The following is a 144,179-nucleotide window of genomic DNA, read 5'->3' as shown; positions in this document are numbered from 1 at the left end:
GTACAGTAACAAATGGGGAAACGGGTGGAAGTACAGAACAACAACACGAGAGAAAAAAATGCAGTAAAATGCGAACGCTCGGAACCCCCTCCATTACCAACCTCTCCTACCCTCACCGTGTAACAACACCCACAAGCACAATAAAGGCTAGGTTCAGCCAATAACCGATACAGCTTGCCGAGTGTGACAACCAACTAATGGAGTGGGAGCGTGTGTGTATGGGGATTACGAAAACCGAAGAGTCTTTGATCGAGTCCATGTGGCCGGGCCCCCAGGGGAGGTGGGCTCGCTCTCCCTGGAGGTCCTGGGGGAATATGCAAATGTCCCGTCGAACCCAGCTCCTCACGAAGGAAATGTCGACCAGGTGGACGGGTTCTCCTCTCTCGAAACCAGTGGCAACGGTGCAGGTGGCGGCTTGGGGGACGTTAGGCGCGCGGCACCTGAGGAAGGGATCACATGACTCCGCTGAGGAACAACCTCAGCGGGAACACACCTCAGCTCGCCGGAAACATCTGACACTCGGCTCCTGCGGTGTGGAGTTGGAACAAACTCACACGGATCAATGAAAGGCTTGAGGCGTGATGGATGTACAAACCATCTCCGCCGACCAAAAAGAATCTAAACACACTGTGGTCGAACGACCCGAATCACATCAACCGGCCCCTTCCATGGTTTAAACAATTTGGGCGATGTTCCCACCGGTACCTGTGGACAGTGCCACTAGGCTCTGTCCTCTGGCGCCAACTCGTGTGTGGAAGTATGGGAACCCCTCAGCCGTCATTTCGCAATTGGCGCGAATTGGAATTTTCCCTGGAAGCCTCCAAAATTTTTTATTTAGCCTTGTTTGGCGCGGCTCGTAATTGGACATCAATCGGGGGGTCGTGTTCTCTCCTGTACATTAAAAAAAAGGTGAGCAGCCGGTGGATGTGTGAGGAGCCATCCTATAGGCAGCCAGCACTCCGGGAATATGCAAATCCCAGTCAAGTTGGGACTCGCTGACCTAATAACTTAACATCGAGGTCAGAGTCCTGTGCAGCCGCTCAACCATGCCATCCGTCTGTGGGTGAGATGGTGATGTGCGTACTTTGTTTGTTCGCACCAAATCGCATATCGCTCGCAGCAATTTCAAGGAAAAATGTTTGCCCTGATCGGAAAAAAGACGTTCGGGAGCACTCTTGTCCATTATGTAGCCATTGAGGAATGCCTCAGTGATCGTCGCCGCCGACTGGTTGGGAAGCGGCCAGGCCACCGGCCATCGTGAAAAGTACTCAACTCCCACTAGCAAATATTTATTCCCACGTAGGGTAGTGGGAAATAAATCAAGAATGTCCAAAGCAACCAGTTCCTTTACGCGGGAGATCTGAATCGATTGCAATGGTGGACAACAGGATTTTGCTGGCGGTTTCCGTCGTGCGCAGTGTACACAACCTTTCAACAAATTAGTGACATCTTCCGCCATGCCAGGCCAGAAGAAGTCCAGCTGAAGTGTGGCCAATGTCTTATGCACACCCAAGTGCAACGGTCTCTCGTGTACCGCCCAAATTACGTTACCCCGCAGGGCAGTGGGCACAACAATATTATAACGGCGCAACCCACCGTCCCAATGCATGAGCAGTCCACCTCTCAAAGTAACAGAGGCAACACCCCGTCGATCTGCACCCCCATCAGCCTCCCTGACCCGGCGTCGCAATTTAATCAGGGATGCATCCTTAACCTGGAGGTGCCCCCATTCTTCATGGTCCAACCCAATGACGGCGTCGCGCATCACCGGACCCTCGGCCACCTCAGAGGTTCCAACCTCGGCCGATGCCGCAAAGGGAGGGGGCGAGTGCTCGGTGGGTGGCTTATAACGCCCATAGCCCCAAAAACATGCGCACCCATCGCTCGTTGGTAATTGCGACAGCGCGTCTGCGTTCGTGTGTCGGGAGCCTTTGCGATACGTAACAGGAAAGGAATAGTCGTGGAGAACCTCCAACCAAAGTGAAAGTTGGCCCGACGGCTGTTCAATACACAGCGCGTACTGCAACGCTGTATGGTCAGAGCTCACCTCAAAGCGTCTACCATACAAATAGGGATGCGGTGTACATCTAGTGGCAACTGCCAAAACCAGGACAGGAGGTCAAGAGTGGAAAAAACCGTGCTCTTGCTAGAGCATCCAGAGAGTCATCCATCCGAGGTAGAGGGTACGCGTAAGCAACAGAGATCTTATTAAGCTTACGAAAGTCAACACAGAAGCACAAGCTACCATCCTGCTTTTAACAAGTACAATTGGGGCTCCCCATGGGCTAGTGGACGGTGAAATAATATCCGCGGCTAACATTTCGTCAACCGCCAGCCGAACGTGTTCTTTTCCATAGAGCTCAGCCGGTAGGGATTCTGCTGGATGGGAGTGGCGTCACTCGTATCAATGTGATGACTCAAAAGCGTAGTGCGGCCGATGTCAAATTTCCCTTTGCTAAAAACATAATAAATTCGCGCAAAATAGCCCTCAATTTCCCCCTCTGGACCTCGGACAATTCCGCATTTTCCGAACAAAGCTTATCTATCCACCCTTCATCAGAACACTTGTGCGGCCGATTATTTGACGCAGCACCCACACTGACAACGATGCATCCCTCATGAAGCACTGGCAGCGCATGAGCTAGCACGGTACCTTCTTGAATGACCGACGTCTCTAACCCTGCATTAAGGACCTGAATAAAGGGTTCCTGACCGTTGGATACCAATATCTGGGCCCCTACTAATGTCAATCCTCTACTGACTTTATTAGAGGGTGCCAAGAGGATTCCTCCCGCTGTCGCCTCCTGGTCTTGCGGCTTCCACAGTCGCAAGGGGACCAACATTTGCGCGCTAGGGGGAATCTTAACCGTCCTACGTGCAAGTGCCTGCACGGTAACGTAAGCTGTGTACAAGCGAATGGGAGAAGGCAAAAATGCCATTTGATAGGTGGATGGTAATTCAATGCACCCTTGGTTGATCAAAATTTTCAGGGGCATCTTCCCCAAAAAGTCAGTCCCGAGTAAGCAAGGAATAGCAAGGGATGTCGACACAAGAACCGGCCCCATCAATTTGACATCCGCAATGTACGTTTGCAGCAAAGCAGGGCGCTTTGACAGGACATAAGATGTTATAAATCAATGGTGGTCACTGACGCACCGGTATCAACGAGCATCCTGATCTCAACCCCCTCTATCAACCCAATAACAGCATGCAAAACCTGCGGTCGAGGCAACCACTCTATGGGCCAGCTCTGACCATTGACCTGGTCGGAGCAGCCGGTCGACCCAATCAAAGTCCGGACCCTTCCGCACCGACGCACGACCGGCACAGAACCCGAATGAACGACATGGGTGAGGTGGAATCAGGGGAGGAGTGTGTGATGTGTTGTGACTCGCCTTTGGGTGTAGTGAAGTAGAGGACGGTCAGGCGGATGACGGTGGTGGTCCGGTGAGGCATTGTCGCGGCATGCGGCAGCCCGACGAGACGTGTCCCGGCAGGCCGCAGTTGTAGCACACGACGAGCCCGCTCCCAGGATGAGATGTCTTCCGTCGTCGTTGGTCATCTGCCCGTCGCACCATGCCATCCCCTCGCCAGCCTCCGCGCTGGATCGATGCGCAAGCTGGGACGGGCTCCACCTCTTCAGGTGTATCGCGCCTCACGAGGTGCGGTACACGCCGCCAACACCTTGTGCTGTTGCAAGAGCTGTTGCGCCTGGAAGCATCTTGCAACCTTGATAGACGATAGATCGTCATCGTCGACAGCTGGCAGCACGATGTTGAGGTCCTTAGCTAAAGCCAGCAACCTCTCGAGGGCCAGTGAGTCGACTCCGTCGTGGTCCTTCTTTGGAAAGGCAACCTTCGCTAGCACCAAAAGTGCGCTACGGAAGAAGAGGGGCATCTTGGTTTCCCCTTTTCTTCGCGTAGTGAACCTGTGGCGCATGTTCGATGGCGGCTCGTAAATTGCCACCATCTGGTCAAAGGCTTGAGTCAGCATGGCCCTCTCCGACGGCGAGATGGTGAGAAACGCCGCCAGGGCGTTGTCATCAAGGGCGGCGGGCAGTGCTCTCAGTGCCTCCGCCTCCATCCACCCTGCCAAATCGGCTTTCGTCAGGAACCACCGCTTGAAGGCCACCCAGTCGCCTCCGGTGGCTGTAAATTCTTTCACGAAAGGCAGTGATCGCTGGAGAGATGGAACGTCCACATGCAATTTCGACGCATCTTGGGATTTGGAGGGCTCCGCGCTCCGATCTTCTGACAAGATGGCAGCCTCTAGCGCGGGCTGCGCTACCAAGGTTCCCGCTTGGCGAGAAATGGCGGCGGAAACTTTATTTCTGCGTGGCTCCGCTGCACCTCCGTCCACCGCTGGCTCCTCAGGGTGGAGTTCAGCGACGATGGACGTCGAGGCTTGGAGGAGTTCCGCCAGGCGGGGAGTGTGCCGGATGGCACACGCACAGTTCGCTGTGCCGCCGACAGCACCTCGCCTCCCTCCTCCAGGGTCGCCATCCCCGGGGCTGTTTGAGGGATGAGGTCTTCATCTTCGTTGTCTGACATCCTGGTACGTAGTCTGCGTCGCATATTCATGACCTAAGATTTCTAACTTTACTAGAGAATGTTTGGCCACTTCCGACACCAGTTCAAGTGAGTTCAACTGAGTCGCAGACGCACTTCTTGGAGGCAACACATTTATTAAAACCAACACACAGAGTACTACCCCTTCACACATTAACAACCTAGGGTGGTGGACCACCAGGCTAACTGCGCTAATTACACTGGAATTATCTTCGACGGACCGGACTCTGGCCCGGGTTCAGGTCCACGTGTTGTTGACTATTGTCGGACGTAGAACGTAGAATGTAGATTCTTCAGGATGAATAATAGCAGCCGGTCCTGCTCGGGGACCCAGCTTATATCCTCTGTGGCAGGGCTGGCTCCACCCTTCGCGATGACCACCTTCTAGAATCCTCTAGCAGGTTCTCGACCCTGACAATGACCACCCCTAGCCCCCACCTGGGGCCCCTGTGTAGACTTTGCTGGTAACGTGTCCTTCGGGCTCAACCAGAGTGCCATGGCCCTTGGTAACCCCATTCCCATGTCCGGCACTCTCATACCCTATCCTGTAGGGGTCGGTACTGCACGCAGAGCGTGGTGCCACTCAGCACTGGTAGACAGCGCTCACCGAGCCCCTCTAGGGCCGGTACTGCACTCACATATACGTGGTGCCCGCAATGGCAATACATCGCACGCCGTGCCTCTCTAGAGCCGGCATTACACAGTGACATCCGCAATGTCACTCACATACACAAACTAGTGAGCATGCGCTGTACATCTGGACTTTTTTATAACAATAGTAGCAAATGATACAACCGTGACAATAAAACGATTGCCAGCTTGCATTTTGGTTTTTGCACGTGAAAACTAATTATGAAAACAAGAATTATAATGTTTTGTTGCCAACACCACCATTACAAAACTGTACGAGATGGATTTTAGGACACCATGTGGTACAATATGACAAAGTAATTATCAAAATATTAATAGGTAGAATTTGGACATGAAATGGCAGTGCAGAGATCAATTCACTGCACCATGAATATTTCATCTCAGTTCAACTTTCAGCCATAGCTTACAAGAATCACGAGTGATATCTGAACCGGTCCTGGCCCCACCAATTCACTAGTCTGTACTGACTGGCGTCTTGAAGTAATGTTCAAACAACCACCAAAAACTGACATGATGTAGGGAGGCTTTTATCCAGCATTGTATTAAAAAGGGGACTGTATATTTTAGCATTCTACATATTTCTGAATTTTTTCCTGAAAGGTACTGACAGCATATTGAGAGGTAAAATAAATGAAAGGCTATTTGGTGAAATTGCACGAATCCTGAAGCCAGCACTTACCAAGTGCCTCTTTATTATGTCTGACTCTTGATCACAGAAAATTACTATGCCCACTGGCCAGAATAAGCTATAATAAAGTCCTAAATCTTTACCAACAAAACTCTCTCTGCTTTTATAATGATGACCGTCTGTCGAGGTTATTTAAAGATGTGCCGTGATTCACGAATGCAGGGTATTGTACAGATAGCATATAAAAGTACTTGAAGAATCCTGTGGAAATCACGAGTTAGTTTTTTCATTTCTTTGGGTATATGTATAGTTTGGAAATATACTTATTTGCCCAAATGTATTCTTATAGAACGCAGGTAATTATAACTTTATCACTAGCAATGTTGGTATAAACACAATATGATTGTGCTCAATGAACTAAAATTCCAATACACTTCATGAGAACATAAACAAACTAAATTTGGCAAGAAACATAAATACAAATGTTTTTACAATATTACATGACTAGCATTTCAAAGAATAAATTCATATGAAAAACACAAATGTGGAAAGTTTATTTATCTATATATATAAAATCGCAAATCTGTCTGTCTGTCTGTGTGTCGCCGGACCATACGCAGTTTCATTGGACGGCGGTTGCCCCTGGCAACGGGTAGCGACGCATTCGCTGCGGGGTGGACGCCATTTTTAATTCCCGTTAAAAATATGCGCACGCATTAACACGCGACTCTGAGGTAAATTCATCAAAGTTTCACGTCCTCTTCACTCCCCCCCACCACAATGTGTGCAATTACTATTATAGGGTCGGTAGATTATAAAATTATATCGATTAGACAGTATTATTGTAGCGCGGGGGGGGGGGGGGTAACGGCCCCGGTACCCAGCCTCAGCCGAGTGGGCAATCTAGGCGAGGCCGGAGGCTCTGCACGGTACTAGGCCTCGACACCCCACCACACTATAGGCTGTACATATTACTGCACAGCGGCCGAGGAGATCGTGCCGGGGGGGGGGGGCAGGGGTAGCAGCCCATCTGTGTATATATGTAAGGTTATTAAGAAATATATTTTTCACCCGGGCAACGCCGGGTACTTATGCTAGTCATATATAAATATTGCATTAGCTTTGAGTGTTAAGCTCAAGGGAGCCAATGCCTTTGGCACCACCACAAGCCATACCCTCGGGGTATTGAACTATAAAAAAAAATACTATGGAGATATCCCAAACGGCACAGCTTTCCAACAGATTAAATTATGCAAATAATTGTATACAAAATGCAAGTTAAACCCTTTAGGATGCTGTGATTCCCTTCGTCACAGGGATTTCAAATGCACTTTAGCTGTGGACATGGAAATGCTCACTTTTTGCCACACTGCTGTCAACGCGTATTTACAGTACATAACTGCTAAAGTGACGTCGGTGGCAGTCTTTGTATTAATTCCATCACACCAAGTCACGATTGTCAAAATATATCCAAGGTCATCGGAACAAGAAGCATCTCCACAGGCATATACCAAAACAGAGAATCATAAATTACTACAATCACAATTTTTCAAAATAATTAATATTTACATAATTGTCATTATCATCGGCCATTGTCAATCCACTGCTGGCTGAATGCCATACCATTAGGATCCAATATGGTCCGGCGATGCCACAATCCCACCTACTTCTTCAAATTAACCGATTGTATCACTCCATCTCCATAGTGAATGTCCTGTCATGTCTAAGCAGCCTACATTCATAATATAAAAAATGAAAATGTACGTCCGATTTAATTGTCGTAATTAATAGCCTCATAAAATAAATGTATGGTGTGAAAACGCTAAATAATAACTGGGAATTCTAGCTTTCTAGTCATGGCAGAATGACAATGAGTTAAAATAAAATACCATTTGGTTGTTGCAATTATAAAAGCTATTTTCCTTGCATACATTAATTATCTTTTGTAAAATATTGTATCATATACGCTATATATGTAAATATGTATTCATTTCGCCCCGTACTGAGCCAACCTAGCTAATTGGAGTGATAACTTAAATTGTACGCCAAACAAAATATGAGTGAGTTTATCCACAAATTTGTTTACCAGATTGCCAGTAAAATCTCTCAGAGAAGTAATTTAAACAATGAGAAAGTTCTTAAAATCCCCCACCTTTACCCATACAAGGTTTACCACAGTTAGTTGGTCAAATTTAAAGTGTATTTAGTTTAAACGTGTGAGAACCCAAGAGAGCATGAAGGTCTCCATTGACAAGAGTGACCTGGGGCATGTCAGTCAGCAGAGGTAATTATATTATATTATTGCATATGGCAATATTTTCAGCAGCGTGTTGTCCTTCTCATGTACCTTCAATTAACACGCTTGACTACATATGGCGCGAAAGAAGTTAAACATAACATTAAATGTTCAGGTGGAAAGCACTTTGTGGTGGTTTTAGAAAGATTTGTTTAAAATCTCAAGTCATGGAAATATGCCTCCAATAAAGTTAGGTCAGCTGTTCGAGCATTGACATTGTCCTCAAGTTTTGTTGTCCTATGCAGCAAGGGTTATGTTATCTGCAATTAGTAAATGTGCAAGATTATGTACATGACAGGCCACTTATGTTAATTAGTGACGGTGCAAGTACAGAGCATTGAGTGGGGCTCTTATTCATAATTATCTTGCGGTGGTATTTACCAACGAGGTGTAACCTGAACGTGATCGTTGCTGAGCATCGCATCGATTAGGTGTACAGTAGAATGGCATCTGATTAATTTAGCCTCACTTCAGGAGCGGGCCACGCTGCCAAAAAGTGTCAGAGGCAGCAGACAGGTCAATCATTTTTGTGCCAGTTTTGTGTTGATGCTAGAGACCAGTTGCAATGAGGGTGGTGAAGGCAACGATCTGTTCACAGCAGCTATGCTCATTTCAAAACCCGGCTTGTTCGGGAGGCAGTTAGGGGTCAATAATAGGGGAAAGTCTGACAAGCATGGTGCAATTCCGTTCATTTTTAGGTGGAAGACATGATGGATATACAGTATAGCCAGGGTGCAAGTCTTGCGGCTTTATGCGTTTCAGAATGGTGATGGCTTTAGCTTTCTTCCATTCTTTTTGGATTTTGTCTGTATGACGTTGAAGAGATTGGCGAGGCATTGTTGTTCATATAGTGTGAGGTTCTATAGGAACTCATGACACAGGCCATCATATCGCAGTGCCTTGTTGGACTTTGTTGCCCTGAGGTATGCTACCAAATCAGTGACAGTGCATGGTCTTGTTAGATCTGTTGCTTGTGGTAAGTGATTCATGAGGATGGTGAATTGTTTCCAGACTGCTCTTTTGGTGAACTTTGTACAGAATGGTATTTGGGAAGCCACAGCGTTCGCTGTAGTTTTTTGTGGTGGTGCTCTGTTCGTTTTAAGACACCTGGGTTCTAGATGAGCTGCTACACTTTACTGCTGTAATGAGTCAAGTCCAAGTCTACAATGATGTCTTCCCAACGTGCAGAGTTCAGGGGCCCCCAATCGAGTGGTGCCCTCATCATGGCCATCAGTTCTGATCTTTTTCAAGAGTTGTTCTGTTTCTGGTTGCCAACATGGGGTATCACTCTTCCGATAATTACCCTCAAGATTATGGGGTTTTTGCGGCAGACGTCAATTTTTTTTACGAAGATATAAACGTTTTCAGACTTTGGCTTTCAATTGGGCTTTGGTTTCCTTTTCACAGCCAGGCCAATTGGTCTTCCGACAGTTCCAACATGGCCATGGTTTTGAGTTTATGACCGGCATCTGTAATCCAATGTGCATCTGTGTTGGCAATTCGTCGCTGTCCTTTTTCCAATCGAGCTGAGTGAAGTGTGCCTGGTTGGTTAGGGTCATATACAGAGGTGTGGACTCGAGTCATGTGACTTGGACTCGAGTCAGACTCGAGTCATGAATTTGATGACTTGCGACTCGACTTGGACTTGCATAACAATGACTTTGTCCCCACCTATGAGATGTGGACTCGAGTCATGTGACTTGGACTCGAGTCAGACTCGAGTCATGAATTTGATGACTTGCGACTCGACTTGGACTTGCATAACAATGACTTTGTCCCACCTCTGGTCATATATACGGAATGCGTCTTGTGTCGATGACCATTCCTCGAGCTTCTCTCCATCTTTGTCACTTTCTGAGTAGTCCTTTTGTGTGTGGTGGCTGTCGAAGTCACCTGCATTATACACCCGAGTGGCTCACTGCCAGAAGTGGTGGATTATATACATTGATGACCATCACATGACCAATTGTGACAGTTATTGTCGATTTGCTGTCACTTGTGGTGGTGGGCCTGAAAACATAGTCCTTTAGGCCTTACCAGTTGAATGTGACGAGGCCATGTTGAGGGTGGTAAATGGCAGCAACAAGGGGGCAATGATGCAATGTATGATCCCAATTGAGTAATTTGTGGGTAATTTTATAACGTGAAAAATGTAGACCCCGACTCCGAGAAACAATGGCCTTCTTGTGCAGATATTTAACATTCACTATGAAACAGATAGCGCATATTAATATGGTTGTTACACTCACAGTAATAATCAGGGTGGCCATTGGATTTGAACCATGAACCTCTGCAACAAGCAATGAAGATGCTACTACTCAGTCATGTGAACACCCACGTCACCGATTGGCAGATCACGTGGGGAGGTGAAGTATGGGTATTCCCACCTCTTCCAAGATATCTGTAAAGTACAGATGAGTAGACCAAATAATCTATAGAGGGCCATCTAGCAGTGGCCCTTCTGCCAGCAGTGCTGTGAGCTAGTTAATTCAGGGCTGCACCTCTATATTTTAAACATGTCAACATGAATGTTCCCATTCAGCTGGGCACCAAAATGTGAATGTTCAGGTCAGATATAAAAAAAAAAAGAATTACATTCAATATGTGCTCAACAAAATGTAACCACACAAAACATTTCAAGAACCCATGACCCTTTTATTCCCAGGTTCCATGACTGGCTCCAAGCACTCACTAACCCACAAAAGAGTACATATTGGTTTCAAATAAAAATGTACATCATAAAAATAATTAAGACATTCATTATGAGCTGCCTTGCCTATGTAAACCTTCAATATCCCTGGAAACATTCATTTTTAAATGCATGTGCAGAATACAAAAAGTATACATAATTTTTCAGTCTATTAATTATAATCTATGCATTTCCTATGAAGTCAGCACAATATTGTTTGCACTCAGGAGATTATTAATTAACCATATTCAATTGCAGCCTTCTGTAAATCGACTCCTTGATGAAGGCCTCCCCATGTCATGTCAGTTCATGGAGTTGCATGATCATACCTCACCATGTTAGTTACAGTCAGTTAAGGGGATTAGGGTAGACGAGGACCGTTTTAAATATCATCTCTGTTGATGTTAGCCATGGCCAGATTCCAAGCGTCTGCACTAATCACTATGCCACTAACCTATCCAGTTGATAATGAGTACCTTAAAATGTAATATTATCAAGCGTTTTCGTCAATATAATGTATTTGTTTTGTTATCTTAAGAGTATACTAATTTTAAATAGTGTGCTTCGCTACATAGTGAAACTCCCTGTTGCTTTTAAGAGGATTAGTTAAAGAGGGGATGAATATAAAGTTGCGCGTGAGTAATATGATTATGGAAAAACAAATGAAAAATTTAGCATATTTGGTGGAACACTAATCCTTTTGTGTTTAAACACTCTCTTGCGTGCTTAACATCATTAAAACCTGGTCTCAAACTCCAGGTCATTGTCCTATTCTGTGCTGAAATGTTAAGCATTATTTTTCCGTGTTACTTTTAATACTGTCTAACACGTTTTCAATACAAATTAAAACTAAAAAAAGATAAGGGCTCTGGTTTTTTTCCATCTCACCTTAACATTCTTGAATAGAACATGATGCTTTTCAATGGAGGATACATATAACTGCCTTTTTAATTGCTGAAAATCACTGTTTGCGGCTATAATTCAAGATTGAAATCACGATACCAACACATATGAGTGCCGAGTTTTATTGGCCCTCCGAGGCTGGAACTAATTTCATTCTAGCTTTTAAAAGATAAATGTATGCATTCATTTCAAGGGTGAGACCAGTAGATATCAGCCTGAAAATATAAACCACAATGGATTGCTGTAAAACTTAAAATCGACTTCCTTCGCCCTTTATACCAAGAGACAGGAAGTTAATACTTTATACAATACTCTTTGGTTCTTTCGGTAAAGTCACGTAAGTATGATACAAATAAAAGCGAGTTAATGGACACTGGCTGCATAGTAAGAAACACTGTTTCCATGAATGGCACTGTGACAGTCTGAAATAAATTCGAATCATTTTCAATGCGGATTTCAATGTCATTGAAATACCTTTAACAGTAACAGTTCACAATCTGACAATAAATACAATCAATTTAAATATATTAAACGCCAATTAGATGTAATTACTCGTAATTGCTACATATTTGGATTCAATTAACTTAAATGTATTTCAGAATGTGTGGCTTTTAACCTAAATGTTTTGAGTGCAATTGTCAAGTTGATGTCCGCACATTAACGCCACACAATTTGGACCTTTTTTTGGGTGATAGCAGCATATGCAATCATTCATAACCCGCCTGTGAGTTGTAAATGTTAACAACTGAGACAATATTTATGTTGAGGATTATGCACAATAAACCATTATGCACAGATAATGTGCAGTAGCTCAACTCGTCTGCCAGGTTAATTAAGTGAAGGGATAACCTTTATGTTTTCTAAACAAAGTGCATTATAGTTCAAAGAATGGTTCAATTTATTTGCACCTTAATTAGTTTCTTAATGGATACTGTGATCACAGCTGTAAATTAGGTACCTTCCATTAGCCATTCAATGTAAGACTGCATGCTCATACTGATCGACAATGCATCACGTGACAAAGAGGTGATTCCATGGCATTAGGCACAAACGTTGGAGAGTTCGTGCCGCTGGGCATTACAATAAATTGTGGTGCAGACCTGTTTGTGCGCCTTTTTTATTGTAATGCCACTTAAAATGGCCGCACATACATTGTCATGATTAGATTAGCATAATTACCATTTGGTCAGAAATATTAATAACAAATGTTAAAAAGAGTTCAAACTACAATTCGGTGCCAATTTCTGCATTTAAAATACGGGACAATTTCAGGGAATTGGTAGTGCATTTTACATTGAAATTTCAGATTTCCAGGACATAACAGTTTTGCATCTAAATGTTAAACATGCTGTCATTTCTATAGATAGAGCATTATAGACCAACATTAAATTAAACGGGAATGATCTTGCTACTCATTGTACATTGGAAATGCATTGACATTATCGACGAAATAACCTTTAACTTATTTCAGATACGAGCTGTGGCCTAAATAATTGAGTTTACTTAATCCAGTCAAGACTGTTTTAAGAAAACTACCAGGTATTATTTTGTTAGTATTATAGAAAGTACTGTAACATATAGAAATGCACACCAGCGTTTGGTAAGCAAATGCAAATAGAAAAGGACTACCATACAAAATATATAGCATGCCTATGATGACCGCAAAGAATAAGAATTTAAAATACAAAGCTGACGCAAAACTGCATGCATTGTTGGTGGATCTTGTCAAGGAAATTTAAATAAATGTACACATTCATAATTTAGTTCAGTTATATATTTACAATTGCGAGTGTCGCACTGATATTTCCACCAAATTTATGAATTTACATGCCATTCAAAACTATTGTCACACAGCAATCTTAGAAAACACAAATCTAATTATCTTAGTATCTAAATTTGACAAGTTTTATTGAATTAGGATTAAACTATTTTATTGAGATTTATTTAGTTTCAAATGTTATTTTGCAGGCACACAAATTAGCAGTTAAAAAAATGTTAAATATGGCATATGCTAAGACGAAGGGGAAAAATATAAATTTTTGTAAATCAACCTGACTACCCATAATAACTGGGCCCTGCTCAACAGGTTCCAAGCAGGCCAAAACCCATGTGGAGATATAAAGCCTGCACAGATGGGACTGAGACGACAACGCTGAACTGGCGATGCAAGACAGACGATGAGGCCACACATTGTTGAAGACTGTCCGCTAACCGAGTCTAGTGACGGTCTGAAAATTACGACGACAAAACCACCACCGCATTCTGATGAAGCCGATGCCTGGCACACGTTTACTATAAGACTCCCAAATCACCAGGTCATGAGTTCAAGTCCTGGCCAGGATGCGCTCAGCACATTGTAACTTTTTGGACTGGTAAAATAAGCTGAACCTGGTGGACGCCACATTGTGGTAAGTCAACAGCAGTTTGTCCTATGCAGAGACTGCGTCTTTGCCATCGGAATGTGTCATGTTCAACGTTAGCAGCTCAGGTGCTTCTAAAGAGATTGCCATTACCCATTTATTACACTATGTAACACAATTTTTCTTCCTGGGTGGTAAGTGTTATTTCGTAATTGCTTATGCCTAAAAAGTATAGAAAATGGCTATTATTCCCCACGAACTTTTGTGACCAAGAAAGTGATATTTAGAAATGTACCTATTTTCAATAAGAAACACGGGCGAATTTGTGTATTTTCGTTCACATAAAGTCAGAAAAAACAACATATGAATCAAATTTAACATGTATTTATACTACAGTAATGCAAAAATGACTAAAAACGATTTAGAAGTGAGTAGTTTTTCGAGATTTACGATTATACTGTAAATCACTTTCACGAATCAGCCCCCAAATGCAGTTTCCCATCATGCTCTCGTTATACTGTCCTTGGTAGTGGCGTTCAAAGTCCGGTATATCCTGGTGGAAGCGCTCGCCTTGCTCCTCCGAATATGCTCCCATGTCCTCCTTGAATTTATCAAGATGAGCATCGAGGATATGGACTTTAAGGGACATCCTACAGCCCATTGTGCCGTAGTTCTTCACCAGAGCCTCAACCAGCTCCACATATTTTTCGACCTTGTGATTGCCCAGGAAGCCACGAACCACTGCGACAAAGCTGTCCAAAGCCGCTTTTTCCTTACTAGTGAGCTTCTTGGGGAATTCATTGCACTCCAGGATCTTCTTTACCTGTGGTCCGATGAAGACACCGGCTTTGACCTTTGCCTCAGACAGCTTAGGAAAGAAGTCATGAAGGTACTTGAAGGCTGCCGACACCTTATCTACAGCTCTGACAAATTGTTTCATACGGCCCAATTTGATGTGCAGTGGTTGTATCAGCACCTTCCTGGGGTCCACAAGTGGCTCCCACTTGATGTTGTTCTTCCCCACCAAGAACTCAGTCCGCTGTGGCCAGTCTCACCTGTGCTAGTGAGCCTTGGTGTCCCTGCTGTCTCAAAGGCAAAGATAGCAGGGAAACTTGGTAAAACCACCTTGGAGACCCATCTAGAATGCCACCATTTTGAAGTCTTCGATGACCTCCCAGTCGTACTCATCATATTTCAATCCTCTTTGAGGTGCACCGAGTGAGCCAGGGGAAGAGATGGGTACTTGTTACCATTATGGAGCAGCACGGCTTTGAGGCTCCTGGACTGCTTCTCCACCACCGACTGGAACATGTTTAGAAAGGCAGCCACCTACAACAACACTGTAGACCTCCAGGAGTACACGGAGACCGTCACTTCCTACATGAGAAAGTGCATGGAGGATGTCACGGTCACCAGAACCATCTCCATTCGGGCCAACCAGAAGCCATGGCTGACAGGGGAAGTCCATAGGCTCCTGAGGGCTCGGAACGCCGCCTTCAAAGCTGGCGAGGAGATGGGCCTGAAGACAGCCAGGGCCAACCTGTCGCGAGGCATCAGATTGGCCAAGAGGCAGTACTCCAGGAGGATCGCCGACCGCTTCAATGACAGCAGAGACACCCGGAACCTGTGGCGAGGGATGCAGACCATCACGGACTATAAACCCTCTCCGCAGACCTGTGACAGCTCCACCTCTCTGCTGAACCAGCTGAAGGATTTCTTCGCTCGCTTTGAGGCAGACAACAGCACCCCAGCACAGAAGACTCCACCACCTCCCGGCGACCAGGTGCTGACGCTATCCCCAGATAGCGTGAGGGGATCCCTCAGAAGGACGAACCCAAGGAAAGCCCAGGGCCCTGACAACATTCCGGGTCGTGCCCTGAGAGACTGTGCGGAGGAGCTCACAGATGTCTTCACCGACATCTTTAACACCTCGCTGAGACAGGCTGTTGTACCTACGTGCCTCAAAGCTACCACCATCATCCCGGTCCCGAAGAAGTCATCACCCTCCTGCAACAATGACTACGGCCCGGTCGCACTCACTCCAATCCTTATGAAGTGCTTCGAGCGGCTAGTCCTACAACACATCAAGTCTGTCCTTACCCCCGCCCTGGACCCTTTCCAGTTTGCGTATCGGTCTAACCGCTCGACCGATGACGCCATCTCCGCTACCCTCCACTCAGCTCTCACCCATCTGGAGACTAAAGACTCCTACGTCAGAATGCTGTTCATCGACTTTAGCTCAGCATTCAACACAATCATCCCCCAGCAGCTCATCCACAAACTAGACCACCTGGGGCTCAACACCTCCCTGTGCAACTGGCTGTTGGACTTCCTGACAGGGAGACCACAGGCAGTTCGAGTTGGCAGCAACACCTCCGGCACCATCACACTGAACACAGGGGTCCCCCAAGGATGTGTGCTGAGCCCCCTCCTCTTCACTTTGCTGACCCACGACTGCACACCATCATTCAGCTCCAACCTCTTCATTAAGTTTGCGGATGACACAACTGTGGTGGGTGCCATCAAAAACGGGGATGAGACAAACTACAGGAGTGAGGTGAGCAGGCTGGCCACGTGGTGCAAGGACAACAATCTCCACTTGAATGTTGAGAAGACGAAGGAGATTGTTGTGGACTTCAGGAGAGTGCACACCCAGCATACTCCGCTAACCATCAACGGTGCTGCAGTGGAGAGGGTGAGATGCACCAAGTTCCTGGGTGTGCACATCTCTGAAGACCTGTCGTGGAGTCACAACACTGCATCACTGGCCAAAAAAGCCCAACAGCGCCTGTACTTTCTCCGCAAACTGAGAAGAGCAGGAGCCCCGCCCCCCATCATGCACACCTTCTACAGAGGCACCGTTGAGAGCATCTTTACGAGCTGCATCACCGTGTGGTACGGCACCTGCACCGTGTCCTGCCGCAAGACTCTGCAGTGCATAGTGAGAGCAGCTGAGAGGATCATTGGTGTCTCTCTCCCCCCTCTTCTGGACATTTATAACACCCGCATCACCAGCAAAGCAATCAAGATTGCAGGTGATCCCACCCACCCATCTCACAGCCTCTTCAGCTTGCTGCTGTCAGGGAGGAGATTGCGGAGTCTTCGGGCCAAGACCAGCAGGCTCAAAGACAGTTTCTTTCACCAGGCTGTCAGGAGACTCAACTCCCTCCCTGCTCTACCATCACTCCCCCCCTCTGCCCACCCTCCCCCCTTTGCCCCCTGACCCCAACCCCCACACACACATTCACTCGTACATCCTGATCTCTGGACTGCACATTGCACTACATCGCACTACCACACCGGTTTAAATATCTTATTTCTTTAAATATTTTATTTAAATAATATTTAACATTTTATAATTCTTGACTGTTGTTTATTTTAAGTCTATTACATTTTTGATTATTTATCTTGTGTTGATCGCCGATTGTTTATTGTTTATTTATGTCTGTTAATTGTGATTCATTTTTTAATTGCTTGGTTGCACCGTGGGACCAAGAGAGAGGACTGTAATTTCATCTGTGTTGTATGTCATGCATGTAACACACTTGACAATAAAGTGACTTTTGACTTTTTTTTTTGATGAGTTGTCAATGAAGAGGCACCACTCATTCTGGTTACAGGCGATTCCGATTGCCTCGAACAGACTGGTCAGATTGTGGCAGAAGCAGAGCCCATCTTGATGGGTGAAGAAGTTGCACAAAGGTTGGTGATGCTTCCTCTGATCTACAACTTGCACACTTTCATCCAACAAGTTCCACTGCTTGAACCTAGACATCAAAAGCTCGGCATTGGACTTGGTGAGACCAAGATCTCTAATCAAGTCGTTGAGGTCTTTTTGGTTGTGGTAGTATGGGTTTCTCTCCTCAGCTCCACCTGAAATTGTCATCTGGATCTACGTCTTACTCGCTCTCTGACTAGCTGCTCTCTTCTAAAGACAGCCGCTCTCTCTCCGGAGGAGTGGGTATGGGGAGATCATGGCAGTGTGGCACCGGGGCGATGGATGAAGGAAGGTCCAGATACATGATAGCAGGTGCATTCTTCTTCTTGGTTCTTTCGGTAAAGTCACGTAGAAGGTAAATAATAAAATAAACATTTTTTACATAATAAAATGAAATTATCACGTTTCGGCCACAATGCAAGCAGCCATCATCAGGTGAAGAACAACAGGTCTGTCGGAAAGACAGCGTCTGAATGAACACCACCAAGCTTGGCAGCGTATATTTAAGCTGGGTTTAGAGGAAGGGCGCCTTGACAAAGGAATTTGCATATCAACAGAGGAATTTAGCATATTTATGGAAAATGCAGATATGGGGTCTGAAAGTCACCGTAAACGTGAACACAATCAGTTAAGATCCAAAATGGTTTAATACATCCTTCCAATGATTGCTGAGCCAGAATCCATCTTCTCGGTTGAAATTGTCTCTGTGTTTGTATATGTGGATCGCCTCATGAACGAATCTCTCATGATAGCCAGATGGCTTGCAGAGAACCTCTGTCTTGGAGAAGGTGCATTCTTGCCAGTCCAACGTTTGGAAGGGTCCACCATGCAGAAGTAGCAGTTGCTTGAGTGGTCAGTGGGTTCCCACCAAATTCTCTGGATAGCAAACTTCATGGCTCTCTTTTCCCCTCTGTACCATCCTACAAAAATACATTTATTTCACCCATGACGAATGTGTAAGATATTCTCGCAACAACTGTCCATCTTACCTTCCCGAGTTTTTTTGCATTGCTCGCAGGTGAAATGAGGTGCCCAGGCTTTGTTTGGATCCCTGACAGGCATGCCGAAATAGGCCTTGTAGGCCCCACACATCTTAGCAGATGCTTCCACAGAGTACTTTTTTGCTCTTGTCTTGATAAATTGGCCGCAGACATAGCAAAATGCGTCTGCCGGATGCTTGTAGCCTCTTCATGCCATCTTAGAAAAATGAAAATATGTATCCACTTAGGCAGCTGGAACTAAACTGAACTGGTGGGCTTAAGGCCCTTGTATTTACACTACTATTTATATTACTGGAAAGTTCTAGAATGTTCTAGAAGTTACTCCATGTTTACTCAGCACTGAATCTATCTGGAATGTTGTGGAAAATAGATACATTTCAAAATATCACTGTCCTGGTCACATAAGCAAAGTATGTTGGGAATAATAGCAATTTTATGTACTTTTTAGGCATAAGCAATTAGGAAAGAATACCCAGGAACAAAAAAAAAATACAAAAATTGTTACAGTGTTATTTGACCATATGGATGCACTCATTTGCAACCTCACCTCAAAGAATTAGTTCAACTATCAACAGTAAAAATTGGTAACGAACAAAGTATATGCTAGTCTAGAAAGCAATCAACACTATTTCATGTTATATATTTAACGACTACATTTTATTCATAAGAGGTTTGTTGGGTTAGATCGTGTAAATATATAAATGTATCGTTAAAACTGACTACATTTTACACTCATTACAGTGTATGTAAAGCCTCGTTTATGATACAATAAGTCATAGATATTTGTACTGTTGTGAGGGAGGATTCAAAATTACATTTTGGCAAAACCTCATGATTTTTACTCACTGTGAAGGTAGGATGAGCCAGTGATCTTTTTACGATCGGTGTAATGAGTTTTCTGGCTAAAGGCCAAATTAATTATTTTTAATAGCGGATAGGGGAGAGTGGAGGCCATGTTGAGAAAATGAGACGTGCCAAAGATAGCCGCGGTGAGCAGTCTGTGAAGAAGGCCCTTTGCCCCTAATGGCCCCCATAAGAACACCTCCCATTTGTATCAACTTGCCACAAAAACTAACCTTTGATTGAAAGTAATCACTGTACTTCCGCGGTCATAGTTTTTACAATGGGAGCGACCAGGAAAATCAACAAAAGGTCCTAAAGGAAATGCACTAAAGTAATATAACACAAAATAAAAAAACACACAAAGCCTTATGGGTTTCTGTGGAAGTATGCTATATACATACAAATTGTATAACCCAGCAAAAATTTGGCAATCTCATCAAAACCCAAACGCTTGAGTTAGGGTTGGTCAGCCTTTGCATAATAGAAAATGATATTAACACACAACACCCTCCATAAAAATGTAATATGCTGTAGCAATCTTCAGTATAACACAGACACTATAACCCCATTGTCTTGGCTAGACTGCCAAGGCAAAACAAATGTTGATACAGTAGTAGTATAATAGTCTGAGTAAACTCATTGGCTAATTTCTCAAGTGTTCCATTTAAAGTTGGACACAAATCAAACACTACAAATACATTTCAGTCGAACCAGAGGAATAAGCAACAAGCTAAAACACAGTCAAAAATATGCATGGATCAATTTACGCAATACGTAGAGAACGCCTGTATCCGTTTAATCAAAGTAAACTAGATCTTCTAGGAATTTTCAGGGTGGCTCAATTGGGGAAAAGTCAATCTAGGAGATTACTTCAAAACTAATCATCATTCGCAAATCGAGGACTGATGAGGTCTCTCAACCATGAAAATACTGCGAGGCCTTCTGCAAGCGGCAACCCATCACAGCCACTCGATAGCTCTCATGTCACATCACTTCCTGGGTCGCTGACATCAGCCCCCCTTGGTTTAGGTGTGTGCAGAAAAAGGGACTCGTGCATTGAGCACCATAAACTGTGGGTACCCAGACTCCTCGGTCAATCCATCGATCATTAAAATTAATTGGTTGCCGCATTGAGCAGCGTCTCTCACACACACTCCTACACCAAGCGGTGGAGGTGGCAGTGTTAGAGCTACATTTGTTGTGTTCACGCTACAGTGCAAGCCACGGTGCTATAATCAATTTGCGCAAAAATTATGGGCGCATTTGTCACTAGTGTTTCCGCCACTTATTTATCAGTAGGAATGACCGTTTAAGCAGCACTACAGCTGATTGTGTTTTTTTACACTTTATATAAGCATCTAGCACTTTGAACCCCAATATAAACCCCTTCAGCCCTTCATTAATGCAGGGCTGTCCTTCAGTCACCCTTTACCATGCACTAGGCCTGCCCATGATGTTTGCAACGTTGAGGACTTGGGCAGGCTGCAAGGCTATGCCCCGTGCTCTTCGTGTCAAAATAAAAATGCTTACAATTAAACATTTCTAAAGCATTCTTGGCAATTGGGAGTTATCACAATACTGTAGTGTTTGACATAGGCGTCCTGTGCATATTAGTCCCTAAAAAATAATTTTACTTCGATCCTGTAACCAATTACACGATAGCTTGAGACAGCAGGCTTATTTTCGAACAAGTGCACTTGTATTTTTAGCCGTAGGTTAATCAGTTCCTAACCGTGCTTGTGATCTATGCAGTACAGGAAATTGTGTGGGGTGTTTACAATGCAACCAAAGAATATTCCTCAAAACGTTCATCTGAACATATGCAGATACTGCATTCTCTCTGGGATTGTTTGACAATCACGTTTGATCAGATACAATTTAGAGCGTGTTTTTGTCATATGCAGACCATTTTGTCAATTCACAGGACACTTGGATTAATTTAATTTATGATGCATTTAGGACAAACCCTTTACTATGCACTGTTTGATTTTCATTTTAAAGCATTACAATTTATTTATTCAACAATTTATCAAAACTGCTTTCCCAGTTTCCCTAATGTCTTTGACTTCCGTGCGTCGAAATGCACTCGTGCTGTTCACCCACAGCTTCGCAGCGTTTTCCTAACGTCTACTCAAGCAAAGATGCAGGAGTAATTTTGCAAACATTACCAAACATGACACTTAACTGCATTACTACATCACATTCTAATACCCATGGTCTTCACTCTAACGAGAACACAGCGTGCATAAAAACATATATCCAGCTGAATAATACAACTAATTTACTTGTGTCACTATTAAAAGCACTAATAATATATCAGGTGCTCTGCGTTTAGTCAATATACACCATTTGACTCGCAAAACACACAATTTATGTCCGTGTGCCGATATTACCTAGAAAAGTCATACCAGTACATGTAGACATAGCACTCTTTAGTGGGGGTAAAATGCAAGATACATAATCTGCCATTTTATTCTGTGCACCTAAATGTACGTATTCGGGTGTTTTGGTATTTGAGGTCAAAAGTGACGTCCAACAGACAAGGAAACCAGCAACATTATTAAATTTACCTATTTTTATATTATTTAATTACCAGGTTGATGAATGGATAGCTGGACAGAAAAAATATAAAAATGACCTCCAGGATGGATGGGATTCATGACTAGATGCACAGGTGAATAATTGAAAGAATGAAGAAAACTGGATGGACATATGACAAATGAGTGGATAGACTGAGACTGAGAGGAAGACTAATTTCAAGGGCAAGAGGTGGATTGATAGGTGGTACATTACTTACAATCGCTGGATTGTATGGTTGTACACGTGTGGATTAAGGAGCGAGATATGTTTTATTAATTGTTACCAACTGCCTACACTTAATATTACCTGTGGACACGAAGTTTTGGGTCTGACACTATGTAAAATTATTACCTTTCTCATTCCCATTCGATGGTGTAGATCATGAGGGAAGTCATCTCATTAAGGCAGCCTTGCCACTGTGCAGAGTAACCCTGCTACACCAGTGCCACCAAAATGTATCCATTGGAAGTGGCTTTTTGGTTCAAAAGCACTCATCAATTCAATTTAAATGTGAATTAAAAATTCTGCGCTACGCGACCACTTTATATTTTTATGCATTTCATATGACTGCTCCACATGTTTTTCTCCAAAAGGTGCATTGTATACCCCTGGATGACGTTTCCAGAGGTGAAGTAGACATCTCCTGCAAAACAGGCAATTAATCAGCAAGAACATTAAATGCCACATTATGTTGTACAGCATCAAAGACCAACTGTTTGTATTTTAAGTTAGAATGGCAGTGTTTCTTTCATTAAAATATATATAAGGATAAACTACGGTATGAAGTAGATGCAGCAACAGAACAAAAAACACAATGAGGAAAGCAGTGGTTTGTAAATAATGACAATTAAGTTTCAAATGAGTAGAATTTTTTTTGTAATAAGGCTTTTACTGAAAAGGCAACAAACCCTAATTAACATTATAATTAAGTGTTCCCAGTATTGTTTATATTAAACTAGTGGGAAGTACCCGGCGTTGCCCGGGGGAAAAATATATCTCAAAAATAAAAAAAACATATACACACACACATACTAAGCTATTGTGAAAGCCCGGCGTGCGGTTTGTCTGTCCATTTGTCCTTAACAAAATTATACGTCCAAAAAGTTATAGAAAGTGGGGGGTGAATAGTTGATCTAAAAGGTTTCCGAAAATTGTCGACCCCCCCGCCACCCTGGAAAAAGAATTTACCCCCGCGTAGGCATATATACCTAAACACCCTACATACAATAGAGTGAGTAGTATAGTAGTATCTGGCTCTACAGTAATAACTATTGACTGCAGTAGTATCTATTGACTATAGTAGTACCTACTGAATCTATAGTGGTATTTATTGACTCAATAGTATCTATTGACTGTAGTAGTAACTACTAACTCCATAGTAGTATCTGCTGACTCTATAGTAGTATCTGCAGACTCTATAGTAGTATCTACCGACTCTGCAGCAGTATATACTGACTATAGTAGTAACTGCACACTTTGGGGTGGGAGGGGGAGAAGAGGACATCACACTTTGAAGAATTACCTCAACGTTGTGTCTTTTATTATTATTATTTTACTTTTACACGCTTTTATTTAACTCACTCTCTCTGTTGTATCCTCAAATCTTGTAACTAAATTTTTACCCACTTCCCAATGTGGTATCGACTGCAAACTTGGTATACGTATGTCATACTGATGACAATACTGTATTCTATCATAAAAAAAATAAAAAAAAACATATTTTAAAACATTATTTTACACGCTTCTTATAAACTCAATGTCTGTTGTCGTATCCTCAAATCTTGTAACTCTACTTTAACCCACTTCCCAATGTCGTATCGACTGCAAACTTGTTATACGTATGTCACGCTGATGACAATACTATATTATATCATTAAAAATTAAAACAAATATTTTTAAACAATCTTTTTTATATGTTATGTTTCGGCTTATGTCTAACTGTCCAAGCTCAACTCACGTTAGCTGTAAATCACCGCAGTCCCTTACGTTGTGGCAAGCTTCGGGACACTTCCTCGAGTCGTGGAGTTCTGCCATTACTAGTGCATTTATTAAAGCGTGTTTTTAAAAGAAGTATTTTTAAATATTACTTATTTTTTGCATTAAAGCGAATGAGATTTTTTCCCCGCCCCCACCGACCGCTCGTGTGCGTTGCTATGGGAACCACGTTTCGTCCGTTGCTATGGGAACCGCGACGTTTCGTGCGTTGCTATGGGAACCGCGACGTTTCGTGCATGCGAAGGTGCGTGCTTTGGCGCGCGCTCAGCGTCGTAATATAATAATTAATAGTACTAAATTGTCAATTTAGCTACTTTAAAGTTAGAAATGTAAACCCCAGTTTGTGAGTTAAAAGCGTCGCAAGTTGCGTACACAGACAGACGGAGAGACACACAGACAGACAAAAAATGGCTTTTATAGGTAAGAATTAAAAGTACTTCAAATAATAATTTACCTAAATACATTTTTACATAAAAGAGCCTTTGGCATTGTACCGTTTAGCCATGTTACTTAGGGGGAAACGTTTAAAGTGCTACATGTAAAGTTTGCACACAATAACCCTAATCTTTATAAATTATATAATTATGTATATATTTTTAAGCAATTTAATGATAAATGAAAAAATAACTTTGATCATTACCTGATTAATTAAAATAAAACCCAACGCTTGGTGAAAAATAATCTGACGCTCGCGCGCCAAGAATCGATTCTTTAAATCGAGCAAAGGAATCGAAGATTGTAGATTTCTTTAGAATCGGACAATTCCCGTTTAATCGATACCACAGACGCTCACCAGATATCGATTCTCGCCAGTCCTGTATACCTTTTACATTGTGTACAGTATGGGAGCTACCCACATGCCAAATTTCAAGTTTGTAGCATGTTGGAAAGTAAGCTAAACAATTTCGAACAGGCACACATCCACAATTTTCCCTTTCATAGATATAGATTCGTATGCTTTATTAACGTAAATTTTTTTACATTTTGAAAATGTTTTAATCCGTTAAATTAATATAAAACATTTAGGTCCTCACCATTGCAATGTACATTAAAACAAATCCCATTGCAGACCCCCAAGAAGAGCAGAGGACAAACCTCTCATTGCACAGTAACCAGTGGCCCTGAGACGACTATCCCAAGCAATACTGCAAGGGCCCATCTTACACAAGCACCAGACTAAACGATCTTCAGCTGTAGATAAATATGTTTCTCAGAATCTTGGGTAAAGACAAGTTTGTACATGTTTTTGTTCGACTTTGTGACCATCCTGGGACATGTAAAACGCAGTACAATGAAGAGATTGGTTTTATCTCAAGTAAACGTGACGTATTGTTTTTATAATTACCATTGGCCCTCTGAGCCACGGAATCGTGGAAATTTCATTTTCAAACGCAGAAATTTAATTTAATTTTAAGCAACCAAATAGAAATGTCTAAAATACATTTAATCTTGAGTGCTGTCAGGAGGGTCCTGCATTGTGATGTTATCATATAATCAATATCAACCAATATCATTAATTATTTTAGTGGTCATCGCATGGAAGGTAACCCGAGTATCCAGAGAAAACCCATGAATAACAAGGGTATTGCACTAAGCACTATAGAGTCAGAACCAATCCACTGCCATGCTGCCATCTCTTGGCTACCTCACACCCCAAGCCTTCAGCGCCTCATTCAGTCATTCCTTAGTTTCTTAGATCTGACTGAGCTCAGGCGCATTCGTGGTGATTTTTTTTTGTAAGAACACATGCTTGCATAAGAGAAAACAACTTTTAAGCCTTTTTATATTTGATATCAAATAAATTATATATTTATGTATTTTCCCTATTTTATATTTGAAAATACGTCATACCTTGAGTGCATATTCCGTAGGATATTAATTAATCTTTTTTCATGTATTTCTTTTGGAGTTAAAAGTGTCCTTTGACTTTCAGGACAATTTGACCAATTTCAGGTATCCCCCCACTTCTCATCTTTTTCATCGTCGATTGCCTCTCATTGTACTCAATGACATTTTTCGCCTTTTGTCCTCGCTACAGGGTAGTCATGTGGGACAAACATTTCAAAGGTCAAGGCCTTCCTTGCTTGCTTTCTGTAAGGGTGATATCTGGGTTCTCTAGTATCCACTTCGCCAGTTGCTACTGGGCTATAGGCACTTCCTACATAAATGTAGTGAAATAATTATTTTTTCCCCATTCCATACATGTCCCCACTTTCTTTCTTCTCCAAAACAACCCTTCAGTGGCATGTGGGTGCATGGTGGAGCAGCAAAAGTACATTTTGTACTCGGCCAACATAAATGATAACCTTGTTCCAAACCAGGTATATGTCTAGGGATACGGCTATGCTGCAAACAGCCCAAATTATCTTTTTTATATTTCTTATATGTTAAATGAAAATGTTATGACCTAGTTTCCTTGTGGTGTCTCGCCAATAAATACAAATCTCTTGTTTTTGGCTTGTTGTGGCTGCTTGACGTTTACTTAAATTCAACAAATAATGAAAAAATAAATCAATTAAAATATTTCACCATCAGAAATATCTTGATATAAACAGGAGACTTAAGTCAATAAAGGTTTGTCCAAAGCTTTCAGCATTATTCCAGTCTGATTTTAAACAGCCAATATACTATTAAGTCATGAATGTTTAAAAGCATGTTTTTACATAAATACACAAAATGCTTGCCAATAAGAAATCAGTTTTGGAATGTCGTTGTGGTATATGCTAACGTAAATACTGATTACAGTTTGTTCTCCTATAACGCCATGTGTTTTCAAAACGTAAATTGAATATAACTTGATGACTGTATTAGGGAACACTTTTTTTATAACGTGGATGCAAATTGGATATAACGCGATTGAATGAACAGAAACTATGCCGCTCGAGTAGAAATACGCGGTTGTACGGCTGCCTCAGCGTAGCATCGCACAAGGTGGAATGCTGCTGGATGCTTCTAGATGCTACCCACGCGCCCCCACTAATTATAATTAGTGGGGGCACGCCCATTATTAGAATTATTAATAAATCGGCCGAAGGGCCAAAAGAGGAGATACCGATACTGGAGATATGAGGCAAATCAGGGGGCCGGGGCCAACTACATGTAAAGAAGAATAAAGGGCCATGGGATTGGTCAGGGAATTCAAAAGGAAAAGAGCACATGAGGAATAACGGGAATAGAGATGGTTCAGGTGGAGAAAGAGGTGTAAAGAGGGGATCGGTGAGAGAGGGAGTTTGGGCAAAAGTTCAAGAAGATTCTAGAAGATTCGAGAGAGGAGATGAGGGCACTTGACAGGAGAACGGGGCTCTCTCAGGGGGAATAACGAGAGGAGAGACATATGGTGGAACAGAGTGGAAAGAGGAATACGTACGTATGTTGAACTTCTTTCGTATCATACATAGACAACCGTGCTAATCGGAGGTGGAGTGAGGAACCAAAGTGTGGACCTCCTTTTACATCTGGTGGCAGCGCTGCCTTACTCGCTGAAGAGATAACCAAAGAAGAATGAGTCCATGAGCAAGGTAGGCACCAGCAGGAGCAAGCACCGGAAAGGTGGGGGGAGCCGTCCCCCCATGAAATGACCCATGGCAGCATTGTGCTCTCCTCGGCAGAACAGCGGTACCCTGCGATCAGTAGAAAGCTTTCGGTTGCAGTTCACTTTGTGCATACAGCGCTGCCTTGTAGTCTTCTATGCGCATTGACCAGTCATCAGGGCAGGTGGCCAGATGGAGCGATTACAAGGACACCCATATCAAGTTGTGCATTACAGGCGTCACTCATTGCAGACCCACAGGCTATAACGAGGAGGCGGTGGTTGCTTCAGTTTTGGCGTGCCCAAGGACCCGATGACTGACTACAACCTGGGGTTGACCTTCGCAAAAAAAAGGGAATGCAGAATGAGGACAAATCCCTCGGGCCACTACATGACTTGATTGACTCTGGAAGTCACAGGTCAGCTCAGCCACACAATCCCGACTGTGTGCAGTGGCAGAGTCTCCTCATTGCACTGGGACATGGCCACCCAGCACCCTCAACTGATAGTTCCCTCAATCCTAGAATATACGCTGGTGAGGATGGACATCCATTCTCACCATATCCTTCACCTCACAGGTTGGAAGACCCTGTCCATCCTCCAGGCCCGATGTTTTTGGCCTGGCATTACATCTGATGTAGGTTGATGGGTGGCTTCCTGCCAGGAGTGCGACGCAGGAAACCACCAACTCCAAAGGCCCTTGCAATCCATTATGGTATCCAGGGTCAATGAATTGGTAGCGTTGGATATTCTAGGGCCATTCCCAACATCGCCACGGTGAAATAATGTTTTGCTTGATTGGGGTCAAGTACTGCACCCGCTGGCTGATGGCATTAGCCCCTCCCAGACAATGCAGCTCAATCCATTGCCGACGCTTTTATTAATGGCTATGTTCTAGACAAGGGTCCTCCAGAGCATTTTTTAAACGGACCAAGGTCTATATTGATTGGCTAAACTGCTTAAAGATGACTAGATGTTATGGTGACTTAAGAAGGTGCACACATCCCCGTACCACTCTCAGACTCACGGGATGTTGGAGTGTCTGTATCAGACTAATGTAAAATATGTTCTGGCATGTAGTGGACAGAAAAACACTGACTGGGACCTCCACATCCCTGCAGTTTTGTTGGCAAAACAGGCTCACGCCACATGCTTCGACAGTGTCATTCACCGTTCTAGCTCATGTATGGCCCATGAACCTACAGCAGTCATTGAGATGCAGCTTTCAGAGGTCCTTGCCCGAGCTGATGCATCGCCAGTATCACTTAAAAATGCAGCGACCTACTTATGGGAGGTTTGCCAAGTGGTTCTGGAGACATCTTCAGATTAATTCAGTAGCCAACGAATGGATATGGGCAAGGTTGGTATAAACACCTCACTTTGAGGTTGGTAACCTGGCATGGCCACACGTTCCCATTGGCACATCAACAAAATTGTACAAACCTTGGCAAGGGGCCCGTGTGGATTGCTAAGGTACTTTGCCATCACTGTGTCCAGATTTCACGGGTCGCAGAGATTGGTGTGCACACCCTGCCCGCCTGAAGTCTTACGTTCACACACCTTCCCAATCTCCTTCATTTTCATCAGGTCATCCATCCTCAAAATCACAGCCATGAACCAGGGTTGTCTCACACAATGCAAACGCACTAAATGTAGCCGCCGAAGCCTATTTCTGTACCCTCTACAGCGGCCGCTATAGGATCCAACAGAGACCTGAGGGATACCTAATGGAAGCTGCCATGGCGGGACACCCACATCGAAGGCAACCTAGATGTCATTTTCCTGCATGCCAAGGCCATTAGTTCAACTGCTTATGGGGTGGCCTTTATGACTGTGCCTATTCCAGGTGTCCCAAAATTCTATTCATGTCACAGTCATTAATTAATTTATTGTTGTTGTGTTGTTTTGTTGATCTTCTCTTTTCTTTTGGTGGCCTTTTTTGCCATCATTAACGTCACAACCGACATCGATTTGCATCACTGTTCAGCGGGGGTTTATTTCAATAGCATGGATTAAGCTACTGCTCAAAGGGGTGGGAGGGGTGATTTAATGGTTGCCGAGAGGTGCACCCCACTAATTACAAATGAACCGGCCGAAGGACAAAAGGAGGAGTTAATGACACTGGAGAGGCGAATCAGGTGGCCGCGCCAGCAGCGTGTAAGGCTGAGAGCTCTCATTGGCCACTCCAACAGTCACTCTGAGAAGCACAGGGATGAGTAAATGGGCCAGGAAAATGGAAAGCAAAAGAGAGAATGAGGAAGAACGGGAATAGAGATGGTTAGGGGTGGGGAAAGAGGGGAGGGTGGGATTAGAGAAAGAGGGAACTTGGACGGAGGTTCGAGGAGATTCTAGAAGGTTTGAGAGAGGATATATGAGGGCGTATGAGCACAGGGTTCTTGTGGGGGGGAAAAAAAGGAGAGACGTGTGGCAGAATGTAATGAAAATAAGAGTGCAGTGCGGTGTTAAAGACCGTTGGACAATAAAGTACCTCTCAAGGAACCGACATGTGGATCTCCTTTACTCTCGTATGCAACTAAATTCGTCGAAAATACTATTTGGTTGATTACCATGTCGAGAATTTATAAAAAAAAATGTTCGAATGTTTGCCATGACATATTGGCAATATGCTCACCAATGAAGGGATTCTTAAAGGTCTAACTAAAGGCTCTTCTGGAGCATATGGATTATCTACAATTTGATTCATTCATTATCCATAATCCAAAGATTGCTATCCAGCAGTATTACAGAAACGCCACATTGTACGCTTTCAAATGCGCTACTGCGGCCATCTGGAACGATCTTCCTTCTAATATTCGGAAAGCACTGGAGCTACGCACTTTTAAATCTAGATTGAAAACGAATTTCTTTAAAACTGCTTTTTGTGTTTAATTTGTTGCACTTCCCCGCACCTCCGATAATCATGGTTGGCTATGTATGGTGAAAAAGAAGTTCAACATACATACGCCACACGTCGCTTCCCTCATACAAAATGTGTCAATCCACTGCTGGATGAAGGCCTCCCAATGTCGTCATTGTGGGGGGCTGTTTGACTACACATCACCACACTGAGGATTGTAGATTGGTGAAGGGGGGGGGCGACCAGGACTGGTTCAAATATAATTCGCAACTGACGTTTGAAGTGACCGACAGCTAAACTCAAGTCGCCGGATTCAGAGCACGCAGTTCGATAACTACCGCGTGCCACCATTCGCCCATACATTATTCAATGTAAAATTAATTGGAAGATTCTTTCACCATCAGACAAAAATAAGTATCAACATTTCGGACAACTGCATCCCACATAACCAAGAGCATCTGACCCTTGTTTGTGTCTGCCAATGCTGATCACACATTACTACATCACTGTCTGTGCCCTTTACGAAGTGCAATTGAGCGTGAATTGTGGCAAGCCATAATGGGAAAAGCAATTGTTTATTTAATTAATTTCCTCGTTTATGTAAATTTTTACTTTCCCAACATGAAATAAATTAGGCAACATTAATTAATATTTATGTTTTCATTTCTTTTAATTAGTAAATAATAAATGTGGTTTCCATGAAACATAGGAAATGGTATAAAATTAATCATTAAAATAAGACGTCAGTTTTCACAACATTGCATTAGCATATACTGATTTAATCTCACACAAGAATGGGCATCAATCCCTCATTGGGCAAATATTGTGAGCGAGGGCCTTTTAAATCTACGACAACACCACATCTCGCGATCTTTGTCTCCCCAATACTGATGTTTATATACCGTACTTACTACTTTAAAAGCAGTGTTTGACCTATATTATGCCTAGAAGCAGTTCAAATATCATTCATTACTTATGTCAGCCAGGGTTGGGGAATTGAACTTAAGTCACCGGATTCATAGTGCAGTGTGCCAATGACTACACCACCATGATTAACACACACACACACGTGTACACAATATACATTTGGAACAAACATTCTCTAAATCTAGTTCCTGTACCGAGGGACTAGATTTGAGAACCCTTAAATTCAAACCAGCCAGAGATCTCTGAAATACATCTCACCCTGCCCCGCTGTAAGTACATCGGCTTCAAAGAGAGGTGGAAGAGAGCTCACAGGGAGCCAATTTTTCTGAAGGCACAAGCTCAGATGGCACGACCTTGACAGAGGAGCAGGCTGGGCTCATGCTCACGAGATTGCAGCCACAGGCACTGAAGCTTTCAGGGCACAGGAGGCCACACGCAATGTCTGTCACTGCGGACAGTACAGTTGAGCAAGGGCGGGTTGTTTCTTTTTTCAGCCCCAACATTCATATTCAGATTTAGTCTCGAATATGTTTTGTTTCCTTCACGTGCAGCAATTGTACAGGCGATTGCGATCACTTTTGCACTCGTGGACAGCGAATCTTGGAAGTTTGAAGAGGTATCAATTTATGTACCAATTGTACAAATGCAAATAAAGGTGCACATTGTGCATGTTTATGCCAGTGTGCTTTGTAGTTTTGGCCCTTTGCTATCCTCAGTAAGATTCATTCACTCTCAATAATCACATTCAAGTGGCCCCTGATTGGTGTGTTTTGAAGCCATTTAAATGTTCAGCAAATTTACATGTATTACGAAAACAAGAGTGCCTGCAGAATGCTCATAACATATGCGCAAATAGCAGTGAACGTCTGGTGCAGCTTGTGCGCTGTACTGCATCACGGTGTTGAGTAGATAACAGAGGTAGTCACGGGGAATGCTTACAAACGCATTTTCTTCAATTATCTGGATTACTGACATGCGCTACGACAGTTGGACATGTGCTTATAGCGAGTGTATTTTGTATTCATATGTGATCGTAAAAAAAACTGACTCCACTCCTTAGGACTCCGGTAAATTGTATTTCAAGCATAAAGATCTCCACTGCCAAGTACAAACTCTCGGCGCCTCTCAATGTGGCACGTGTACCCCTCCTTCTGGCCATTGTGGCGCTTACTAAACTTAACAACATTCAATCACGTGTAAAAAATAAATAGAATTGAAATGCATTTAAAATACGACTGAAATGCCAGTGGTCATGAATCATGGATATGTCATGTGCTTTCAATGTTCGTGCGTGTAAAAGTTTCGACTTTCGAGTGATCAGGGGGCCTGCACAAATTGTGTTCAGTAATTTTTTTTGAAAAGCTCAGTGTTCCCTTTAAAATGTTATCATGATGTGGACAATATCTCGAGGTAAAACTCGCTTTTCAAATAGTCAAATTAAATAACACTAAATAGAATTTTTTTACAGGAGACATAATAATTGCAACACCATTAAATTTCGATTTAAAGCTTTCGTGACTGCAGGGATTCATCTTCTTGGTTCTTTCGGTAAAGTCACGTAGAAGGGAAATAATAAAATAATAAAAATAAAGTAAAATAATAATATAAGTAAATAATCAAATATTTTTTTATGATATAATGATTTAATATAATAATAAAATAACTTTATAAAATAATACAACAATATAATATAATAAAATATTTATTTTAATACATTTTGTTTTTATTATTTTATTATTTCCCTTCTACGTGACTTTACCGAAAGAACCAAGAAGATGCAACACCATTGTCTTGCCATTTTCGTAACATTATGATAGGTGGTATAGGGTAGCATAAGAGCAGTCACCACTATTCTTTTTCTTCAAAAATCCGGTTTGTACGATTAAACAGGAACCTTATACTCTTACAACACGCTCCATTTAAACTCAAACTATTAACAAAACTATTTAAACATGTTACTAAATAAGGCCCACTGAGATATAGAGGTCCTTTTTAGAAGCGACCTGGCCGGAAATAAAAGCTCACAGAAGTGGATTACTCTGAACGTGTGATGTTGATTCTAAATTTGGAAGGAACAACCGGAGGACCGGGAGAAAAATCCACGCGACCACAGGGAGAGAGACATGCAAACTCCAAATATACAGGCGTCAGGGTCGAGATCGAACCCACAGACCTCCTGCATACCAGGTGAGGCAGTTAATATATCGCCACCATGGCATTTACTGAGTTAGTGCATGTTAAAGCCTACATGAGGGCAGTAATAATGAATCTACTCTTATATTTATTGATATTTGGCACAACTGGTGAATCCTATTATCTCTGCATATCACCAAAAAATATTCTTGATAACTCAATTATCCACTGATATAAAATGATACGAGGATAAATGTCCCACCACTTTTGTTTCACTCTAGCCATCTGTGAAAAACGATAATAAAATCAATTCAACATGATTGAGACCACTTCTGGGTGACTTCCTTTTTATAATCATCATCAGCTATGATCCATGAATTGCACTACATAGTCTCGGCTGTAGTCCACCAGCCATAATGTCTTCTTGCGACATGTCCATCCCAAACCCACTTCCTTTCATGAAATCAATGAGATGCATCTACATTTATTAGGTTATCTAATTCATGTATATGTAGAACTTCTTTTTCACCGTGTGTAACTCCACATGTGTAGCTCTGCTCTCAATGGTTATCCGTGTACTTTTCAGCTTTTATTATTTGTCAATGTGCATTTTCCAGTCTTGCATGTCAAAGCAGCTAAAGGGTTTCTTCACCAGGCACATTGGCCTGTTGCTTTTCAAGCTTACGCTTCTCTTTATCTACAGAGAAATATGAATAACATGATTATGTTCTGCCAATACTTGCTAACTACGTCTACGTGAATAAAAATGTGGCTAATAGCAGCAATCCATCTACTTACAAGTTTTTACTCAACCACTACTTTCCTCGAGTGATTGGTAACTGGTGTGAAATACCCTGTACTAGAAAGTATCCAAATCCAGGCTAAACACATAATTTATGCTAATTATTGTTCATTATTATTGGAACCTTTCGCATACTGATAGGTCACAGCACAATGTGGTCATGCTCCACAGGGCCCTTTTTGAACTTGCTGTGCGAAGGTTTAACATTGCAGTCAATTACACACTCTAATGACGATTCAGTTTTGTAAATGCATGTAATCTGGCTGCGTTTTAGATAGATCTATCATCACACCACTTCCGTTTATGTAATGAAACTTAACGTGGCTTGGTTTACACTTTAATGTGTAAGATGGTACATACATAACATACAAATATCCCCCGTGTCGCCTGAACAGACTAATGGGGCAAGTGCTGTTAGTGGGCACCAATGAAGGCCGGCACGGCATACGAGAGGGTGGGTGGCCAACACCACGCCAGGCCGCCTTTGTCTCCCCAGTGGTGATGTTTACACACCACACCAGGTACTCATTTGAGGCTGAGTCGACCTAGGGGAGGCCTATGACCGGTTCAGACAATTATCACTGTCTTGGCCATGAGCAGGAAGCGAACCTCGGGTCGCCGGGTTCATAGTGCAGCATGTTAACCGTTGCACCACCGCTCGCACGCGGACGCACAACATACATGTCGGCACTTGCAGAGATAACAGCCATTAGCACATAGAATAAGCCCCATGTTGCACCTTAAAAAACACGTAGCAATGCCACCGATACGTATTCCGCACAGCAGAATTGTCCATCATGGGGCAGGTTTCTGGCGAATACAATTATCTTCAAAAGCTTCTGCCACAATTGCAGAAACTTTATTCCATCATGTGGAAGGTAACAATTGTGTTTGGGAGTGTGTCTAAGGGAAAAGTGTGGGGGGGGGGGTGGGGGAGAGGTCAATCTGTCCCAAGTCATGTGCGTGCTTGTTGCCTGAATTCTACAAAAATCGACAGAACATCTGCATAACATTTTGAGCAGGCTCTTGTTGCTCTCATCTGTGCGGGGGAAATGGTGAAAGTGTCACACACGTACATGAAAAATACGAAAGTGGTGAAGAAGATGCAGGAACATACATCATCATGATGATTTTGAGGATGTTGACGATGATAGGTGTGCTGCAAATATTGCTTTATTGTTCTGGGCAATGCCACAAGCATTGGAAGCAGTGCAACATAAATTATAATTCCTCTCCATTTGTACCTTCAGAACATTCCATGGCAGGTGGGCTTCAAGGCTTTACAGACACCAAGAGCCACTTGGTTTTGCACATCTGCCAGGAATTTATGGCTCGTATCACTGCTGAGGGTAGGGAGCTTTTTCCCCCCAATCTCATCGATTTCCCTCTAACCCCCCTGCCCCCCCCCAACTGATGCATGGTGTGAAAATACATTGTTTCGTATGTGAATGGACTGTAAAAAGAGCTTTCTAAAATGGATCCACAAGCACCGGAAGGACATTCACTTCAATACAAATTCCTCCAATTGATCTGCAATCTGGCCCATGCGAACCCCATAAGTGCGGCATTACACCGAGGACCGATATTCTTTACACACCTCAAGCTAACCAGTTTCAGAATGTTTTGTCCATCGCGAGGATTACGTACGTAACCACTTCTGTGAACATTTGAAATTAAAACTACCTGCAAATGTTGGCACCGTTCGGGATGCTGCCGTGGTATAAGTGGACTTGCAATACAGCGGTCACCAGTTTGTTGTCCTGGCGTGGGAATTGAAGCAATGGTGCAAGTTTCTTAAATCCCCCCACCCCCCAGTCTCTGACCACCCAGCGACGTAATTGGATGCGCAACAGATAGCTGATCATCAGATGATTACGGCCAACTCTTACAGTACATCTGACTGGTGTAGAAGAGTAGGCCAAATTTCATCTTAGGGGCTCTTGAGAGCTTTGAGCAAACAAGCTGTCAAATGCCAGGCAACCCTGTAGTGCACAATGGATTATTGGGTTGAAGAGCAAGCATTCAAGGGACATGACACCGAAGAGATCTCATTATTCATAATCCATCAGCTTGGGACCGCATACAGAGGTTGGCATAGCATGTGGCTCTATCATGACTCTACCCTCTCATCCAACCCTGAATAAATCCACCCACGTTTCTTTCCATCCACATTTCCTTCTCTTCTAGTCACATATTCACTTTAATATGTTTTCTTGTTCATGTTTTTGTTTTTTGTTTATTGCGATTGCACCCGATTCAAGAGCCGAATGGCCCACAGGGCTATACCTAATAAATGAACTTGAACTTGAACTTCTAGCTGCAGATTAAAAAAAAAGTGGCATCAAAAACGCTTTGTCACTTCCTCTTCTTACTAGAAAGCCAATAACACATGGTAATGTTGTACATTTGTTTTTTATTGAAACTCAACATGAGTAAATTGATTTTTCAGTCATTTTGTTTATTGTTTCAATTAATTATCCAATAGATTAGTTTTTTTTATTTGGATATTAAATAAAATGCTAATGTGACTGCCAATGTTTTAATTAAATGTAGATAATTATTTTTGACGTAACAAATCACAGATTTTTTTAAAAAAATTATAGGGGTGATAAGTGTACATTATATATTATCACTAAAGGATCAAGCTAAAATTATTTGAAATAATGGAACAGTGTTTATTTAACATTCTTTTTCTTGCTTGCTTGCTTGCTTTCAACTTTTTTTCCCTCCATAAAAGTGTGCACCTCATACCAAATTGTCAACAAAGTGTGGCTACCTGACACTCTTATACAAAATGTATACAGAAATAATAATTCCGCTAGGCATTTCAAAGTAGCAGCAGAGACACCACAACAAGCCTTCACATACAGTAGATGTATGTTTTTTTACGTATATTTTATTTAGCATTTCTTTGGAACAATGTATTGCGTTTGACCAGAGAATTAAAAACATTGTTACAGGAGAATTCCATTTTGCAATTACATTATCACTTAAGAGTTCTACATTTTCTATTCAAATGCCATCGTATTTTCTGAATGGTTAGAAATTAACATAGTTGATCATAATCGTGTTCATTATTGTATAGAATCACATATATTTAGCTTACATATGTTCACGTACATATCTAGCTAAGGTATTAATTCCACTATTTGAAATTGGCGACCATACATTGTCAATAGACATTAATTTCAACCTGCACTGCAGTCCGCAAACTCCATTGTGTCATAACTACCAAGGACATGACCTCAGTGTCCTTACAGTATAGCCATAGCTACAGTGACCTACTATAGAGGGAATTAAACAATACAGTACTGCAATTGCATCACATATGTTTGGAACATGAAAAGACTCATAATGCTTTTCAAGCAAACCGATCTTAAATTGCTTCAACATTTATGTACTAACCTGGAACTTCTACCATTAAAAATGCATCGCTCTCAGGGCCAATTTTCCATTATCAGAGTATTATTGGCAATTTCTTTCATATTTTAACGTGAAAATATTGCAAAGAAGGAAAAGCAGAAGATATATTTCACTCTGGTTGCAAACTTTTCTTAACAACAGTAATTTACAGTCATGTGTAAATCTGCTAGCCATGGCCAGAAATAGAACTCTGCTCCATTTCTTACCCTAAAAGTGGAAGTCTCAGGTTAGTTGCTCGATGATGCTAGCTTAGATATAATCATACAAATAGGCAGTACTAAAGTAAAAGCGTATGTTCTCAAAGCAAAGATGAAGTCCAATTGCTCCGCTTATCAATGAACCTTAGGGATAAAAACTACACAAATACGTAAAGTGAATACTGGGAGTATTCTTTTTCTCCCCAATTTGTAATATCTAAGTTTAGATCTTCACTGTCGTGCTACATAGCTCTCCGATGCGTATTCAGATTGTGTCACGTGTTCTTTGGCCTCGTGTCCGACGTTTCACTGAACAGTCGGGGAGCTTCTTCAGCAGCTCAATATTCAGCAAAGCGACATCGTGTGGAGCAACACAGCAGCACACATCTAAAAGAAGTCGGAGGGCTATTTAACACATTCCTGCGGAGGGAGCTGGTAGGAACGTTGGGTTGCTCGGTCAATGGCCAGGGTCAATGGCGGCGTGGTGTAATCCGCAAATATGGCCGACTGTGAGGGCGGGCACAAGCCGGCGTGAGTAGGTTAAACGTTGAGTTTTATAAGGGCACCAAGGGATGACCAGCCCCTCCTCACCCAGCCCCACCCCTCCCACCCCCCACCCAGCCCCACCCTCCCAACCCAGCCCCTCCCCACCCTCCCCTCTCCACCCAGCCCCAGCCCTCCCATTTTTGGATGCACGACGGATGGACACAAAAAATCCCCTGTGGGCTGGTGTAACCAGGAGGTTCCTACCAGTAAGATGCAGGTACATAGATCACTTTAGGATTCGACAAGAGAGTTGGAACATCTTGTATCCCTGGACTCATGTTCTTTATTTTATCGCGAGCAGTGTATTACATCCATAGTCACCACTTTTAACTGTAACGAATTGTCTCTCAAAGCAATCACATTTGTCTATTTATATTTACATAAGGCTCTTATAAACCAGTGCTGTATAAGTCCTTGCTTCCGTAACAATCAGATTTTAATTTGATTCCATCAGTAGATGCACACTGCACCATTGCACAATGCATTCGCATTTTAATGGAGAATACTGTTGAACATGGTAAGATTCTGGACCTGGAGAAATGCTGATGTAAAGCTAATCCCACTGTGTACAATTGTTACAGGGAGTATTGTAGTTTTATATGGGTGTTGTGGAGTGGCCTAATCAACGCGATTTATCAGGAATATCAGCATACTCTTTGGGTCTTTCGGTAAAGTCACGTCGATAGATAAAGAATAAAATAATAATAAAAATCACCACGCTTCGATAGCAACACAAGCAATCATCTTCAGGTGAAAAAAACAGCAGAGGGACTGCTGAGGCAGGAAGAAATCTAGCGAAAGAACAACTGCAGCAAGAGGTTATATAGGTTTGAGATGGGTACAACCCAAAGATAAGTGGGCGGGGCGAGAGATGGAATTTGCAACTAAATGTAAGATCGCAGAGTTAGGTATACCTCGGCTATTGTGTTGCTAGAGATTAGCATGTCAATCTGTTAATGTAACCCCACGGCTACGGTGCTGAAGAAGCCATTGTATTGCTCGAGATTAGAGATTAGCATGTCAATGTGAGATGGCTCCCGCAGCAGCGGCTGTGTTAATGAGACACGTTCAGCCTATTAAACGACGAGAGCCACCGCCACATCGAGGAAAAGGGAAGCAGCGGCTATATTAGAGACATTTAGCCTGTTAATGTAAAGAGATTTAACAAGGTAATGTACCGTAATTTCCCGCATAAAACCCGCTTGTGTTGCCTCCGAAACGTCGTGAATTTTATTTTATTTTTACTTTTATTAATTTTAATTTTTTTACCTACGTGACTTTACCGAAAAAACCTAAGAATATGAATCCTTGCAGTCACGAAAGCTTCAAATCTACCAGTTATGTGTTACTTATTTATTGGATATGTACTTTTGTTCCTTATTTACTGTTTTAAGCTCACTCGTGTCCGGTTAGTTTGTTTTCTTTGTGCACGTTATGATTTTAATGTCAACAATTGATAGTGGAATGTATTACAAATGTAAACTTCGTATTAATATGATGGAATTAAGCAGCGGTAACGACGTTAAAGATATTAATGCATGCGGGGTATATGGAGGTGCGGGCTATCTGAAATTTGTTTTACACAAAACGCTAGTTTTGCGGGGTATATGCGTCTGCAGGTTATATGCGGGGAAATACGGTAACTCAGAGAGTGGGAAATAACTGCTAACATAGGCAGGTAGGATGGAAGCATCACAGCCAGTTATGACTTTACCTGTACCCATCTTCTCGGTTGAAATTTTGTCTGTGTTTTTATATCTGGATGGCTTCATGAACGAATCTTTGTTGATAGCCAGTAGGTTTGCAGAGTACCTTCGTCTTGGAGAAATCAATTTCATGTGTACCCACAGCGTTAAAACAATGATCAGCCATGGCAGAGGTGTTGGTCCTACCGTATTTCAGATCTGCCTTGTGTTCGCGAAGACGGTCTGAGAATATCAGCATGTAAAAAAGAAGCATTCAGCTTCGTTGTCTTTGGGTTACTTTTGTAATGCGTCCAGTAGCACTGCTATTTGAGAGATTATGGCATAAAACTGTAGTACAATTCTGTGTTCTCTTTGTCTTTAAAATTAAAATTGGAGCCATTATCAATCCATCAATGTACAAAGAAGACCTCTCCATACCACGCGAGCCACAAGAGACTTTTAATCATACATCAGCACGCTGGTCAGTGCGAATTGGTGAAGGCAGAGGGCAGGACCAGTTCTGGTATCACTTGCCACTGATGTTAGCAGTGGCCAGGAATCAAACTCAGGCAAGGTGGGTTCTTAGTGCAGCACCCGAGCAGCTAACCACTCTGTCACGGCTCCACCTAATTTGTCCTTAACAATAATTGGGACCAAAAAAGGGCAAAACAATCGTTTAAACGGTGTAGGAATAAACGCAAACAATAACACGAGCAAATTAATTAATCTTTAATTTTCACACAAAACATGTTACATTTGTGTAGTATAATAATTACCTTGTGGTAACGCGCTTAGAATCATCAGTATACGTTTTCCCACCACCATTGAAGACGTGGTATAAAGTGGCTTCTGGAAACTTTTAGACAATCAATATAAACCTAAAAAAGCAAGATCAAAACTCACTGGAAATGAATAAGCCTAAAGTAGTATAAGATTAGTTTTTATAAAGAAAATCTACACAATGCAAAAAAATACTCTGGACAATAACAGTAAAATGTGTGGTCTGCAATCTGAAAACGTAAGAAAGCATGCTGTGATCACATGAACAAACCAGATGGGGGTCATAATTAGAATTTAAATATATCTACAGTCAAGTTAACCAAATAGACAAGTTGTTAGACAGCAGTGGCTTCCATAATTAAATTCTGCTGTGTGTGGTCAATGTATAATAAAACTACTCGAATGACAATTTTCACAATGCAATGAGATCAGCATGTTCAGCATTAAACAAAAGCATTTTGTATTGTGGGCGTCTAATTACCTAAGAGTCAGTACAAAGTCACACCTTTAATAGAAAGTTTCAGTACATTTATTGACCATAGTATGTGCATTAATTGCAGGAGTTGAATTTATAATACCCCAAAATTTATTAAATATGCTTGAAAAAGTATGCATTATTACAGTGGCAATATGAGCACAATTCTAAACTTAACAGCCACAAAAAACAATTATAGGTTCCTGGACCCGGACACCAACAATATGAAAGCAAAAGAAAACACAATTGCATTCCAAGGTAGAGTTATGGTATGAAGATTTATTACATTTTAAAACATGTATTTTTCACTAACCATGCAAGTACTAAGTTTATATGAGCCTATAAAATCTTTATGTACAGCACACAGTAGTGTGTTTAAGTAAGTTATTACAAAATAACCTCATTACTGATCCCATTATACTGTACATTTCGAAAAATTGCAGTACAATACAGTATTTGGTAAATAAATATCAATATATAATCAAATTGTCATTTAAAAAAAAACTTTCCATCTGCACACTAATGTTTCAGACTGCAATCTGAACTTTCCAGTTTGCCAATTAATACGACTATGCAATGCACAAGTGTCACCTTGCACGTATGCGTGGGTTTAATCGTACAGGGTGATGGAAAGCTCTCTGCACATTGCATCCAAACAGCCCTCTCACTCTGGATGAACTGGCAATGTAAATAATCCGTGTGCTAAGTGTTGTATACGTACAGCCAAAGGAAATTAATATTGTTTCTCAAAACTACAGCTGGGGCGATTGGTGCTTAAGTAAAATCAATCGACTAAAAGTTGTAATTCAATATTTTAACGACACATTTGTATTTACGCTATCTAACCCAAAAACCTCGATTATGGATAATCCAACATTATTTTTGTGGTCGATTATTCCATTATAGCCCCCTTTAAAAATTACAACTGCCCGTACAAGTCACGCTCAACATGAAACGCCTATGACGTCTTAAATGTCCATGTGTCCAGCGGCACACGTGGAAAAGAGATGGGAAACTCTTTCTATCCAACTACGACTGTGTTATCCAATGAGTCGAGTAACCCGACCGATAATCGAGAGAGCGATTGACGATTTAGGCTATCGTATACCCCAGCTTTACTCAGAACATATCCCGAGTTTAGAATGGATGTCAAATTGGTCTTCATTTCAGAAATTATTGTTAATTCGTGATCACGCAGTTCTACTGCACTGATACATTTTGGATCACCATCCTATATGACAATGGACAGCCTCCTTGCAATGCATCCGCAGATACCGAGTTTACATTTGAATGGCGAATACATGGCCTGATAGAGCTGTTTGGTTTTTGCATGCCTCGGGCTTTCTGCTTTCAGTTATTGATGCATTTACGGACCCTATAAATGCTAATATTTAGCTTTGTACCATGATTATAAAATATACAGCCTTTTTAGAGACTTCCATGAAATAATATTTGGTAAGTATAGTGCTCATTGAGTCATGCCTCTGAATTATCATGGGATTCTCTCAATGAAAAGGGCTGCATATTTTATTGGCTGGCAAGACTACCCCTCTAAATTCCCCTTGTAAATAGCCTATAATGGGTGCAGTATAGAGTCCAGATCCTTGAAAATACCAGGGCACAGGACAAACGTTGATCGTTATGTCATCGCCTTTTCAGTAGGCGTGCTGAACTCAACATTCATGAGTATATCACATAATATGCAATACATGCAGCATTCATTCGTGAAAATTAAAAGTTCAATCTAGGTAGAGAGGCCTATTACCCATAATCTTTGTAATAACTTCCAATTAAAAAATACGTAAATAACAGCTGTGAAGACACGTTATTTACGTGAGTGGTATTGTACAACGCATGCATGATCAGAACTGCATGCAAGGAATATGCTTAGAAGCTATAAAACACGTTGATTCATAACCCCAAGCTCAAGCCACTGTTATGTTTATTGTAGAACAATTGTATTTTCATTTAAATAAAACATTATTTAGATTGCATGGTGGAAACTCTAATTAAAGCTCTACATGCCAACAGTCCCGTGCATCTGTACCATGCGTGCATATCAGCCACATCACAAACTGTACGACGGATGTACGGAAATGCTCTTTGGAATATCTCTTGTTGATAAGCTATTATTGAGAACTAATACAACACCCTTGTCCCGGCGAATGCATTTGCTCAAAAGGACCCGGCACCTCTGCGACCATACAAAGTCTGCTCGGCTTGCTTGCTTATCTTCAATTTGAACATCACGTCACGATTGAGGCAAGCCATCGCGTGACACTTTTAAGCAAGAGTGCGTTCACTCCTTGATCACGTGTTTTAGACGCGACCGTCTACGTAAATTAGTAAACCTCAAATAATATCGGCAGCCACCAACCCTTAGACCTTGGCTCTCTGTCACTGAATGACCACAGAGAGATCGTAGACCACCCTTGTGCGACACTCGAGGCGCCCCATTAGTGTACTCTTCCAATGAAATGTACTGCTTTCTACAGGAGCTTCGTACAATTAAATTGCTGGCTTTTAGCCCTCTACTTTAAATAGCACAGCTGGTCCATGAATTGATCCCATCCGCACAAGTGTTAATCAATAAAATCAGAAGAAGAATCCACATGTGGAATCTCGTTTCACATTTGGAATCTCTTGGTAAAATGACACGCGGGATTCACAGAACGTGGGTATTGTGAAGTCACACTTGTCCCGATTGAGGCAAAAAATGTGGGGGTACAGGAGGGAGACAGTGGCAGGGGCATAAGGGTCTATGAAGTGCGCGTGAAAAAGAAAATTCATTTTTTTTATATCCTAGCATATGCAGGTCATATAATGTGCAGATGCAGGACAATAACAAATGTTGATTTATTGTAAAATATACAGACATTGTCCAGTCCCATCTGGTTCTGCTTCTGGCATGCAGATGTTGCAGAGCGTGATTTTGCGTAAAATTGCTTTGTGAAAGGCAAATAACTCAGTTTACTCATACAATGCTTCAGTTGTTCAAAGGATGCAAGCTATGAAGGCTACAATTACAACAACCATAATTAAATTACACTTACAAACGATTGGATTACATTTAATTGGTCGCAGTGTTGGCAGTTATGCCATTTAGTCAGCATCATAAACGACCTCTGACCAAACAAAAAATCTGTCGTGGCTGATTATAAACACATTTCATTGCACGTAATATTAAAAAGGAGTTACAGCAATATCACTACATTGTTAAATTTGCACCAGCTAATACATTTGAGATAAAATGAATGGCCTGCTACACAAATGCGTAAAGTGAATCCTGGGAGTATTCTTTTTCTCCCCAATTTGTAATATCTAAGTTTAGATCTTCACTGTCGTGCTACATAGCTCTCCGATGCGTATTCAGATTGTGTCACGTGTTCTTTGGACTCGTGTCCGACGTTTCACTGAACAGTCGGGGAGCTTCTTCAGCAGCTCAATATTCAGCAAAGCGACATCGTGTGGAGCAACACAGCAGCACACATCTAAAAGAAGTCGGAGGGCTATTTAACACATTCCTGCGGAGGGAGCTGGTAGGAACGTTGGGTTGCTCGGTCAATGGCCAGGGTCAACGGCGGTGTGGTGTATTCCACAAATCTGGCCAACTGTGAGGGCGGGCACAAGCCGGCGTGAGTAGGTTAAACGTTGAGTTTTATAAGGGCACCACGGGGTGACCAGCCCCTCCCCACCCAGCCCCACCCCTCCCACCCCCCACCCAGCCCCACCCTCCCCACCCAGCCCCTCCCCACCCTCCAATCCCCACCCAGCCCCACCCTCCCCACCCAGCCCCTCCCCTCCCTCCCCACCCAGCCCCTCCCTCCCCACCCAGCCCCTCCCTGCACGACGGATGGACGGACACAATAATCCCCTGTGGGCTGGTGTAACCAGGAGGTTCCTACCAGTAACATACAGTACAGTCGACTGAACTTGAGCATAGAATATCTTGATTGCAAATACAGTAATGTGCTACCTTTTTCAATATATGTTTGACGACATGGCCATCGAGACATTGCACTACCCATACAGCGTGGTGATGTTTTGTAGTTTAAACATTATCAACAATGTCAAGGTAGGTTACGAGGCTTTCATATACAAACTTATAACCTCATTCTCGAAATAAATAAATGCTACATACTGGAAACTGCCATTGCCTTTAGCCAGCAAAAAAGGTGACACGGACGCACTCAACTCAACACTGAACAAATATGATTTCTTACATCACCTCTGGCACAGATTGTTGCACTCCGAAGACAATCAAGCATATCCACAACATGTGTGTGTGTGTCTACACGCCAGACAGTGAGGCGTTTCATATTAAAGAATTTACTTTTTTTGAACCGAGTTACATTGTAAAGGAATATCGTTACTTGTGCAGGTCTTATTAGTGTTACCTAGGTCAGAGTGTCTGATTTTTGTTGTGTTGTCCTTGCCCGCACTTCCTATTAGCACGGTTGGCTACGTACGGTGCGAAAGAATTTCAACATACAATACATACATTTCTTTGTCAGTATAAACACATTTTACGCAAAATCTTATTTTGGGATGCACATAAAGTGAGAGACATACATCAACTGAACATTCAAATACAATAACGTTGCTGTATTTTGCCAAAACAATTTTGCAGTCAACATATTCGTGTAAAGGTGCATCCCTGCAATTTCTGATGGAAGGGCCTCCATGACGGGAAGCTCTCGACAGCTCCTCTAGAGGGCTTTTGGCCTACTCTTCCATGCTAGCCAAAGCAAGCATTTAGGTGCAGATCACATATAGAATCATGCGTCGAGTGAAAACCCTGCATCCTCTCAAAGTAAAACAGCTAGCACTCCAAAACACAACTCACCCACCAGAGACACACTTTGGGGCATTATCCATACATGTGGCACATGTTGGCACTGCTGTGTTGCTTCAAAGAGTTGGACTGTTGGTCAAAATGCGGCCTTGAATATGTCACATCCCTTATATCTTTAAGCGGCACTGAGATTATGAAAGCAGAACTTTTTGACGTGGACCAGATTTACCTGAAACCCAAGCTAATAGTATAGACAGGATGGTACACATTGGCAAACATTCAAGCGAAGTTTGCACACATGCACAAGGTTTAAGTGTCATTGAGCCAGCAACTCCAGGAAACAGGCTTCTATAAAAAGTTTCTTCCCTCGGTGATGAATCATCCACTGCAGGTGTCTACACCAAAGGCTCACCCCAGCTTTTAACTCCTGCAAGGAGCTTCAGGCAAACAGCCAGTATCCTTTCCTTTTAATTGCGTGCCAAGTTGTGGAATCAAACCACTGTAGTATTGGTTAGCTTATGAAAGTGTTCTGATCACAGAGGGGTTTGATCCAATGACGACCGTCTTTTAATTTGAATACTAAATCCTGTGCAAAGCTTTTCTCAAGTATGTCGGGCAGCATGATGACCGAAAGGACAGTCACAAAATTGTACGTTCATTGAAGTGGTGTTGCGAACATGACATTGAAGTATACAGTGAGAGACTAGCCAGACTGAATTGTTATTGACTACTGGTGACAATGTGTGAGCTCACAGCGTTAAACAAAGGTCATACTCTGCAACAAAAAGCAGGTCATCGGTTACATAAAAATATGACAATACTGTGCATGCAGCATATTTGACAGGAAGTCCACCACTCGATATACTTTTGTATACTACAGTGTTACATTTTTTTAATCAGTTTAAATAATTCCTAGAATATGGCATAATCGCACATTTTGGATGTGATTTGTAAATAACGCCTTTCAGTTACATACGTTTTTCTTGATTTATAATGTGCCCACAACATTCTCTCATTATTAATACATATTAAAAGTTAGGCATTAAGAAATAACTACACATATAAGAAACATTATAAAACACTAGACTATCGCAAATTTTAACATACATATTGAAAAGCTGCATTAAATACTGTGGCCACATGCTCAACTGGCATCTTATCGCAGTAATATTGGTTGTCAACCTTGAAGTTGGATGCAAAAACTCCCAAAATACCCAATTCAGAGCCCTGGCAAAACAACTAATCCCTTCCAAAGTTCACATTTGAGTTCTGAAAAGGAACACAGCATTAATAACAACTATAGCCTCTCCGTTGCTCACTCTTGAGCTATACCACTTTGGATTATTTCAGCAGCAAAACGTATAGTAATTGTGTGGCATTAAAAAAAGTAAGACATTTCTTATCCCGAATAACTTAAACACGAGTATCATTGTGCAGGCAAGGAATGATCCATAAACTCGCCTTCCGTTTAAGATTAAGAGTTCAATGTCACTGATGCCACCGCATCTTTGCCATCACTTCTGTCTGACAGATCCTGCAACTGCTGCACAGTTGACACGATCACCTGATAGTGTCAACTCTATCTGGCCGCCTGATGAAGCTTGTTGTCATTACTGACGAAACGTCGTACTCGAATTGTAAATGTTGTGGGTTTACTCTCCAACACACCGGTGTGTTGAACTATTAAAGAATTGGCATGTTTTGTTTACGTGAAAAACCTTAATAATTGGCTGTGTCGGGTAGTGGCGGGTTTAACGACACATTTATATTTACGCGATCTAACACAAAAACCTCTATTATGGACTATCTTCAAAGTCTGCTCTTGCGGTATCCCACCATCTGGCAGTATCCCCATCGCCACCAGAGGTTGGCGATAAAAATCACTAACCTCTGGTTGTCCACTGCAGCACCTGTCTCAGTGACCCGCGATCTTCCATCAAGCACGAGCGTCTTACCCAATGATTTCCAGTCACATGGAATAGCATCTACTGCTGTAATATAAATGGTTTTCGCTTGGCTTGAGATGAGCATTTTAAAACAGGGCTAAGTATCATGCACGTTATAGGGGTCAGTCCTTTTCAATATTTCTCGTTGCTAGATGCTCATTAGTGACAACTTGCCTGTCTCTAGACAATCAGTGTCAAATATAATGCAATGTCAGCAGAGGTCATTTGCTTTTTCAAAATAAATCACTGATGATTCGGTGGTAACTGTATTGGTTGGGAATACACTAAGTCTGGAATTTCATTGTGCATTTTTTTTACTTTCTCGGGTGTTCGAAAACAATATTTGTCACTGGCAAAATAAAAACTTCCACATTATAAAGGGACCGGCAGACATCTGTCCATAGATGTTGACACTGACACGCTTTCTTCTGAGATGAACTCCAGGGCTATACATTAGCATTTAAAATATATTCTATTTAAAGCCAGCTCTACCCCCAGACATTAGATTTTATATTAAATGAAATGCAAGTGATAATCCAATCAATATCATGTACAGTACAATTTGTGCATCAACTTCACATAATGAGTACACATTTTATATAAATTAATTAATACGATCCATGTGAATATTAATTATATGAATAACCATAATACTATAAATATATATACAATATGATTACACACAGTATGAATAACATTAATATATATGGATATCAAGTTAGTTCCCATACCAAATGTCAACCAGCGGTTTTAAAAATGCTTTAATATCGCTAAATAATTAAAGATTACATTAATATTAATTATTGCAAAATGTACGTTTGAAAATATCATGGTATTCTGTTTTCTTATTCTTCCATATTTGTACATTTCCAACATATAGACTATTTCAGGCAAAAAAATATAGTACTGAAAAAAAATAACAACGTTTCCAAAAGTTTCACAATGTGTTTTAGACAGTACACAGAAAGCTTTTCACGATCTTGCAATTAAATGGAAACATTTATACTAATCCGTGCTTTGGGGCAGTTTATAAATTAATTTTAAGGTGACTACTCATTCCTTCCAAGAGGCAATTAATAGCACATTCTGCAGCTCATCATGTGGTATTTAATTATATCCCATTCCAACATGCTGGCAGCTGTAGCACAGTGGTTTCGCGCATTACGGTCGTACACAACAATTTACTCATTGTAAACCTGCCAACGTGGCTTTATTCAACCAAGGTGGCACCGCACAGCCAAGGTGCTGCAGTGAACCGTACGGATGCATACGGATGCATTCAAATTAATCAATGTGTCCCAGGGAAAATAAAAAAAAACACATCCTACGTAAGCACAAGATGACATTTGTGCATATTACCAGGGCACAATAGTGTGCTATAAATCACAGGCTGAGTCCACCTCCTGGATAGAATGGAGCCATGTAAATAAATAATTGCTATCCGAATCAGACTCAGCTCGCGATGCAAATTTCATCTGTTGCCTGAATTATATTAAGAGCTACTTGCTAAACCAGATTGGCCTTGGCTCATAGGTATGTTTTGTGTATATTTATTTTCTAATTAGTCTTTCAAACAAACCGAGTCAATACTGTTGTTTTCATAATGCACATATCTCACCTTGTATTGCACATTCATTATTAGTTCATTGATAAAGAAAGCATTTGTCCATTATAGTGGATCACAGTTTCACCTTGAGTTCATAAAGGTTTTTTGAATGCTGCATGAGCACTTACCAATGTCATCCCAATGTGGCACACATTATTATTGTATTTCAAAAAGTGTAACAATGCACACAAATAGTGGTATCTAGACATCAAAATCTGTTCGTGGCCATAAACTCAGCCAGCATGCCTTGCATGCCACATGACATCACCATACTGCATGTATAGTATAATGCACAACAGCTTGTTTTGAACCATCAAGATGAAAACAAGTCCGCCAATATTACAATAGATCCACATAAATGTTAGCTGAATTAGACTTAAATCACAATGCAAATTCATGTTGTCTGAATTTGAATAATGATAAATATTTATTGTTTATTTTTACGCACTTTTCTGTCTGGTGAGTTTTCCATCATTTACAGAAATTACGAGAAGGTGTTCATATGGATTTACTATGTTATGAACATGTACCATAATTGTGTTGCTTACGGTGTAAACAGGGATTTGTATACAAATATATTGACAATGTTTCATTACGCAAGATAATCAAGCATCTGGATTTTAATGCTGTATTTTCCCAGATAGAATTAAAAAAATGGGATCATTCATCTCAATTGGCCCAAGTCTGGTGAAATAAAGGACACTGCAATGAGCAGAAATTGTATGCATCAAATGTCTGCTTTATTGGTTTTGTCATTTACAGTATATAGAATAGGGTAAAATTATCCCTGCCCTAGGCAGATGCTTTAATCCAAAGGAGATGAAAAGAACTGTGTATCTGTGGCCAGTTTAACAGGATTTTTAAATGAATATAGCTATGCCATTAAATTATATGTGCAATCAACATCTTGTTAAATAATAGTGTGAGAATAATGCTGCAGGTGTTGCAATATTTTGACTGACATCTGTTGTAATTTTTAACTGCCTATGTTAGTATTCCCAACACATTGACTTTACACTGCTTTCTTTGCAAACTCTTGAGCTATCTGATTGCTTTACTGATCTACCCTGGTCGTTATGACGCACAGCCAGTGGCTGTTTACTCACGCAGACGTAAACAGACATACTAATTCCCCTGTTAGCGTGCCTCGGGCAAGTGCTGTGAAGGCCAAAACAGAGCACACAGCGGGATAGTGCAGCCAGCATTAACCCCCAACCTGCGTTTGTGTCTCCAACTCCGGTATTGACCCCTTTATTCCAGGAAGTAATTTTCCACCTAGTTTACTTCGGAGAAGCTCACGGCCATATACAGACCCAAATTGCCATTGACATTGTGCACAGGCATGTATCCAACAATAATCTTGCTGGCATTGTGGAGCAGAATCCTCATAATGATGTCACTCTTTCTGTTAGACACGTGCACAAAAAAAAGACAGATAACCCATAGCCTACACAGGCCCGTTGGGGCAAGTGCTGTTAGCAATAACCGATGAAAACACTTTGTAACGCATTTTTTTTCCTGGGTAGTAAGTGTTATTTCGTAATTGCTTATGCTTAAAAAGTATATAGAAATGGCTATTATTCCCCACAAACTTTGATTTTGTGACCAGGACAATGATATTTAGAAATTTACCTATTTTCAATGAGAACACGGCCGGATTTGTGTCTTTTTGTTCACATAAAGTCAGAAAAAAACACATATGAATCAAAATTTACATGTATTTGCACTAAAATAATACAAAAATGACTACAAAAGTTTTAGAAGTGAGTAGTTTTTCAAGATTTACGATTATACTGTAAATCACTTTCACAAATCAGCCCCCAAATGTAGTCTCCCATCATGTTCTCGTTATACTGTCCTTGGTAGCGGCATTCAAAGTCCAGTATATCATGGTGGAAGCGCTCGCCTTGCTCCTCCAAGTACGCTCCCATGTTCTCCTTGAATTTATCAAGATGAGCATCAAGGATATGGACTTTGAGGGATATCCTACAGCCAATTGTGCCGTAGTTCTTCACCAGAGTCTCAACAAGCTCCACATAGTTTTCGACCTTGTGATTGCTCAGGAAGCCACGAACCACTGCGACAAAGCTGTGCTAAGCCACTTTCTCCTTACTAGTGAACTTCTTGGGAAATTCATCGCACTCCAGGATCTTCTTTATCTGTGGTCCGACGAAGACACCGGCTTTGAACTTTGCCTCAGACAGCTTAGGGAAGAAGTCTTGAAGGTACTTGAAGGCTGCCGACTCCTTATCTACAGCTCTGACAAATTGTTTCATAAGGCCCAATTTGATATGCAGTGGTGGCATCGGCACCTTCCGGGGGTCCACCAGTGGCTCCTACTTGACGTTGTTCCTCCCCACAGAGAATTCGGTCTGCTGTGGCCAGTCCCGCCTGTGGTAGTACGCCTTGGTGCTATCCCAAAGGCAAAGATAGCAGGGAAACTTGATGAAACCGCCTTGGAGACCCATCAGGAATGCCACCATTTTGAAGTATCCGATGACCTCCCAGTCATACTCATCATACTTAAAGGCGTCCAGCAAGGTCTTGATGCTGTTGTAATCCTCTTTGAGGTGCACCGAATGAGCAGCACGGCTTTGAGGCTCCTGGATGAGCTGTCAATGAAGTGGCGCCACTCATTCTGGTTGTTACAGGCGATTCCGATTGCCTCGAACAGACCGGATACGTGATAGCAAGTGCATTCTTGCCAGTCCAACATTTGGAAGGGTCCACCATGCAGAAGTAGCAGCTGCTTGAGTGGTCAGTGGGTTCCTGCCAAATTCTTGGGATAGCGAACTTCATGGCACTCTTTTCCCCTCTGTACCATCCTACAAAAATACATTTATTTCACCCATGACTAATGTCTAAGAGATTTCCGCAACATTTTTCACACTTGATATATTTTTTCAATAACACTGAAAATTGTAAAATATTTTAAAATTAAAAACTTTTACAATTTTGCAAGTAAAATTAGGTGCCCAGGGTTTGTCTTGATCCCTGACAGGCATGCCGAAATATGCCTTGTCGGCCTCACACATCTTAGAAGATGCTTCCACAGCATACTTTTTCACTCTTGTCTTGATAAATTGGTCGCAGACATAGCAAAATGCGTCTGCCGGATGCTTGCAGCCTCTTGATGCCATCTCAGAATAATCCAGATATGTATCCACTCAGGCAGCTGGAACTAAACTGAACTGGCGGGCTTAATGTCCCTGTATTTATACTACTATTCTTTTTACTGGAAAGTTCTATAATATTCTAGAAGTTACTCCAAGTTTACGCAGCACTTAATCGATCTGGAATGTTCTGGAAAATAGCTAAATTTCAAAGTATCACTGTCCTGGTCACAAAAGCAAAGTTTGTGCGGAATAATAGCCATTTTCTATACTTTTGAGGCATAAGCAATTAGGAAATACCACTTACTACCCAGGAACAAAAAAACAATTGTTACACAGTCAAATCAGCAGGTTCATGAGCCAACACCATGCATGGTCACCTTTGTCTCCCCAGTGCTGATCTTTCCACACTGTGTCAGATACTCATTTAAGGTTAATTGACCCAGGACAGATTCAGATAATCACCGCTAATGTACTCCACGACCAGGAATTGAACTCAGGCGCTAGGTGTGTAGCACAGTGCACTAACCACTACGCTACTGCTCCACAAACACACACAGGTATACACACACGTACACACACTCATTCGCACGCATGTGGATTACAGATAGAGATAGTAGATCCAATAGCAAAGGTTGATGACGATGAAGGTGAGGGGAAAGGCCTTGCGAGAGTAGTTATCGATGTGGTGTGGGTTCTGCACTGTGCAGCAGTTCATGATGCAGACCAGCCGCTCCTTCAGCTTCTTCCCTTCCACGTTGATCCCCTGGGGAGCGCCGTTGGGCTTGGGTTCCCCAGGAGATGAGGAGTGTCCGGGAGACGAGGAGTGCCCGTGCCCATTCCCACTGCCGCTGCCTCCGTCGTAGCTGTCCACCGTCTTTGCGGGGCAGCGCGTCACGGGGGTCTGCATCATCCCGTTGCTCTCTTCGAACTCCTTCTTCAGCTCCTAACGGACAAAAGAGCGGTGATTTTGACACACCGATTCAACGGCTTACATAAGCGATGCTTATTATTCGTCATGTTAAAGGCAGCAGAGAATGCAGTGGCACACAACAATTACAGTCAGGAATAAAATGTAAACCTTTTCTGAAAATATATTTCAATTACGTTGTGCAATGGCTCTCTGAAAATTGGTCCCCACGTTTTGCAAAAAGTCGAAGTCATTCTGTCCCCCTGCTGTAATGAGCAAGGGGCAGGGCTGATATTTGCAGCAGCCCCAAATATCCTGCATCTGTTTAGCTGTCTCTCCATAGAGCAACCACATGAATTTAAATGTCATAAGTGTGTCATCTATATTCCAGTGGTATTTTCTACGGAGCAGTATTGAAATTGACACGTTTTGCTGCAGCGGGGCTTGAAACTAATTTTAAATACGATATACAGCGTTTTATTTGAAAATGTAGCTAAACTTGTTTTCATCAGATGCCGAGTTTAAAATAATTCCAACATTGGAACTACACAGATCACAAAGGAATATCACAGTTCGTGTCATTCTATAAGTGCAAACCATCGAAGAATGAACATATACTGTAATGTGTTTTGTATTGACGATGCATTATCAAGGCCAAAGACATAAAAGTGAAGCTTAACTTGTTCAGCCATTAAGTACCAGTGCGATATACCACTTTGGAGGCAAGGGTTGATGGATCGCATACATTTGTGAAACTTTCAAACCCACTGGGCTGTGATATGGCCAGGCGATTGCAGTACAGCCAATTAATTTGCGAGCCCACCACTGTGAACCTTTGAGTGTCGTTCCCTCGTATATATAAATGGGTTTTCTCTTGATACTCTGGTTTTCTCCCACGTAAAAATAACATTCAGAGACATTGCCAAACATATGAGAAAGCAAGACCCTTCTTCAATAGCCTTGAGACTCAGTGATACTTTCCAGACGGAATTAATCGTGTTATAATTATACACTTGAATGATTAAGATACCTAATGTGCTAAATTGATCTTAATTTTAACATCGTTCTAATTTCTTCCTGGAGAATACGTGATTTGTGAATGAGATCGGTGTACCAATACAATATATTTGACTTAATATTTTGTCCTCTACAGACGATTTCTCTGTTGAGGACAAAACAATATTTTTCACAAGAAGGTAGACAGAAAATTGCATGGCACCTGACAGCCCGAGCGATGCCCAGCTGACGAGCAAGACATTTTTTTTTATTTTATATCCATTTTTAAAAAGGAGCTATGTGCCCATTGTGTTTTTATGTTCGGAGGTCGATGCCATAAAAGTGTAGTTGAGTTGCTAAGTTGTTATCTATAACAATGTCCCCTCACACATAAGCACAAAAACGATGGAATGTTCACCAGTTGTTTCACTTTAGGTGGCAGGTGAATGCTCGTAGTTGAAATGTGCCAAGATACCAATGTGTTACATTCTTTGATATTCTATGTTGGGTTTTGGGACCTAAATGGATCTCAGAGCATGAATATGGTTTAAACAGCAGTCAAATCGGGACAATTTCTACTACAAAGGCCTGCCTCAAGAGAATATAGATGTAATTCAGTGGAGTTTGTGTTGATAATCCATAAATTTGTTCCAATTTACTTGCATTATCTATTTCAGTAATTATATATTGGTCATCACATTTGTTAGACCCAGTAATTACACGCAACCCTATTTACTGGACTACCGCACAGTATTTATTTTTCTCAATAAAACTTCAAAACATAATATGTTATATATTATGTTAACAGGAGCATCAGGACATTTAAAGTGCCAAAGAGGAAATACAACAGGAATGTGGACAAAATAGAATCCCTCACTCAACTGTGAGCCACCAGCAAACACCACAAAATAAAGTGACGTCCCTAAGGAAGACTTTGGATGATAAGACATGAAACTAGGGTTTATGTTTCCACTGAAATCTTTAACTGTGACGGGGTCGGCAATTATTTACGGGTTACATTGCAATCTCATGGCTGCACTTTGTCCATTTGGAGAGTTTATAGCTTCCACCAGCAGGTGGCATGTACCATGGTACTTCTGTAAGTTACCGATAGTAGTCCATTGTAGCCTCTGACCGATGGACTCAACAAAACGCAAGTGCATTCAATTGACAGCAATTCAATCTCACATTGTGTAGAATTTTTTAACTAGATTACAATCACCGGTACCAAATGTACGAGCATCGTTGGTTAGACGACAAGCAAATAGAATTTAAAAAATCAACTAATGCTCATCCCCAAACATCATGTGACTTACACACTGCATTATATTTATCCAGCAAGAGGAGGCAAAATCCCCTCTGGAGCAACACCTTTATCAGCTCGATGTAGGAAATATAATCCACACCCAATGTCTACCACATTCATCGTTTAAAAATACCGCTATTAATAATGCTATTACTTGCACACACGCACAATTTCAGCAGCAGAGATATCATGCAGTGTTAATGTATGCCAGCAATGAAAAGCACATTTCCCCTTTGTGGAGATAAGCAGCTGGAGAAGAGGGAAGCTTAATATTTAAAGAGCTATTGATGCGGTCCAAACTTGCTTAGGAAAAAGATTTTAGTAGCCTGTGCTGGCAGTTTAGCTTGAACACTGAGGCTATCACCACAGCTCTGTCAAGAATGCCGTAGGCAAAGGCTTAGCCAGGATTTCTTACACGGCAGAGCACGTAGGGCAGACTTGCAGTGTTTTATATGTGTCACAGCTTGTTACAGCTTTGGGTGGTAGCGTACGCTTTCTTGTACTTCCCGGATCTAATCGCTGCATTTCACACATATAACACGCGCTTTGGAATCGTATGAAAAGGGAAGAGACTGTCCACCAGCATTTCTATTCACCGATTTAAATACACATAATCTTGGAGGGTCGTGGAGCTATATACTACCGCTGGATGAAGGGGGTTGCAATCTAAGCCCATGGTCATGGGATATGTACTGTTTGCAGAATAGACAAGGCTTGGGTTTAAAACGGCAGCACATACAAGATACACACTGCCCCCTACCACACTGCTGGGTTATCGCTTGCACTTAGACTTGGGGGGGGGGGGGGATTGTGCCCCATGCTAAACTGCTGACATTGCTTCTACATTTAAATTGCCTGCAGTTGACCCCAAATCATATTTTGATTACCTCAGCATCCATTAGCTGCTGCTTTCTGATGGGTCCCTTCCGTGGGAATGTTGTAATTTCCAACACCCATTCAGGTTATACTATCCGAGATGAACAATGGCCAACTTTGACTTTTAACAAAGAATGTGACAATTCTCAGCTCTGGGAATCTGGAACAAAAACCGACTCCTCTTCATCCTCTCTGACGAAAGCCGCAGCGACAGACAGAGAGAAGTGGAAAGACCACTGCAAGGAGATATCAGTGAAGGAAAAGGTCATAACCCAGCGGCCTGAAAAACCAAGGATCTAGCAGAGTAACAAATAGCAACCACGCCTGTGGGTCACTGTAAACAAGTTGCAAACATTACCAAATATACTTGGAGGCCTGTGAACGGTGGGGTTGTGGCGAGTGTGGGATGAGCTGCTACCCAAAGATGCACGTTGCACATAAAAAAACTGTCAGCCTTATTTAGACAGCCGGCTCAAAATAACTTAATGTGTGGCCATTTCTGTCAATTGCACAACCAACTCCAAGTGACAAAACTGGCAGTTCTTTTGAGCTGGTGGCGTGAATCATTGGGCGATTTGCCAGGCAAGGCAAATCGCCCGATGATGCTGGATGTAATTACCAGCTAAACGTCACGGTACTCAAATTGTAAATGTTGTGGATTTACTCTCGAACACACCGATGGGCTGAATTCGTCACTAATTGGCGTTTTGTTTACGTAACAAATCCCTTACTAATTGGCTGTGTCGGGTGGTGGAGGGTTACGACATATTTATACTTACGCGATCTAATCCAAAAACCTATATTATGAATAATATTTGTCGCAAAAGCCTACATATTATTAAATCCGATTTGCGTTTCTCTTTATTTCCCCCCGGGCCCGCGCACTCGTCGTTACTGTTTGCGATGGGGCTTTTCTCATTGTTCGCGAAATTCGAACGAGGCCCGGCTTTACCCGTTGGATGTCGTGGATGTGTCCCTGCTCGAGCGTGTGGAAGTGCGCCACGGCGTACTCCACGAGCGCGCCGAAAATAAAGCTGAAGCAGATGCCCAGGTAGACGTCGATGGCCTTGATGAAGCAGTTGGCGTTGGGCAGGGAGGTGCGCGCGCCCATCATTAGCGTGGTCATGGTGAGCACTGTGGTGACGCCTGCATTCGTGCCGAGGAGAAAGAGAGGTTACCGAAAGACCCAAAGAATATTGGCACTACTTTCTCCACAGTGTGTGGAATGGAATGTGAGAAGGCCATTTTCCAGACTAAAAACAAAAGGCATGCACAGGTGTTGTGCACTACATTTCTGCATTTGTGAGTATGGCCATGTGGAAAGTCAAACGATGTTTTTACACTACATTACACCAATATGTAAATTCATACTGGGGTCACATGTGTAATGAAGGCAGCTAAAAAGCACACACTCGGTTAAACAGGGTGGACGAGTGCAATTATGGCCATCTCAGAGTAATAAGCTGACACCGCTGAGATTTTAGATTCAAATCTGGGTTAGAGCCACATGTGACCTAACCTCATGTGCAGGCGAGTTGATGGCCTCAGCCCAGTCACCAATAGTGGACAAATAGCGTTACATATATTTGGCATATTCCAGCTTTGCACTATGAAATCACATAAATTGGATTTGATCACCATGTGATGAACACTCGATGCAGGGCATATACATGTGTGACAAACCGTGGATTCCCTGGGACTCCTTTGGTCATGGAGCCCATGTGGAGTGTCTGGGGCTCGTTGGTGCTGGGTACCAGTTGCTTCAAACTGAGCTGTGCTGCCGGTGTTGCCCTCTCCTCTCGATGGCGAGATGTCAACTACCTCGCCTAGTATACAGGAGGTCGTGAGTTAGATTCCGACCCTGACGATGCCCGTATATTTGGAGTGTGCATGTTCTCCCCATGGTCGTGTAGATTTTTCTCCGGGTCGTCCGGGTTTTCCCTCCACATTTAGAATCAACATGCGATTAGAATATTTGGTTGCTATAAATTTTCACATGATAAGGCACTTCGTTAAGCGATCGTGTGTGGCCAGGTTGGGTCTGAAAAATAGCTATACAGCTCAGTGGTGCTTACCTGGTAAAATAAAATATAGTTTAGTTTAGTCTCTCTCTCATGGTTTGCTCCCTCCCCCCATTCCCAACATAGCTTCGATTGAAATGTATTTTTTGTTGTAAAGCATCTTCACACGTGGCTTAATTTAGACACTGTATATATTTAAAATGTTGTTGTTGTCATGCCTGAGGTTTATAGGTAGTAGTAGTATTTGTATGTTCAATTTAACCATACATACATGGGCTATTCTGTTTTTATTCTCATACTAGCCTTGGGAAGTACTGATTTCTGCTCATGGCACTGAACTAGTGGTGAAAGTTCCACGTTCCAATGGTGGAAGCTGGTCAATCCGTAAGGTGACCACCTTTCACATCCCACATAGCGGTACTGATCTGATTGAATCAATGAAAAGGTGCGTACATTCTACGAACATCATTTGAACTCGCAACTCTACTGGCTATTCATCAGGCCTTGGATGAGTTAACACCAACACAAATAACATTTGCGGGTTAGGTTTTTTAGCATTATCATATGCAAGTGGCCAAGATCATTTAGTATTTGACTCCTTTGGGTACTTTACAATTCCACATAATCGCAAGACCCTTTTTGCAATGAGAATTTGGGATATTGTATAAGTTAAGAATATTATGCACTTGCTAGATAACGCTGCCACGAATATTAAGAGATATAAATTTTATACAAGGTCTCTCGGCACACAGACCAATGTGTCATTCATTTACATCCTCACCGTGATGGAATGCACCACGAAAACAATTAAATGATTTCAGAATTATGTTTAGAACTACAATATATAACACGTGAAATGTGGTGCCGATAATATTACATAGTTTATAATGCGATTAAAAAAGGTCGTTTTGTTTTTCCGTTATACATTTTCCAAATTTGACCTTCATTTGCAACCATCAATACAATACTGGAGCCCAACTCTGGGCTGTGCATGAAGGTGTTTTTAACATCCCATGTTCATTGATCTGGCCGACATTTTTTATTGTGTGATTTAAAGGGACAAATAGATTATTGTAGTGAACTTTTTTTCGTACAATTTATAGCAGTTATTATTAATCTGTACAATCAGGGCGGAAATTACCGATCTTTACTCATGTTAAATATTTCATAAATAATGATAACATAGAAAATTGATTGATGTTTCCTCAAATCACATGTTTAACAAAGCATCATCCATTTGTGTTTGAACATTTTTACATTGTGAATGCATATCAAAGACATAAAACCAAATCACTCTCAATGCACCCAATCAGTTAAGATCTCAGAAGCCAAACAGACTTTAGCCTAGTTAGTATGTGAATGGATAGTCACCAGGGCTTGCCAGGTATTGAAGCAACAGGGCTGCGAAATGGCCGGAATATTGAAATGATGAATATCACCCCTCGTATACAGGGTGGGTTTTCTCTGGTTTCCTCCCACATGAAGTGAAAGGCTCTTTCAGTGAATTGGCCAAATATATCCCACTGAAAAAAAGTGTATTGAGACTCAGTGAAGCTTTCCTGAATAAATAATTGGAAGTTTTTTTTATATGTACACTGTAAATATAATGTTTCATACACAATCACGTTTTTCCGTGACTTTTGTGCTGTTTGCTAATCAGCTATTATGAGTTACTAGCAATACAATGTATCCTATGCTCAGCAGGTTTTTTGTGTTGTCAAAATGGGTAGCCAAGTTGAATGCAATGGAGCAAAACAGGATTATCATCCTGAGTGTGTGTGCACTGCACAGAGCTCTTAAATCCGGGAGTTTACTATGCGATTAAAACAAAATCGATATTGCTCCTTACGCCCGTCACACCGTATAACTGCCATGTGCTCGTCCATATGGTTCTAACAATTATAAACTAATTGCATATAGAGAGATTCAGAAAATATGATACACCGGGGGCAGTATTGAGGTAATTGATTCGCAAGACTTATTTTTTCAGATGGTCCTGCCTGGGTGTTTGCATGTGATCAATCCACTGCCAGATGAAACCCTTCTCAAGCTGCAGCCACCTTTCATAAGCATACAATCTAATAATCCAATAATCGACCATTACCTGCAAATGAACTGATATCAGCGCTCCATCTCGTCGTCCTCTCAGCTGCGTCCCATTCGTTGGTTGCCACTTCAATCCATGATTATGCTTTACCATCCTTTCTAGCGATGTGTCCTGCTCAAGCCCACTTACTTTCTCTTGGCAGTTTGAATGATGTAATTTGCCATACAAAAGAAGAATGATGTCATTAACCTGTATATCCTATCGAATGCACGCAATTCTCTTTTTGGCTTCTCAATGCAATTCTAAGCACGCATCTCTCCAAACTTCTTTGGGCACTTTTCAGTTTTTGTTCCGTATTTTACAACCATGACCGTATTTCAAAACCAAGTCATGACAGGTGGTAGATCTTTTTTATACGTATCTTCATTGGGGTCATTGGTATGTTACTTTTCATTATCAAGTTGATATTTCCAGAAAAGTTCCAACCCACCTCTTTATGCATAAATACAAAATAAAACGTTTCGATGCACTTACATCAGAAAACTACTTGCTGTACTGCCCCCTACTGGCACTGTGGTACCCAGAAGGTGATATGTCATGTGTAAATAATTTAAACACGATCAACCAATTAGTCTGCAGTGCTATTCCATATTTTTTTACACGTGCATTTATCACCATCACCATCATCATCGGCCATGGCCAATCTACTGCTGGATGACGGCCCAATCCGCAACCTCATCTCACGAATCCTGCGATGGAATAATTCACCGAGCACCTGCACGCACGCAGATTCGCTGCTCAATCTCCTCTCGGTGGACATCCTCTATGATGCATTCCTTTCCTTGGCCGAGACTCCCATTATTATTTTTAACCATAGGCAATCATCACTTCTGGAGACGAGTGTCCTGCCCAAGACCACTTTCGTTTCTTAATATATGTAGTTCGAGTGGCGTCATTAACCCGAGTATGTTCTCTAATCCATCTGTCCCGCGCCAAAAAAGTGCACAAAATAAAAATAAAAAGATGCATGGTTGGAATTACGCTGAGAGCCAAAAAGAAGTGAAGTTATTTATTGTTCAACTTATAATGTTTTTTTGCAAAGCAGCGAGTTTAATCACATGCAATAAAAACGCAGTGCTTCATGATTAACTGCATTTTTTTTAGCATACATCAGTAACGATTGTGTGCATTTTAGCCACGTGTATTGAAGGCATAAATATGTATGATACATATGTGTGCATCGGTGTGTTTGCAAAAGTGCTTACATTCAATGCCAACGTTGTTTAAATTATTAAGAGGGAATATTATTGCACAAGAAGGCATCGCATGAATTCTGCCTTCACATTTAATTTGGCCCAGTTCAAAGCTGAAGATGCAACTTGCATATTTATGGCAGAGAAGCACAGAATGAAAGCATCATCAATCAACTGCACAACTTAAAAAAAAACATTGTAAATTGTATATAAGATCAACTTTGCCAGGATTAGGGGGGAGAAAACCTGCAAGTTCACTTCAGGAATTATTCTGGATATGTTCTGCTGTGCAGATAGTTCTGTACAAAACAAAAACGTGTATCTCTGTTACAGATAGTGACAGCACAATCGAGATGTGATTTATGAAAACAATTTAAACAAAAAAAACAAAAGATCTGCAGAACTCACCGATACAGATCCTGGCAGGGACGGAAGACTGGCTGATCCAGAAGGACACCCAGGACAGCACAACGAGCAGCACGGACGGAATGTACGTCTCCAGGATGAAATACAAGATGTTACGCCGCAGTTTGAAGTGAAACACCAGCTTCGGGTACTGGCCTGCCGCAGAGTCATAATAAAGGACCGTGCAGTTATCACTTTTTCTCGGCTGCTTGATTCTCAAAATCATGTTCTTATTGAGGTAGATGTCCTGGAAAATTGGTTAGTCTTCCCAGAACATAAAAAAAAATTCAGATAATAATATACCATACAAGATAATTAATTTGCTTGTAAATCTTCCTTCTGCTGACATCGTGACATATTCTTCTCATGATATGTCCCGGGGTTCTTTTTTTTTGTACCTCCGAGGAAGCATATCCGAGGTGTACATTTCAATTCTGGTTCAGCCAATCAACAGCGGTCACAATGTGTAAGTCTGAACCCTTGTTGTTATCACACATTCTTGTGAGTGCAGTCCATCACGAATGCACAGTGATGACAACAAAGTAAACGTGGATAGACAGGCCCTCGCCATCAGAAGGTGGAATTTTACCAGTCACTCCAGAGTGTTGACTTATTTGTTTGTTTAATTGTTTTTGCCACCCCATGTTTATTAAAGGTGGGGCAAAAAGTTAAGTGCGTGAGTGCAAGGGGAAGACAATGGGGAAATGGGCGAAAGGAGCAGGGGTAAGGGGTTTTATTTTTACCTCACCTGTGCACTTCGTTTGGAATATGACTGTCATCTAACCATCAATACAATGCTGGAGCCCAACTCTGGGCTGTGCATGAAGGTGTTTTAACATCCCATGTTCATTGATCTAGCCGACACTTTCTATTGTGATTTAAAGGGACAACTAGATTATTGTAGTGAACTTTTTTCGTAATTTATAGCAGTTGTTATTAATCTGTGCAATTAGGGCGGAAATTACCGATCTTTACTCATGTTACATATTTCATAAATAATGATAACATAGAAAATTGATTGATGTTTCCTCAAATCACATTTTTAACAAAGCATCATCCATTTGTGTTTGAACATTTTTACATTGTGAATGCATATCAAAATTTCATATTCTACTGTACTTCTGCGATTGCATTGTCCAGGCTCAGGCGATCCTGTAATTCAAACTCTCAACAAAGGGGGTTTGAATCCCTTCGGAAATTCCCATTCTATGGGTTTTGATGGCATTGTGAATTCAGGATTTACGACTTTATTCCCATGGAAACCCCCTGGTGAATAGAGCGATAAATGTGAACAGACACGCGTGATCTCAAGGGCCACAGCTTTGACACTTACAGCTTCAATCCATGCCTAAAGAGCCCCCATGTTCGTTGACAGTGAGACACATTTCTGAGGTTGATTGTTTTATATTGAAGTCCACGGACTACCTTCCTGCTTACGTGTCGCTACTATTTATAATTTTGTTACCATATTTCTACAAAAGTTACTTTACACCTTCTTTGGGTCTTAAGTCAAGATTTACTTTACACTGCAGTTGGTATTCGACAACACATTTTCTACTACTATTATCACTATATTATTTTACCAAGTAAGGCCCACTGAGCTATATAGCCCAATGAAGTGGCTTATGTGGAAATGTATAACAGCCAAATACTCTAAACGCATGTTTCGAAATGTGCAGTGAAAAACAGGAGGACCAGGAGAAAAATCCACACGACCACGGAGAGAACATGCAAACTCCAAATATACAGGCGTCAGGGTCGAGATCGAACTCACGACCTCCTGTATATCAGGCGAGGTAGTTAACATCTTTACACTGCGGCACCCTATTATTACATATTACATAAAGGCAGTGTTTTTTTCGGCCAGAGAATTCCAGGGATGAACTTCAAAAAATATTTTCCCATCTGCCCCCCACCCCCACCCAAGTAGGGAGCCACTGAAAATATTCCATGAGAAATTAATCCCTGCATCAAGGTAACCTCTGACACCAAAAATTAAAATCAAGCATCCTGGAAATAATCCATTGCAACAGCATGGCAAGCTATTATTGGCAAGTGAGACACAGCACATTTCAGTATTCCTTTGATGTAAAAAAATCGCCATTTTTTTTCAAAGTACTGTATTGTATAGATCAATATATTTCAATTACCTGTGTTGCTCAAAACAACATCAAAAGGTATGAGCAATACCGTGTAAGATATAATTGTTGAGGACCACCGCAAAACTCGACTTCCACAGCAACCAATTATATAAAGTGCTGTAATTCTATATTTGTCCAGGAAAACATTACTCAACCTCATGACACATTTTCAGTAGGGACCCACTTGGTATGTTTGGCCAATTCTTTTCAAGAAATTTTTTAGAAGTGTCCAAAAAAAGCTCATACATAAGAGAGAAAAACGCTCAAACTTGCATCGGAAAAAAACGACATGCTGTACTGCCTTTCGAAGATGCATTATTGTCATTCAGGTATATATTGTGCACGTAATCTTAGCATGATTGTGTAGTGACGTATAGTGAGTCACTGTGGTGTAGCGCCAGCCACTGAGAGTAGAGTGGAACTGTGCGTGTCAAAGCCTCTCTCTGGAACAAGAGTGTGGATAGCATGGAAGGGAACCCTAGGGGGCATTGTTCTGGTCACAGAGAGAGGTCGGTTAAGGATGTAACAGTCTGGGTGAACCCGAGACGGCACGTGACCGGACAGAAGAGGTAATGGGACGCTTGGCATAGGGTCCTCGGGCTTCTAGTAAGATCCAGAAGGAGGCGTGGCCGGGGCCATGCTGAGGAGGATAAAAGCCGAGTCCCGAGAGCGATCTGGGCTGTCTTCTAGAATCATCCCCTCGAGCCACGTCGCTTCGGTCTTCGATCGGGGTCTTATCTAGTAGTTACTCTGTTGGGGGTAGTTAACAGTGTTGCCTTTGATAGTAGCCCGGTTGGGGCCGTATAATAAACGTGTTGCCTCCCAGACCAAGTGTGTGCCTCCGTGGAACCCACTACAATTGCATAACCCCTCCTACAGGTTATTAGATTTCAAGTGTGTGCCACTGCACCCAACGATGCTGTTGGACTATGTATATAACTGAATGTTTGAAACGTCATTTTTCACTACATCTCACAACTCTATAATGAATATGCAGAGGTAACAATTTAAAAACTGGGGCATACCATGATAATATTATCTCACAATTCCGAAATAGGGAAGAACGACATAGAAATGTGTTGTCTTGATGGGTGATTTGTTGCACAACTGACACAAACCTGGATTTCTAATGTCCCAGAAAGACAACTACCTCATCAAGTCCTGTTAAAACCAGGACAGGTGACAATCCGCTATACAGAACATGATGCATACCTTGGGCTGCAACAGGTGTAGGTTTTAATTCACATTTGTATCACCAAGGGATTGCTTTCCAAACAAAATCACTGCTTGTAAATTGAAAACAGTGCTCAAATGTATGACAAGACTCAACTTTACAGACATGCAAGCTCTGTGAGCTGTTATAAAAGAGATCGGTGGTTGTCACCTCTGAGGAGGTGTTGTGACTGAGGAGGTCTTGTGTTGTGACTATGGTCAGTATATTTTGTAAGGCTGAAAAGTCAGTCCCTTTCTGCTACCAGCAGGTGATGCTATAAGTCCCTGCAGGTATACTAACTCATGGTTGATGGAGTTATATTCTTCTCTTGGCGTGTCATTACAAAGGCGTTTCTTTGTTTTATCCTTGACACTTTAATTACCGTAATTATTCAGTGAAACAGAAATATTCCAGTTTCACTTAATAGTCAAATTGTATGTATTCTATATTCAGCTATTATTTATAACTGCTAATTTTTTCAATATGAGCAGGTGTGTTCACTGAATCAAGTTGTACTGGTTGGGGCACATGTCAATGAATATTGATCTTTCATTTGTTTTTTTTATGAACCAAATATGTATCTAAATTTCATTTGGATATTAATTGGCCAAAGGCCAAATGCATGCAATTGTTATTCACAACTATTGTTTATGTAAATGTGCATTTCTGCAATTACTTGCTCACCACTGCTGGCTAAAGGCCCTCTATTTTGGGGGAGCTCTAAAGAGAGTGGGTATTTAGACCTACTCCACGCTGGTCAAATGTCTTGCAAAAGGGGGGAATAACCACACCACACTCGACCTGATGATCGACAAACTGCGGTTTACTCATTTATACTGCTGGGAAGACAGTGGTGGGGGAATTTAAGAAACCTGCACCATAGTTTAAACTGCCTGTTGGGAAATATGGCCAAACATGGAGATGACCTGCTGGCACAGCAGTCAGAACATAGAGATGGCATCACTTAGACCCTGGGTTGATTCTGAGCAGTAACTCGGGCTTAAACCAGGTTTTCAAGTGGAGTAAACTAATGTATCGGCCGGGTGACAGAATTAATGTATTAAATATGGGTTTTTACTTAATTTGGATAAATTCCAAGTTTGTTAACAAACACAAAACAGCCGTTTCAGTGCCAAGCAATGAACTTGTATCAGCAGGATGGCATGTTAAGTAGTGCACACTCTTTTGTGTAAAAAATGTTTTAAGTCACATTAAGGTATATTTGAAGCAGTTCAAAAATAATTCCTCTTGTAGGGTATTCTCTTACACATTCCATGATACAACGCTGGCAGCAACCTTGGAATTAAATTTGGGAAAAATCCAAAAATAAATTACCAAACATTAATTCATGTGGCTTTAGACTGTCAAGAAGTATATATGTAGAATTCACCAATTTCATAAATTACAACATTCCATTGTGTCCCTTATCTACTCTGAAAAACAGGTTTCTCAGTTTGCATATTTTTTCTTGGAACAAAAACTCAACGCATTCATCAAATAGCAATGCCTAAAAAGGAATAAATATATATAGTCGATGATGTTTGTGGAAATGCCCCTTCCCCAAGTTCTATAAAAAAGGGCCATTGCCTGAATCGTCATCAATAGTTTTCATTTGTGCTGATGCACCACTGCCACGGAACCTTCAAAAACAAAACAAAGCATTTACGTAGACAAATATATTTCTCACCGGTTTCATAGACGGCCTCAGAAACAGAGGTGTAGTACCCTTCCACCGTGTACTGGGCAAGTTTGAGTGTGTCGAGTCCCCGCACAGAGTCGTTTCCGCGTGTCCAGTAGAACACCAGATCGTTCGTATTGTATCCCCCTAACAATACCACACACTCATCAGAGATCAGCATCGTCATCATCGTCGTCGTCGTCATCATCATCATCATTCACCGTCAGATGTATGAGCATGTCTCAAAATTACCTTTCAGCTGCCCCATATTAAGACGGTGGTTCGCTCAACAACACAAGTGATACAGCCGAGATCTTTAATGTCACACTCATTTACAGCCATCTCAGGTGACTTTCAATCGGAATTACACCTCAAAGCCTTAAACTGCGTAAACTACCCCCGCTGTAATTCATTTGTCTTTATTTATTTGCCGAATGAAAGTGGGGTGGAGTGTTGGTACTCTGAACCTGGCCACCTGAGTTTGATTGCTGACCACCACCATTAGTTTGCGAGTGACAGCTAAACCGTACTTCAGTGACCAGTACGGTGAAGTATGGTCTAACAAAACTCATGTTCAAAAATGTCGTGGTGAGGGAGGTCTCTATTCTGCAGCCAGTGGATTTACAAATGCCAGTCGTGGATGAATAACCACGCACCCCTACTCTGGGCCAACCCACACTGAGCAGTGTAAGCACCTTATGGTCAAACAACTAATATGGCATGAGGCCTTCATACATTAGGTGAACTAACAAAGGGCTGTACATTATATTTAAACCTTTAACCTACCAATGTTAATTACATGACAGTTTTTCGCAGCTGGTGATACACTCATATTTGGATGGGGTCATATTGTGTATCATTTTCGTGTTTCCCATATGGACTGTATTTACTCTCTACACATTTGCTGTTTTAGTCAGTGACCTCTGGAATGAATAACAGGTTAATTGTTAAGAATAGCATGCTTGTGTTACCGAAAACCATGAGACGAAGATTTGGACAATTTGGTGAAGTGGCGTTCGAGCATGCTTGCGTTTGTCAGAAAACAGTCTTCAATATACTGGGAACGTTGAAAAGGAGTGGGCTTGTGATATTTTTACAGCATCAATCAGTATAAGGATTTGGGTACATTTTTTATATTTAATGGAGATAAGGTAAGTCTCACTGAAGTACAGTACAGGAGTCATCGGTGATTGTAGAATTATATACAGAACTCCAGGGCTGTTAATATTTTCAGAGTGTGAGGAATTGGATGTTCTGTCAGGACAAAGACAACGAATCGAACGTTCCAGTTTAATTCAACCTGTTTGTGGTGAGTCATCAGCGTCGTAGCTATACTGAGTGTGCAGGCGGTGCAGTTGCACCGCAGAGGGTCCACAAGGTCCGCAGGAACCCCAGGTGCCAGGCTGTGAATACGTGGGAGGCGGGGGGCAGCGACTGCTTGCAGTTGGCTGCTTGGGGGGGTTGGCAGTGACAGCTGGAGGCGTCGGAAACGAATCCAATTGTCTCAAACGGGTGGTGGGCAGATTGTTGGCACTCGGGAGGGGACAGCAATGTCAAGTTGTGCAGTCGGGTGGCTGTGATGAGTGCGGTGTGCACCTGACACTGATCAGGTGACAGACACCAAAGACGCCTCGGGGGGGGGGGGGGGGGCCTTAATCACGTGGATATGTGAGGCGAGAGCGGACAGTGACGCGGCACGTTTGGGTCCCCCGTTCAATTCGTTGCCACCAGCGCAAATGTTGCACCACTGACTGGGCCCTCTGAATGTGAATAAGCCTGGACATAAAAAAAAGCTCTGAACTCTTTCATGCAACAACTCACAGCTCTCCAGTTGCAGGGTGCAGGTCTGCTTGTCCATGGGATACTTGGTAAGATCCATGTTGCAGGCCACTGTGGTGGTGATTCTGTTGACAAAGAATGCGTGATAGTGCTTCACATCGAATACGCGTAGTTTAGTTCAAAATGTCTGTGTGTTACTGCTCAAATACACCATGGGGTGTATACTTATTTCCAGTGGCTGCTCTTAGCCAGTAGTGGAAACTCGGCATGTCCATAACAGGATCAATCACTACAAAGGTCGACCATTGTTCACTTCCCACACAATAGCGATAATGCTATCAAACCCATTGAAGTAATGGTGAAGCCTGGACCAGAATTTGACTTCACAATCATCAACTGTAGCAGCCCTCCGGCATTCTGAATTTTAATTGTGCTCTCATGTGTGTTCTCATAATGTTATCGTAGGCAGCCATGAATGTATTGCCATCTGTCAATAAGTATGAGATGTGGAATTTTCACCACTGGGTCAGAGCTATACACACACAGGCAGCAAAAAGAGAATACACACATAATGGACGTTATGTAATTAAAGAAAAAATGTGAGTGTTCCTATGCTCCATCGTATATTGGGCCGTGCTTATATCAATTGGTAGTCGTGAGCCAATCGTGAAAATACCTCATTCCTATGGTGGGTTCAAGGTTCTACAACTCGCAGGATAGTGCAATGCAATTGGCACTTTGACGTCGTCAAAAAAGAGTGAGAAGCACATTACAGGCAAAACAAGATGATTCACATACAACTTAAAGATGAGCAAGTAGATCAATTAAGATTAGGTCTAAGCAACAGATACGAATGCACAGAGGAGCAAAATTATTCAATGGATGTCAGCACTTTAAACAATCATCAATCACCCGTTATGCATTTCCCACGTCACAGCCAGCATATGCCAGCGATAACGACTGTGGTACATCCATGGACAGTGCATTGAAAATGCGAGCGAAGGTTAGAGGGCAGAGAACACAATTTATGAAACCACCAAAGATATGTTCAGGAAGAGGAGGGGTATAAAGTAACCATTGTTGGTAAAATTACGTGTATATTTCACCAGGTAGTACAGTGGTTAGAGTTTTAGGCCAGCAAATAGGGTCGAATCCTTCTTAATATTTTCAGAGTCAAGAAATGAGTGCCACTTTGTGGGAAGTAATTGTCTTATGAAAAGGATATCCCATGGCATAGGAATGTGGAATTTGCAGCACTGGCTCGGGAATTAGCGCCAATACTAAACATCGTAACTTTTTTTCAACCATGATGTCCCCCACACAGAGCGGCTTGCAAGATACAAAAAGTTCATTCTTACATCACGCACCTCCTACATCGAAGGTCGCATCCAAACTGCCTCAGGAAACCCTTGCGACCTTTGGAAAGCCCTCAAAGACCTCTTCTATCGCGGCAGCAGCAGCTTGACCCCCAGTAACAACAGCCCACAAGCATTATTGAAGCTCACAACCTCCTTCAGCACACACTTCACCAATAAACGTTCCACCATCACCGAAACCATCAATGCATCCCTAAAACTTCACTCACACCCCTCTTATGCCCCCCCCAACCTGCAACCCCAACTCCGACTACATCCCTGCCCTTCTTTTCATTTGCACTTCCCAAAAAATGTCTTCATCCTAATCCATGCACATCGCATCAAGTCATCTCCTCTGGACACCCTCCCCTGTTCCCTGCGCGAAGTGTGCTACAGAACTCTTCATAATTATCTCCAATACTACCAATGTCTTTTTTGCAGTCGGGCATTTTCCCATCTTGCTCTAAAAGTGGTCAAGTCACCCCACTGCTCAAGCAACCAGGCCTCAAACCTAATGACCCGGCAAGCTAATAACCCATAACAAGCCAACCTCTCCACCCTCTCCAAGCTCCTGGAATGCTTTACCCTCAACTAGCTCAAGGCCTACACTACCTCCTCTCCAAACTCTTGCTCCTTCCTGTCAGCCTTCCCTCAGACCTAGTCCACTCAGAATGCACTGACAATGGATAACATTTTTCCATTGTGCACTCCGGTTCAGTCGTTGCACACATTGGCCTTGTCATCTCTGAAGCCTTCTACACCGTTGACCATTCTCTCTTCATTGCCCCCCTGGAATCTGACTTTGGTATCAGTGGCCCAGCCCTAAAATGGATGACATCCTACCTCTCAGACAGTAGTTTCTTGGTCAGAGTGGGGGAAGTCTTCATCCACAGAAACAAGTCTCTTCTGCAAAGTCCCTCAGGGTTCTGTCAACAGCCCCCTGCTGTTTGCAGCTCACACGCCTTCTATTGCCCACCTCGTTGAGAGCTTTGGTGTCGAATACCATTCTTGCACAAATGACACCCTAACCCTGCAGTTCTGTTGATTCCACCAATGCCTCTGGACTCGAGAGGCTCTTGGAGCTCACCGTCACCTTGCAGCGGTGGTTCTAGGTCCAAAAATCTCTCCTTAAATACATCAATCTGAAGTTATCCTGATTGGCACCAGACAGTGTCTCACCACACCCCATAACATCAGGAGAAGGGTAGCAGGTGACCACGACCGGCAAGTCATAGAGTGGGGACGTCCGTCATCTGCTACATGGCCATCAGCCAGCACACCATCGTCTGTCATCGAAAAACAGCTTATTGTGCTCCACTGTACCACTGACCACATCACCGGAATCTGCTATAACTTCCCTCTGGCAATAAGAATGGGAAAAATCGAGTGGCAAAACTGCTGAATGGAGCCGGCGAGGAATCAGCCCCAGTGAGGAGCTCGCATCTGGCTCCAATTCCAAATGGCTCACATGGCGGAGCCTAAACAGACTGAGAGTGGGTTTCGGCAAATGCAACTCTCTCATTAAATCCTTGGACTTCTGCGCAACCGACCAATGCACTTGTCAGGAGAAGCAAACCATGGATCATCTCCTGATATGCCTTGCAGCACCACAATACACTCCTCAAGATTTGGCAATGCCAACACCAGAAGCGGTGGCCTGTGCAGATTATTGGGCAAAGACTATATAGGTTGGACAGGAGACACGACGAAGAAGACCACACCCATGTTCCATTCTAGCATGCTAATTGGTGGCTCTACTCTCCATTTTTCTTACTAACGTCAAGTTCCTCAACATCACTCTTGACTCCACCTTCCCCTTCAACGGCCACACCAACCACATCATCAGATCTTGCGACTGCCACCTCAGGGCCCTCCATAAATTACGTCCACACTCATCTCCACAGAAATCACCAACTTCCTCGCCTTCAGCTTCGTTGGGTCTTGCCCCGACTATTGCAACGCCATCCTTTCCAATCTTCATCAGGTAACCTTGAGAAACTCCAACGGTTGCAAAAACCATCTCACCTGCATCATCCTTGGCGCCTGCCATGCTCGGCAAGATTCCCTCGCCTCAGAATCAGAATCTTTATTTGGACCGGAGGAATTCTATGAGCTATGAAGCTCTTTTTTCACACGTGCCCAGTAGCTGCCCTCCGCTCCCTCCACTTGCTTCCCACCATCACCAGCAATGTCGGCTATAAGGTCGTCTGCCGCATGCCATCGCCTTTCTACTCTTAATCGTCCACTGTATATTTCTTCGTCCCTGTCACGTGCTGCACTACAGGACATGGTAAAACTCTTTACAGCATGGCTCACAACTTCTGCTCTCTCTCTAACTTGGACCAGGAAGGTCACTGCCAGGCGTCATGTCTCCATGGCTACCCTCACTGTCCAGAGAGCCTTCCCGCTGCACACTGACAGCATTCAATCTCCACCAACTTTCAAGAGACAGTCTTTCCCCATGGATTTTCGAGTGACACTGAGCTTGGCTCCATGCCTTCACATCTTGGTAATTTAGGCCGTGAAATATTGTGCCCATTATCAATTGCCTTCTTATTAACATTGCATTTGCTTTATGTTTAAAACCCCATTCCTTCCCATTAAACTTCTCATCAATATTCTTATCTTATAAGTGCATTTTATTTTTTTTATACCACACCTCGGATGCAGTATTTATTTAGGTGGCAGAATAAAGAGGTATTTGAGATAATAGTAAAATTATCACTCAATAAAGGAAGGAATGCAGACCTAATATAATGTGGAAAAACAATGCAGTACAGACAATACACACAAACAAACGAGCTTAAACTAAATTGAAAGGCTTAACTTTACTCATTGGGCTCTCATCTGGCTTTAAATAAAGGAAACCATGGAATCTAATGTCTATGTGAGGAGATAGTAAGTATTATTTAAATAAACTATATTCCTTTAAAGTATGACAATGAAACTTGATTTCATGCGTGTTTGACACTTCACGTGAACATCAAAAAATAGGCGAAAAATGGAGATAATCTATTTTGCTGTATGCTTATATATATATAAAATTGTATATTCATAGCATTGGGCATTGATGGCAACCGATGAATTATGAATAACGCATCCCATGTCAATGGCCAATTGGTTGCATGTGAGGAACGTTGAGCTTTGTATCAGACAGCTGTTAGATGAGGTGCCAAGTATCAGGTCTGAACAAACACTGACACACCCACACAAACGTCAAACATGGAGTCCTGGGGCACTTGTACAACGTGCGTTAGAGGAGGGGATAAGGAAGCCACCCTTCGACCACTGTCATAGCATGATCCTCCATGAACTGTATGTATGCATGTTGAACTTCGTGCCGTACGTAGCCAACAGTGCTAATCTGAGGTGCGGGATAGAACATGGCTGATGAAAATTACGAATTTCAACTTTTGATCTTAAGCCACATCAAGCCAAGAATATGATTTTATTTTGATGTATAATAACACGTATTTGTTACAATTAATGAACGACATGGTATTGTACAAATGTGTGGTGTTAGAACTAAGTGGATAGGAAGGTAGTTGCATTATGAGTGTGGACATGAATACAACCTTATCCTTATTGAAAATCAAATTTATAATATTTTCTTCAGTGAAATAATTACTCACCAGGCAGGCAGATTGTAACCCACTACACATGCAATTTATGCTTTGGAATGATCATAAATCGCAAGTTGCAATTTGTTTTATCTTAATTTAAGTAAAAGTTGAATTTCGAGTTTACTTTATCTCCAACTTAACGAAGCTCGTATTATATATTGGAGTTAAAATTATACCTCGCCTACTTTACTGGTGAGGCAATATATGGAAATGCTTTTGGAGCAGCGTGGTGCTTAAAGTAAGGAGGCTGCAGTTTCACTTCATGGATTTTTGAGCATGATCATATTCCCTCATACAAGTCGATAATGAAAAGCCACGTTCAAGGCACCACCGAGAGCTTCATACATCGAATTATAACTTCGAGACAGGAAGAGAACTACATGAATCAGAAAATCCCAAGTAAGAGACATCACGTGATAGTAATTGTTCAGGAGAGCAGCTCGACTCGTCCAGGACGTATCGTTAGACACGGAGACATAGCTCAGACATTTTGGCACCCAGGGATAGTTGGTATCAATGCCCCCCCTCCTCCTCCCCTCTCCCCCAAATTGAGCCACCGGCCACAACTGCTCGCTTCATTCCCAACAATTTGGCCACACATCGATTCGGGCAGCGGTGCGCCCTCTTGGGAGAAGGGACGATGGCCGATGGATGAAACAGGGAATTACGAATCAGTCAGACATCCCGCTTAGGACCCTAACGGGAAAAGTCATGAGACGGAGGCTTGAGGCTTGATTTAGTAACGTTGTTATATAATTAGAATATGCGATACACCTCAACTGCTTTCATGTTCTCAACGACTTGCATTTGTACATTGGTGGTGGCACTATGGGAGGTATTGAAAGTGTGGGAGCGGTTGGCATAGCAGTTAGCGCTCTGCGCTCCGAAACGCGGTGACCCGAATTCTATTCCCACACACGGCCAATACAAGTGACGATTATCAGAACTGGTCCCGGGCATCCCCTAGGTCGACTCAGCCTCAAATGAGTACCTGGTGCGATGTGTACACATTGCTACTGGGGATACAAAGGCGGCCGGGCGTGGTGCTGGCCTCACGCCGTTCGTGTGCCGTGCTGGCCTTAATAGGTGCTCGCTTGCCCCAACAGTCTGCTGAGGCTATACGGGGGATCTTTGTCTTTGGTATTGAAAGGGTGAGAGAATACGGGAGATGTGAGAGAAGCATGTCAGAAATGTGTTGCAGATGTTCACAGACACGAATTTGACAGAGGGTGATGGGATGTATGTATGTTGAACTTATTTTGCACTGTATGTAGCCAACCGTGCTAATGCATGAGTCAGCAGGTAACAAGAATTAGTGTGTGTAATGACATGAAAACGGCTGTTAAGGAAATATAGAGAAGTGGCATGTGGTGGGGACTGTGTAAAGGATGACCGGCCTTCATAGATGCTCGCTAACAGCACTTGCCCCAACAGTCTGTTGAGGCTATATATGGGATCTATCTTCGTTGTAAAGGATGAACAAAAACTCTATACCATAGAGCTCGTTGTATTTCCAACCATCACCACCTAGCCAGTGAACTGGAGCACGTACACTAAGCCCTCAAGAAGAATGGATATTCAGACTACACAATCCGAAAAGCTGTAGCCCCAACCGTTGGGAAAGAACCATCTGAAGACCCAATCAAAACCATCACCTTGCCATATATAGCAGGGGTCACCAAAAAAAATTCCAAAATCATGAGCAAACAACACAGTACATAAAATTCGTAATTTGATTCCATCTGTGAAGGATGTGATCCCTGACATGCAATAGCCCGGTGTCTACAAACTAAGCTGTGTCTGCGGCAGTAGTTACATTGGGGAAACTAAGCGACATGTCTTGGACCGTGTTCTTGAACATAAGGCAAATCTGAAACACGGTAGGACCAATATCTCAGCCATGGCTGATAATTATTTTAACGCTGTGGGCACACACGAAATTGATTTTGCCAAGACAAAGGTACTCTGCAAACCCACTGGCTATCAGCAAAGATTCGTCCATGAAGCCATCCACATATATAAACACAGGCACAATTTCAACCGAGAAGATGGGTACAAACTCAGCAATCATTGGAAGGACATTATTAACCAGTTTAGGTCATAACTGGCTGTGTTGTTCCCTTCCTACCTACCTATGTTAGCAGTTATTTTCGGCTCTCTGAGTTACATTCACTAACACAGCCACCGTTAGCTATGTTAGTAAACGGTGGCTTGCCATTATTTTCCACCTCCATGTGGCAATGTTCCTTTCCGAGCTCTCTCTAGCTTATATTTACAAGCAAATTTCTTCCATTGACATGCTAATCTCTCACAATACAATGGCCACCCACACAGCTTCGTTTATCAAGATTTCTCCTGACATTTACATGCAAATTTCATCTCTAGCCCCCGCCCACTGACCCTTGGGCAACACCCATCTCAAACCTTAATAACTCCCTGCCTTAGCAGCGCACCCGCCATATATTTGTTCCTGCTTCAGCAGCTCTCACCTGATGACGATTGCTTGTGTTGCGATCGAAACGTCGTGATAGTGGTTATTTTTATGATTTTTATTTTTCTATCTACGTGGTTTTACCGAAAAACCCAAAGAATATGAATTCCTGCAGTCACGAAAGCTTTAAGTCAAGATTTAAGGATGAACAGATTCTTCGTTGATACTGCATTGGCAGTTGTGCAGAAGCACAATTAACAAGAGCTCATCCGTCTATAATACTGCCTTAAGAGGAAGAGTATATCATAGATGAGGTTTTGGGCAATGACCCTTCTTCATCGCACATAAATATAAGAGCTCACTGAAGAAGGTCCATTGGCCAAAATTTTGCAGTTTTCTTGTCAAAGGGAGTGATGAGTCTGCGCCAGGTCGTTTGATGTGCTTCATGGGGCACTAGAGGCAGCGCCAAGGTGCGGGCACGTACTGGATTCACAACCATTAGGCAGCACGATGGCTTTTTCTTGAAACTAGATATTGGACAGCTGTGAAAAAGAGCTTGATATCTCATCGGATTCCTCCTGCAGTATAAATACATATTCTGATTCGGTAACGATTCACCTGTGCGGAGTTTATTTTATAGAATTTTGGGAAGATCAAAGAATTATTTTTGTCTCTTTTTTACCTTCTCATTTGTCATTATTCGTGTTATCATTTGTATTGGGTTGTTTTCAACAGCTATACACCGTCTGTAGCCAACCGTGCTAATTAGAGGTGCCTAAATGTAATATAAACATATACTTTACATACGAAATACATAAATGGGTCAATAATCCATTCTCATACACAAAATTCAATGTGTGCATCATGAGTGTACAAGTTAATTTGAATCAATGCCTTGACACATCATTACATGCTGACACGAAACGGGCTTGCCCTCCAAGAACCGCGTTATATGGCAGTCGCACTGTGTCCAACCCAACATCCGGACACCATTCTCATCCTGAGCTTACAGCCTTTTTCCCGGGCCCACCTCGGAAACAAGCCATGACATCATAGGGTCAATGTGGAACCAGGACGGACAAATTATTTTGTTATGTCACCCATAGATTTGATCTTATAACAGCTAAATTTATCCTGATATAATGTGAAAAAAACAGATTTCAAATGATTTCTTCCCAACCCCACTTCTCTGACCATGGAGGGTAGAGAGTGGGAGGGGGGATTTGGACAGAGCATGAGGGACGAGCAGATGGAACCACATGGGCCCTCATGGCACGTGGACTGAACTCCACCTTGAGTGATCTCTACAGAGCCCCTCGAGAGGGTATTATGGCCCATCCTGACTATTAATGGTAGTCCAGTATTCCCTCGTTATTAACGAACTTGCTAACGGCGATTTTGGCTATCTGCGAATCGCATCTGGAACTCTACACGACTGCATCGAGAGAGAAAATGAAACAAAATAATGAGATAAAGTGATGAGAGAGAATGTGGTGCGAGAAAGTGATGAGAGAGAAAGCTTATTTAAATATTTACTTAAGGTAATAAATATATAAGGCCAATATAATTACCCGCGAAATGTGTTTCCACGAGCATCTCCGGAACGTATCCCTCGCGAATAACGAGGGAATGCTGTATATGTGTTTCACTGGTAAGAATGCGTATGTGGACATGTCTGTCTGTTGCCATCCAATAATATAGTTCATATGTTAATAAAGGCACTTTAAATATATATAATAATGCACACAAGACTGTACGATACCACAACATGTAGTGCACTGACTATAAATAGACAGAGCTGCAGATTGTAACATTATAAACGCTCAACCAAAACAGATGTGTGCACGCCCACAGACTCTGTAAATAACATTGTTTTAAAAGCGCGTAGAAATTGCTAACATTTTAAAATCATGCAGCAACAATAATGTTGCCTCTAAGAGTTGCTGTTTCAGTACTATAATTGGACACATTCCCATACAAATATAATACAGTGTATTGATATGTAACAAAATAGATCAACATTCAGACTCCAGCGGTTAGAGGCATTCATCCTTTCTGTATTTCGTTGTTATTGATACAGAAATTAAAATCACTGTGCTTGAGCCATTCAAATACTTACTTTGCATATAATATAAACGCTGTATATAACTGGTGCAATCAATGTATAGCTGCTGAGTGGTTCCCTTCCATTAGTGCAGTGATTCTTAGCCTTTACTGCAACCTTGCACCCCTTTGGTTTTTAATCGTTAAAAAATGTCATCATGTTAATAAATACATGGGTTTGATGAAACAAAGCAGTTGTACTTACGTGCCCGTGTTTAATTTGTGTTTTCGATTATTTCACTTCTAAAAAAATCTGGCAATGTCTCGCACCTCCAGAAAGGGCATCTCGCACCCCAGTGGGTGCGTGCACCCCAGATAAAGAACCACTGCATTAGTGGGATTCAATTGGATAAGGTTGACACCAATAAAGATAAATAATGCCTGCAGGACAAAGGGGGTAATTTATGATCGAGGGCTGTAATTATAAATGGTGGTCTACTTAGCCCATCATCCTTCCGGTGACAATAAAATTAACAACACATTTGATCAAGTAAATAGTTGGTTGTTCTATTTAGAGTAGCCCTTGCCGCAGGAATTTGCAATTTCCATCACGAGCTCAGGACTGCCATTCATGCCAAAAAAGCAATCACACACATGTGTTTCCATACTAGTTTGCATTCTATACGTTATAAGCTCTATGTTGCTTATCTGTGCCACTACATAACAAGCATCACAAGGACAATGAAAGTTGTAATGGCATTTGAAATTCGTTTACCAATTGTATTCTCTATCTCGTGCAACCAGCACACAGCACGAATGTGTACGCACACATCAGGCAGGTTAATTTGGTACCAATGCCCCACCTTTCCACTTGCTCCCCATCAACCTCAGCTTCTACTATATCAGCAAAGGCACAGGGTGAGCAGTGGAATTAGAGGAGGGAGGACTTTACGACGAGCTTATCTTGTGCGTTTTAAAATGAGGTAAATGTTCTTGCGAAATATAGGTATGTAATGACCCAAAGTCCAGGGTGATATGACTATAAAGTTCCAAAGAGTACAAACGATCACACACAATATTGTGGGTGTTACCGTTAATCTCAAGCTTGACTTCGAATTTCATCTCTACTTTCCTTTGATTAAAGCATCATAGGTCATAATTTGTTAAAGCTCACCCTCCCACCCACCCGAGCAAACCCTCAGAGAGCACAAACAATAAAGGCCATTTGTTAAAAAGTGTCTTTGCAAAAGTTTGTGTCAAGTTGCGAAGTCGGTCTCAACGGAACGTCCGATAACATTGTAACAAAACAATTTTTGTCCCTGGGTAGGAAATGTTAATTCCTAATTGCTTATGCCTCAAAAGTACAGAAAATGGCTATTATTCCCCACAAACTTTGCTTTTGTGACCAGAACACAAAAGCAAAGTTAATAATCCACTTTATTAATAACACTGTGTAACAATTTTTTTTGTTCCTGGGTAGTAAGTGTTATATCCTAATTGCTTATGCCTCAAGAGTACAGAAAATGGCTTTTATTCCCCACAAACTTTGCTTTTGTGACCAGGGCAGTCATATTTTTAAATTTACCTATTTTCAATGAGAAAACGTGCATTTGTGCCATTTCTTCACATAAAGTCCTGCTCACAAAAGTTTGTGGGGAATAATAGACATTTTCTATACTTTTAGGCATAAGCAATAAAAAAATAACACTTACTACCCAGGGGCAAAAATCGTGTTACATTATGTTGTAATTGGCTCTATAGAGTTTTCAGAATTACGACATCTATGCCATAACCAATGACCTGACAATTGTCAGCCGAGCGCTCTTTTATTAATATTTGCCTTTCAAAGGCAGTTGCTGATCAGCTGATGGGTGTTTTGAGGCAGCTTTTGTGCGCAACGCAGGGGTGCCTGTAAATGGGTTTGCTTTTAGTTTATTTCCCTCTTTCAGGCCACGTGTGAGACAGGTCAGAGGGGAGAAAATGAAAGAGTTTAAAAATTCAAACCTAACTACATCGTAGAGCTCACTCTTTTCTTAATTAGCATGTCTGGTTTTCAATGTGTCATTTAATTGAAATCGGTTGCTGGGTAACATCCATTAGTGTCCTTTTATTTTCCTGTCAATGCAGCCCTCGCAGTCTGAAACTCCCTTCCTCCCAAGCAGCTGTGCTGCGAGTTGCCGATTCTCCTCTGCCTGTGACCAAGCATCACTTTCCATTTCTAAAATGTATTAATATTCCTCCTTTCCAGAGTATACCCATGTCCCTCGGGTGTGTCCGTTGTCTCCAGATGCGATTGAGGTGCTATGTACATGCAAACATTGTGCAGTATTGTAATAATTTGACAGTTATGTAGATAGAAGAAAATAATAATAACAATAACATAATAAAAATGAAAATAAAGTTAATAAAAAATAATAATAAATCACGTTTCGATCGCAACACAAGCAATCGTGATATTTTTATTATTTTGTATTCACTTTATTTTTATAATTTTATTTATATTATTTTTCCTACCTACGTGACTTTACCGAAAGACCCAAAGAATATGAATTCCTGCAGTCACGAAAGCTTTAAGTCAAGATTTAATTTGACAGTTACCCATTAAATAAATAATTAGTAGCAATAATCGTGTTATCGGCAGTGCTAACCAAACACTGCATTTGCGTCTAAAAATGCGAGTGACCTTGTAATGCTCAATAGTGCTGCCTCAAGCAACGAAAGTAATGTACGAGCGTACGATGTTGTGAATGTAGCAATAATCCTCCGCAAAATAGCACAATCTGTGAAGACAGTGTCAAGATTTATCGCAGCAGCAACCCTCTGCTATCAGTGATCGTCGTAGTGCTGTAATCTCCACCTTCGGTCTTTCACAATCTTTGTCCTAAGTTTAAATGTATCGTTAGCCAGCAGTTTAACAGTGGCTTCAAAGTGAATATAATGTCATGTTTGGCATTAGCCTGAAAACATACCGTGCATTTCAACTGATTATGAAATTGTAAGAGCTTTGATTCCAAAACAGAACTAACTACCAAAAAAATAGCAATTTGGACAAATTGGAGGAGTTTATATATTTATGTAACACGAAGACACTTCTCATATTCGAACAAAATACAATGGTAGCAAATGTACATTTTCAATTATTTATGCCCTCCCACATTTTAAAATACTGTATTGCACAGCTATAAAAATGAGTGAGCGCCTGTGGTAGTTTGTCCCAAAGGGTTTGTTACCAGCAAGGTAAAGTGGTGCTTAACCGCTGTCGGCATTCACCTTTGACAACAAATAAGTACAACGTTACATCTCTTTTTCTTTGAGAATTGCAATTATTTGTGACATGTAGCACTTTCATACGAACTAATTTAATGCGTGAAATCGAATTTTACGTAAACAGCATTTCAAATTGTACAAGGTATACAAGATCATTGAAATATGTTTATCTTTAAAATATTTCAGTTGACCCAAATAAAACAGTGTTTAATCTTTATTAACAAAATAAAAATTGTTATTGCATGCACACATATCTATGACTGTAATATAGAGCTTTGCTGCCATGAGAAAGACTCACATATATATATTTATTTGATATAATTTACACATTGGGCCAGCTGCCTGACTCGTAATTAAACAGTTATGAGTTTAAATCCTAGTTCGACATCTACCCAACCCATCATCCCAACAGGATTGCTCAATACGAATGTGAAATTAGAAGTGGTTGCCTTGTCGCTATCATAGTAATCAACGGTGGTAGGCTTGCTTATTCCATAGGATGTAAAACCTGTACTATTGAATTTTGACTTAAAACTTTCGTGACTGCAGGAATTCATATTCTTGGTTCTTTTGGTAAAGTCACGTAAATAGAAAAAAAAAATCTAAAGATCAAAATAAAATTAAAATAATAAAATAAAAAATACTTTTTTGTAAATAAAATCAAAATATATATTTTTTCTATTTACGTGACTTTACCTGTACTATTTGTTCATGATTACCTCGTATCACTCATTCCAGCATGCCTTTTATGATTGATTAACTATAATTCTCACACTTTTTGACTACTCTGACGCTGCATACAGATCAGCTACTAATGAAACATTGAACAAACTAAACCTGCTTTATCATTCTGCACTGGCTGTACCACAGGACCCACCATTATAACCTCTCCTTAATATCCATACTCACATCACTTGATGAAAGAATACATTTACATTGGGCCCTGTTCATCCATAAAAAAACCTTATTGGCAAATCTGTGCTATACTTAGCTAATTCATTAACCCCATTGTCAAACCTAATAAACCTAAGACATACATCTAATTGCATTTAAACTATCTCTAGAACAACAATTGGAATAGGTGACAGAGCCTTTGCCATTGCAGCACCAACATTTAGGAACAACCTTATTCCTCCGTTAACATCGTAAGTATTCCTTTAAAAAATATCCTGAAGCAGCAGTTAAGTGCTGGATACAACCAAATTTGCCAATGTGATTTGTAACTTTGATCCTTACCCATGTGTCAATAGTTACATTTTAAGGTGCACTTCTAATGGAGGGACTGTGTGTTTTATTGGTGTGGTATGGGACTGAAGGCTGTTGTATTTCTACCTTGCCCAAGTTTGCATGAGCGCTGAAAAATCGAAAGGAATTTATGTACGTGTGAAATTTGTACTCATATGCTTTATCTATTGTTTTAATTTTAGTGACTTGCTTTACCTTTACTCTATTTTGCAGTCCTATAAATTTTTGTTATTGTTTGCTGTTGTAACTTGCTGACTCACGCCTACTGGAGATCTGCGAAAAAGAGCTTCATAGCTCATCGGATTTCTCCAGGATAAATAAATATTCTTATTCTGACTGTCTCTTAAGGACCCAAGTTATTTTTCTGCACACATCTGGAATCATATTAAGCATGTATTTTTAATCTCATTTAACATGGGGTGAAGCCTAAACTCATGGCATCACCCTTGACAGCATCGCTGTCTCACAGCACGGTGTGTGTATGTGTGAAAGCATCTTGGGCCATGACATGAGAGAACGTTTCATCTGCTCGTGCAAAAAAAAACCCTCTTGCTGTCAATCACATCCATGCTCACCGCAGGGCGTAGAGCACCGTTCCGTTGGGGAATATGCGTATGAGCCGGTTCTCCACCGTGATGTCGTGCAGGAAGGAACGCTTCGAGTCCACGATGAAGGTGTCGGGCACCCATAGCAGCTCCACAAGCCGCCCGTCCAGACTCAGGCTCTTATTGCCCTCGAAGCACAGCCTCTCGTCCTGCCAGCGCTGCCGCAGGAAGATTGTCGCCGTGTAGTCCTGATCGCAAGGGATGCTTTCATTAGGGCCGTATGCCTTTCGTGTGTTGCTTTATTTTGACTTAAGCACGCGAATAAACGTGACAAAACGTGCTTACGCTTTTATAAAGTGAGTCCAAGTATATCCCTGCTCAAATGAGTATAGGGGGCGCGGGAGGGGGGAGGCGATGCACATCTTTGTTGGTGGCTCTGTTCAAGGGTTGCACTGCTGTGCAGAGATCTAAATGGATACTTTGTCTCTTAGCATGACGCTGATAGCACAATCAGGACAACATTTTCTCCAGTAAGATGGTCATTATCGTACTGTACAGCAAGTCAAAACGAAGTGCTGCATAGGCAAAGACCCATGTAGTATTGATCTCGAGTGGTCGCCCAAAGTAAGTGATGGAAATTCCACATTTCTATGGACAGTTAATCCATAGTGCAACCTATAGACATTCTATCCCTAGGACAGCCTTTGTTGACTTTCCACAAAGTGCTACTGGTATTATTGACCACGCAGGGTTGATAAGTTGATCTTGCAACCCGTCTGATCATGAGTGAAGTTCCACAGCACCATCCAACCTACAATATTGCAGCATTTTTACAATTTCCATTTTTGTACATTGGCCGTCCTATAGAGACAGATCCCTACCACAGGAACGTGGAAATTACCGCACTGGCTCATAGCCACCAACAGAGATTAGCCACTGTGTAACACTTAGATTTGAAGCTTTCGTGACTACAGGAATCCATACTCTTTGGTTCTTTCGGTAAAGTCATGTATGTTTAGTGACATAAGAAGGGAGGGGCTGCTGGGGGCTCTGGGTTCCCGGGTGGGTCCAGACGCTTAAGCCTCTGGGCGCCAGGCGTTGGGTTCCCAGGGGGTCCAGACGCTTAAGCCTCTGGGCGCCAGGCGTTGGGTTCCCAGGCGCTTAAGCCTTTTGGCGCCGCCAACGGGGGGGCTGTGTGTGCTCTGTGGGATGTCTGGTGGCGCACACGGCCCCACCCCTCGTTGGACTAGGCATAAAAAGGGGAGCTCCCTAGACGATCGGGGCCAGTTGTAACTCAAGACCCAAGACCCACGACCAGCCATCTGAAGACCCTGGGATGTTGTGAGAGCGAGTGGTGGGACTCTGGAACTCCCGACTCTACGACCTTGGGAGGGCAAGTTCCAGAGCGTAGCCAGAGTAGAGTATCTAGGCTGTGGACCTAGCCTGTGTACCTAGGCTGTAACAGAGTATCAGGACTGTTGGAGTGTTGTGTTGTAATAAAGAAGTTACCTCTACAAGTGTCTCCGGAACCTGTTACATATGTATGAAATAAAATAAATCACGACGTTTCGATTGCAACACAAGCAATCATCATCAGGTGGGAAAACCACAGCTGATAGTGGAAACGATGGGCCGAAGTGGAGTACCTTCTTTATGGATTTTAGGAAGACCATAGAATCTGGGTGGTCTCGTAGCAGAAGTGGGCCATGTGTGGGCTAAAAACACTGCTTCACTAGCCATACCTGTAACACGTCCAATGTAATATTTCAGACAAGAGCAATTTCTTTTTCTATAAACAGGCTATTCAACAATTGTTACTGTTTTCATATTTCACATTGATCATCACTGTAAAGAACGCGTTTAATAATATGTAGTGAGTCCAACTGTGGCGCAGACGTTCTTCTTCAGAGGCAACACATTTATTACACAACACGTATATACAAAAGGGGTAGCTGCCCCTTTACCAGATAGAGCCTAGGGTGGTGACCACCCAGCTAACTACACTACCACACAGGAGTTATGGCTACGACAGACCGGAACCCGTACTCGGGTCCCGGGCCACGTGTTGGTGCCTCTTCAGAAGTAGAACGTGGGACTTCCAGCTTGCAGAATGAAGCAACCCCGGTCCCTCCCAGGGACCCACCTTATATCCTCCCGGGTTGGGGCCGACTCCGCCCTTGGCCCCGCCCACCTTCGCTAGCGTTCTAGCTCCCTCTCGAGAGCTCTCCCCGGACACGTGATCACCCCTTAGCCCCCCCCACCTGGGGGCCTCCATATGGACACTCTTGATCACGTGCCTAATGGGTCAACCAGAGTGCCATGGCGCGAGGCAACCCTGTCCCAGGGCTGACACTCTCCCACTCCCTCTAGTGGGAACCCGCACTGCACACTATGCATGGTGCCATCGCTATCCCAGCGCTCACGAAGCCCCGCTAGGGCTGGTACTACACCCACCTACGGGGTGTACGCAATGATAGTGCATCGCACGCTATGGCCCTCTAGGGCCGGCACCATACACCGACATCCACTTGTATCATATTTACATCGCAGAATCGTGAGAGATCACGACGACTTGGAGGGTGGGGTGGGGAGGGGGGGCTTCATCCAAGCGGTGGATTGATTGTGGATGATAAAAACTAAATTGTGCATCTAGTTGCTTCAACATCTTTTAAAGAATGTATATTAAACCGTTTATACCCTTTGCTAAGGAGTTTCTAATGATCGGGGGATAATCGCCTTGGGAAAGAGTATTCTGTGGTAATGGAAAATAGTTCTCTGCACTTGCATATAAAGTCATTGGCTGCGCCATAATGCTGAACAACCCTCTCTAAGGATGGCAGTATTATTCATGATGTTCCCACAACATATTATAAAATTCTAGATTTAAAGCTTTCGTGACTGCAAGGATTCATACTCTTAGTAAATAAATTAATTTTAATTTCATTTTTTACCTACGTGACTTTACCAAAAGAACTAAGAGTATATTATAAAATGTACTGAAACTAGGGTTAAATTGGCATTTACCTGCTTTCTCGAGACAACTGGACTTCCCAGCCATGAAATTTTTTAGGTACACAGCTGACATGCAATATATATAAAATACAGTAGAACCTCGAAGATCGAACGCACCAGAATTCGAACAAATTGGTGTTCGAACGATATTTCCGAACATTTTTTGCCCCGTAAACCGAACGAAATTCGGAGGTCGAACGGGCAATTGAGACTTGAAAGAACCTGTACGGCTGAGACGCGTATGGCCAGCATGCATGACGCTCGCCCAGACAAAGGTTTTACCATATGAGAGGCTCAGTTAAAAATATCACCCAGATAAGGCAGTACCCAACCGAGTGAGCAATCTTTTTAATGATAATGCAATGAGTCATTTTCGAAACATCCTAAAACGGAGGCAGAAACAAACCTCTTTAGATAAGTTTTTAGTCAGAAAGAGCTCAAGTGACTCACAGTTACAGGCAGGAAAGAGGCACAAAAGAGAAAGAACCCCAGAAGGGAAGTTGCCCGACGTTATTATGGAAGGGGACTCCCCCTCCAACAATAACACCACCACCTCCTCCTCCTCACCACTATCCACTCAAGCCATCAACTCTCCTTACTACAGGTAAAGTGAAGTTCATAGTTCATTTATTCCATATATTTATTCATTTATTACATTTATTTATTGTGTTTCTTGTTTTTTTGTATGATTTTATGCATGTAATTACTGTAAACTTCGTGTAAAAATGTTTTATAATGACATATTTCTTGTGTCTGGAACCAATTAATGTAATTTACATAAATTATTATGGGGAAAATTAATTCGGTGCTCGAACAAATCGGTGTTCGAATGGCCTTCTGGAACGAATTAAGTTCGATCTCCGGGGTACCACTGTACAAGATCAACACCATATGACGCGATATTTTTTTTACTTGTCCAGGAAATGCTGTATTTCATATACATGTTGGATGTAAAAAGCATAATAATAATTGCGCATGTGTTTGCTATTTATCTATCTTCTAAGAAAATGTTTCTTGTCAAAATAATATCACAATGTAAGGACATATATAGAGAATGCATTTTAAAATATATATCATGAATTCTTGTTCTGCTTATTTTATTCTGGCTCCAGGCAACTTGGAACAAATCATATTTTCATGCCTATGTGAGACTTAGTGACTTTGAAGTAAGCTGCCAATATTTCACTGTCATTAAATCATTTTTAAGCATTGATTTTAAATGACCTTCCTTCCTTATTACAAAGCATTTATGTGACTATGTTGAAGCTGCTATTTCAATATAATCTTGACAATTAGACAAGATAGCATCCGTTGTAATTAAAGTAACTCGTCTACTGCGTAGGTTTTTGCGGTTGCACTGCATAGCTCTCTCATATGTTTTCGGAAATCAATTGGCTGTGATGTCTGATGTTTCACTACAAATCCTGGGAGCTTCTTCATGTACTCAGTATTCATTTCCAAAAGAATCTCCCAGTGTACGTTAATGTAACATGTTCTGTAGCTTGTCTCCAGGAAAAGTAATTATTATTCCCATGTTAAAATATTCAGAATAACTCAAACAATTAGCTATGCATACACGTAAAAAAACCTGCCTGCCATTACCTTCGCTCACATTCATAGGCAAAAAGACAACTGTTCTTGTTGAGATTCAAAGAAGCAAAATAACTACAAATGTGGAGAGAAAAACATCACTTTTCTCCTGAAGAATGTTATTATTGTTCTCATTTGCCTCACCATGTTGATCTCAGAGATGGTGTCAATGCTTGCAATGTCGAGACTCATGCCGATGGCCACTGGCCCATCTGAAGGAATACATGTGAGTAAAAAATATACTTAATTGACATGTCATGAGAGGAAAAACTACAATTAATTCGTATTACATCATTCTCATAATTTCATCATATTCTTTGGTTCTTTCGGTAAAGTCGCGTATATAGAAAAAAAAATTAAGTGAATAAATAAGAAAATTAAAACCCCAAAGTGGTAGATGACATCTTTCCAATGATGTCATCAACCACTTTTGGTCATGACTTGATTTGTGTTTTCTTCTTCTTGGTTCTTTCGGTAAAGTCACGTAGAAGGGAAGTAATAAAATAATAAAACATAATAAAATTATTCTCACGACGTTTCGGCCACAACGCAAGCAGCCGTCCTCAGGTGAAAACCAGGTCCGTCGAGGCGACAGAGTCTGAATGCCTCAGGTCCGTCGAGGCGACAGAGTCTGAATGCCTCAGACTCTGTCGCCTCGACGGACCTGGTTTTCACCTGAGGACGGCTGCTTGCGTTGTGGCCGAAACGTCGTGAGAATAATTTGATTATATTTTATTTTTATTATTTTATTACTTCCCTTCTACGTGACTTTACCGAAAGAACCAAGAAGATGAATCCCTGCAGTCACGAAAGCTTTAAATCAAAATTGTGTTTTCTTGTCAACCTCCACCATCAGCAGTGTGGGTGTCTGGAGCGAGGTGCAATGATTGCCTGGCGGCCCTTTGATTGGTGGAAACCCACCGCCGGTGTCGTTGTTTTTAAATCCTTTATATTAAGTTCACTTGCTTGCTTGCTTACGCGCTTACGACCGTGCAAATCTTTCGGTCGTTTTTTAACCCACTTCCCGTGATCCAATCGAGCTGACATTTTGCACACAGACTCGTTGTGCGTGACAATTTCTTTTCGTGAAAAAAAATTCAAAAATGTTACACTTTTTAGGTAATTTTTATTATTATTTAATTACCAATTGCTTAATGGTGGCAGGCAATCATCTGACCCATAGGTGGCAGCCATCTCAAGCCAGAGGACGAGAGGACTCTAGCCTCCCGTTTCAAAGACCAATGTGGGCTGGGTTGTGGCCCATTGAACACGCATATAAAGGATTTATAGTGAAAAACTTTGTTTTTACGGGTTAATTTTTTCCTATCTATAACATTAGCTGCCCTGCCCATGCTGCTGACACACGTGGGCTATACCCATCTTTAAACCTTTATAAACAGTTTGCCTTTAGAGGCTAACCCCCCTTTTCCTGATGACGGCCGCTTGTGTTGCGATCGAAACGTCGTGATTTTTTGTTTCTATTTTATTATATATATTTTTTTCTAACTTTTTTTTTCTATCTACGTGACTTTACCGAAAGAAACTTGATTTGAAGCTTTCGTGACTGCAGGAATTACTCTTTGGTTCTTTCGGTAAAGTCACGTAGAAAGAAAAGAAAATTTAATAATAGAGTACGACGTTTCGATTGTAACACAAGCAACTGATAATGGTTGCTTGTGTTGCAATCGAAACGTCATACTCTATTATTTATTTTATTTCTACCTGACTTTACCGAAAGAACCAAAGAGTAATTCCTGCCGTCACGAAGGTTTTAAGTAAAACATTTATTTCATATTCTTAGGTTTTTTCGGTAAAGTCACGTAGGTAAAACATCAAAATTAATGAAAATAAAATAAAATAAAAACAAAAATCACGACGTTTCGGAGGCAACACAAGTCTCCGTCATCAGGTGGGACCGTCACAGCCGAATTAGCTGCATCAAGTGATGCAGCTAATTCGGCTGTGACGAAAAAATTAGTTGCATCAAGTGATGCAGCTAATTCGGCTGTGACGGTCCCACCTGATGACAGAGACTTGTGTTGCCTCCGAAACGTCGTGATTTTTGTTTTTATTTTATTTTATTTTCATTAATTTTGATGTTTTACCTACGTGACTTTACCGAAAAAAACCTAAGAATATGATTCCTTGCAGTCACGAAAGCTTCAAATCCATTTATTTCATCATAATCTATTTAAAGTAACTATCAGTCTCGATTTAAAGCTTTCGTGACTGCAGGGATTCATCTTCTTGGTTCTTTCGGTAAAGTCACATAGAAGGGAAATAATAAAATAATAAAGATAAAACATTTAATAATTATGTTGGAAAGACGCTGTCTTTCGACAGAGTTGTTCTTCACCTGAGGACGGCTGCTTGCGTTGTGGCCGAAACGTCGTGAGAATTATTTTATGATGTTTTATTTTATTATTTTATTATTTCCCTTCTACGTGACTTAACCGAAAGAACCAAGAAGATAACTATCAGTCATTGAAAAAAACTGCATTCGCAAAATGTATATGTACAGTACATAACATGTGAGATGTTTGCAATCTCCTTGATAGATGTTTTGATTAGCCATGAGGCCAATCTCAGATTAGCGAATTATATCGTGACCTACATAATATACGAGGTCAGAGTATTTTGTACAAATTTCCTCATTTACTGTAGTGTGTTGTGTTTAATGTTGGGTTGGCAAAATTAACTATAATGAGTGCTCATTAAGGTACCATAAGGATGCCAGAGACCTTTATGATGAAAAAAACATTGCTTATTGATTAGCAATTGCTAAGCAATACAGAGACAAATTGGAGGATGTTATTTAGCAAAGCAGCAATTGTCATTTAAATATTAGCATTTGTATTTACGTGTTAGAACGTTATTAGGAAAACTCATATACAGTAGTGCTATGAAACATCTGGTGTTGGATGAGAGCCATCTATCTGCCTTTTTATGCAAATAGTCTTGACCCCCGTCAACCCCATGCGATAGAATTTTAGGTGCAATCTTAATGATCAAAGTGAGAGCCAGTGACCCCAATAGAATTGGACAGCCCCCGCAGCTATCCCGAACATTCAATTATAATGCAAACGATATTAAAATATTAGCACACCGTTGTTGATTTTTTTTAAGTACATCGTATTCCAGATACTGCTGCTTTTGGGTCATTGCAAATGAATAATGTTTAAAGCATTGCACGTGACACTTTTTGAACGAGCAAACATAAACGGCTTACTGTCAAAAGAGGGCCGGAGGTACTTGTTATATCCCCGCATGAGGTTCTGAATTTTCTGAGGAAGGGCATCACCCTCCTTGTATTCTTGACTTCCTTGGCTGGCCAATACATTGGCAACAGGGTCCGTATGCGTCATTATAATTACAAAGCAAGATCGTGTACGAATGCCGTAGCGAAAATAAACTGGACATTTCTCTGCAACCAGACAATTATGTTAATAACACACATTATCATTCCACCAGAAAAAATAAACATCACGTGTAAACCCATCAAACGGAAGGAGATGCATGTAATGCTGTGCCTTCTTAAATATATGCTGACAGTGGTGTTTGTAATGGTCAAATGTAATCAATTATCCACTCAATCATGCAATTCCCTTATTTATAACCATGCTATATCCTACTACGATAGAATATATTTGAAAAGAGACACCTGACCCCAATACAGTGTGGAAAAATAATTACTACGGTGTATTACTGATTATTGTTTTGCCTATATCATCTGGATTGCGCTTGGTCTCATTGAATCTCAGAAGCTAAGCAGAGTTGAGCCTGAATAATCCTGGGATGGGTGACCACCATGCATAAAATAGGCATTATAGGCTGCTGCTGGGCTACTAGACATTAGCAACAGAGGACAGTACATAAACATAAATTGTTGCACTGTAACTCTCTCCCCCTCCCACATTGAGAATGCTTTCACTGAACTAACGACCGATATGGTGAAGCATTGACAAAGAATCTCCGTGACCAAGAGGGCGTAGCAAGGCCCTCGTCCAGCAGTGGATTGGCAAAATAGGCTGCACGTGTGCTGATCGATAATAAATATAGTTACTGAATATAGCAACAAATATAATTGTTGACCAATTCAAAGAGAACATTGAAAATGGATTACGATTAGATGATTTTTTTAGAAATGCACAGCAATTAGGGTAATCGTTTATGTTGACAAAAGGTGAGAAGGTACACACTGAGAAGTTTACTGAACATACTCAGTGGCGTCACTAGGGTTGGTGTCACCCAGTGCGGTAACTCATGGTGTCACCCCTCATGGACCTCCGCCCGTACCAGACCATATAGAATCCTTCGTAATGTTTTTTGTACTAATGTTACTTGTAAATCGTAATTCCCGTATATCACTGAATGTAATGGAAATAGTAGTGACATAAACAACTAGCAAAAATAAAATTACACCTTTAAATTACAATATTTCCTTGAATTGCTACTTCTTTCTCAAAAAGTTATTGATATAGGTTCCCAAATACTAATTACCACAATATTGTAGCTAAAACACCAGAAAATTTTACAAAATCAGCGACTAGCGCCGAAAACAACAGCGCATGCTTGTAGCGTTTGCAGAGGAAACCATGTGACTCGAAGCGTCACTGTAATTGGGTAATAATGACATCTCTGACCGGAGCGCTTGAGAAGGTTAAAAAAGTGAATTAGCATAGAGTTTTAGCCTTGTAGGTATATTGATACAGTACATGTAAGCTGGGCTTACGAAAAATGTTTTTGTTGTTATAACCAACTACTGTACTGGGATATATTTTTTTTATAAAAAAAAAAAATTCTGCTGAAACACTGCACAAAAATTGTATAGACAGTAATTTTGGTGTCACCCCCTCTGTTGGTGTCACCCAGTGCGGTCCGCACCCCCCGCACCCCCCTAGTGACGCCACTGAAAATACTGACTGGTGTTTTTTTTGCCTGGCTGTGACATTACGGTTGTAATGCATCTGGCAGACCAATTCCAGGATTATTTTTGCATAATCTCCGTGTGCCATTTTTTATAATAAAAAAAATACTTGTTGCATTCAATCATCATCACTGTGCAGATTCAAATTGTGTTAATATGATAACAAGGCAATTTTCTATGAATTTACATTTTTCATGCTGACAAAAAATCTCGCCTAATATATCTCTGAAATAAAAACTGTAAAAGAGCTTATGCATAGCAGGTGGAGCTTAATGGATAATTAAAAAAAATGTATGTAGGGCATCCATTTCTATGAGGTTATTGAAAACCTCAAAACAGAGAAACTTCAATAACTAATTTTCTAAGTGTTAAAATGTATACCTAGTGTGTCGGTTACAAATAAAAAAAGTAAAATGCATCTTTAATATATATTTTTTAAATCATAGACATGCATTTTAACCATGCAGACATACACCGTCACATTTTGGGATACCATTAAATACACTTGTGATCATTGAGACAAAGACCCAAAGTTAATTCTATTTGTTGTTATCTTATTTTAACCCTATCGCTCTCAAAATCGTCCTTTCTCCGCTGCATTCAATCTTAATTCCAACTATAACTATGAAAACACACACGCACTCTGAGCCTGCTGTGGAAGTTAACGTCCACACACACACGTGTTTTGCAAATGCAAAGCGTTTTATGTTCACGAATGAAATCCCTTCCATTTGTTTTATCTGCATGATAATTACACAAAAAAAATCAGCGTTACAATGAACAATTTTCTTTGGTTATGTTGCACACATGTGACTCGCATTAACTTAACTGTGAAAGCATTCTGTAATAGTGAACAAGTTATTTGGTGCTACTGCGTTGGAAGGGATGCACAAGCAGAATTAACAAAAACAACTCAACACAATCGTCAGCAACACTGCGTTCGAAGAGAATCATATCTAATCGGTGACGTTTGGGCAATAACCCTTCGTCTGCTATGAAGAAAGGGCCATTGCCCAAAACGTCGCTGATTATTTACATTTTCTCTTTTATTGCATTATAACAGTAAAGTCAGCATATACACCGTACATCTGTAATTGACAGTGCTCGTAGTAGTAGTACGATTCGCATTATACAAACTATCCTTACAGAACAAAGTCACGAATGTGTTCACGTTTGGCTTATGAGTGGCATGTATCAACCTTACCTGCACTTGATAAGTTGTAACAGCAAGCTATAATATAACAGCAGCATCCTTTTCTGTTTGGTTGTTGATCCAAATTTTAAAAAATTACCTGCAAAAAAAGGTTAAAAAAAACGTGTGTAAACATTCTTTGTACCAATATCTTCCATAAATTATCATTTGATTTTCGCATGTAGGGACCCAAGGATGCCACCGACAAATAAAATAACTCACATTGCACCGCGGATTCTGCCACTGATAAAATGCAATTGAGCCTTGCTCCAATCGAGGACATGGGGGGGGGGAGCACGCATGCAAACGATTACATAGTTATTTAATCGTTCACATTAAATCACCGCTGATAAGGATGTCTTTTCGTGGGATGTAAAAAAGAATCTACAAGATGTACTCACCTGTCTCTCGGTGTGTTGTGTTGCTCTCCCCTTGCAGCAGAACAGAGAATCGCACTCGCGACGTGCACGAAGCCCCCAAGGCAAATGTTCTCCCATGCACGCGTTATAAAGAACGCGCAGGCTTATTCACCAGAACAGCATCAATACGTGTCCCGCCAGCGCACATTCACCCACGTGTCTGACCATTCCTTGGTATTTTACGATTTTTTAACACATGCATTCGGCTGCACTAATTTGCAGCAATTGCACGATAGTTGTAAGGAACAATAAAATACAACGAAAATAACACTTGAGAATTAAGACCTCGTTTTGCAGTTTTAATTATTAGAACTCACCGTGTCCCCATAGATGTGTCGTGACCGTAAGTCTTCAGAATAATAAAGCAATTGGCAATTTGTGCCGCGTTCTATCCCTCAAATCGATAGACGCATGAGCGGCTTGTATCCAAACACGTCACACGCAGCCTGAACGCAGCGCTGTCTGCTCCTAAGTTGTTTTTAGCAACGTGCTGATGGAAGAAATTCCCAGGAGATATTTTTTGGAATGAAATGCCCTCAAGGAGAGGGAGAGAGGGAGGGGAGACAGCATAGCACCAAGGGTGACTGTATAGTATTAAAAACCCCAATACGTACAAGCAAAGACTTTCGTTGGAAAATTAACCTAATAAATATATATTTTAAAAGTATATATACATATTTACCTTTTACCTATTAAATACTCTTGATCCTTCTGACAATGTTCATGCATTGTGTGCTTGTGTCTGAAAGAATAATCCAAATGGTAAAATACAAATTCCAACGTGACATTGGACGTGAAAATATCACCGACGTGTGACATGAAAACAGCACAATATCACGATAGTGGCAGGTGGTCGTGAACGAGGCAACGGAGAGGAAGACATGGTTGTGGTTTGGGGGGTGAAGGGAGTCCAACAAAGAGAGATCAGAGAGAAATGAAAAAGGCAGCGAAAGATAACTAGCGTACAATGCAGAAGCGGCTAGCGCATATTTAACGCTCAGCGTTAAAGATGAACCCAATCTGCGTGAATAAGACAATCAGGGGCACTGTGCCAGTGCAATCTGCCTCATGCCCATGATGTCACATTAAGCTTGAGTGCACAGCTGCCCTGCCAAACGACCACCTACCTCCTTAGGATTGCTTTAGAGTTGGCAGGTCAGCCTGAACAAATGATATGTTCCTGCGTGTCCCGTATAGTTTTACAGATGCCTTAGCGCATGCCCTTCGAAACCACATCAGTCCTCGCAGCCTTTCAATGTGCGACTTTCCCTTTCCACTGATTTAAAGGCACGCTCAGTGTCCATCTCCAATTGCACACACAGTATTCAGACAACACAGAGATGTAACGACTGGGTTGACAGCCGTAGGTTTATTTGATGTGCACAAGGTGTAGACGGTGCTACGGGGCTGTCTTCGCAAGGGCTCTTACGTCCTATTATTTTTACACCGGCAATGGAAACCTGGAATGTGATGTGTTGCTTACGCATATTGATTTGATGAGTAATTGCTCAAATCAAAGTTGGCGTGACTGAGAGTGGGCTTGTGCGAGTAGCTCGGAATGCAGTATTTTCCAGCATCTCACTCAGATTGCTCCAAGGGTCCGAATATAAACGACCTACGCAGTAGCTGCACCTTGGTGCAAGGGCCCCTTGCATTTTATATTGCATTTCATGAGCACAAGTTCATTGCCATGTCAATTTATCCTGCTATGAGTGATGTAATGTTAGTGAAGATAATCCAAAATATTATGAAAGAAATAACGCCCACAATTTGTGCGGGTGTCCTTTAGCTCCGACAGAATGTGCAATACCTCGTGGCCGCTACTGTACTGCTTAAATCCACCAGCATATGTATGACTATTATCTGTACACAACAATGCAAAATTCACCACCAAACCGTATTTTATGCAATATATTTTCTGTGGTTGTTTACGATGCTTTCAGGAGCACAAAAAATGCGTATCGTTTGTCCAGCAGGCACTGACCCTATTGTCTCCAGATAAGCAGCTTGAAACATAGCTTGAAACACAGCCACATAAACCATAAACCACATGAAATAATGATCCGTCACGAGTACACGTATTGCTATAGTAATTACATGATTAAAATACACACATTAAAGTCAAATAGGTGGATAAATTCAAATGTTATCCTATTACTTGATCACATAATAAATGCAAAGCGTGATGACATATTGTGTTAAATTGAAATAACGCATATGCAAATAAAATGCACCTAATTACTATTCATACTTATTTGCATCACGGCAGGGTTTTTTCCCCTAAACTTACAAATGTATTTAATTGGAGCCTCTCATGTAAGCAGCCACCTCTTTGCAATTTTTTGACACAATGTGCAAAACCTGATTACCTCGTACATGTCAATATATACAAGCATTAGCACAGAGGATTCCTGCTGAAAGTTCGTTGTACAGATTCAATGGATCATGTACTCTACATTTTGGGGGACAAATCAAACTGTGGGGTTTTTTATTTCTTTCTTCCTCCATAGCTCGATAGGCTCCGCAAACAGACGGCCTTCTAGGGAAATCTTGAACTCAAACAAAAGCCGAGCGCTTCATCTTGGTACCGTGAAAGTAAAATGCCCAAGTTTAAACGTTGCAGTGGCTGGGTGGCTCAGACCACTGAGATAATGGTTTCTAATCCAGGCAGCAACCCATGATTAAAACGGCCTCAAATTTAGACAATTGAAGATTTTAGTTCTGTTACCAATTGCTGCACAAAAACCCTAATAGTTGTTTGATCAACTCAACTTATGCATTTCGGTATGTCATACAGCAAACCTCTCTATAGCAGGGTGTATAGGGGAAGTTGCAGTGCCTCTGGTGTGGCTAAAAGGGCACTTGAAGGTATCTCAGAAACAGTCTGGGATATCTCCTTACATAGGCCATTTTCTAATTAGTGATGTACTGCTGGAGCTGCAAATTTCTTCATCCTGTAACACAACACTGATGGCACAATTGCAATAACATTTTGAAGAGACAAGCATGTTAGAAATAAAAAATGTAAATGTGCCTATGCATATGTATAGATTCATTGGATTCATGACACCATTCGTATTTAGAAGCAAAGAGTTAAGTTAAAGATATACGAAGGGGGTGGGAACGTGTGTATGGTTAAACTCTTACTGTAAGATCGTTACTGATTATTAGTCTACACCTCTAGGGTCCTTTAGCTCACAGAGAATACAATTACCTAAAGACACGACTGCATATCGGGGCAGTGTGAACCGTGATATCACATAGTGATGAAGCACACAGTGTTGTCACCTGATTATTGAAATGCATGCCGCCGTGTGTGTGTGCATGGCACCATACATTTGTGTGTGGTGTTGGGATTTGTGATATGAGTAACATTGCCCTCTTTTCGATTTTTGCTTTTTTGGGATTCCGTAGCAACATGTGAGTTATTAAAATAAATCATTCACTGGCCTGATCTCCAGCCAGTAATTGTCAACATCTGGACAAATTTGAATTCACTCAACTCAGCTGTGCAGTCTAAGCAACTTAAGAATGTATTTTCACTTTTCAGGAAAAAAAAAATATGGAATTGTTAGCTGCCCTTTCAGTAATATTGGATTGTTATAATATTAATAAATATGTATCTGTGGAGGTTGTATATCCTGATGCTCATGTCCAAGTAAGAATTTTATAAAAATAAATGGCAAAAAAATATTTCAGTTGATTTGCTTGATATTTTTTACAAGTGTATTAATTGTAATGACATTTATATAATACCACTTTAAGCTTTATTGACTGATATAATAAGGTTTTAAGTAACGAAGCATGAGATGCTCTATATATTGTAATAAACACAGAAAGCCATGCTGCACATGCTGGAGGAGTAACGCATGTCCTTTAAGAAATGTACATTGAAGTTTAGCCACAGGCACACTACGTTATCCAGTAATATTTGAACAAACCCATCAGACTGCAAACAATCTAGCCATACTTAAGTCATTTTCTATTATACCCTACAGCTATATCACTTTCTCCATACATGCAAGTACAAAAAATAAACACTGTAGTACTTTATAAAATGAAGTTGTTGTAACACCATTGGAGCCTTCTTTGCCAGTAGCAAAGAAGGTTCCAATGTGCCTTTTGGCATCATCTGGTCCAACACCATGTGAGACTAGGCTCTAAGAAAAGCTGTCTCGGGTGTGGACCAATCAATTTCAGGGACACTGCATACATTATCAGAGTTGTGTTTTTTGTTTGCATTCCGACCGCAGGTATTGTGGTCAATGCAAACATGACTCCTTGTAAAAAAAGGTGTCAATTTTGTTGCCAGGTAAAAGGGTAAAAAACCAATTATCTTGTTGTAAACACATCATGCTTAACTTTTCTAGACATTTACAATCCATAGGAAATTGTATAGAAGGGCCTTGATATTAACATATCCATGTTTTTTCAATGAGACATTTTCTAAACATTTGATATTGAATTCACTCAATATATCAAATGTCAGCTACATAAAATGAAGTGCACAGTATCCTTTGGCATTGTTGCCAATTGGGGTTGGGAATACCTTTAAACATATATATAAAAGTTACATTTTAAGCATATGTATGCATGGGCCTGCAATGTAAAAAAATGTAAACCACACACACAGGCACACACACTATAAATATTTAAGTTAATGTAGTCATGATATATGAGTGTGGCAACACTGCAGGTTATTAAACTGATTGGAACCTGTGGGTGTTTGTCTAAATTGAATTTACACAGGATTATAAATTATAAACCTATTGAAGCACATTACACTTTATTATGAAGAACATGATTGTGGAAAAGTACAAAAACTAATCAGGCAAGAATATTCATCAGACAATGCAGTTTTATTAGCTTTCTTTGTTCAATAGCGATACAGAAACGTCACAAATAATATAATTATACACTTAATATTAACCCACCTCTACTTTTCGCTGAAATAATGCATACACATATTCAAGCTTCATTAAATGCACCTGACAATGTTTTACTGTGAAAATGAAGAAATAATAAACATTGGAAAAAAAAGTAGAATGCAATTATAAGTGGGGCATGTAAACCTACGCATTGCTTTAACTAAATGTCAAAATGTGCACACTACATTTATATTTTACACATTCAGAGAAATGTAGATATGTAGTTAACCATGCTAAAATTCCAAAATTTTCGCATTAAGTTGTCATCAAAAAATACTTTGTCTCTATATACCTTTACAGCAAGTTTTAATAGGCATGAGCATCTTCTAAAAGAAATTAACAACTTGCTTCCTTAGCAATAGATTGAGCAGTATGTTGGGATCTTCAGCTTTATCATCGTGAGACTTTCCTGAAAAGCAAAAATGAGAAAGCAGCTTTAATGACCATTGCAAATGAATAATATTATTATTAATGGGGGTGCAACAAAAGAATTGTGATTAGTCAACGTTTTGCAATGAGATTTGATGATTTGCTCACTAGGGGAATCATTCAAGGGACACATTTATTATAGAACAATAAAACATTCAATGTACATTTACCATCACACTTCTCTTCACTGTTACGCCCTTGCTGCAATATAACCATGAACAAAACTAAAACCGTTGGTGTAAGTCACGTTATTATTACTGATAAATTACTACACATCACTTGTATTTTCTGCTAATAGCTTATATTTAATAATACGTGAATAACATTATTTGGAACTAGCTTCTTTGCCCGACCTAGATGGAAGCTGTAATATTTACGAAAACATCAAGCAGAGTTTCGATTTAAAGCTTTCGTGACTGCAGGGATTCATCTTCTTGGTTCTTTCGGTAAAGTCACGTAGAAGGGAAATAATAAAATAATAAAAATAAAACATAATACAATAATTCTCACGACGTTTCGGCCACAACGCAGGTGAAGAACAGGTCTGTCGGGAAGACAGCGTCTGAATGAAACACCCCAGGCTTGGAGCGTATATTTAAGCTGGGTTGGAGGGGGGAAAGCGCCTTGACAAAAGAATTTGCCTATCAAGAGAAATTTAGCATATTTATGGGAAATGCAGATATGAGATTAGTCACTACAGTGATACCTCGGTTCACGAACGCTTCTGTTCACGAACAACTCAGTTCACGAACAGAAAAGTTCATAAAAAATATGCTCCGGTTCACGAACTCCGCTTCGGTTCACGAACAGGAGCCGCGGCCATTTTAATGCTATTTCCAGGCTGTCACATGGTCGTGACTTCCTGTAGGAAGATCGTGGAGAGAAGAAGAGACGCAGAAAGAAGTACTGTGAGTACTGTGAAGACACTTTCAGTGACTTGTTGCTTTTTGGTGTGCTTTTTAGCACATACAGTACTGTACTACTGTACTGTACAATACTGTACTTACTGTATTGTACAGTTCACCCGTTTGAGTGCTTACTGAAGTCATCTCAAGCAAGGTTAGTGTTCTCTCTTTATACATTACGATACTGTACAGTACTAATGTGTATTGTAATTTGTTTCATATTTTTGTGCTTCAAAAACCAAAAAAAAAGGTCAGAACGGATTAACCGGATTTACATTGAACCCTATGGGAAAATGTGCCTCAGTTCATGACCAATTCGGTTCGCGACCAGAGTCAGTTCACGAATTAAGTTCGTGAACTGAGGTATCACTGTACTTGTGAAATGCGTAGGAGGTGGGCGGGGGGTTTCAAAGTCATATTATGCCCGTACATTATGCAGGATTAGCAGCATCAAAGGGAGGGGATAGGGGTAGCTACCCCTATCCCCTCCCTTTGATGCTGCTAAATTTCTCTTGATATGCAAATTTAATGGCAGTCAATCTTGCACAAAATAATGTCATATAACACTTCACTGCATTTCACTGTAGCACTGTATTAATGGCAGTGAATCTGGCACAAAACTACGTCATAAAACACCTCACTTCATGTCATTGTAGCACTGTATATAAACTGACCTTCAATTTGTTCAAATTCACTGCTCTGATACTTCATTCTCTTTTACTTTCGGTCGCTGGGGTTGAAATAAATTGTAAATCGATGCAATATGTGGAAAATCACCGAGAAATGTCTATTTTACCATAATGTAGACGCATCAATGAGACTTACCTTTTATCTCAAGTGCTCAAGAAATAAATAAAGACACCAAATCCACTTTGTTGCTGCGTATAATTATTTCTTTCATTCACTATCAATGAAGAAACGTCAAACTTAAAGCGAATTTGCGAAAAAAAATTATTTCCGCTCGACCTTCTGCGTGAGTGTAAAAATCCACCTGCTCATGATTATTAATGAGGTGGGGGGGCCTCTTTTGCAGTGACGTCACATACGGATGTAGCACTGTGCTGCGGGTATTTATTTTTTACCGTTACTTTCTGCTTTCTGTAAAGAAACGTCATATTTGAAGCGACTTTGCGACAAAAAAATATCTTTCCGCTCGACTTTCTTCCACGTAAGTGTAAAAATCCACCCGCTCAAGATAATTTGTATTATTGAGGGGGGGGGGGGTGCGGCATGTGGAGTGACGTCACGCACGTTACACACATGTCTGGGCTATAATATTAGTAATGTACATTTTACATATGATGTATTTTATACATCTTCAAAGGAAAAATATCTCCCTGCTCACAAAGCAGAGTACAGGTTTTCCTCGCTTTATGCAGTCGATGCGTTCCAAAAATGGGCATACAGCGCACTCACCCAACCCCCAATGCACTGCACGAGACAGCTTCCGAATGAGTAGCCCACCGTACAGACAATGTTGTCCCACCGCAAAGCCGCATATAACAAATTTATAGCGAATTTTCGGTATAAATAGGTTAGTCTAACTCACATGAAGCTCTTTTGATGGCCCTGAGCCAGTGGTAAAAATTCAACATTCTCATGGCAAGGACCAATTTATATTTAAGAATGGACATTATTAATCATGTTATCGGAACATAACTGCTAATGCACAAATAGTTATGTTGTAATATGTGTGTGAACCAATAGAGCAGAAATAGGACCTTTGGTTTTTAACCTTCGGGTTTTTTTTGATGAATTAACATTTTTTTGTTAACATACACAGCTGCAGACATATCTTGTGTGACTATGCAGCAGCTTTTCTATAATAATGTGTGAACTCTGAAGATGATTGACCCGGAGGCCTCTTAAACAATGACCTTTCAGGGAATACGCTCATCCGAGCACGTGACACAATTTAAATCAATTCAGGTGGAAAAGCTATTGTGAAAATCTGGCTGCTGCTTATGCCACCGACTCATTTGTATACCTTCAGCTCATATTAAATGTAATATGCTCAATATAACCCATGTGAAAACAAGTATTCTTCACAGATTGATTATAAAAGTCTGAGATTTAAGCAACATTTCCCATCCTTGCTCACTATGCAGTAAAAGTGCATTATCCGAAGTGATTTCTAGCTATCCATATGTTCGTCAATTGTGTGTGGTGGGATAAAGTGTGCACACTCCAACCTTTTCTTAAATGTCTGAATTGACAATATAGCATATATAGGGCTCTAGTGGCAGCCATTCTGCCAGTATAACAGATGCACAAGCATTTAATTTAGGATAGCAAGCCTAAACTGGTGGTGAATGTTCGTACAATAATGGCCGTTTGACAAAGTTCATTATGACAGTCTGCATGCCAATATTGGCATGGGAAATTCCTCCACTGACTAACACAGCAGCATGATTCCTTAAAAATTATTCATTATGATGACATCACTCCAATAGGCAGCATACACTGTCGATATTTTTTATTATTTTCATTCATTGTGTCATGCAATCCACATACATTACAACAATGTTTAATAGCATTTGAATTTGATAACATTTACACTTGGTACCCAGTTGGGTGAGCTCCATCATTTTTCAAATGGGTGATTCAGCGTTTATACATGCATAAATACGATCCCTTAGGTCAGAGGTTTAATTCATACATGTAGATATGTTGTGCAAATGTTAAGAAGATAAACAGATGCTATATTTTGACACTGAAAATGTAAGATTTTAGGTAAAAAATGTATAACTGATGTTTATTGATCATGGAATGTATTGGTCGTACTTGCTGTCCATATTTGAGTAATACAATTTATTACAAACTAGTTCATGAAGCCTCTCTTCGCCAGGCAAACGTTTTCAATAAATATAATAATTTACCTGATGATTTTTTACAATATTTATCTACGATCAGACACTAATAACTACTCCCAAAAAAAATACTTTTCCGCAAAAAACTAAAATTGTTGACAATATTTATTCAACTTTTATTATTTAAAGACGTACCCATTGGAAACCACTCAATATCAATATTCCATTATTTTATTAGAAAGAACAAAACATTTATGAACTTAATATTCTATGAGGGGAAGCGCCTATCTTTTGCCGTTTTCGAATTATTCAGATTTGAACATCATAAAGTGCGTATTTTTTCAATCATAACCACTTTAATCCGAAATAGCTGAAAAACAATAAAAGATAGAACAATGGTTCTCACTTTAATTGTATTTTCTATTCAACGCTCTATCAAACTAATCTTATATTTTTAATCGCTTATGAATGACACACGCAAACATGTTTATGGGGCACTTAAAATTGAAATAAAAAATCTAGTACTTCCTGTTGTTTGTGCCCTAAAAGCTACCTATGTACCAAATTTCAGCTCCTCTACCTTGTCGGGAAGTACCCTAGAGGTTTTTGAGACATACAGATTAAGGTATTTAATTATATAGAGTGTACATTGCTTTTATAATGGCAGGAAATTATGCGACAGTTTTCGGAATGTAAAATTTCTATTAGTTCAAGGCTACACATGGAGATGACTGCCTGATACCCATTTGATAATTGAAGGCATATCACCTTTTTTGAGACTTAATAATGAGAACAGAACTTAAGACATACATTTGTAATTTGTTGAAAACATTGAAATATTTTGTCAGGTATATATTTTTGTAAGGTATATATTATTTGTCATTGATGTAAATAAAAGAACGGTTAATTTGACAGTGGAATCTCTCAAACCTGAGAACCATCAGTTACAGTTTCAAGTATCCCCTGATAATAGGATGATAGCACACAAAGGGTTCACTCCCAATGCCTACTCAATGGGCCTCACCCACAATAAAACACCGTTCACTGGACCAGTTAATAATCTGTGGCCTGGAACCATTGATGTTTTTCGATGCTCCCAGTGCTAAATATTTTACCAGCAGCTCATTTTAAGAGGATTTTTTCGTGCAATCGTGTGCTACTTAATAGAGGCCTCTTTGAAACTGTGCAAGCAAAAAAAATCCTCCGAGGCGAAGAGGACGCTCATTTTTTTTCCACCTGCCTCAGGGCTAAAAGGCAGCATCACGAAAGTGCTGTCTCAGTACCCTGACATGGGCATTAGCCCTAAGAGAAACACAGCCACCCATTTTCAAAAGGTCATACACACACTTAAAATAAATCCCCGCTGCAGCCATGCTGATGTAAGTTGTGTGCGTAGGCTTAAACTACAATTGATGCACATTTAATATTTCTGAATGTGTAGGCAGTCCCTACGCAGTCCGATTTCTTTGATTCAGAACCAAGCGAAAGCATACAGAAGCGTAATACCTCTTTTACCACAGACACTTAATTTTAAGTATCATTGCATGTCCAGTGTATGTTTCTGTTTTTTTAAAAGAAGGTTATGTTACGGTAAATTATATTATAATTTCAATGCATGTTTAACTTTAAAAGACAGAGTTTTCATATGGATTTTTTACATGAATAAAAAACTTTACACATCATTCCATAATATTGTGCAGCAATTGAAAGCCCTTGTTGATATATAAATGTGGCGATTTGGAAAGAGTCAAATCTCTTTGGGAATCTCAAAAATGATTTCAGATTTCCAGAAAGCATCCATTTTCTGCAATCCGCATCCAGCGATTGCGCCAATAAATCTTTGAAATTGAAGTGCATTTCAACAGATCAGGGGGGCATCAGGCAGTAAATCACAACCCCCAAAATGCTGTTCAATTTCATAGGCGAGCGTAATTTTCACATATTTAACTGCAAGGCAAAGCTTTAATAATGTTGGGAGACACTTGCTATTTGCCCGGTTTAATAAACAAACTCTGCTTCCCATAAGGATTGCAGCCTCAATTTAAGGGAATGCAATTTAGATAAGGAAATGCACTGCATAAATTTGATGTTACAATTTAAACCGAACACTACACTTCAAATGTTTTTATAATTTATTAAAATTAGCACATGCACGCACACACACACCAGGAACTGCATATAAAAGACACATAGCAATGAGAATCTCATACATTTGAAAACATCTAATTATAAATACATACATAGTTTCTGAACTCTTTGTTCTGAAACACATTTGTATTTAAACTAAGCGTAACAAACAACATTGGATATAATTACCCAGCAGTTACACCTATAGGCGTTCAGTTCAACAGAAAGCATTAATTTAGATTTTTTTTTTTACATTCTTGAAATGCTCACAATATTGACAAACTGTCAAATACATTACTCTGTTTATTCTAGGATGTGCGATGGATGTCCATCAAGAGTAGGAGAATAATGGTCTTTGGTAAGGTACATGAAAATTGTCAATGTTTTTTTAATATATACAAATATCAAAGGACAATAAAATGTGTTTATATCCATATATGAATCCACTACGGGTTTGAGGCCTCCCCATGTGGGTGTTTGGCAATACTTCACCATACTGGTCAGTGCTGATTTGTGAAAGGGGGGACTGTGAACAGTTCAGATGTCACCGAACACTTATGTCAGCTGTGGATATCATACTCAGGTCGTCAGGGTCACAACACAGTGCACTTACTACTGTGCTACTGGTCCAACCAATTTTTATGTAGAATTCCTACCAAGGCAAATGTAATCTTATAACAAAGCCATCAAGTCAAGCATGAGGTTGTTCAATAATACATTGTGTGATATTAACCACTAAGGCACAGTCATGCCTTGGTTGATTTTTAGCAAAACAAATATAGTGTAGATGTTATCATGTGTATTGTTAAATTTGTAAACAAGCAAAAAAGAATCGTGCATCACGTGCAGTTTTGTATGGCACTTTAAAACAGTATAAACATTTGAACCACAACATCCGTGCATTAGCATGTGATGAATCCAAAATTATACGTAAGGATACCACTAATAATAAAATATTTAAAAATACTTTTTTTAAACACGCTTTAATGAAATGTACTGTCCGAGCTGCCCCTCCCCCTGCCCCCTTCCCCCATCGCCCCTCCCCTCCTTCCACATCCTCCGCCCCTCGGCGTGGCTCCACGAGGCTTGCCATAACGTAAGGGACCGTTGTGATTTACAGCCAACGTGAGTTAAGCGTGGACAATTAGAGCCGTAAAAAATATTGTTTAAAAATATATTTTTTATTTTTTAATGATAGAATATAGTATTGTCATCAGTATGACATACCTATACCAAGTTTGCAGTCGATACGGCATTGGGAAGACGGTTGAAATCGAGTTACAAGATTTGAGGATACGACAACAGAGTAAGTTCAATAAAGCGTGTAAAATGTAAAAAAATATGTTTTGGATTTTTTATGATAGAATATAGTCTTGTCATCAGTATGACATAGGTATTTCAAGGTTGCAGTCGATAGCACATAGGGAAGTGGGTAAACATTGAGTTACAAGATTTTTGTTTGAGGATACAACAGAGTGAGTTAAATAAAAGCGTGTAATAATAAAAATAGAAATGGGTGAGCAGTGGTGCAGCGCTTATTGCACTGCACTATGAACCCAGTGACAGTTTGATTGCTGCCCATGGCTGACATCAGTGGTGAGTGATATCTGAACTGATCACATACAGCCAACCACACTGACTAACATGGTGCAGTATGGTCAAACAGCCTACTTGACCAACAAGGTAAAGGGGAGGCCTTCATTCAGTAGTGGATTTCCAAAATAAGTATCATTGTTCATATTATTTCATTATTACTATTATTAAGAATATACTGTACTGGTCAATACATTTTGCATACTACTTGTTAAATATTCTGGGTACTTTGAAGACATACGGATACATGTACTGTCCCAAAAAAAACATTGCTGCTAATGTTTTATATAAATACAGCTTTGCTCCTCGGGGGTAAGGAAGCAATCTCCATTTTAAGCTAGCCTCCTGTGCACATGCACTAATGAAAAGGACCTTTCATTTAAAGAGCAACGCTTACCACCTATTTGGGCATCGCACACTTGATTGGTAATCACACCGTCGTTTTTGATGTGAAAAGCGGAATGGGGAGAAGTGTGGCATAGGATGTAAAAAAAAAGTGGCAAGTGACAAAATGTCAAGCATGCAAAGGACATGTCTTGCTGTGTCATCATTAGACTACTGGTTATCAAAGTTGCAAGTGAGCTCGCTAGTAATTTCAGTTTATAGAAACGATGATTCGATGACTACATCCCATTGTAAAGCTTTTTGCGGAATAACCAACACAAAATGGGCATTCATGACCTCAAAAACGAATTTACAAAGGTGTGGTATTGTGTGCAATTAGTTCTTAGTACGTTTAATTTCCATACAAGGACAGTCAAATATCTGCTTCAAAGAGGTTTAGACTAGAAACACATAACAATGTATATCCAGTTTATCAACTGCCCATCAAACAGGTTGTTGCAATCTATAAAAAAAAATGTGACTTCAGATTTATCTAAGACGTCAATCGGACAAGGCTAATAGATTGAAAGCAGTAAACCGATATATAGAAGAATGAAAATATTACATCTGTAGAGATCTTAATGAATCAGATGCCAAGCAGCTACTACACACTCCTGTTGAATGTAGCATGCTGTCAAATTTAACACGCCATCTCATAGGCAATGTAGCTTGGCCTTTGGCTCAGCTAGTGGTAATAAACACAAAGCTTTTTAGATGAGGTCAATTCAAGGGCTGGAACCAGCCTGCCAGTGAGAGTATTCGATTTTATTTCACGTAAGAGCTAGATGCATTACTGGATGCATTTTTCAATCCACTGCTGGATGAAGCCCGCCCCCCACCTCCATTCCATGCGAGTTGTGTGGGGGTTGTTTTATCCATACTTTACCACGTTGATCAGTGCGGGTTGGTGAAGGCGGACAGCAAAAACATGGGAACATAGTATAATGCAATATATTTTTCTGCGCTATGCTTTGCTGCCCAAAACATATCCCTACAGCTAACACCTGTTTTATGATTGGTGGTCGCACATCCAAATCAAAAGCCTAACCATGCTTCGCTACCAAGATCTGATTAAAACGGGTGCATTTTGGGTGATTTGGGCATAGTCTGCATTTAAATTACCAAATTATTTAAAACTTTGGTGATTTTTGATGCTAGGAATGTTTTGTGAGTTACATTTTTAAAACGTTTGTGAAAATTATGTATCTAAATATACCATGTCATTACTCTCCAGTTTAAGCGTAATGTTCTTAGATTAACAAGTCAATTTTGCTCAGCAGCAGCTAATTAAGGAACTGATACACATTCTGTTGCTATTCGTCTACCAATGACAAAGAACCCCCAATAAACAATCCACAGATAAAATCAACACACCATAAATGTTGCAAATGTTCATAAATGGATGTTGACCATGCGGCTACAACTATTTGAAATATATATTTGTGAAACAATGCACTCCATTGGCCAATTGTGCACATACAGTGCCGGCTACAGTGCCCGTTTCTAAGCAACGACATGAATAAAATTCCCAAATCTGACATTTTCACGATGCAGCACTACTGGAGGGAACGAACCTATTGGTTTCATATTGTCGCTTTATTTTTGCAATATGAAATGCCTGCGCTGTAGCAAGACCTCAATACATGCATAACTGGAAACCTTGGTCTTACATCCATTACACTGGTCAACAAAAAAACGTTTTTTGGCCTGGACTTTTGCAGCTGTTTTAGACTAATTTCAGGGTGCTGATTCCAAATCTGATCTCAGATTTGCTCTATCACATCTTATTATTATGCTATCGGCATACCCTATTTTCATTGATTTTACTCGAAATTAACTCTGTCACTTATGATTGCAAGTTGTTGCGAGTCAGTGACTGCTTTAGTGTTAAAATATGGTGCTGTATTTTTAGGATAGTGTGTTTATAATATAATTTTATGTAGATTTCCACATTTATTTAATATTTTTCTTCTGCAGTTTTTATTGAAAATGCAATATTTGATATCTCAAAAACCTGATGTGATAGACAAAAACTGATGCCAGATTTGGAATCAGCACCCCAAATTTACCTTAAACCCGTTGGAATACCTTATGCCAGAAAAAGTGTGTTGACCAGTGTTATGAGCAAGGTTAATCTCTAGCTCTATGGATCTCTTACAGGGTGCTTGTTTATGTTCTTGTGTGGCTTGTGTGTTTATGTTAAATAATGGACAAAAACTATCTGTCCTACGCTGTGGTGTGCTTATCTCACACACAATACCCTGCCAGGTGATCAGTAACAGGGGATAGTGGGAATATTTGTACGCTGCTTAACGCAGTACATTTTGTAGCAGCAGTGGAGTGTTTCAAATCCCAGGTAATGATTCCCTAAGACTGTGGTAACCACGTTGCAGATAAGAAGTATCTGAGCAGGAGAGAAGTGCATTTTTAAATGCACGCACATCTAGTGATCATGATGTCTAGCGAGGGCTAAACATATCCTGACCTTGATTTATTGGGCTCAGATTGCTCGTGACCCTAGTCTAACTGTATGGCTGTGTCTAATGCAAACCTGTTGTTTTTTTACGTTTATTATGCCATTTTATATAAGTAATCCAAGTGATGATTGTACAATCAGTTTTTTTTATTAAATAGCATGCAATTAACTTAACACAAACTATATTTATAATTAAGATACCCATCATTAAAATGAAATGACATTGTGTCTCATTAAATGCAAATTTCATCAAAGATAATACAAAATGTGTAGCTTCTTTCTGTCAGAATTCATAGTATATACTATTCAGCACAACTGCATCTGCAAATCTTATTAAATCAATTATTTGTATTTCAAATTACATTTTCTCATTTTAATATTCCTCTCAAATTCGTATACATGTACAGCATATTTGTCAATGTACTGCTGGATGAAGGCCTGTCCATAACATTTGAGTTATGGGTGTTTATGGCGCACTCAGATCCTTGGATGAATTGCGCCTATAAATGTCAATTATTAATTATTATTATCTGATCATACTTCACCACGCTAGTCAATGCGGGTTAGTGAAGAAGGGGAGCATATGACAGCAGAGGAAGTACACTACAACAGTGTTTCTCCTGCAAGGCCCTATGCAAGGCAGCAGCCTACAACAACCCGACGTGCACAGCAGTCACTCATCCAAGCAGTTTCCTGGCTCATCCCTGCTTGGCTCATGAAATATGACGTGACTGGGCTTATACCATATTATATGGCCATGTTAGCATTTGTATGCAGTACTTTTTTATTATTATTTATATGTTTCTCATATAGTACTATATATTTACACAATATTACTATAAATAAAACATTATATTGTGCTCTGATTTGATTATTTACATGTAACTAATATGGTACTAGCTTGCAAGATTTAACATGCAATGCATAAAAAAGTAAAATAAATCTTTTGAAGTTGACTTGCTAAAATACATAATCAGTTTTTCATCTGAATTTCATGTTTCAAACATTTGGGGGATATCCAAACCCTCATTTACTTCAACATAGAAAATCCTAAAGATTGCACAAACAGCACTGCTTCAAGCTAGCACACTTTTCAAAAAAATATGTACAGTATGTACAGCACACGTATTGATTGGTAAGCAGTCACATTTAAACATGTTATACATATAACTTCTATTGTTTTGTGTAAAAGGCTTTATAGCTTATACGAAAGCTTCATATACTATCAAATGCATGAAACATGTTAATAACGATGCTACATTTTGTTGGTTACATCTCCATATTATTATTAGCATCGATATCACTTAACAATAATACAATTAGTGTCTAAATACAAAAAAAACATATCCATGCAAATTGCGTTAAGCAAAAACTATTTCCCCATAAATAATGTAACAATAAAGTTTGGCGATATACGATGTACTACGCACACAAATATGGCAGGACAAATAACGGAGTGTACCTTGCCACGTTACTGTATCATTTTGCGTACTGTTTCGTACAGCTGAGCCGCACAGCTCTAGAAAGTAGTTAATCGTCAACCACTCAAAAACCGCGTTATAACGGGCGCATTCCACTACATAATGGACCCAGAAGAATCGTGTTATAGCAACAACGCGTTAAACGACTTACTGTACAAAGAAGTAAAGAGAGAGGTGGAGACAGACAGGGCAACTATATAAAATACAAGTTTTGCTGGCTGGCTGGATGGGCAAGTTACGAGTCATATTTTGTTTAAATAGCACAAAGGGGATAAAACTATTCGTATTGAATGGATGTGTCCTAAATAAAATATCTGCAGCTTGAAAACATCTACGCCCCTCTCTGTAACTGCTGTGATAAGGAACCATAAAATAGAACAATGCATCTCGAATCACGTTTGCCATCAACTCATGCACAGTTGATTTATTCACCAATTTTGTGCAGCCCATTGCCCATTTGAAAGAAGTCACCCATGCAATGAGCACAAACGTTTCGTGACAGAAGTGACTATATGCATGTGCAACATTTGGGAATATGCGCATGAAGAACTGTTATCTTGCCAATGAATTGGGTCATATATGCACTTAAGAGGCCATAATCAACCGTGAACATTCTCATTCCCCCACATTAACGTTGACAAAAACACACTCCATTCCACGATGTCTATCTCAATCCCGTGTTCTGGTACCACCAGATATATATTGTCAATTGTTTAAGCGTTTCCCTGGTGTGATGGAATGTATTGCTAAACCTGCGCTTTACAGGTAGGGTTTGTGGATCAGGGATACGAGGCAGTTAATTGACAGCAGTGCACCAATATGGATGCTGACTATCAGTACAGACTATAGAGTAGTACCCCCTCAATGTGCAAATGTGTTCTCCAGATAATGTCCTTTCCGCACACATACAAAACCATTAATCAAACAGAAAATGATCAAACGTCCCAAATCAGTACCCTCCAAAAAAAGTGTTATAATAATTTCACCAGGCATGTTGCTATGACAAACACAGCACTGGTTATGAAGGAGGTTTGAGGCAATGGTCAATAGCAGCTGGTCTTAGATTTCATAAACAGTTGTGGGTTGGAAAGGTGAAAGCTCATAGACATCCGTCTTATATTCAGCATCATATTCCATTGTCAGAGGCGGTGTTGAGTTTGTGAAAGGGCAGACTAAAAGGCCATATTCAAACCTGATTTGAAGCCATATTCAGTTTTACTATTCTGAATAGTGTTGTATGTGTGCTCTTTCCATACATGTATTTTTAAAAGTGATAGATTGAGTACACCTATGTTAAGATGAGACATATACGAGTTCACCCCTGTATTAAACAAAAAACTCCAAGATTGTTAATTCGTGGTGTAAAGGTCTGACCATTGACAACTGCTTTTACAACCACTCTATGACCAATCAAAGACTGTGGCAGCATCCTGTGAAAACACACACAAGGAGCCTCCTTCCTCTCCATCCATCACCATATGGATCAGGACAGTTAATTACATTCAAACAGCTCGAGGTCTTTCGGTGATGGAGAGTTCATATTCATTGCTGATGTCAAACATCACACGTAAATGCTCAGGTGATGGTGAATGGCTTAAATACATGTGTAGAGTACCGTGAGTACCTAATGAGGGGGGGGTGCGGGAAAAGGGAGAGCCGGAGGGAGGAGCCGGCTGGGGGGATAAAAGGGACCTCGCGAGAGGGATTAGGGGGTCGTTGGGGAGGAGAAGAGCATGCAGGAAGACGTTCCGGGCCGCCGCCAAGGGAGCTACAGGTCGAGGTGGTCTCACCTCGTCGCCGGCAGTGTTGGATGATACCCTGCCGGAGAAGACGAGTGTGGATGCCTAGGGGTAGCTGTAGCAGGCGGTGTGTCAGGGGTGGGAAGTCCGTGGGATGGACGGAGATTAGTGTGCACCCGCCGCGGGTGGAAGTTTCAGGTGGGAGAGAGTGTAAAGGGAGTAGTGCGTGAGAGTAAATAAATGGCAAGCAGCCCTGAGCAAGAATCTCGTCTCTGTCTGATTCACTACATTGGTCTCAGAAGTGACCGTCAAACCTTCGCTGGCGTTATGTCAAAAGTGGCGGCAAAGCGCAAGAAAGTACCTGTGGTGCAGTCGGACGATGAGGACACCGTTGATATCGTCCTCACGACGCAGGGACCTCGGAGATGCACCCCGCTGAGCTGCTTACAATAGCTACGGTCAGTTTTTATAAGGGTGCGTGCAACTAACCTCAAATTTAAGCCCCAGAAGTGCCATTTGCTGCAATCCTCAGTCAGGTATTTGGGTCACGTCGTGAGCGCATGGGGGGTGGCTAATCACCCTGAGAAAACTGCGTGCGTGCATGGCCGATCCCTAAGTTGGTGGCTGAAGTTCGCAGTTTTGTCGGGTTCGCCTCCTACTACCGCCGATTCGTCCACGACTTCGCGACTATTGCCAAGCCACTTCACGCGCTGACTGCCAAGGGCCAAAAATTTCACTGGGGTGCTGAAGAAGAAGCAGCGTTTGTTGCAATCAGGGACTCTCTCACTAACGCGCCCCCATTGGGGTTCCTCAATTTTAGCTTGCCCTTTGTTCTGGACACTGATGCCAGCGATACGGGCATTGGAGCTGTTAAGTCCCAGAGAGTCGAAAGGGTTGTGGCTTATGGCAGCCACGTGTTGTCCCCCGCAAAGCAGCATTACTGTGTGACGCGTAGGGAGCTGCTGTCCATCGTCCATTTTATGCAGCTGTATAGGCCTTACTTTTTTGTCGTCCGTACAGACCATGCTGCCTTAAAGTACTCCTTGCGGATAGACCAACCTTCGGGTCAGCTGTTCCGCTGGCTCGAAGTGTTGCAGGAATAGTCATTCGAAGTCGTTCATAGGAAGGGTGCGCAGCACAGTAACACAGACGCCTTGTCGCGGTTGCCGCCGCGTGACGGATGTGCATGCGCATCAGGCGCCAGTCGCTGCAGGCCCACTACCATAAATGCGCCCCATTTGGTGGCAGTGGCCGAAGCAACGCCCCTCGACAGGGCGCCGTTGCCAGCATACTATGGGCTGGGCCTTACGGCCCATGAATGGTCCTGCCTGCAGATAGAGGACGCCTCGCTGCTTAAGGTGCGACGCCGCGTTGAACTTGCTGACCAAACGGCCTCTCCTGCAAGCGCCCCAGTGGTGACCCTTCAGCATGGCCTCCTCATGCGGTGGGATGCTGAGTTCCAGACGTATTGTGTTGTGGTGCCCACGGTCCCCTGAGGGAGGCTTACCCGGGTTGTTCGTGAGAAAGTGATACATTTCGGTGTTCGGAAAACGTTGAACACTATTAAACATGACTACTATTGGCCGGGTATGGAGGACGACGTGGCATTATTTGTCAAGGGTTGTCAGGATTGTGCTCACCGGAAACCACCGGCTCGGCAAGACTGGCCCCTGCTGCAATCCATCCAGGTTGAACGGGTTAATGAGCTAGTGGCCCTCGACATCCTGGGACCGTTTCCAGTCTCGCAAAGGGGCCATAAATACCTCCATGTCAGAGTGGAGTACCTCACCAACTGGCCTATGGCATGGCCCTTGCCGGATCAGTCGGTCGCGTCCATAGCCAATACCTTTGTGCACGGATATGTGTTGGACAAGGGGGCCCCCGAGCAACTCTTGACTGACCAGGGCCAAAATGTTCCCTCTAGGCTGCTCAAGGAGGTCTGTCACCTCCTGGGCATGAAGAAATTTAGGACGTAACCCTACCACCCTCAAACTGATGGGATGGTAGAGCGGTTGCATCAGAGCCTCACGTCCATGCTGTGCCACCAGGTGAACGCGGGCCAATTCGATTGGGACTTGCATGTCCCGGAGGCCCTTGCGGTGTACTGGTTAGCCCTTCATGCCTCAATGGGATTCTCCACATCTTATTTGGTGTACGGGAGGGAACCAGAACCCCCCAACCATGTCCAATTTGGCTTGGACTTGTCAGGGAAGGGATCTGCGGTGCCTACCCCCATGCGGGTTACGCTTGATAGGTTGCGGGAAGCACGCGAGGCCGCTGCGAGCAGTTCGGCCAAACGGCAAGCGGCGATCGAGCGATTGGTGGTGCACCAGGGCTCTTAAACTCCGTGGGGAGTCGGCGATAAAGCTTGGCTGCATTGCCCGCACGTGCCCCTGGGGACATCCCATAAATTACATCGCCCGTGGCAGGGTCCCGTGGAGGTTGTTGAGGTCCAAAGACCGCAGTGCATGCGCATCCGGTTCGGCCAGCGCTGTTGGATTGTGCACCCTTCTAGGTTGAAGAGGTATGTGCCCTGTTCCATCGATTCATCCCCAATCCGAGAGCGGTGGGTGTCTGATGTGTCCGATTAACCGGGCCGCCGGTGTTGGGAAGCGGTGCGTCAAGGTGGTTCTTCTTCTCTGCCCGCAGTGCATAGTTCCCGAGGAACAGCCTGCGCGCCTGTCAGGGGGAGAGCCGTCTCGCAGGACCGTAACGCCACCGTGCGGCCAGGCTCCGGCTCGCGGGGGCGGACCAGCCTTAAGAACAAGGTCCAGGAACGGGCTGTTCCGTTGAGCGCCCTTCCTGAACCCAACAGCTCGACTTTGCATTTTGCCACTGGCGGTGTGCTCGGCTCGGCGGATCATGTGGCCTTCTGCGAGGGCCATCTTGGCTCTTCACTTGCTTCCCGTGCTGATGTTCCTGTTCTCCCTGTGCTCCATGTTATTATTCTTCATGTTCTGATGTTTGGCTGCTTGTCGTAGGGGTCGTCCACATTTTCTTTTGTGTATAGGTGGTAACGTCGGCAGCCGGGACAGTAGGGTTTTTTTCACAGGGGGGGGGTGATGTAGAGGAGTACCCCGAGTACCCAATGAGGGGGGAACACGGGAAAAGGGGGAGCCGGAGGGAGGAGCCGGCCGGGGGGGATAAAAGGGACCTCACGAGAGGGATTAGGGGGGTCGTTGGGGAGGAGAAGAGCCTGCGGGAAGACATTTTGGGTCGCCGCCAAGGGAGCTACAGGTCGAGGAGGTCTCACCTCGTCGCCGGCGGTGTTGGTTGATCCCCCGCCGGAGAAGACGAGTGTGGAGGTCTAGGGGTAGCTGTAGCAGGCGGTGTGTGAGGGGTAGGACGTCCATGGGAAGGACGGAGATTAGTGCGCACCCACCGCGGGTGGAAGTGTCAGGGGGAAAGAGTGTAAAGGGGGTAGTGCGTGAGAGTAAATAAACGGCAAGCAGCCCTGAGCAAGAATCTTGTCTCCGTCTGGTTCATTACACGTGTTGTGCGTGAATATTCTGGGTGTTGCATATGTAGTAGCAGAACACTCGTTCGAGCACCTTAAAAGCTTCTACTCGGAACACAACTCAGCTTTTGCATCAGGCAGGCTCCAAGTTCTCTGCTTGTAAAATAAGTATGTTACCACCAAACAGAATCTGAGCATACATTGCCTCGAAAAAGTGTAGTCTTTGATGTTGGATCAGGCAGGCTCTGAGTGTTCTGTTAAAAAAATAAACGTTGCCACGATATTCCATAAGGCATAGCTCCTGAACTCATATACTGCTCTTGAAGTCATTGAAGTTTTTTCTCATGCCAAGCAATGAGCAACAACAGCAGCTTAGTAGTTGGTGTGTTGCCTAAAGAGTGTGCATTGTTAAGGTGCATACACCTCTACGAATTTTGTCAGGAACTTACCAGCTTGGAGTAAGGTGACCCTGGCCTGTCACTGGGTGAAGGATGCGTGATGTCTAACCGAGTGTGACCAAGGAAGCATTGTGCATGACACCAGAAGCAACACTGAAAGGCACTGTGAGCTGGAGAGACGTGCAACAGCCATCCAGCAGCACAGGAAAGGCCAGAGCAGTCAATTGCGGCCTTATTGGGTAGTTGTGGTCATCATGCAGCAGATAAGAGAGAATGGTAGCAAACTAAAGCAAAGCTTGCTTGGATAACAAAGTTTTTTACGTGTTGAGTGAGAGCGAGATCTTTCCTTGCTGGCAGGTCTCTGCATTACCTGTATCACCAAATCATACATTCCATCTTTCTACTAACCATTTCACTGGAGCCTTGCACCCTCCGCTTACACCAATGCAGTATCTTGGCACATATCATGTACACTGTACGTGTTGAATTGTTGTAAGAAGCATCATACCGAATGCTAATCTGAAATACTGGTTGATATTTCAAGATTATTAAATCACCAAGACTAAAAGCAACTTTTGGAGTGTTCTGTGGTTGTATTACTCCATGCATTATATGACTAACTTCTGACTGTTTCCTGCTGGCAAGATTTATGAGCTTTGGGACATGAGAAGTCATCTAATTTATCACTAAAAATAACATACCCCAAGGCAATAAGACAACGGTAACAATTATTTAATGATTAACACCTGCCTATACAATAATATAGTTTAAAATCCATACTCATAAAACAGTGGTGAAAATTCAACATTCATTTGAGCAGGGGCCAGTCTAATCATACAACCAATATCATTAAATCATATGAAGTATATATGGAATTCATCTTTTTGCCCACTATGTTCTTGTTAATTCTTTGTTGAACTCACTTCATGCAATATAATGGTACGCTCAATCTTGATTATCAACCAATATATATTTATGTTTGCTCTTTCCATTTAGGGTAAATTCTCCCACCTTGAATGTATCTTTAACTATCATGTTTTCAACACTTTTGCGACCCTTAATACATTATGTACCTAAAGCACGGTAAGCTGTGATCACGGTGTAAATTTTCACTCAAACAAAACTATTCCTTTATCAGGTATTCTATTCATAGCTGCATATGAATATTCTCATAACACAGAAACAATAAAGATGAGTGGAGAGTTAAGTGCTGCGATGTATTTTCAGGTCCTAGCTGATGTTAGTACACAGGATTGTCAGCAGCAGGAGTGCCGCAAAAATGACAGCTTTTCAGAGCATGCTTTATGGATGGCCTTTTCTGTGACACGATTGTGCAAAATATAAACCACAAGGGACATTGCCTGTGAAACTCCGATACTCCCACATCATATTTTAACCTTTAGCTTGTAGGCCTAGGCTTGTCTTCCAACAATAGTTCCCTCCGTGGTGTGAGCCATGCAATTAATAATGCTCCTGGTATTAATTCACAGGGATCTGCTATGGTAACATACAAAATAATCTCCCTTTAATTAAAATATACATATAATTCATATACTTAATAAATAACCACAAAAGATTAATGGAATTCCCTTGATTCCAGCTGCGATTCTGGATATATGCTGTAAAAGTCTGTCAGCTCATAAAACATTACACGCTGCACAGCACGTTGTGCCACAACCATTTGTTGTTGGCCAATTGATGTCTTGGGCCTTTGGACCTATTGTGCTTGGCAAACCGTAAAAAAAAGATATACTGGTCTTTGGCATTCATCTTCTTACCTTTCCTCCATTCTCCTCCAGTCTCTGCAGTACACTTGTAATCTGCTCCCGCAGCTTTTTGTCCATCATTCTCTTGTATAGCTGAACAAATAAATAATTCAATTATACTCAATTCAAATAAAAGCACTGTCAGACTCAAATGTGCAACAGGATGGTGATGCTATTCTCCATTGATATCATTGAGCCTGTGGTAAATATCCCAAATACCCATATAATGATCACTGTTGACTTGTAATATTAATTGTATCTGCCCCAGAGGCATCGGAGGTTGAAAGTGAATCTCTACCAGGATTTAAACTTGCAGCCTTCCAATTGTGAGTTAAGGGTTCAAACCAGATGGCGAGATTAAAAGTATTATTAACCAATCGAATATAAAATGGACATGTGCTTTACCATTATGGGGGAAACAACAATACTGTATAATCCTTTTAAATAAAACTGTACACTGTACATCAGGTAATTGGAAAAAAATGCAATTAAATAATTTATGTTGGCTTTGGTTCTGTGTACTCTGCCTACGGCAACATTACAACATGTGCGTTTCACACTTGAATAAGATTCCATACATAGGAATTATAAAATGCATTGCGATGTCATTTATACGAGCTTTATATATCTGCACGTACATACTGATTCAGTAATGGGACCAAAATATCTGGTAATGTCTTTTAAAGCAGCAAACAAAATTTATTTACTCACAGTTCTGAGCTGATGAAGGAGAATCAGTATTTATTAAAGGCAAGGGCCAGTATCTCAACAGGACAACCACTTTTGACTTCCTATCAAGCAATGCTCACCAGGATGTGAATTCAGTTTTCCTTTAGCTTTATCCCAGCCATATGATAAAAAACACAGCATATTATTTTGAGTACATTCATTACATACCTTAACAATTATTAACAAATACGTGTCAAATGGAGATGGCTTAAGAAATTTCCACAATCCTTTTTCAACAATAATCACCATATTCTAGTGTATGTTAAAGTCACATGTCAACAGCAATGGCAACTTACGCTGGTCAGCAGAAGCTTGAGATGACCATTAATTGCTGGTCCAACGACAGCACTTAGCTGCTCAAGGGCCTCTAGACCCCTGAGAAACACCTCTGGATCAGAGTGAGACTGCCAAAAGAGCACATATTATATAGACCACATCTTACACACTGCTTGCAGTATAAGAGGTTTGATATGCTATTGTTAATCAAACCTCAATTCACTTGTTAATTAGGCCACACCTTGTCCTGTCTTTGTATTAAAATTCAATCCTATAACTTTATAAAAATTCAGCTGCCTGTAATAACCACCCTATCAAACTATTTCAGTGTTGTCTAGAATAAACGCTGTATAGCACAAACCCTTCACCTCTCATGGGTTTAGTTATCGTGGTTTTGCACCAAATTTATTGAGGTACAATTCGGCGATCGCGCTCCTGTGGCTCGACCATTCGCGGTTGAACGCGAGATTCCTGTACACATTATAACTGCACTGCTTGTGATGATGCTGCCACAAAATGACACACGTGCCATCTTATCTCCATCTTGTCTCCCAAGCGGCCCAGGGCACGGGTTTCCAAGCTCCGGTGAGGAGGCAGTAAGGTTCAGTTGCACGATTAATGTAGTATACAGCGCTGTACACATCCATCTACAGTATCCGCACACTACATTTTTTTTCATTCTCTGCATTACTGTATAGGTTATATTTAACACTAGAAAATAGTAATCATTTTACATACTTCCCGCTTAATGTTTGGGTTCATGTAGTGTAATAAAAAACAAAAGGGGTGGGTATCATATTACGAACCATGAACCAAATCCATTTACCTTTGAATTTGCGAATCACAGATTTTCCGATTGTGACTATATTCAAGAACATAACCCCCCGCGATGGACAAGGGTTTGCTGCATTGAAAGGAACATTTCAAATATAATCAAATGAAAACCATTATGTTCAAGTTAAAATCCACATTATGCTTGAACAAATCACAATCATGAAAAATGTCCTCAATGTATAATTTTAATGTATGAGTTGGCAAACTTATGATTTCATGACAAAGTCAATTATTTTCATTGGTATATCTGTCAAACCACAGATGCCCTGATCAAATTGTTCCACGTCATTATAAAGCAGGACAGGGGCTATATATCATTTTTGACACAATATTACACGCCAACTGCTCAAATCACATCGAATAAGACTAATGAAATGGTAACATTTTCACATTCAACTGTCACCAAGCATTTTGAAATATACATAGGCGACTTGATAGTTTACCGTTGTTACATGGGCATAAGGATGGTGATGAAAATAAACAGCGGAGGAATGTTCTGACTGTAGTACATCAACAAATATTTGAATGCAATTTTTGAAAAGATTGAAAATATGGTGGGCAAATATGGATCATTTTATAGTTGCAAATTGCTTTATTTATAAAATAAACAATAAGAAAAATATATAAATAATGGAAATAAACTCACATTCACTTGTTTACCATTACAAACAGAAAATTATTGTGGATTTTATTACTGAAGAAAATGTGTCGCTATTACAGCTTTAAAATAAACATCAGTGCTTAAATGTATTTTTATTAAAACAGCTCAACGTATCATGCCACATCAATGAGTACTGTTATCAAGACATCTAACAGGTCCCAAAAATAACCTGGTAGGGGGCCATCCATTTAGTCTGTACGCATGAAGGGGGGAGGGGGGGTTAACCCAAATGCGTACGCTTGCGTATGGAGGGTCTAGTGACAATGTTTCTACGCATAGGAAAGGGGGGGGGGGTGAAGCCTCGATAATAATTTGTCTACATTGGCCGTCAAATGAGTTAGATAGTCCGGCGGTGGACTATCTGTTTGCTTAAACACGTTAATATTATTAATCCTTGATCGTTTCTGCGTGGATTAAATATCGGCCGTTGTATAGGATTGGGGGGGGGGATGCGTCAAGCGTACTTACGCAGGTGGGGGGGGGGGGTGTAAAAAGTACGTGTGCGTACAGGGAGGGGGGGGAGGGGTCAAGTTTTGACAGATTTTTGCGTACATACGAAAGGAATGCCCCCTATCTGCTTGGAACGTTTATATTTTCATTTGACATTGAGTCACTCAATTACATTTGCATATGTCATCCTAATTTTTTGTTATGATTTTTTTTACACTGTATGTAGCTTAATTAGAACAGATTATTCATTATAAATGTGTAGTGAGTTCAACTGAGTCGCAGACTTACTCTTTGGAGGCAACACATTTATTAACACCAACACATGGGGTAACTGCCCCTTAACAGAATAACAACCTATGGTGGTGACCACCAGGCTAACTAAACTAATTACACCGTAACTAGCTACAACGGACCGGACCCCAGCTTGGGTCCAGGTTCAGGTGTTGGAGACTCTGTAGGACGTAGAACGTAGGTTTCTTCAGGATGAACAACAGCGCCGGTCCCTCTGGGGGACCCGGCTTATATCCTCCGCGGCGTGGCTGGCGCCGCCCTTGGCCACGACCACCTTCCAGAATCCTCGAGCAGGATTTTGACCCTGACACGTGACCACCACTAGCCCCCACTTGGGGCCCCTGTGTAGACTTAACCGGTCACGTGTCCTCTGGGGTCAACCAGAGTGCCACGGCCCTTAGTAACCCCATTTCCATGGCCGGCACTCCCACACCCTCTCCTATAGGGGCCGGCACTGCACGCCAAACGTGGTGCCATCCAGAGCTATCGATCAGCGCTCACCGAGCCCCTCTAGGGCCGGTACTGCACCCACATCCTGGTGGTGTCCGCGATGTCAAATACACCGCACGCCGTGCCTCTCTCGGGCCGGCATTACACAGTGACATCCCGCGATGTCACTGCATCACTCCCCCCCCCCCCCCCCCCTTCGTAGCACTCAGCCATCCTGGCTGTCAACTCCCCCTTTAACAACGAACAAAGTGAATAAAGTGAATAAAACCCCAATGTGTACCTCAACAAATAAATACCCCAACCCACCTATACAATATATACAATATCTACAAATGTACAGTAATGGATGGGAAAGGGGATGGAAGTACAGAACAACAATAAGCAAAAGCAAGGGGGGAGAGATAGAGATTTTTTTTTAGTAAAACGCGAACGCCCGGAACTCCCTCCAGCACCAGCATCTCCCACCCTCCCCGTGCAACAACACCTGCAACCACATCAACCGGTCCCCTTCAGGGTTTAAACAATTTGGGCGATGTACCCACCGGTATCTGTGGGCAGGGCAGCGAGGCTTTGTCACCTGGAGCCCACTCATGTGCGGAAGAACGGAGACCCCTCAGCCGCTCATCTGCCAATTGGCGCGAATTGGAATATTCTCTGGAAGCCTCACGCACTTCTGAAAGCCTCTGAAGGGTAAAGCGCATGGAGTCGGAAGTTTTAGATTTTGCTTTGTTTGGTGCAGCATGTAATTGGACATCAATCGGGGGGTCGTGTTCCCTTCCGTACATTGAAAAAAATGGCGAGTAGCTGGTGGACGTGTGAGGGGCCATTCTATAGGCAGCCAGGACCCCGGGAACATGCAAGTCCCAGTCAAGCTGGGACTCGCTGACCTGATGACTCAACATGGAGGTCAGAGTCCTGTGCAGCCGTTTCACCATTCCATCCGTCTGGGGGTGGTTGTTCCCAACAAGTCGCACACCTCCCGCAGTAATTTAGAAGAAAAATTTTGCCCTGATCGGTCAAAAGACGCTCAGGGGCACCCTTGTCCATCACATAGCCATCGAGAAAATGCCTCGGTGATGACCACCGCCAACTGGTTGGGGAGCGGCCAGGCCATCGGCCAACGTGAGAAATACTCGACGTTGGAGCGACCGGTCAGCCCGATCAATTTGCGAACCCTCACGCACCGACGCACGACGTGAATGAAAGCCGACCGATCGCGATGAGTGAGGTGGATTCAGGGGCCAAGTGTGCGATGTATAGTGGAGTGGAGGACGGTCGGGCGGACGACGGCGGTAGTCCGGGGAGGCGTCGTCGTGGTACGCAACAGCCCGATGAAACATGTCCCGGTAGGCCGCAGTTGTAGCACACGACGAGCCCGCTCCCAGGACGAGGAGAAGTCTTCCGCCATCGTTGTTATTCATCCCATCACGCCATGCCATCCCCTCGCCAAACCGTCTAGGGTCGATGCGCAGGCTTGGACAGGCTGCACGTCTTCAGGTGTATCACGCACCTCGCGAGGCGCGGAACATGCCGCCAACCCCTTATGTCGTTGCAAGAGCAGATGCGCCTGGATGCATCTTGCAACCTTGAGGGAAGACAAGTCGTCTTCACCGACGGCCGGCAGGACGATATGGAGGTCTTTTGCAAACACCAACAATCTCTCGAGGACCAGCGAGTCGATTCCATCGTGGTCCATCTTGGGAAAGGCATTCTTTGCTAGCGCCAATAGCGTGCTACGGAAGGCGAGGGGCGTCTCGGCCTCCCCCCTCCTCCGCGCAGCAAACTTATGGTGCACATTTGACACTGGTTTGTAGATCGCCATTATTTGAGCAAATGCTTGATGCAGCGTGGCCCTCTGCGATGGCGGAATGGTGAGAAATGCCACCAAGGCGTCGTCGTCAAGCGCGGCGGGCAGCGCTCTCAGCATCTCCGACTCCGTCCACCCCACCAAGTCACCATTCCTCAAAAATCTGCGCTTGAAGGCCACCCAGTCGCCTCTGGCAGAAGTAAATTCTGTAACAAATGGTAGTCGTCGCCGAAGAGATGGAAAGTCAACAGGCGAACTTGACGCAGGCACACTTTTGGCGGGCTTCTCGCTCCGCTCCTCAAGCAAAATGGTGGCCGCACACGCGGGCTGCGCCATGGAGGTTCCCTCTTGGCGGAAAATAGCGGTGGGATGTTGAGTTCTGCGCGGCTCCGTTGCTCTCTCCTCCACCGCTGGCTCATCGCGGTAGAGCTCCGCGACGATGGACGCCGCGACTTGGAGGAGTTCTGCGAGGTGGGAGTGTGCTGTGTGGCGCTCCTTCCCTGACGACGGTGAGCTGTCGCGTGGATGGTCAACGCGCTGCTCCGCCGACGGTACCTCACTTCCTTTCTCCGGGACCGCCATCCACGGGGCTGTTTGAGGGAAAACGTCTTCATCCTCATCGTCCGACGTCCTGGTACGTGGTCTGCTTCGCGTAAACATAACCTAACTCAGCTAGCTTACTAAAAGAACGTTTGGCCACTTCCGACACAAGTTGTAGTGAGTTCAACTGAGAATAACAACCTATGGTGGTGACCATCAGGCTAACTAAACTAATTACACTGTAACTAGCTACAACGGACCGGACCCCAGCTTGGGTCCAGGTCCACGTGTTGGAGACTCTGTAGGACGTAGAACGTAGAACGTAGGTTTCTTCAGGATGAACAGCGTCAGTCCCTCTGGGGGACCCGGCTTATATCCTCTGTGGCGTGGCTGGCTCCGCCCTTGGCCAGGACCACCTTCCAGAATCCTCGAGCAGGATCTCGACCCTGACACGTGACCACCCCTAGCCCCCAACCAGAGTGCCACGGCCCTTAGTAACCCCATTTCCATGGCCAGCACTCCCACACCCTATCCTGTAGGGGCCAGCACTGCACGCCAAGCGTGGTGCCATCCAGCGCTATCGATCAGTGCTCACCGAGCCCCTCTAGGGCCGGTACTGCACCCACATCCTAGTGGTGTCCGCGATGTCAATACACCGCACGCCGTGCCTCTCTCGGGCCGGCATTACACAATGACATCCCGCGATGTCACTACAAATGTAAAGTATCAACATCAAAACATTGGAAATGTTTTTTAATTCAACGCAACTTTTGTAATCACACTCTGCTGCAATTCTCAACAAGACTAAACCTTGATTAGGTTTATCACAAGTAATGTTATAGGATGCATAACATTGTTTATCCAGTAAATTACAAAACTACAGCATCCCCACTGAGTTATAAAAAATGTGTGAGAAGTTGTTAAGATGGTATGGATAACATGAAACCTACGAGTTCATAATAAAAAAAAAGATTAAAAGCTGGATAATTGCAGACAATGCTGTATTATTTTAAAATAATTTATCGAACTTATTAACAAAGTGAGCTATGATATCAGATAGTGCATGCTATAGTGTCACATTATAAATGCATTTTATATTAGGAGAAACATGTACACGAACAGCGTGACCCATAGGCAATGATGCCAACAATAAAATGCCCTAATGAAATGCATCAGTGCTATACGTGGTATGATTAATAGGCAACACTTGCAATATTAATGAGATTTTTAATCAATTGCACCATTACATTACCCATTCCCGTCATATCCAATTAACCAGCAAAAACAACGACAGGTGAAAAACCGTAATAATACCATAAACCCGATAAGAAGGGTTAAGGGTTTACTAAACTGGTATAGCAATGCTTGGGATTTAATGAGGCAAAGAACAGGAGGTGACAACCATATCATGAATTAAATACAATATATTTCCACATGTTTCATTAAATATTGCACACAGTGTTATATTGAAATTAATCATTTGAATTAATAGCTCCAACAAATTTGAATATGCTCAAATAATGCAGTATCCCTAAGCAGTGGGGGGGGGGGGAAATGCCCAACAGTGTGTCTCAGTGTGTTTATTTACAGGGGACATTGGTTGCAGTGATTTCTCTCTGCACTGCAATCCTGGCAAATATGGGCTTGATTCCCAACCACGGGTAACAGCAGGGGAAAGTGGTAACTGAACCAGTCCTGAGCCTCTCCTTACTTGATTTATCCCTAAATAGTTACAAGATGCATTGGCCTGACACTGCTGATGAGACTGTTTTTCGACGCGGTTCCAGTTTTATCGTGCTGAATCGATACTGCTGGAATTGTGCACATCCATAAGACCATGGGGCCGATGAGTTGTGTTAAAAATACTATTATTTTTTGTGGCGAGGGAAATATGTGCAGGAGGCATTTTGTATGCTCATCTATTTACTATTTATGTTCTCCACAATGACCCAAATGATTGTTAAGCATTGTGTACAAGTCAACACTGGGAAGCAGTGTGGCATGATGGTGGCCCATTTTGCGCTGTCTGCCTCAACAAGTAATCAATATGAACATCATTGACCCCAGTTGTATTGGGGACATAACAACAAGTGGCATTCACAAATCCAAAAAATTTGATATTATGGGATTAACTCAGTGAAGATATAGATATTTATAAATCTAAATAAATGTAGAGGTATAGACATTTTATGTCATCATCTGCCATCATCTATCCACTGCTGGATGAAATCATCCCGAAGCAATCGTCATTTCTCATGTTATTTTTTGCATCAATCCATATAGCTCTTGCGCACAAGCTGATCTCATCACTCCATCTGGGCGAATGTATATGTATAATGGTTTCCGACAAATGTAGAATTATTATTTAGTTTAAACAAAGATGCATGTTCTCTGTACAGACTTATGGCTCACTACTGCTTATAAGAAATAACATATGTAATGTGCATATAAAATGATTGAACAATAAACATGAATTCAAGCCATTTGATAGAATAATATATTCTGGCCACCGTGCAGCTCAGCATATTTGGAAAGGTCACAAATCTGTGTTTCCCACAAACTCTTCTAAAAAATGTTATCAGGTGTGCACCACCATGCCCAGCCAAAGTCTGCAATATTCTTTTAAGTCCATATTCACATGTGTTTATTTTTTAGGAATTATCTCTGATATAGTTTAATCTCATATTCTTGATTATCTTCAAAATGATCATCCATTATTTATTTAAAACGAAGGATTGTTTTTTTACTTAAATTACTTTTCACTGCACAAAAAATTTGATGTGCATAATTTTTACAAAGACATGGTTGTAACAACGAGGGAGCTTAGGTCTCACCAGTGCAGATTTGAGGATGGGGGCAAGCCGAGGCAGTAATGGCAGGGCTTTCTCATCAGACCCTTGTGTCTGCAGCAGCTCCCGAAAGCCCTCTCTGGAAACGAATGTGTATGGGTGACATGTCTCTCGCAAGCCCTGCGGCAAGAAAAAACCACAGTGTTAAAATTACTGACATACTCACCAATATCGCCAAATGCCACTGTTGATCACAGTCAACATATTAATTGAATTACATATTGGTTTATTTATGAAAGCTCTGTGTTTATTTGTACACAGTATATTATTGTATATGGATCCCAGCAATTAGTTGTGGTTATTATAAAAAAATGTTAAGTGTAATTAATCTATAAAACATTCATATATTTACAACCCATTAGATGCTGAAAACATGCTACTCTGCTCCCATTAAAGACTCTTAAGCATGACAGCGGATGCGAGAATTTTCATAAATAATGGCATTGTTGAGCAATAACCCATAGAAGTCTAAGAGGCATAGATGTATTTAAAATTGCTGTCTGAGCTAATAAGCTCATTTTTGTGGACACATTAACTTAAATGCAGAATATATTAGCATATAAAAGTGTCATATCAAAGCTTCATGTTAAAATAGAATGGCAATTGGGTAGTATTGCACATGCTACATTATTGATATTAAATGTATATACATATTTGTTTTAAACATGACTTACAGAGAGGGAAAAAAGTATGTTATTCCCTGCTGATTTTGTATGTTTGCCCACTGAAAAAGAAATGATCAGTCTATAATTATAATGGTAGGTTTATTTGAACAGTGAGAGACAGAATAACATCAACAAAATCCAGAAAAACGCATGTCAAAAATGTTATAAGTTGATTTGCATTTTAATGAGGGAAATAAGTATTTGACCCCCTCTCAATCAGAAAGATTTCTGGCTCCCAGGTGTCTTTTATACAGGTAACGAGTTGAGATTAGGAGCACTCCTTTTAAGAGTGTGCTCCTAATCTCAGCTCATGTATAAAAGACACCTATTCACAAAAACAATCAATCAATCAGATTCCTAACTCTCCACCATGGTCAAGACCAAAGAGCTCTCCAAGGATGTCAGGGACAATATTGTAGACCTACACAAGGCTGGAATGGGCTACAAGACCATCGCCAAGCAGCTTGGTGAGAAGGTGACAACAGTTGGTGCGATTATTCGCAAATGGAAGAAACACAAAAGAACTGTCAATCTCCCTCGGCATGGGGCTCCATGCAAGATCTCACCTCGTGGAGTTGCAATGATCATGAGAACGGTGAGGAATCAGCCCAAAACTACACGGGAGGATCTTGTCAATGATCTCAAGGCAACTGGGACCATAGTCACGAAGAACAGTTGGTAACACACTACGCCGTGAAGGACTGAAATCCTGCAGCGCCCGCAAGGTCCCCCTGCTCAAGAAAGCACATATACATGCCCGTCTGAAGTTTGCCAATGAACATCTGAATGATTCAGAGGACAACTGGGTGAAAGTGTTGTGGTCAGATGAGACCAAAATGGAGCTCTTTGGCATCAACTCAACTCACCATGTTTGGAGGAGGAATGCTGCCTATGACCCCAAGAACACCATCCCCACCATCAAACATGGAGGTGGAAACATTATGCTTTGGGGGTGTTTTTCTGCCAAGGGGACAGAAAAACTTCACCGCATCAAAGGGACGATGGACGGGGCCATGTACCGTCAAATCTTTGGTGAGAACCTCCTTCCCTCAGCCAGGGCATTGAAAATGGGCCGTGGATGGGTGTTCCAGCATGACAATGACCCAAAACACACGGCCAAGGCAACAAAGGAGTGGCTCAAGAAGAAGAACATTAAGGTCCTGGAGTGGCCTAGCCAGTCTCCAGACCTTAATACCATAGAAAATCTGTGGAGGGAGCTGAAGGTTCGAGTTGCCAAACGTCAGCCTCGAAACCTTAATGACTTGGAGAAGATCTGCAAAGAGGAGTGGGACAAAATCCCTACTGAGATGTGTGAAACCTGCTGGCCAACTGCAAGAAACGTCTGACCTCTGTGATTGCCAACAAGGGTTTTGCCACCAATTACTAAGTCATGTTTTGCAAAGGGGTCAAATATTTATTTCCCTCATTAAAATACAAATCAATTCATAACATTTTTGACATGCGTTTTTATGGATTTTTTTGTTGTTAGTCTGTCTCTCACTGTTCAAATAAACCTACCATTAAAATTATAGACTGATCATTTCTTCGTCAGTGGGCAAACGTACAAAATCAGCAGGGGATCAAATACTTTTTTCCCTCACTGTACCTGCTTCAGCACTTGGGTCAAGTGCTATTAGTGATCATCTATGAAGGCCAACATGGCACATGAGGGGTGATGTGGCCTGAACCAAGGGCAGCCAACCGTCTTTGTCTCCCCAGTTACTCATTTAAGACTGTCAAGTTATATATAGAAAACAAAAAGAAACACAAGGTTTTTCAAAGATGATAAGTAAAATCAAATGAATCCATTAAGATAAAAAGTTAACCTTATCTTATATTATAATTTAGCCAACTCTCTATATGCTACCTATGCAACATAGTAACTAATAAATGTTCTTACATTTTATACGTATTATTTTTAAAACAAGCGAGTGCATTTTTACTTTAAATTTTCTGCTTGCAAAGCTTTAGTTCTAATTTAATAAATATAGAAAACGACAATAACTTTACTGTGTATATTAACATTCATATATTCTTCAGTTACCAATTTGTACATTTTCGCCTGAGTATTAATTAAGCCCCATTTTTAGTCTATTCTATTCCAGTGTTTATAATGCTATTGTCTTCCGATGGTTGCATATAATGTGCACGGTATTTACTCAAGTTTTATTCGAATTACTCACCTCTGCCAAGGTTATGAGAAGTGGATCAAATGGAATATCTTCTGGTGGGGTGTCCCAATGCAGCTTATGTTTTACTGAGCCATGCACCAACCTATCAGACAGCAATTACAACACACAACAGTGAAAGCAAAACTAGTGCTGTGCGCTCAACAATTTTGGAAACGAGACATAATTTTAAATAAACATGCCTGAAATAAAGAGTAATATTCTTGTTTGTGATAATAACGTTACATGTTAAACTTATCTAGAATTAAATTATGTATGAGTTAAAGAAGCTGCCAATTAATTCACTCATAAAAATAAGATCATTAAAGCTAACAAGCTGAGGCATTCAAACATTACATCTATACTCTACATATTTCACATATGCTTAAAATGTAAAACATATTTTCACTAAATGTTTATAAATATTAGACTATGTAATTGTCTTACATAATTTATATTCGTACATTTTAATAAACAGCGACATGTTTGTATAATATTAACATTACAAGTGACATTTAGGTGCATCTAGTTCTCACCATCATAATGTGTAGTGATTGTTGTATATAATGATAAGAACAATAGCCAAAGGGACTCTGAGTTCATCTTTTTAAAATGAATGCAAGCTGACTGTTTAAACTCTTAAATACACTGGCTACATAGCACTGGCACTAGGTGTGTGTTTATGTGTGATGCAATTTCTAACACAAAGACATGCCCTGCAGGAAAGCGTGCAAACGAAATGAGGCAATGTTATCCATCCCAGTGTGACCTCTGTGCTAACTCAAGTCTACAAGTTTCTATATTGCAATGGAATTTAACACTTCTACCTCAAGCTTGCACTGACATTACATCTTCATGTGTGGCCGTGTGGGTTATATAGTATGGGAGGCTTTTTCCTCCTACTTCGTAATTCCATGGAAAAATCATTACTCTATGTTGACCCAATAATTGCAAACAACCCACGTGGTCAAGTACCTGCATGGAATTCCAGCTTTGGCATAGATGGTAGCAAATGCAGAAATCGGTCTAGTTCTATCACTGAACTGTAAAATAACACATGTAAACAACAGCATGATCACGTGACATTAAAATGTACACAGTACTGAAAAGGCGAAAAAAATCGTAAAGGAAACATGACAGACAATTAAACCTAACTACCGAGAATGTGAAGCATTAGCATTTATGTATTTTTCTTCTACGCTCGAAATTTAGCCTTGCCATTAGCCAGTTGCTAGCAGGTGATGAAACACCTTTGAATAACAAAATTCAATGAAACCAAGTGAGTTACTCAACAAAACTGGACAATATAAACACGCAATATTTTATTGTTGTGTTGAGAAACGTGCCACGCAGTTGGGGTAAAAATACCCAGTCAGAGGGAATACGGTTTTATGGAAGGGAAAGAGTGCATATTTTTGTTCCTTTGAAGGTGCATCTTGTTCCAGGGAAATTACAATACTGTAATTCAAATTTAAAAGAAGATGGAACATAAACAACAACAACACTGACGGAGGAAAAAATAAACCCATAAGCAAACATAAACGAAGATTCATGGCAACATGAGAAACAATTAAACATAACTTTCGTGAACCATTAAAAGTAACATTTTCTAATTATATTTTAGCTAAAAATATACGTGAATAGAATAAGAAATATGTTGTATTCATGGTTAAAACTAACAGATGAAGTTACTTAATCATACCCTTTGGATCTTAAAAATGCATGAGCATTGAGGAGTCATGAAGAGCGCGTGAAATGAAAATGGTTACGTGTCTAAATGTCATTTAAGTATTTAAAAGGGCATAACAATTTGTACTGAACTTAGTCAGATTATATGCATTTGTTGTATTCATATTCTGGCACCTTATGATATGAAACAAACCGTTATTTTATTCGGAAAATTATTGTGTTGGAAGAATGCAGGGCAAATTTAAGACAAAAACATGCACAGCTTAAAGTAATATGTATATTAAAATAAAGTTTTTTTTGTTGAAAACAGGGAAAAACACACATTTGAGGGGAAAACAAGCAAAGCTCCTCACAGATTGATTCAGGAATCCATTTCGTCTCATTACATCTTGTCAGTTTAACATGTAGGCTTTTACAAGTATAACGTTTTACGAGTACAACGTTTCGCCAGTAATTACAACTAGCATCATCAGGCAGACAGTCAGAGTTGTAATTACTGTTGTAATTACTGTTGTAATTACTGGCGAAACGTCTTACTAGAATTGTTAATAATGTGCATTTACTTTCCAACACACCGGTGTGCTGAACTAGTAACGAATTGGCATATTTTGTTGACGTGACAAACCATACTAATTGTCTGTGTCGGGTGGTGGCAGGTTTCACGACACATTTATATTTACGCGATCTAACCCAAAAACCTCTATTATGGGTAACATCTTGTCACCACCTCAGGCCAGCAGGCTTGGCAATCTAATACATCACCATGCCCACCTTTCATTTGCTTGTGGCTGAAGGCAGATTTCAGTATTAACCAAATCTGCAAACTTGATTTGAGCTTTCGTGACTGTAGGAATCCATACTCTTTGGTTCTTTAGGTTAAGTCACGTAGATAGAAAATAAAATGATCACGACGTTTTGATTGCAACACAAGCAACCGTCATCAGGTGAGAACTGCAGTTCTCCTGCTGTGTTTGTTTCACCTGATGACGGTTGCTTGTGTTGCGATCGAAACGTCGTGATCTATTATTTTCTATCTACGTGACTTTACCGAAAGAACCAAAGAATACAAGTCTACAAAGTTATAAAGACAAATGTATGAAACAATGCTAAATGCAATAAAATATATCATACATTTTGCAGTGGTGTGGTTTGCATTCTACAATATAAGCATATTTTGTAGCTCAACCATTTTTATTAAGTCAGTCAACATTACACGAGATAAACATTTCACTTGTTCAACTAACACAAGCGATGCTGTGTCTGTGCTGCCAAACATTGTGGCCTTACATCTGAATGGAGTGTTTGAATATTAAACGCACAACAGACTGAACAAGGTGGTGGAGGGAGGAGTTTTAATGCCAAAAATTATTTTTAACCTAAAAATGTACATGCTGGTCAAAAAGGCCAAACGCTCAGTTACTGTATAAGAGAATATGTCAGAATGAGTAAAGTCATTAAAAGCAGGGCTTTGATTGATTGAAGTATGGTGTACATGAGCATAGTCCCATCCGTGTCATATACTGCATATTTTAATCTTATTTAAGAGTATAAAAAGAGGTTGGCTGGGTAACTGAATAACTACTTTATGCTGGAAGACACAGCAGGTACAGGATATTAAAGGTAATGAAAGTGGCAAACACTCACCGGATCAATGGTTTTAGGATTCAGCCGAGCACTGGGCCTGGGTTTTAACACCACCCTGCCTTGCGCTCCAGCAGATCCTGTGGTATCCGGCTTCCTTTTGGTCGACACCACCTTGGATTTGCTCGCGGCTGCTGATGTCATTCTACAGCTCGACAGCTGACATAAATCAAAGTAAAATTACCAAAACGACTCAAATAAAAGTACAAATAGTGAGATATGTAAAAAAAAACATGCAACTGCAAGGAAGAGGATCCCTCCCTTAAGAAGCATTTGCTTCCTTGATCTTCACCCTGGCCAAATGGGTTGGAAGAGGTGAAGGCAACCACGCTTCTGACCACCTTTGGTAAATCACCTATCGACCTCATGGATTGTAAATATATTTTACTCCTAGGTAGAAGCAAGGGGTGAATAAAGTAAATATTTCCAAAGCACTCAGGAGTTTCATCCAGCAAGTGGATTGATCATCGATGATGTTGAAAGCATCAGCTATCTAATGGTAATCGAACCTGGTAGACCTTGACTGGTGTGCTAGCATTCACATTGCATTGGATACATTTAAAAGCAAACAATGCATTCTCTATGCATGCTCTTCAGTTTCAAATTGCTTGTCACAGCATTAACATGTTTTTTAGGGGGATTTACAATTTTTTGAAAACAATTACTATTTTACACCAATCATAAAATGGCAATGAGCACTGGATAGCAATTAAATAGTGGCAAGTACTTATTATCATGCAAGTTTCATTTAAAATATATGTATTTCACGAAATGTTCATGTTAGGTCACACATATACCACAAATATATTCTCAGAGTGTACTAGATGTCCAAACTAATGGCAATAAGTTGAACAAATGTGGTGATGCTGAGCTGACAGTGGTGCACAGGCACACATAACAATAACAAAACTCAACACATGAGTCAATAACACTAACGTAATATTATAAGCAATGACGTTTTAGGCAATGACCCTTCCCCACAGCACAAAGAGATGCTAGAGGAAGAGCTGCTTTGTGTTTGGGACATTGCCAGAAATCTTACCTATAAAAGGCATTTTTTTGTCTGTCTGTCCGTCCATCTGTGTATGTGTTCATACACTTGCAAAATATATATTTTTTTAATTCCAGGTATCACGCCGTAAGCCCCGCGGTGGGCAAGCGCTAATCGATTTTCACGTCCCTAAACTTTTAATTAGTAAAATGAGCGATTTAGTGAGATTTTTTTATGTCATTATTTATTTCACGCGCTCGCCCATACCAACTCACACGCCTTCAGTGGGGGGACGGCCCCTGCCAAGTCGCACGCGTTCGGTGGGGGTGAGGGGGAAATTTTATTTTGCGTAAAAAATTCTATTAAAAAAACACTGAGGTAAATTATTCACAGTGTGATGTCCTCTCCCCCCTCATCCCGATGTATGCAGTTACTACTATAGAGTCCGTACATATTAATATTATAGCACTTCGATAGTATTATTGTAGCGCGGGTGGGGGGATGGTGGGGAGGTGACGGCCCAGCCTCCAGCCTGCCAAGGTGCCACTTCGGCCGGCTGGGCAATCTAGGCGAAGCCGGGGACTCTGCACGGGACTAGGCCTCACCACGGCAATGTTAAGTACAATTTTCTTGCTTCTTTCGCTAAACTCACGTTGATAGAAACTTTTTATTTAAATAAATACCTTGCAAATAATACATTAATAATTTTGTGTGCTGACAACTCATTTCTATTCCTTGCTTCTTTTGATAAACTCATGTACATAGAAACCTATTATTTTAATAATTACCTTGGAAATATTACAATATTTTTGTTTGTGTGTTGACAACTAATATTTCTAAATTTACTTGCTGAATATTAATCTAATTATTATTGTGTCTAAGTCCTTGTGTGCATGTGTGCGTGTGAGTCCATGTGCGTGTCTGCGACGATGTGAGTGTGTGTGTACATCCGTGTGTGTGCATAAGTCCATATGTGTGTGTGTGCAAAAAAAAAGTTTGCAAATATTAAATTAATATTGTTTGTGTGGAGACAACTGATATTTCTAAATGCGGTTGCTAAATATTCAAATATTATTGTGTCTCTAAGTCCATGTGTGCATGTGAGTCCATGTGCGTGTCTGCGTCGATGCGTGTGTGTAAGTCGATTTGTCTGCATGTCTGAGTCGATGTGTGTGTGTGAGAGGCGATGTGTATGTGTGCGAGAGTCGCTATGTATCGATGTGTGTGTGTGTGAGTCATGGGGAGCGAGAGTGTAGCGGTTAGCGTGCTGCGCTATGAACCCGGTGATCCGGGTTCGATTCCCGCTCACGGCCAACACCAGTGACGATTATCTGAACCGGTCCTGGGCCTCCCATAGGTCGACTCAGCCTCAAATGAGTATCTGGTGCAGTGTGCAAACATCGCCACTGGGGATACAAAGGCGGTCGAGCATGGTCCTGGCCACCCACCCCCTCGTGTACCGTTCGGCCTTCATAGGTGCTCGCTAAAAGCACTTGCCCCTACAGTTTGTCAAGGCCAGACGGGGGATCTTTTTTTCGTGTGTGAGTCGATGTGTGTGTGTGTGAGGTCGATGTGTGTTTGTAAGTCGAAATGTGTGTGTCAGTCGATGTGTGTGTTAGTCAATGTGTGTGCGTGGTGTGTGTGTGTAGACAACTAAATTTTAAAATTAAGTTAGTACATTTTAAAATAATAGTGTGTGTCTAAGTCCATGTGTGCGTGTGAGTCGATGTGCGTGTTTGCTCGATGTGTGTGTGTTTAAGTTGATGTGTCTGTGTGTGTGAATCAATGTGTGTGCGAGTCGATGTGTGTGTGTGAGTCGATGTGTGTGAACGTCCATGTGTGTTTGTGTGTGTGCAAGTCTATGTGTGTGTGTGGGTCTATGTGTGATGTGTGTGTGTGAGTCGCTGTGTGTGCGTGTGTGTGTGCAAGTCGATGTGTGTGTGGGTCGATGTATGTGTGTGTGTAAGTCCATGTGTTTGTGTGTGAGTCCATATGTGTGTCTATCTCAAGTCGGTGTGGAAGTGAGTCGCTGTGTGTCCAAGTCGATGTGTATGTCTGGGTCGATGTATGTGTGTAAATCGATGTGTGTGTGTCCGTGTGTCTGTAAGTCGATCACAAATCCCTATTTAACTCCATCCAAAAAGTAACCTGCAGCGCCACACCTATTACCATCATTAAAGAACGGTGATCCAATCTCCGACCCTCAGGAACAGGTTTGCAGATTTTCTAAGCATTTCTGTGAGGTCCTGGGAGAGGGGAAATCTCTCAGCCTGGAAAACATCATGGGACATAGTGGGGATGACGTTGCTGAGGCTGCGGTGCCTCAAATATTGGAGGAGAAAGTCACCCCCTGTGAGTGGCTGGCTGAGGTGCCATCTGTTGAAGAAGTACTGAAGGCGATCCAGAGTATGAGACCAGGAAAGGCACCGGGCAGAGATGATCTCCCAAGCGAAATGCTGAGGGAGGGTGGCGTTTGTGCGCAGACTGCCCTACATGACATCATAACAACAGTCTGGACCACTGGACGGGTTTAAGAAGGGGGACCGCACAGACTGTAACTACAGGGGCATCTCACTCCTCAGTGTGCCGGAAAAGGTCCTGGCAAGGATTATTCAACATCGCCTTGCTAGGCACACTGAGGAGAGGCTTGCAGAGCCCCAATGCGGTTTCAGGAAAGGGCGGTCCTGCACAGATGCCATATTTTCTGTCTGTCTGCTACAGCAGAGGTGTAGGGAATTCCAACAAGACCGACATCTCTGCTTTATTAACCTGGTCAAGGCCTATAATACCATCAGTAGGCCTGGGCTCTGGGTTGTTCTTCGTGCTTTCGGAGTCCCTGACCATCTGCTCACGCTCATTAAGGACCTTCATGATGGTGAGCGGGCCCGGGTAAAACTGCGTGGCTGGGAGTCAGAGCCATATCCTGTACACCTTGGGGTGCGACAGGGATGTCCTCTGGCTCCCACATTATTTAACATCTATTTTGACCACGTAGCTCGTGAAGCCTTCAATATCTGTACCGTAAGAATTTTCATTTGGTACAGATATAATGGGAGGCTGATCGATGCAGTCAAGGGATGGCTCCCTATCGCTCAACCACGTTATGTATGCCGATGATCTGGTAATTGCTGCTCACTCAGAGGAGGAGTTGGAGGCGCTGCTGCTGAACCTGGAGCTTGCCACCAAGAGGTAAGGCCTTACCGTCAGCCCCACCAAAACTAAGCACCTGCCTGGGTATTTTGTACCATCGGACACTGCACCCCCACAACTCGCAATTGGTGATAGGGCAGATGTGGAGATAGTGGATAATTTCCAATACCTTGGCAGTGTGCTCATGACCGGCTCCGGTTTAACAGCAGAGGTCTCACTCCGAATCAGTCGAGCGGCATTATCTTTTCATCGGTTGCGTAACGCTGTGTGGAAGCTACCTGGTCTATCACTCCGTACGAAGCTTCAGGTCTTCTCGGCCACAGTCATTCCCTCCCTTCTCTACGCTTGCGAAACGTGAACCCCCGTAATGGAACATCTTCGCCGGTTATAAACATTTAGGCTGGCCTGCCTACGATCCATCCTGGGTTTAACCAGGCTGGATTGTGTGATGAGCTCACAAATCCTTGAAAGATGTGGACAAAGTCCCATCGGTGAGCGCCTCCGGCAAGCAAGGCTGCGTTGGCTGGGTCATGTAGCACGCATGCCCAGCCACCGCATGCCTAAACTGCTTTTGTTTGGCCGGATCGAGGGGGCTAAACGGGCGCAGCACGGGCTCCAGAAGAGATGGAGTGGACTTGCCGATGAATGGTACCAGAGGTGTCAAGACCGGCCTCTTTGGAGGAGGCTCGTGAAAGACGCTACTGGGCAGTTGGAGGCAGTCACCCTCCAACAACAATGGAGAGCGGAGGAGCGACGCTCAAAACGAGCGGAGCGCCGGGTGGCTAAAGCACAGCAAGTTGGCACATTAGGGGGCACAGGTGGTGCATCAGCCAGTTGTCTCAGTCAGTCGATCTGTGGCATCTGGGTCTGCCCCGTGACCTCCTGCCAGCGGGCGTTCGACACTTCACGTGGCCTCAAGGTGCACATGGCCTGGCACAAGCGTCGTGGTGACGTCACCGCCACTTAGTGGTGAATGGCGGTTGTTGTTGTACGTCGATATGTGTGTGTAACTCCATGTGTGTGTATCTAAAGTCGATATCTGTGTGTGTGAGTCCATATGTGTGTGTAAGTCGATGTATGTGTCTGTCTTTTTCCCCCAGGCAACGCCGGGTACTTCCCGCTAGTTATTATATACTGTTTTAAAGTGATTTGTATACCTTTCCTATACTTTGCACTCCTATCATGTCTATTGACCTGTCCCAACTGGAAATCTGTGAAAAAGAGCTTTATAACTCAACGTATTCCTCCAGTATAAATATTCTGATTCTGATAAGGCAGTGTTATTGACCTATACAATACATTGTATTCTGCAATTGCATTGTACAGAAGTACTCTTTTCTGTGACTCTGTTACCCACGATTACTACTATCTGCGGTATCTATCGGGTCTGCAAAAAAACTCATTATCTGTGCCCCTATTATTCCCATTAGCCACAATTATCCTCGTTTTCCTCATCCCGCATTGCGGAAGGGCTTCCCATTATTCGTTTGCAGAAAAAAGGAGTCGTGGTACCAACTAATTCTATTAACTGTTTGTGATCCAAAGAGTGTGGGCCGGCCCTTTTTTCACTTTATGTATTGATGACTGGGAAACATGACTTTTATTTTACTTGATTAATTTTCACAGATAAGGGGAGTAAATTTGCAAATAACATCGCAGCTAGGAGAAAATAACTCTACATACTCGTCAATAACACTGCCTTAAAAATAAGTTTTTACAGCAATATGATCTAATGTTCATCCCCACATCAGCCAGGATATGAGCTGATTCTTTTTTTTGCAAAAGACAAGGCCTTTAGGAAGGAATGCTCTGCCCAGCACTCAAAATGAAAACTGTACTTGACTCTACATAATCATTGGCGTCGTCATGGAGAATATAAATAACAAATTAGCAGATATCTCCTTAAAATATCCATCTCCACATGAGTACAAATATCATTTAACACAACCCATCAACCGCAGCATATGGCCTTCTGGTGGGGTGCATCATTTTAGCAGCAATGAATCAAGAGAAGTTAACTCTGGACCGGTTTTGACACAGTATCTGCATCTGCAAAGCCATATTTGCTTGAATCAACGCTGGTGAACTACGAGACGCTTATAGGCAAGGACCCTCTCGTTAGCATATTATAATCCGAGAAATAAGAAAAAGGTTGCACATTGAAGAATACCTGATGCAGGCCGTGGTGAGAAGGAAACTGGCACTACAGTATTTTGGCACATGTAGGATGGACAACAAAAACATTAAAGTGCGTTTTTCGGTCAAATGGAAGGGGACAGTGAGGAAGACCTAAAAGAGAATGTATTGACGACGACATCACAATAGATCTGTGCCAGAAAGATGTGGCCACTACTTGAGCATATTGACACTACAAGACAGGGGAAAAAGTGGAAATAAATGACGCAATGTGCAATGGACACCTTAGGGGCTTATCTGCTGCATGTATCGTCATGGTGATGATGGTGGTGATGATCTTAATTCAAACAAATGCGGATTACAAATTCAGTTTCCTGGCCGGGCGTTACGTTGGCTACGCAACCTCGGTTGTGGCGGCCGCTACAACACGTCAATGATTATAATCATTTAAATTTAAAAAGTGCCCTTGAACGATCGTTCTCAGAGCGCTGAAAGCTGCCGACACTGGTGAGACTAGGCCCTAAAGAAGGCTGCTGTCTCTGGTGTAGGGCAATCAGTTTAAAATACAATGCCATACATTACGCTATGGGACACAATTTTTGTCCCTGGGTACTAAGTGTTATTTTTTTATTGCTTATGCCTAAAAAATATATAATATGGCTATTATTCCCCACAAACTCAAGACTTAATGTGAACGAAAGACACAAATGCACACGCTTTCTCATTGAAAATAGGTACATTTCAAAATAGCACTGTCCTGATCACAAAAGCAAAGTTTGTGGAGAACAATAGCCATTTTCTGTACTTATTTCCTAATTGCATAAGCAATTAGGAAATAACACTACCCAGGAACAAACAAAAAATGTCTTCCACAGTGCAGTTTGTACGCGTGGTTAATGCAGCACTTGATTCCTTGCGGAAGGTTTCTATTTTGGTGTTTGAACATCTCAACACTTCTTGTTTTATTGGCAGAAAGGGTAAAAACCCATTGTTATTTTTTCATTCTTTGATACTGCTAAAAAGGTAACATTTTTCCGGCATCACCTTTAACACTGTACACAGACTACCGTACAGTCATGGGGGAACCATGTGGTGACATCACGCTGCTCTACATTTGCATATTAACCTAGTTGGGGTTATTTTGTTGTTGCGACACAACATGAATTATGCAACGATAACAAAAAGTAGCAAACAAGCTTAGGCCTAGTGTGCAGAGAGAGTGCAAACAACACCACAAAGACAAATATCCCCCCCCCCATGTAGCCTTAGGGGCCGTCCATAAATGACGTCACTCGATTTTGGACGATTTTTTTACCCCGTCACACGGCGTCACAAAGTCAGACCCCCCCCCCCCTCAAATATGACGTCACAATGCTCTGCCCCCCCCCAAAATAAAACTTGCTTCAAATCGTTTTAAACTATTGTCATTGTCGTGCGTATTTAATGTGGCGCTGCACTCTGATGTTGTAGGAGAAAACATTTATAAAAAAAAGTATATTTAATTAACTAGAACGTGTTGTCTATATTTATTTAAAGTTGCGCATTTTGATGTGACGTCACATTTCTCACACCCCCCTCGTCACACATCGTCACAAATATCTGACCCCCCCCCCCCTAGGTGCGTGACGTCATTTATGGACGGCCCCTTAACAAGACTGTGGGGTCAGGCGCTGTGAGAGAGTCTATGAAGGCCGGCACAGCGCACGAGAGAGGGTGGTGTGGCCGCCACCACCACGCCCGACCGCCTTTGTCTCCCCAGCGGCAATGTTTACTACACACGGCGCCCAGCTACTCGCTTTGATGCTGAGTCGACCTAGGGGGAGGCCCAGGGACCGGTTCAGATGATCCGTCACCGATGTCCGATGTTTGGGTGGCCGCGAGCGAGAATCCAACTCGGACGTAGCCCGGGCTCGTAACGCGGCGCGCTGACCCATTCCACCCCCCCCCAACACCCGCACGCATTTAATTCTAAAACACTCTACACAAGCTGACACAATCCACAAGCACACAAACTCACCGTGTGTCATTAGACTTGAAAATTAATTGAATGCGGTAGGGTGGTGGAGAGGGAGAGAGAAAATAAACGATGCGAGTGTGAGGAGGAGGAGGAGGCCTTAACGTTGTTGTCGGTGGCGGGGTTTGTTGACCCCCTCCCCCTCTCTGACCCCCACCGGTTGCTGGGCAACGGGCGCCGTAAAGGGACTCGGTACAATTCTAGATTTGAAGCTTTCGTGACTGCAAGGATTCATATACTCTTAGATTTTTTCGGTAAAGTCACGTAGGTATAAATAAAAATACAAAATAAAAATAATAGTAATAATTATTATAATAGTAATAATTATTATTATTTCTATTATTTTAATAATTATTATTTCTATTATTTTTATTTTTTTATAATTCTACAAACTCGCCGGGTTTTCCGAATCTGGATTCTGAAATTCTAAACTCAACTCAACTGGAGTAATCCGATGAGCTGTAAAGTGGCTTTTGGGGGGGGGGGGGGGTTCTCTCTCACAGATGGTTCAGCAACTTGCGGTTCTTGAAATATTGAAGGGGGAGAGAGGAGGAGGGGGAGTTGTGTTTGTGTTTACCGAATTCGAACCAAAAAAATGTCTCTTCTTGTTATTTTCTTTGCCAACCGCTGACCATGGGAGTCCAGTTTACAATGGGAGTCCAGTTTACCATGGGAGTTCGGTTTACGATGGGATTCCATTTTGCCATGGGAGTCCAGTTTTCCATGGGAGTCCAGTTTACCATATGGAGTCCGGTTTCCCATGGGATTCCATTTTACCATGGGAGTTCAGTTTACCATATGGAGTCCGGGTTACCATGGGAGTCAAGTTTACCATAAGCAGGAGTCGGCAACATTCGTCTCTGCAGCAGCATGCGGCTTTTTAAGGATGGTTTCGTGACGTTATTTATTTAGAACCGTCTCGTATTTACATGTATTACAGCTATTAAACGTTGCGTTTTTACTGAATTTGAAAAAACGGCTTTTATTGTTATTTTTGTTGCCTACCCCTGCATTAAGTCAATATA

At 41.7% G+C, this 144,179-nt stretch overlaps 2 protein-coding genes across 2 annotated transcripts; both read right to left on the bottom strand.

Moving 5' to 3' along the window:
* Nucleotides 1-53,613: 53,613 nt before the first annotated feature.
* Nucleotides 53,614-94,998, bottom strand: GABRP (gamma-aminobutyric acid type A receptor subunit pi). Its single transcript, XM_078855092.1, has 9 exons — nucleotides 94,914-94,998; nucleotides 92,012-92,109; nucleotides 88,927-88,994; nucleotides 84,211-84,428; nucleotides 69,714-69,796; nucleotides 67,902-68,039; nucleotides 62,864-63,016; nucleotides 58,087-58,280; nucleotides 53,614-53,992 (listed from the first exon to the last, which is right to left on the bottom strand). Exons 1-9 carry the CDS (start codon nucleotides 94,958-94,960, stop codon nucleotides 53,648-53,650), a joined length of 1,344 nt encoding a protein of 447 aa, XP_078711218.1. The 5' UTR covers nucleotides 94,961-94,998; the 3' UTR covers nucleotides 53,614-53,647.
* Nucleotides 94,999-100,160: 5,162 nt separating this feature from the next.
* Nucleotides 100,161-143,290, bottom strand: PACRGL (parkin coregulated like). Its single transcript, XM_078855091.1, has 8 exons — nucleotides 143,158-143,290; nucleotides 134,867-135,022; nucleotides 132,509-132,576; nucleotides 131,549-131,639; nucleotides 128,686-128,820; nucleotides 120,839-120,946; nucleotides 119,826-119,906; nucleotides 100,161-100,657 (listed from the first exon to the last, which is right to left on the bottom strand). Exons 2-8 carry the CDS (start codon nucleotides 135,005-135,007, stop codon nucleotides 100,601-100,603), a joined length of 681 nt encoding a protein of 226 aa, XP_078711217.1. The 5' UTR covers nucleotides 135,008-135,022; nucleotides 143,158-143,290; the 3' UTR covers nucleotides 100,161-100,600.
* Between the last annotated feature and the right edge of the window lie 889 nt (nucleotides 143,291-144,179).

This window comes from Lampetra fluviatilis, chromosome 4 (assembly GCF_964198595.1).
Source record: "Lampetra fluviatilis chromosome 4, kcLamFluv1.1, whole genome shotgun sequence".
In the NCBI taxonomy this organism is placed as follows: domain Eukaryota; kingdom Metazoa; phylum Chordata; class Hyperoartia; order Petromyzontiformes; family Petromyzontidae; genus Lampetra; species Lampetra fluviatilis.
The sequence above is the reverse complement of the archived record's forward strand: the minus strand, read 5'-3'. Positions and strand labels throughout refer to the sequence as shown.

What these genes read in the sequence shown, in the direction of transcription:
- PACRGL (XM_078855091.1), bottom strand. Translation starts at nt 135,007, where the DNA reads ATGACATCAGCAGCCGCGAGCAAATCCAAGGTGGTGTCGACCAAAAGG. An exon ending in TTCTCATAACCTTGGCAGAG is followed by an intron (nt 128,821 to 131,548) that starts GTGAGTAATTCG and finishes TTCTTGCCGCAG; the next exon opens with GGCTTGCGAGAGACATGTCA. An exon ending in TGGAGGAGAATGGAGGAAAG is followed by an intron (nt 100,658 to 119,825) that starts GTAAGAAGATGA and finishes TTTGCTTTTCAG; the next exon opens with GAAAGTCTCACGATGATAAA.
- GABRP (XM_078855092.1), bottom strand. Translation starts at nt 94,960, where the DNA reads ATGCTGCTGTTATATTATAGCTTGCTGTTACAACTTATCAAGTGCAG. An exon ending in TTACAACTTATCAAGTGCAG is followed by an intron (nt 92,110 to 94,913) that starts GTAAGGTTGATA and finishes TGTATTGGCCAG; the next exon opens with CCAAGGAAGTCAAGAATACA. An exon ending in ACATCCACGACATCCAACGG is followed by an intron (nt 53,993 to 58,086) that starts GTAAAGCCGGGC and finishes TTTGTCCGTTAG; the next exon opens with GAGCTGAAGAAGGAGTTCGA.